Source organism: Thamnophis elegans, chromosome Z (genome assembly GCF_009769535.1).
Source record: "Thamnophis elegans isolate rThaEle1 chromosome Z, rThaEle1.pri, whole genome shotgun sequence".
Classification (NCBI taxonomy): Eukaryota; Metazoa; Chordata; class Lepidosauria; order Squamata; family Colubridae; genus Thamnophis; species Thamnophis elegans.
The window spans coordinates 119375119-119518274 of NC_045558.1; the positions used below are offsets into that span (position 1 = coordinate 119375119).

Sequence of the window (143156 nt, forward strand, 5' to 3'; positions counted from 1 at the left end):
ATTTTAGACAAAGGAATGGAATAAATTCTTTATTGGCCAAGTGTGTTTGGACACAGAAAGAATTTGTCTTTGGTGCCTATGTTCTCAGTTGTCATATGGTTCTCCAATCTCTTCCTAAAGAGGGTTCTTCTTAAAGCAGGGTGAGAGTATCTTGGGATTCAATCTCTAGCCCATTAACAATTTGTTAATGAAGGCAGAGGTCTTTTTTTCAAAACCTTTTCTTCATACCCAAACTGTCAGAAGCATTTCTAAGACTTCCAAGGGATAATTTTCGAGATATAATTTTCTTCCCCCTCAGCAGCCATGAAAATCCAGTGCAGGTTGTCCTTTAGTTTCAACCATTGATTTGGGCTGTGGGTGGCTTCTATTTTAAAAGAAACCTAAGGGAAAAAATACAGGTAGCCCTTAACTTACCACCATTTGTTTGGTGACTGTTTAAAATTACAACGGCAGTAAGGTGACACCTGGAATACTACATCCAGTTTGGGTCACCACATTATAAAAAAAAAGTAGAAGCTTTGGAAAGAACCTGAAGGAGAGGAACAAAAATGGTTAGGGGCCTGGAGAGTAAAACATATGCAGAATAGTTGCAGGAACTGGGCATAGCTAGTCTAGTGAAGAGAAGGATCAAGGGCGACATGATAACAGTGGTCCAGTATCTAATGGGCTCTTACAGAGAGGAGGGGAGCCAACCTATTTTCCAAAGCACCTGAAAGAAACAATGGATGGAAACTGAGCAAGGAGAGATTCAACCTAGAAATAAGGAGAAATTTTCTGACAGTGAGAACAATCAACCAATGGAACTGTTTGCCTTCAGAAGTAATGGGTGCTCCATCTCTGGAGGCTTTCAAGAGGATAGCCGCTTGTCACAAATGGTGTAGGGTCTTCTGCTTGAATAGGAGGTTGGATTAGATAACTTCCAAAGTCCCTTCCCACTTTTATTGTATACTTACGACTTTTTCACACAACCGTTGAGGCATCCCCGTGATCACATGATCAGAAATTGGATGCTTGGCAACTGGTTCATATTTATGATTGCAGTGTCCAGGGGTCATGTGATCCATTTTTGTGACCTTCTGATAAGCAGTTAATGGGAAAGCCAGGTTCACTCATGCCAATGGGAAAAAAACACCCCCCACCAGCACTGCAGAGCTATAACGTTTCAGCTGGAAAACTAAACTCACTGTAAATTTGGAGGCATGACTGCTGAGCTGGAAATAAATGGGCTCAGCTGCTAAGCAGAAACATTATGGCACTCCAGAGGTGGGGCACGGATTAAAGAACGGGGTAGAGACACCCTGTAGAAGTGCCCTGTGTGTATGCTTGAATGTTCTACAGCCAGCATTAAAAGCCAGGATAAATGGCTGATACCATCAAAAGGGCAGAATTCCTGCAGGACCTTTAGGTCTACAGTCTAAAATTATTCAATTGAAGCCATTGCTTGAAAGTAATGTTCTCAGCATTATCAGCCACCACCCAAAATCTGTAGTCTCTTACCACTCAAGCTATTGACAGAAAAACAAACACAAGCTGAAGATTGGATAAATATCTTTTATGTTGAAATGCATAAGTGAGTCCATTCGATTATGATACTGGCTACAAAGAATCACAAGCCAAAGAGAAAATAGGAGTCATGTGGTGCTGTTATCCCCAAATTGGTGGTGGCTGTGATGGGGAAAGGCCAGGTAATTAGAAGAGGGGGGAAAAAACGAGGCAGGAAACTGATGGAAGACTTATGCATTGTAAGAATTGAAGGAAAGAACTGTAGAAATATTTGGGAAAGAACAAATTGCCATTCTCTAGAGCAGGGGGTGGGGAACTATGGCCCCTTTATGATCGGTGGACTTCAACTCCCAGAATTCCTGAGCCAGCAATTGAGCCAACCAGTTGAACTCCATAGATCATAAAAGGGCTATAGTTCCCCACCCCTGCTCTAGACCTCGTTCACTGTTCATAAAACCAGAACTCTGAATTCTACAACCTTCTGCTCTATCTATGGGCTACCTTAGATACTTGTGCAAATTGCTCTTTCCTATAACATTATTGGCCTAAGATGCAGATAGGCAACAACTAGTTCAATATATTGGAATTCTATATATTTTCAAAATATTCTGTCTGCAGAGGGGGGAAACATGAAAGTCTACCAAGCTTCAGTTGTATTGGTCTACAACACTTTCCCTCAATTAGCAATGAGGAAGAAGGGGGGAGAGGCCCCCACAAAATTGTAGACCAGTATGCAGAACATTGCTATCAACTGAATATAAAGGAGAGGGAAAAAATGGCAAGAAATTGCTTTTAGGGTATGAGAGGAATAAACATCTTAATATTTCGTCTTTCCTAAATTGGTCCCACTGTCAGCAGAATAAGTCATCCTTTTACCTCACCCCACCTGCCAACTAAATTCAGTTCTCTTTCATCTGTAGCACAAATTCATATGAGTAAACATTTCAAGGGTGTGAATAAACATTGCACTTTCAATGTGCCATTTCATGACAATTCAGTAGCTGACACAGGCCACAGCAGGAAAAATTTAGTTTTCAATAGAGTTCTATCATCAGCTAAATAAATACCAAGATTTTTTTTCTGCACCAAAAAAGTAATTGGGAAGAATCACAAGGGGATGTTTACATTCCGTTCATTAGTGATGCTCTCAGGATAGAGAGTAAGATCTCAGTTTACCATACCTCAGTTTTAAAGCTGTAAAAAGACAGTCAGGTGTAGCTTGGAAGAGATGGATGTCCCTTTAGAAAGATGGAAACATGGAAGGTACACATATTCATTATATACATATAAATCAATTCATTATATAATAATCAATGCAGGAAAGAGAAGAGTTTCCATCTCAACATGCTGTTCTGTGGAAGAAGACAGATAACTTACCCAAAGTCTAATACCAAATTTGCCATTATCATTGCTCTCTTTCAAGATTTACAGCTATTGAGTTGGCGATGGGAAACCATGTCAGAGGAAGGAGGAAGGACATGTTACCAACTTATGTAACCATAAGTTACCATAAGTTACCATATTTTTGGAGTATAAGATGCACATTTCCCCCTACCTTAAAAGTGGGTGAAAATTTCAGTGCATCTTATAGACTGAATATGGGCGTTTTCGGCCTCCCGAACCCTCCATGCATCACGTTTGCCCCCCTGCCCCCCTGAAGCACACTGCAGTGCTCCACACATCCCATGTTCACCAAAAATGAGCCCGTTTTTGGCCTCCCGCACCCTCATTGTCATAATTGAGAAATGCTGCATCACATTGTATGTGGCACAATCTCCTGGCCCTTACCCTATTTTTGGACTATATAATGCAGCGGACTACAAGATGCACCAGATTATAAGACACACCTAGATTTAGAGGAGGAAAATAAGAAAGTTGTTTTTGGCCTCCCCCAGCCCGTTTTTGCCCACCATGGCCACCAGAAGCACTCTGCAGGCCAAAAACAAGCACGTTTGGCAAAAAACCAAACAGAGGGTTCAGGTCAAAAACAAGATGCACGAAGAGTTCAGGAGTCCCAAAAGATGTGTCTTGTAGTCCAGTGCATCTTATACTCCGACAAATATGGTAATGCCCAGGAGATTGTGCCATATACAATGTGATGAAGCATTTCTCAACTATGACAATTTTAAGATGTATAGACTTCAACTTCCAAAATTTCCTAGCCTGTCAAGATTGGAAAACACTGGTGCAATGCCTAGGAGGGATAAGGACTGGTGAGGTTTTTACAAGATTTTGGGAAGGAAAATCTACTAACAACGTGTGAGGTGCAAGGAATCAAGGTTTTAAGAAGACAAATACATCAAGTATAATTAATATTCCACTGTAGCAGATAAGACTAGAGAAAGCACCATGGAGGTGAAGCTGAAGATTACAATTTGCAAATGGATATTAATTGAAATGAATATTAAGAATTATTTTAACCACTAATTAATGAAGAGAGAAGGCAGTCATTCTTCCTTGATAGCTTCCCAATTTAAAAAGCATTTCAAGGGAGTAACTCAGAATCACTTAAACTAGATATCCTTTGAGATGTGGTTTTCCAACCTGGCATCCTGCAGATGTGCTAAAATTGGGACCTCTGGAACTACAGTTTTGACATATCTAAAGAAGTGCAGGAGAGTCCGTGTTTTAAGCCTGTGAAGAAATATCTCCTCTACACACTACAATGGTAGCAACTAGAGCAAATTCTCTCCCCCAGAACACTTTCTATATAAATGTAGCATTCTGAGATTGTTCTTTCTCCATTTGTTAAATATCCAGGTTTATGGTGGCTCTGTTAAATGTGAAGTTCTCCAATTTAATAAATCCATGCCATAGCATAATTCCATGCCATAGCATTTGCAGCCTCAGGTACAGTTAAGTGATTCAGTGTGCGCTTCATATTTAGATTGTTTTCATTGCACAACTACATTTTACTATACAGTTGTCATTTTGCTGCATTATCAATCAGGATATTTTCTAAAGCTTGGCAGCTATTTTATAGTCCTGAAATAAGAGCAGAAAGTATAATCTGGATAACTCCGAATTAAATTTCAGAATACCCCTCTCACAAAATACAGCCGTTATCCTTTGGCCAGTTATTTTTTATACAAAATACGCATGGCATGAAATTAGCTGGGTAATCCATAGTTTAACCATTTCTAACCTGATGAGTCATCCGGTACCCTAACTACCTAGGAGAAATTAAGAGGACCTTCTTCTACTCTTTCATTCGCTATTTTCAGTCAAATCCCCGACCTACATCATTTGAAGGAACATCACAAAAACACAGAGAAGCTGAACTCCAGTGAAAAGAGTACAAGGCAGAAACAATTTTTACAAAATTCCTCACATCGGTAGTGTGATATGAGAGAGGATAACCTTGATCAAATTTCAGGACATGCCAAAGGATGATTGTAACAAGAGTAATTTCTCTCTTATCTACGCTCTAAAACTTTCTTTCTCTTGATGTAGCTATTTTATATATATTATATGTATATGGTGTGTGTGTGTGTGTGTGTGTTCCAGCATAACTCTGGAACACCTCGAACAATTTCAACCAAACCTGGTACACAGATGACTTACTCTCTGGAGACAAATACTGTGGGTTAAGACACCCCTAACACCTTTCGGGGTGTGTGTTTTGTTAAGATATACAGCCTGTTGTGCCTTGAAATGACTTCTAATGTACTGCCATAAAATGGCGTCTACTGTACAGCACAGTGGAGTTGCCATGGCAACAGCTTCATAGTACTCCACAGGGGGGCTCCATCTGGGAAAATCCAACATTAGAAATTATGTTTGGTCGGACATTTTCTCCCTATAAATACCTGGGCAATGCCATGTTATCAGCTAGTATATCTATAACTAACTAACTAACTAACTAACTAACTAACTATCTATCTATCTATCTATCTATCTATCTATCTATCTATCTATCTATCTATCTATCTATCTGGGGTGTCAAACTCTATTTCACTGAGGGTTGCATGAGGGTTGTTTGACCTTGGGGGTGGGGGAGGGCGTGGCCAGGATTGGTGTAGCCAGTTCAACATCACTCGTGTCAGGGATGCAGGTGGTGGCCTGAGCCCTCTGCCAGGCTCCCAAGCTCCATTTTTGGCTGTGATGGCCTCCTGCAACCCTCTGCCAGTGAAAACAGAGGGCTGGAGGGCTGCCCATGACCCTCCTGAGCTCTGTTTTTAACTGCAACAGCTTCCTGCAACCCTCTGCCAGCAAAAATTGAGCTGTTTCCAGGGCAGCCACTTGAGTCAGATATAAGCATCAAGTGGGCTGGATCCGCGCCCTGGACCTTGAGTTTGACACCCCTGATCTATATAGACTGCGTGTGTGTACATGCATCTGAGTCAGAGGTCCCCAAACCCTGGGCCACAGTCTACTACTGGGCCTTGAGATGTTTGGAATCTGGCTGCAGAAGTGGCAGGAAAGAGCAGTGCATCCGCACTTGTCCAAGCAGTGAGTGAGCGCATACCCGCCACTCACAAAGAACCCTCCCCCCCTCACCAACCTGCAAAGCCGGAAAGGTTGGGGAACTGTGGACTGAATATTTGTATCTCTCTCTCTCTCTATCTTTGTGTGTGTGTGTGCTCACACTTTTGTGTGTGTGTATGTGTATGTGTGTGTGTGTGCATGCATTTTTTCATTCTTAACCTCACCAGTTTGATTGCACCTAAGGGAGGGAAATAAGGAGGGAAACAACACACCAGAGAATGCAATTAACAAAATATTTCTGGGGATCAGAGTTAGGATTGGGTTTCAACTTGGACTCCTGCTCTTAGGAACAGAGTCCAACAGCCAAGGTTTAATATGGGGATTTTGGGTGATTACGGGTCACTCTCACACTAAAGAGGTAGGAGAAGGGATCATTCCTGCTGGGGAGAGAGGCATGCCGGTTGGGGAGAGAGGCATGGCAGTTGGGGAGAGGCTTCCCTGCCGCAAGGTTGATGGATGCACGAAGTCAGGGTTGATGTAGGTAAATCCTTGGAATTCACTCTGATCGAGGCTTGCCATAACCAGCTGGTCTGGGGGTGTCAGTGCTGGTGGTGCCCGTGTAAAGAACTTGTCAAAGTTTTCGCCACTCCGGCCACACTGGAGCAGATGTAGAAAGAGAAAAAGAAAAGGACCAAAGAGATTGAGGGAAGAAGTTGGGAAGAAAAAGAGTTATTTTTCAGCCTGTTAATACAACCATTTCTTTCTTCGTTTACTAGCTAAGACTTAAACTACCTAATGATATTTATGAAATTAGTGATGAACACACATTCTAAATTTTATACTTGTAGCTTTTGAGGAAGGAAAAAAACAAACCAGCTCCTGCAAAGAGTTCCTTGTCCAGATGAACTCATACAGGTAGTACTCAACTTACAATCATTTGTTTAGCAGTTGTTCCAAGTTACAGCACCACTTTTTAAAAAGTGACTTACAATCACTGAAGCATTCCCCGCGATCATGTGATCAAAATCTGATCATTTGGCACCTGGCATGTATTTTATATTTTGCAAATACAATTGCCATTTGCAACCTTCCCAGCCGGTTTCCAACAAGCAAAGTCAAAGAGAAAAAATAGATTTGTTTAGCAACCTCGTGATTCACTTAATAACTGCAGTGATTCATTTAACAACCGTGGCAAAAAAGATCACAAAATCAGATGCAACTCACTTGACAACTGCCTTGTTTAGCAATGGAAATTGGTTGTAAGTTGAGGACTGCCTGTGTAACCTTCCTTTGTGATTCCTCTCTTTTTTATTCTAAAAAAATGGCGGATAGCAGAATAATATATTTGGAGAATAATTGATGAGCCTGTCATTCGGCAACCAATAGCTACTCACAGGCTTAGGTATGAAAGGTGGAGCAATTTCCAGCTGTTCCAGTTTCTCCCAGTCCATCCAGCGGAAAAATCCATGCTCCCGAATATCCCGTTCCCCTTCTGGTCCTGACCCCAGGCGCTTCAGGGGATGTTTAGTCAAGAACTAAGGAACAGAGAAAACTTTGCTAGTCCTGCATCTTACTTGAAGGAATCTAATCCAATCTGGCACTAGATGGGAAGATATAGTGGCAAAGCAGAAGATCAATGTTATTTCAAGGAGTTTAGTGACGTATTTTGGTTTATCCATCATATTAAGAAAAGTCTAGAAGTTTAGAACTCTTTCTGAGCTAACCTGTTTGGTTTTTTTTTACTCTTGCTACTGAATAAAGGAGGAGAGGGGAATCTTCGCCAAGCTATAAAGCTTTTCTTACTGTCAAAGCCTCTCACTTTTAATTCCCATCCCAGAGGCATGTGCCACACAGTCAGCGTAAGGTCCTGCAGTCTCATCATCATCATAGCAGGGCCATGAAGTTGTGGTGCCAGGTTTTGGCATTTAAAAAAAAAAAAACTTTGGGGTTGTTGGGGGCTTTAGCACAAAGCCTAGCATTGGGTACTGTGGAAATTGGGCACTTTAGGACATCTCTGCTGTCATTGTTCAGGAGCTCCTCACAGCCTGTAAGAAATTTGGGTATCATTTTGCTTGCTATGTATGCTTTTTACATTACGCTTTTAAATCTGTTTGCTTGAGCTAATAATAAAGCTTAAAAATCCCTTTATTCACTGGTGTGTGCTTACTGTCTCTGGATCCAAAAGAACCAATTGCCTGGGCATCCGATACTTGCTCTGACACTCTGGCAAAACAGAAGGAGACACAAACAAGAGTTCCCACATCCACACATGGAAGCAGAGGAACACCCATGGGGAAAAGAGATGAAATAAATACTTAACTGCTTCCCACTGTACTGATTTTCCCCTGCCAGTGTTTAATGTAAACCAGGATTGCCTTTTGGTTTGAAAACCAAGCAGGGAACTAATCCATATAAATTTCAAAGGCCAAATTATTTTCAAAAGACAATCCATCAGTTCAGCATTCCTCAATATAGGCCAGAGGTGTTGGACATGATGTTGAGAATTATTCAAATGGAAGTTCAATACATCTTGACACCCCTGGTGAATCCTGTATCAATTGTCCCTTTCCTGCAAAGCCGTACATCTTAGGAATGGTTCCTGTATATATATGTAATGGTGGATATGTAATGGTGTGTAGGAGTGACCTTGGGACATAGGAGCTAGAAGAAAAGCTGCCTAGGAAATTATCAGATAAGAGGGAATATAGCCTGCAGCTGCATAACAAGAAGAGAAAGGGACTCATAAAAGGAAGGTTTACATTTAGGGAAGAAAAACAAAATGCACAGGTACAGTATATGTGGTACCTTGCTCAATAGTAGTAACTGTGAGATAAATCTTGGAGTCCTAGTGGACAACCATTTAAATATGAGCCAGCAGTGTGCAGCAGCTGCCAAAAAAACCAACACAGTTCTAGGCTACATAAACAGAGGGATAGAATCAAGATCATGTGAGGTGTTAATACCACTTTATAATGCCTTGGTAAGGCCACACTTGGAAAGAGTGCAGAGAAGAGCAACAAAGATGATTAGGGGACTGGAGGCTAAAACATATGAAGAACGGTTGCAGGAACTGGGCATGTGCAGTCTTATGAAAAGAAGGACTAGGGGAGACATGATAGCAGTCTTCCAATATCTCAGGGGCTGCCACAAAGAAGAGGGAGTCAAGCTATTCTCCAAAGCACTTGAGGTTATGACAAGGAGCAATGGGTGGAAACTAATCAAGGAGAGAAGCAACCTAGAACTAAGGAGAAATTTCCTGACAGTTAGAATAATTAATCAGTGGAACAACTTGCCTCCAGAAATTGTGAACGCTGGAAGTTTTTAAAAAGATGTTGGATAACCATTTGTCTGAAGTGGTGCAGAGTTTCCTGTCTAAGCAGTAGGTTGAACTAGAAAACCTCCAAGTTCCCTTCCCAACTCTATTATTATAGTAAGGCTGTCCCAAAACAACCTCCCTAACTTATCAGGTGGTAAAAAAGAAGTGGGAGATCTGTGCTTTCTAAACTTGTGAGATTTTGTTAATGTAGCCTTACAATGAAGTAGAATTGGCTGAACTGGTTCCTGTTTCTTTTCCAGACTACCTGGGAAGGCTGACAAGGTTCAATCGTTCATGTTGTCTCAGGAAATATGATAAGGAGCCCCCTTCCACCTAAGTGTGCCAGTTCTGAAACAAGACTCACTCCTTTGCAGATGGAGACAGCCTCTCGTGAAAGAGATTTAGGATAGGATACTGTGTGTTCCATAATCGATTGGAAGAGTTCATCCTCATCCTCTCCATCAAATGGTGGCTGTAGATCAAGAAAACACAGAGAAAATAAGCAACAACTATTCTATTTTCCCCGCCCAGAAAGCATAGAATGTGTGTGTGAAATGTTTGGTCCATTAAATACATTTTCCTATTTGGACGCCTCAGTGATGTACAAACTACTGTACACGTAACACAGATAAACAACACTTAATCTTACATCTTTGAGCCACATTTCCAGGTTTTGTGAAAAAGGCAGCTGCAGAATGGCACTTGGATTCATATAGAGAGAACAAAAGTAGTTCTCTTCCATGTGTGGCAATTGAAATATACAAAGCCCTCTGGGAGAACAGGAGGAATCTTACCCCATTTCTACTCTACATTTCTGAAATCGCATGAATGCTTTTCTTTTCAAAATGTCTAGTAAGCCCTTTCTCCAATTGTTTCTCCCCCTCCCCTCCATCAGATCTAGCAGAGAAAGTATGCTCCAGGTATCTTTTATTAAACAATGTCTTTTTGTTAGAACAGCATCGGCCCAGAAATTCAAATGGTTCTCATGGCTGTTCCCCAAGGCCTTTGAGTCAGGGTGATGGTGGGCTCCGCTGCTATGGCTAATCATTTGTCCTTTTGTTTGGAGGGGTTGTTTATTTTAATCTTGTCAGCTGTCCAAAGTCACTTCTGTAAAATGGGAAGCCAAATAAATAGATTAATTAATGAAGAATTGTTCATTTAATGCTATATTGAGTGGAAATATATATATTTCAGCTTTAATGCAACCTCTTTTTCTCAGTCTCAAGTCTTAAGATTTCCACTAAGAGCTAAGTACCACTGGTGATTCCTAGCTTCTCATAAGAGATTGATGCTCCTAAGAATCCAGGAAGGAATGCTAGTTTATTATCAGAGACTCAATGAGCAACAAATTCCCTACATCCAGGTATTTAAGAGATCAGCCCCTTATATGTATCTTTCAAAATTAATTTGTTTCAAAAATCTTAGCCCCACTTGGAAATTATGAAAATTCTCTGGAGCACACCTGGAAAATGGTAATGACTGAGTTTAATCCCTAACAGCCTTTGTTTCCTGATCTCATAGTTTCATGGCTATCAATCATTTCTCCAGATAATGTAAAACGCATTTTTGAAATGGAGTAAATGGTAAAGAATTCTTGCGCATACTTACCAGAATCCTTACATATACGTACCTGTCCAGCTAACATTTCGTATAGAAGAACACCAAATGACCACCAGTCCACTGACTTCCCATAGGGCTGGTAAGCTATAATCTTAAAGAGAGGGAAAAATGACAATTTCAGCCCCTTGAGATATATCTCATTTCATGTTTTGATCAAAGCAATGCCAACTAAGCAGCTAACAAAAGTAAAGATATAATTATCTACAAACAAGCCAAACATAACCAATAAAGCCAAAAAAATCAAAGAGAAAAACTCATATATATCTACTGAGGCTAAATACTTCACCAAAAGAATATCTTTTCCAAGTTTGCAAAGTAGGAATTGTATTTAATATAAACAAATGAGTAAAGTAAGCAAGCAAGTACAGGTAGTCCTTGATTTACGACCATTTGTTTGACAACTGTTCAAAATTACGCCAGACTTGGAAAAAGTGACTTATGACCTGTACTCACACTTATGACCATCCTTCTTTTCCTATGGTCATGTCATCACAATTTAGGTGCTTGGCACCAGCTTGGATTTACAATCCTGCAGTCACATGAGCACCATTTGTGACCTTTATTTTGCCAATTTCCAGCAAAAAAAACACCCACTGGGAAAGCTGGATTTGCTTGAATGATACCATAAAAATCAAGTTTGATCCAACTTAAGCTGTAACAACTTAGGGCAGAAATTACAATACCAACTGAGGTTGCAAGTTGAGGACTACTTGTATGAAACAGAAGAGCAGAGTATGCCCTAAGGAGAATGAAGTCAACCATCCGAGAATTACCACCAAAAAGATTTTATCTTATATTTCTACTTCCAGTGGAAATTTTGGAGCAAAGTTTCCATTGATGAATAAAATATGTGTGCTGGCTATTACAAAAGAAGGTGGCTCATGAAATACTTAGATCGTACAGCATTTAAGAACTGATAGCTGCATTTTGAGCTGATAAATAAAACAATAATTTTTAAATGGGACAGATACATTCCATGCAACGACCCTGATAAAAGCCTGCTATTCCATTCTTGACATTGTAATTTTATTTTTCAAGAGTGGTTTGAAGCAAACAGCATGGCTGTGATTCAACCTCAAAACCATGGTCATAACACAGTTAGGATCCTGGGCTTTTCAACCAATTAAAATTGAAATGCAATAAAAGAACAGAGTTTTCATTCATTCACTGCCCCGTCCATCCAAAATATTCTGAGAATAAAAATAAACATGATGGAACATTTCAGAATTTAAAACTGAAATGGCCCAGGGAGAACATAGCGTCTAAGAGGAAATAAAGCAAGGTTGCGTCCCTGAATGTATGTTTAATTGTAAAAACTGGATTTCAGATGCAAAAACATATTGGCTATAATGGATATACTGAGTTTGGATATAGTACATAGTTTAGGAATTTGAAACCCTGAAATTTTAAAGAGCAATAAACTTTATGAGTATACAGAGTCCAAAAGCGAATACAGTTTTTTTCTTCTTGTTTTGCAATTACATTTGGATTCCACTTTTCTCTTTTATTTCTAGCAATAGGGTATTTTGTGAAACAATACAATAACACCAAACTATTACAGATTTAAAAAGAAATAAAAGCAATTTGCCATCTAAACTATTAGACATTTAAACATGACCCAAAAGGCTGATGAAGAAAGGAATTTAAGATTAGTCCCCTGATCGCTGTAGAGAGATGATTTTAAAAAAAAATCCAATAGTAAATAAAGCAATAAAAAATAATTGAACTTTTTTTCAAAAATATTAAAAAATAAATACAAGCAAAACTATTCAACCAGCTAAACCCATTGATTAACTTGACCATGGAAAGGAATTTAAGATGAGGCTTCTCTCTCCTCTTAGTAGAGGTATTTTCCTTAAACATAGGAATTGAAGAGAAAACTTGATCTAAAATCCCAACCAATTGCAACCAAAAAATGAGGAACCTGCAATTGAAGAGGCTTCCTTAAGTGACTTGGCCATAAGCCATTGTGCGCTTTGAGATCAGGTAGTCTCGCCTTACATCCTGCTCAGAAATAAACTGGAAGTAGAAGATGAAAGTAGATGGAACCTGGGCGCATTAGTTTTTAAGTGGAGATCTGTACCTCTGGAGCAATATAGTCAGGTGTTCCACAGAAGGTCCGGGTGGTGATGCCAGGGAAAATGTTTTCTTTACACATCCCAAAATCTGTGATCTTAATGTGGCCATCAACATCCAACATGACATTGTCCAGTTTCAAATCTCTAGAGACAACAATATGAAGAATTGGAATAGAGTCTGTACAACACAGGGTTACAATTATACAATGACTCCAGAATTTCTAATTACAAACAGTCCTTGCTTAATGATCGATCACTTAGTGACTGTTAGAAGATATTTACAACCGAGTTCCAGAGTTCCGAGCCCTCCCTCACACAGTTATGTGATTGAATTTTGGGCACTTAACAACCAGCTCACATTTATGGCCATTCGTAGCGTCCCATGATCACTTGACCGTAATTTCCATCATTTTTTGCCACTTTCAATAAAAAACACCCATTGGGAAAATTGGGTTAATAATTGACATGTTTGCTTAATGATGGTGGCATCTGCTTAACAACCACAGAGTTCAATTAACAACTGCTGCAAAAAAAAGTTGAAAAATCAACGCAGTCACTTGGTATCCCACTTGAAAACCACCATGACTTACAATCCTAATTCCAGGCTTAATTATGGTCATAAATTGAGAATTAAATGACTCAGTCCACTGCAAGGAGTTCGATCCTGATTCAGGTTGACTAGCCTTCCGTCATTCCAAGGGAGATAAAATGATGACCCAGATTGTTGAGGGCATTATGCTATATAAGTCTAAGTGCTGTTGCTATTACCTGTGTTCGGATTTTGACACTGGAAAAAAAAAGAAGGCTGGAGAGATCATGAGCTGTTATCTTCTCAATTCTTACTAAAACATTGGGATGTTGTAGTTAGGACCCAAGAGTTGTACTCAAGACAGCCCCCACTCTTCTCCTTCTCTGGCTTGGGTAGGCATAGAGAATGGGCAGCAGCCAGAGACTCACCTGTAAATAATCCCCTTGTTATGCAAAAAGAACAATCCAATCGCAATTTCAGCTGCATAAAATCTATAGCAGAATAGAGGAAACAATGGTGGATTAGAAAGAGGATGGCAAATGGCTCACTGCTAGCATCTTCAGAGTGTGTTTTATGGCAGTTTCAATAGACACATTTTTATGCTCTACTGGATGGTTATAGCCATTTCTAAACCAAGGCAATTGGGATGTTCAGAGCATATTTTCCAGAGCATTTTTCTTTTTTTAACCCAGTGATGAAGATCTGGCTGTGCCTGCCCTGCCAGGTGGAAAAACGTCTGCCAGGGAGCACAGCAATAGAAGATAGAGGACAGTAATCACTTGCTGAGAATTATTTGTTTGTCTACGGGTGTCTTCAAGTCAGTTTTTGAGTCCTGGCCAAGACCCTTCAGTTTTTCTTGGTGAGATTTGTGAGAAGCGGTTTGACACTGTCTCATTCCTAGGGCTGCTGAAAGAAAGTGACTGGCCCAAGATCACCTACTTGGCTTTATGCCTAAAGCAGGAGTAAAAGTCACTACCTGCTGATTTCTAGTCTGGTACCTTAACCACTGCACAAACTTCATTTTTTGCAAAGCATGTTCTCTTTTTGTCTTTAAAAAAAAATAAAAGCGATGCTTCACTTCCAGTCTGAAATCATGCAATTATATTACTTCAATTACCTCCTCTAGACCGATTAGATCCCACAGATTAGGCCTCCTCCGAATTCCATCCGCCGGCCAGTGTCGACTGGCGACTACCCGGAGGAGAGCCTTCTCTGTGGCCGCTCCAACCCTCTGGAATGAACTCCCCGTGGAGATTCGAACCTTCACCACCCTCCAGACCTTCCGCAAAGCCCTTAAAACCTGCTATTCCGACAGGCCTGGGGCTAAAAAGCTTCTACCCCCTTCTCGAATGGTATGACTCTTGTGTGTTTTAAATTATGTATTGTTGCGTGTCGTTTTAATTTTTGTCTGCATCCCTCTCCCTTGGTTGAGTTGTGAGCCGCCCTGAGTCCCCTTCGGGGGAAAAGGGCAGCATATAAATAAAATAAACATTCAACATTCAACATTCAAACATTCAACATTCAACATTCACAATCTCATAAACTATCGCTTTCCCATCTAACTCCATTATACATGCCAGGGGTGGAGAATGATGGCCTTTTTATGACTTGTGGACTTCAACTCCCATAATTCTGGGAATTGAAGTCCACAAGTCATAAAGGGGTCATCGTTCCCTACCTTTGGTATATATCAATTAGTTTTTTACCACCTTTCTGACTTGGATGCTAGGACGAATCTTTACTTATGATTCTCAAAATCAAACTAAAAGTTTCAACCAGTGTTACTTCCAGTTTCTGGTGGAGGAAATGCCCCATAACATTTAGTTCACTTAACAATTGCCATTAAAAAGGTCATAAAATTAGGCACAGTGACATGATGACCTACTTAATTACTTTCACAACTTATTACCACAATTATGAAATCTATTGTAGTCTTAAATCGAGGACTACTTATAACCTGAGCAGTGGGAGATACTTTTCCCATGTCTCTAATTTTTGTAAGACAAGCAAGGAACGGTGCTGCTGGTTGGTGATAGTGCATGGGCTGACTAGACTAAGATATTAAACCAGATGAGTTGACCACTCTCGGGAGCTGATCATGATTTTTAAATCTGTATTTAAGTATTTCAGAGTAACTTTTCTTTGGGTTTTATGATGGTTGACATACAGATAGCCTACTTCCTCAAAAAAACTCACGTACATAGCATGGGGTTCCTTGAATTTCCCAACCTGCTGGATGTGATACATTAGGTCTCCTCCATTGACATACTCCATAACAAAATACAGCCGGTCCTTAAAGGAAAAGAGCAGAACATGTCCCCAGACAAATAATTTCATCTATAAGTATTCCTTAAATCAGTGTTTCTCCACCTCGGCCATTTTAAGATGTGTGGACATCAGTTCACGAAATAAAACATACTTTGATTATATAAATAAGCTCTCTAATAAAAAGTAGCGTTTTTTATTGTTCAAATTATTTTGAACACAATTAATATAAAAACAATTCGCATCGTCTCAAAAACAGCCCTTCTTTCTCCAATTGCATTTGTAAAGGGCACATATGGCATAATTTCAAAAAATTCAAGGACAAGTGGCATTGGTTCAGTGTAGAACTATTAATTTATCTTCTGTCCAAATCTAAGTGGTGGGAAGAAATTATTTATTCCAATTAAAGAGGCGATTTCAGGGTTTCCATCCTTGGCAAATTTAAGACTTGTGGATTTTAATTCCCAGAATTCCCCAGACACCATGCCTGGATGGAGAATTTTGGAAAATGAAGTCCATAGTTCTTAAAAGTTGCCATTGTTAGGTACTCCCGATCTATTTAATTAAAAGGCTAATATTTGTTTAATTGGACCATAAGAAAGGCTGAGCGCCAAAGAATTGAGGTCTTTGAACTATGGTGCTGAAGAAGACTCCTGTGAGTCCCTTGGACCGCAAGGCAATCAAACCGGTCAGTCCTAGAGGAGATCAACCCTGACTGTTCTTTAGAAGGCCAGACGCTGAAGATGAAACTAAAATACTTTGGCCACCTAATGAGAAGGAAGGACTCACTGGAGAAGAACCTAATGCTGGGAAAGATTGAGGGCAAAAGAAGAACGGGACGATAGAGGATGGTAGAGGACAGGAAGGCCTTGAGGAACACTGTCCATGGGGTTGCGAAGGGCGGCTTTGCAACTAACAACAACATTTGTTTAATGAAATAACTCTGGGAGACAAGAATTACCACTGTTTGAAAAGTAGAGTGCAGCTGAGTCAGGAAGTGTGGACGTTCCCCCATGGCCAAGACACGCTTTTCCACCATAGTACATTCTACATCATCATCTTGGATGATCACATCTTTCTTTAGGATCTTGATGGCAAAGAGCTCATCTGTCCCACGGCGTTCGGCCAGCATCACCTGTGGAGAAAGCACCGGAGAGTCTTGACTCTTGTTTCCACCTCCCGTAAGGAAATTCTGCCTTTGCAAAGGCCCACACTTTGGACACTGCCAGTACTTGTACCTCCCTCTCTTGTGCACCTCGGACCCACTGCCTAATGGCAGACCCACCTTGCCAAAACTTCCTTTGCCCAGAACCATGAGAAAGTTGAAGTCCGAGATATGGAAGCGGTTGATGCCAAAGAATCCACCACGCTTAGGGTCTGTGGGGCTTGGAGATGGAGATGGGATAAGACCATGACGAACCTTCTGCAGAACAAAAGGAGGAGACGCAGGTGTGAAGGTTATGAAGACTCAGAATGAAGGGCATCGCAACTAGTTACATTAAAACTTCAGAAATCTCTGCAATTTTGAAGAACACCTTGGGTGTTCACCTGTTTTTTCATACCTTTGAAACAGAAGCTGGTACAAGTTGCATTTAATACAAATAGTAAAATTCTTAGATATTAGGGAGCGTGTGAGGATGAACAATGGAGTGTCCCAAAGGTGCTTTTCCAAGAGGCAACTAGATTTTCTTGTTTTTCTTTGAAGAAGTTTCGTTTCTCATCCAAGAAGCTTCTTCAGCTCTGACTGGAAGGTGGGGAATGGAAGGGTTTATATTCCTTGCAGACAATGGGTCACTTGTATTCTTTCGGTGCTTTCCTGCACTTCTCAATGACAATACAGTCCTTTCAGCAGTTCCAAGACGATTCCATACCCATTTGCACTACTCAGGTGACCCTGAGGACACAGACAAATCTTCAAGTGGCCTCAATGACTCTCTAGAAGAATGCAAATGACCAACTGACTGTAAGGAATATAAATCCTTCCATTACCCATATTACAACGTGAGAATGAAGACAGAGGCTCTTTGTACGGTAACACTGTAACCAATTTAATGTAACAGTAACTTGTAACAAAGTAACGCTAGTAGACCGGGCTGGACGCGCGGTAAAGATAATTGTATTAAGAAGTAGACCGGGTAGTCTCTGAAGAAGAGGCAGCGAAGCAGTTCCGAGTAGACCGGTATGTTCGGCTGCTCTGGGTAGATCGGATGGCGGTTGGAAAAAGTCTGCCTTTTATATTCCAGCAGACTCGCGCCTGACAGCTCGGCAACTGACAGGCGCGTCTGATTGGCTAAGACGCGCCTGGCTGCTACCGAGCTGTCATTCGTAAGAGCGAGGACTACCTTTGACTATACAACACTTCTTCCCCCCCAGCTGTGTGCATGCGTGATGTTTGCGCACGCGTAATCTTCTAAATACACAGGAGAACGGCGGACACGCCCCGACCGCCGCAATTGCATTGCAGGCGGATCCTCATATGGATGTCCCTGTCTGAGCTCCTCCCTTCGGGGAGTGGAGCTCCAGGTGACGTGTGACGGCCCTGAATCCCTGAGTGGAAAACTGCAGCTGAATGGTAAGCTGGGCGAAGGGGGCGCGGCCGAGGCTGTTGCTGGATTGTGATTAGGCCGGTAGGCGGCCTGTGCATTGGGAGGGTTAGGTCTATATTGACCTGAACTAACTGGGAGGGAGTTTGCTAACTCGGATTGAGGAACAGTGACTGACACATCAGGGTTTTCTACCCTGATGATGGGCTGGGCTGAGCTGGCCTGAATTAGGGAAGGCTGGAGGATGGTGATTATTTGAATGCGGTTGCGGGTTCAGGGCTGGCTGAGCTGCGCCTATGCCAGACCCTTGCGTGTCGGCTTGAGGAATAGTTCCGGATGACTGTCGTTGCCTTAGCTGATCCAGGTGTCTCCTCCAGATGGATCCATCGGGTATTCGTGTCCTGTAGGAAACGGGTCCTGTTATTTCAGTTATAACTGCAGGAACCCATCTCGTTTCCCCTCCATAGTTCCTAGCCCAAACCAGGTCCCCAGGTTTGAAAGTGCAGGAGGGAGTTGGAGGCCCCAGGTTGCCAGACTGAATTCCTGAATAGACGGGATGCAATCTATCCAGGGTGGTCCGCAGGCGTCTGCCCATCAGCATCTCCGCGGGGCTTTTCTGTGTCAAGGGGCAAGGTGTGGAGTGCTGTGCCAGTAAGTACGCATCCACCCTTGCCTGCCAGTCCCCTCGGTTAAGCCGGCCCAAAGCCTCCTTGGCCGATCTAACCGCCCTTTCCGCTTGGCCATTGCTGGCCGGATGGTAAGGGGCAACCAGCGCATGGCGGACCCCTTGCTCGGCCAGGAAGGTTTGAAATGTTGTGGATGTGAATTGCGGGCCATTGTCGGACACTACTGTGTCCGGCAACCCGTGGGTTGCGAACAAACGTCGCAAGGCTCGCACAGTACTGTCAGATGTGGTGGAGTGCATGAGCAATACTTCCACCCATCGAGAGTACGCGTCCACAACTATGAGGAAAACCTGTCCGTGGAAGGGGCCGGCGAAATCTATATGGATTCTTGACCATGGTCCACGGGGCATCTCCCATTCCCGGGAGGGAGAGGAAGGTGGAGATGGCCGGGATTGCTGGCATGTTTCGCATTTGGCAACCCAGGCTTCGATCTCTGTATCTAATCCTGGCCACCAAACGAAACTGCGAGCTAGAGCCTTCATTCTGCTGACTCCAGGGTGGTTTTCATGAAGGCGTTGCAAAATCTGTTGTCGGAGGACCGTTGGGATGACCACATGGTCGCCCCATAACAGACAGCCTGAATGAATGGATAGCTCTAACTGTCTGTTTTTGAAATGTTTGAATTGTGGAGGTAAAGCACCCGCAGGCCAGCCTCTCAGGACCCAATTCAATAGTTGTGACAGTGTAGGGTCAGACCGAGAGTGAGCGGCCACGTCTGTAGCAGTCAATGGCAACTCCAGCTGTGCAATTGCCAGGACTGAACGGCAAGGAACCTCTTGGATTTCCTTGTCCGGAAGGGGGCAGCGACTAAGGGCATCTGCATGCCCTATTTGCTTGCCCGGACGGTAGCGCAAGGCGTAGGAGTACGCCGCTAAGAACTCCGTCCAGCGGGTCATCCTTGGGGAAAGGATAGGAGGTGTCGGCTTATCACCAGCCAGAAGCCCAAGGAGTGGCTTATGGTCCGTGAATAGGGTGAAATGCCACCCATATAGGTAGTCGTGGAACTTTTTAATTCCTGACACTGCAGCCAGAGCCTCCTTGTCAATCTGGCTGTAGTTCCTCTCAGCCGAGGACAGTGTCCGGGAGTAAAAAGCTATGGGAGCTTCTGAGCCATTGGGCAGGACGTGGCTCAGAACAGCTCCCAAACCCACGGGAGAGGCATCACACGCTAGAGTCAGGGGCATCTTGTCGCTATATCGCACTAAGACTGCCTCTGACGTCAGCAGGGATTTGACAGCCGCGAACGCATGTGCTTCGCGGCTGCCCCATTGCCAAGGCGCGGATCGGTCGAGTAACCGATGTAGCGGCTCAGCTAGTGATGCCTTGTGGGGAATGAAAGGCGCGTAGAAATTTAAAAGCCCCAGGAACGATTGTAGCTGCGCCTTCGATGTAGGAGTAGGAGCGTTCCTGATGGCTGCTAATTTAGCAGGGGTAGGGTGGATTCCCTGGGCATCAATTGTGAAGCCTAGGAAGTCCACTTGAGGCACAGCAAAGAAACATTTGCTGCGTTTTAATTTAAGTCCTGCGCCCCTGAAATGGTCGAGGACTTTCCTTAAGACTTTGATGAGGTCTGAGCGGCTGTTTGCAGCGATCAGGACGTCATCAAAGTACGGTACCACACCAGGGAGCCCATGGAGCAATCGCTCCATGAGGCTCTGGAAAATCCCCGGGGCAACGGATACGCCGAATTGGAGGCGGCGACAACGGAAAGCCCCCCAGTGGGTGACGATGGTTTGGGCAGCCGCCGCATCATCATCCACAGGAAGCTGCTGGTAGGCCTGCGCCATATCCAGTTTGGCGAAAATACAGCCCTGCCCCAAGGAATGGAGCAGGTGCTGTACAACAGGGACTGGATAGGGGTTTGCCTGAAGGCCAAGGTTGATTGTCGACTTATAGTCGGCACAGATCCTAATGGAGCCGTCGGCCTTCACTGGAATGACAATGGGGGTTTCCCAACGCGAGTGGTCGACGGGCTCCAGTATGCCCTGTGCCACGAGCTTGTCGAGCTCGGCTTCAACCTTTGGCCTTAAGGCAAAGGGCACCCTGCGGGCCTTCAGTCTGATTGGGGCAACCTGGGGATCCAAGTTAAGGGAAATGGGGCTGCCCTTGTATTGGCCCAGCTGGCCATCAAATATGTCAGTGTAGTCTGACAAGACTGCTGCCACATCGGTAGGCGTGTCCACAGTGAAGTGAATTCCCTGTAGGGAAAGACCTAATGGAGTGAACCATTCTAACCCTAAAATTGAGGGTAATGGTTTTAGAACAATTAGAGCAGGTAAAATGGCACAAAACTTGCCATAAGATACTCTCAAGTCGTAGGAGTCCAGAATAGAAATGTGGGAGCCTTGATAATCCTTTAGGATAGCGTTAGGGGGTGACAGATGGCAACGTTTAACATGGGGGCACAAAAGGGAAAATTTGTCCCAGGAAAGGAGCGATTTTGAGGAGCCGGAGTCAACTTCCATCCTGCAAGGTTTCCCTTCAATCAGTAGGGTTATATTAATTTTGTACGTACCCTCTGAGGCTAGGTTGATGGAGATGTCAGGAAGAGACGAGGAAGCTTGTTTGATGTTGAAACAGTCTTCTGGTCGCTGTGTAGGCTTGCGGGGCTGAGAGCTTTTCGGCGGTGGAGGAGGTCCATAAGGTGGCGGTGGTTCAAAAGATGCAGCAGGAACAGGCAGGGAGGCTTTGCAGACGTGGGCTAGATGGCCCTTCTTCCCGCAGCGGCGGCAGACCGCTGCCTTGAAAGGACAGGTAGCTCGGGCGTGCGCCCCGCCGCAGCCGATGCAGGCAGAGGAACTTGCCGGAGAACAGCTGATGGCTTGAGTTGCACGAGGCTGCTGACGGCGGGGTTGTGCCCCAAGTCTGTCCACCTGAAATTGCAGTAAATGTTCCGGCAGAGGGGCGAGTTCATCGATGAGATTTTTTATATAAGATGGTTGCTGGAGCGGAGGAGGTGCCAAGGCAGTTGAGGCTTGCGCGGCGGGTAAACCGCCAGTAACGGTCATTTGTGCCAGGTAACGTTCTATTTCGGTTGAAGAGGAGTCTGCCAACTCTGCGGCGCGAGCCTCATCTATGGCGTATACCAAGGTGACCTTAGGCTTACCTAATAATCTACGCCTAAGGAAGATATCTTTCAGGCCACAGACAAACTGTTCTGCTAAGTTTGCCTCTAGATCAGGAAACTCGCATTGCGCTGCGGCGACTCGCAGAGCCTGTAGAAAGTGATTAACTGTTTCTGCAGGCTTTTGGACCCGCCTGCGGTACGCAAAACGTCTGGCAATTTGCGAGGGAGTAGGAGCATAATATGCTTGAAGTCCGTCCGCTAGCTCCTGCCAGGAGAGGTCGTAGACTGCTCTTGGAGCGGCAAAGGACCTAGTGGTGGCAAACATCTCTGGTCCACAAGCAGTTAGGAAGAAACCACATTTTCTTGCTTGTGAGTAGCCCTGTCGGTTGTTCGCAATCAGGAAGCATTCAAATCTTTCTAGGAATGCTTCCCACGTCTCACTCCCAACCCCAAAAGGGGCAAAAGTTGGCATGCCAGCCATTACAGTTAATAAAGAAATAAATAATTTTGAAGAGAAGTCTCTGTTGATTTTCTTCTGGTTACAGGTCCCCAGTCCTCGTCGCCAGTATTACAACGTGAGAATGAAGACAGAGGCTCTTTGTACGGTAACACTGTAACCAATTTAATGTAACAGTAACTTGTAACAAAGTAACGCTAGTAGACCGGGCTGGACGCGCGGTAAAGATAATTGTATTAAGAAGTAGACCGGGTAGTCTTTGAAGAAGAGGCAGCGAAGCAGTTCCGAGTAGACCGGTATGTTCGGCTGCTCTGGGTAGATCGGATGGCGGTTGGAAAGAGTCTGCCTTTTATATTCCAGCAGACTCGCGCCTGACAGCTCGGCAACCCCATATGGGGTGCCGCAGGGTTCGGTCTTATCCCCCCTACTATTTAACATCTACATGAAACCGCTGGGCGAGATCATTCGGAGGCACGGGATAAGATACCACCAATACGCGGACGATACTCAGCTGTATCTGTCCGCCCCGTGCCAACTCAATGAAGCGGTGGACGTGATGAACCGGGGTCTCGAAGCCGTTAGGGACTGGATGAGAGCTAACAAACTGGTACTCAACCCGGACAAGACCGAGTGGCTGTTGTGTTTCCCTCCCAATAATTTGGCTAGTGTTCCATCACTCAGGCTGGGGGGCCAAATTTTATACCCCTCAGACAGGGTTCACAACTTGGGAGTCCTCCTGGACCCACAGCTGACCTTTGACCACCACCTGTCGGCTGTGACCAGGGGGGCATTTGCCCAGGTTCGCCTGGTGCGCCAGTTGCGACCCTACCTGAACCGGGAGGCTCTCACAACGGTCACTCGGGCCCTTGTGACCTCTAGGCTGGAATACTGCAACGTGCTCTACATGGGGCTGCCCTTGAAGAGCATCCGGCGACTTCAGCTAGTCCAAAATGCAGCCGCGCGAGTGATTATGGGCGCACCGCGGTTCGCCCACATAACATCTATCCTCCACGAGCTGCGCTGGCTACCTGTTGATCTCCGGGTGCGCTTCAAGGTGCTACTTACCACCCATAAAGCCCTCCATGGTAGTGGATCTGAGTACTTGAGAGACCGCCTCCTGCCAATTACCTCCCTACGACCTATTAGATCACACAGATTAGGCCTCCTCCGAGTTCCATCCGCCAGTCAGTGTCGACTGGCAACTACGCGGAGGAGAGCCTTTTCAGTAGTAGCTCCGACCCTTTGGAACGATCTCCCCGTGGAGATTCGCACTCTCACCACCGTCCAGACCTTCCGCACAGCCCTCAAGGCCTGGCTATTCCGTCAGGCCTGGGGATAAAGATTCTAATCCGTCCCCACCCGAATGATGAATGAATGTTGTGTTCTATTTTTACTTATGTATTGTCTCATGTCTTGTCTTGTATTCCCCTCCCCACAAATTGTAAGCTGCCCTGAGTCCCCTCAGGGAAAAGGGCGGCCTATAAATAATAAACAACAACAAAAAAAAACTGACAGGCGCGTCTGATTGGCTAAGACGCGCCTGGCTGCTACCGAGCTGTCATTCGTAAGAGCGAGGACTACCTTTGACTATACAACAACCCACCATTCAGTCGGAGCTGAAGAAGCTTCTGGGGATGAGAATAAAAAGAAAGTAACTCCAGTCACCTCTTGAAAAAGCATCTTTGGGACAACCATGACCTGGATGACTGAGAATCTTCATGAAGAATGGAGTGATTTTGAAATATATGCAGTTGCAAATTAACGTTCTTCAAAAGAGGATCCGTGGACTCATTACAGAAACAGGGCAGATCCACAGTAAACTGAGGAAGTTGCCATGACCCCAGACCAGTGGTGAATTTCAATTTTTTTTTACTACTGGTTTTGTGGGCGTGGCTTGGTGGGCATGGCAGGGGAAGGATGCTGCAAAATCCCCATTCCCACCCCACTCTGGGATCAGCCAGAGGTGGCATTTGCCGGTTCTCCACATTACTCAAAATTTTTGCTACTGGTTCTCTAGAACCTGCAGGATTTTACCCCTGCTCCGAAAGATTTTTAGGCAGATTTTTAATCTCCACTCTAGAAGACTTATATTCAAGGTACAGTTAATCCTCAATTTACAACCATTCATTTAGTGACCATTCGATGTTATGACTGGTTTTCACACTTATAACCGTTGCAGCATCCCTATGGTCACATTGTCAAAATTCAGATGCTTGGCAACTGCGTCGTATTTATGACAGTGATCTCATCTGTAATCTTCCCTGCTGGCTTCCGACAAGCAACGTCAATGGGGGAAGCCAGATTCACTTAACAACTGAATGCTTCACTTAACAACTGCAGTTGTTTAAAGCTGTTAAAAACTGTGGCTAAAAGTCATAAAATTGTTGTTAAGTGGACAAAACCTACATAACAACTGCCTTGCTTAGCAATGGAAATTTGCGACTCAATTGTAGTCATAAGTTGAGGACTATCTGAACTGCTTTCTGGGAAGACCACAAATAGGTGGATTCATCTCATTGATCCTGGTGTTATCTTTCCTTCTCTGATACTTTTGCTTCAAAAGTATTTACCACCTCCATTTTTCTCCTTCCAGCTTATGGACAGATCTAAGGAAATGCCTTTTCTCCAGAATTAAACACTGAGATTCAGCCAACAATGTTCCCAAGGAGAGACATATCCGTGATTGTTAAGCACATTAGCTAAGGACATGTTTCCAAGTTCAGAAGGAGCATACCAACGGCTGCAAGAAGGGGTCAAAGATGGGCAATTTACTGCAAGCAGCCAAAAAGCAACATAATTGATCCTAAAAACAAAGGACTGGATGAACATCAGTAGATTCAAGGGATCAAGTGGGCTCTTTCTCTGTTCTTCTGTCCTGCACTTCCCTCTTTCTCTAAATGAGCATTGGTGGCTGTTTTTATGGCAACAGAAGAATCCATTTTCTGCCTCCTCCCAAAATAAAAGAAACAGAAGAAAAATTTATACCTCATAGAGTTCCAGAGGAAAATTGCAAGCCTGGAAAATAGAACATCAAGATGTAAGTTGCTGCCTGAATGACCTCTGTTCCATCCCGCCTCTTCATTAAAATGTAATTTCTGTCCATTCTTAAGCCGGACCACCCACCACCATTTATAGGTCCATTTTGAGAAATTTAGTTGTTTAAGGCAAAGGATAAGATGATCTCCCCATCCAGAGAAGAGAGTTGAGACTGTCTAATGGCAGCATAACAAATGCCATTTCAGCAGGTCAAGATACAACACACAGCTAGAGAGGGTGGCTAAAATTCTCCACCTTTGACATATCTATCATTCTACTTCACCTTAGAGCTGATCTTATAGATCAACAGGCCTGCCTTTCAGTAATCCTGTTTGTCACAATAGATCCTAGAGCTGTGAAGTACATGCTTCATGATTAGGCTTGATGCAACACAGTGAGTGTAACACCCACAGCCCAAACTGGGTTTAAAAGGTAACATTTATGGGTTTGTTTGTTTAGCGTATGGCGATGTTACATTAGCCAGGAGACTACGTTGCTACGATGCAGAATAGTAGTTTGGCTACCTAAGATTGCTAACCCTGTTTGGTTCATGGTCACGCACTTTCCAAAGTGCACCATAGGGGGCGAGCTAGTTCCACACCAAAAAGACAAGCTGCTTTCCTGCAGCGTCATGTGGGGCCATTTCCCTCCTCCAAAATTGTCACTCGGCTTGCAAACGGGTTTTGCAATTGGGAAGATCCAGTGCCAGCAAGATTCTAACCTTCTGCATGAAGTGCCGTCTCGTCTCCCTACTGAAGTGGTACCTATTTATCTACTCGCATATAACATGTATTCGAACTGCTAGGAGGGCAGAAGCCAAGTCGAGTGACGGGAGCTCGCCCCACCACGTAGTGCTAGGATTCAAACCGCTGAAGCAAAGGCCATCTCCAGCATTATTAAGCCACTGAGCCACGCACCTCATTTATGGGATAAGAGTGAAATACAAAGAACATTGCAAGTGGTTCTATTGGAAAATTCTTTTTAGGGCCCTCCCCCCCCTCCCCCAGGTATTGTTGCTTCTCATTTTTGTTTACTGACTGGAAGAGCTCTTGCTCTTCCCATCCCATCTTTCAGTGAGCTCCTTGCAAACTGGGTGAAACTGCCCCAAAGGATAAGAAAGGGCAGTTCTGCTGGTGCTGCATGGCAGAGCTCAGCCTACAGCTCAGTGAACCTGCGTATGGGGTACCAATCCAAACATTGTCATGGAGCCACATGGTTACCTCAAATTTCTGCAGCAGCCCACAGTTTTCTGCATCCGCCACAGGGACACTATAATATTCGCCCTCCTCCTGATTGAGCAATTTGTACCTGGGACAGCAACGCAGACAGGGACATTGGGCAGGGCGGAAGTGGACAAAAGAGGGAGCGGTTGAGCAAGAGGGATGATGGGGAAGAAAATAGGGAGAGGAGAACAGAATGAATGGATGGAAGCCAAAAATGGGAGATATTTGCAGGGTTAAATTAAAGGAAAGGAGAGTGAGAGACAGAGAAAGAGAAAGAGGATGGTGCCAACCAAGCAAACAGATAAAATCCAAAAAGACGCCAAGACGGAGAAAGAGAGAGAATATGAGCACTGGTGGGCCACTGTGTTGCTCCATTGTTCTCTTCCATTTTTTTCCTACCAACAGGTTTCCCCTTACCAGCCATCCATGGGGCCCTTGAACAGCTCAGAGACTCCAAAGGACATGGCACCCATGAAGTCATTGCGGGTTGTCCGGTCCCAGTCCCAAACCTCAATGGAGAGGCGCCGGTCCATGTCACCTGGCTGCAGGGTGCTGGTGGGTGACAAAGGGAAGGAAGGAGATTTAAAAAACCTGAATAAATGAATTTTGTTGTTATTTTGTGTTGTGCATCCTTTCCTGGAAAGGAAGGCTCTCCATTCAGCCATTCATGCCTTGGTCATCTCCCAACTGGATTATTACAATCCACTCTACATGGGGCTACCGTTGAACAGTATCTAGAAACTTCAGCTAGTATGGAATGTGGCTGCATGATAAATCTAGGTAGTCCAAAGAATGATGCATGAAATCTCTCTGTTGCACTCGGTGCCGATTTGCTTCCAGATCCAATTCAAGTGTTGGTTATGAGCTTTGAAGCCCCAGATAGCATAGGAATAAGTTACCTATAGAATCATCTTTGCCCCGTTACATTAGCCTGTCCCACTTGGTCCCACTGCGATACCTTCTGTTAAAGCATGGCTGACTGGGGGATTCTGGGAGTTGAAGTCCACAAGTCTTAAAATTGCTACATTTGGAGACCCCTGAATTAAAGAATTCCGACTAGCGGGGTCAGAAAAAAAGCCTTCTCTGCTGTTGCTCCCACCCTTTAGAACAGGGGTGTCAAACCCAATTTCATTGCAGGTCGCATCAGGGTTGTATTTAACCTGGGGGGGCAGGGTGTGTGTGGCCAGCTTGACATCATGCTGACAAGGGGTGGGGGCTGGCGCCTATGGTGGCCCGAGTGTTCTACCAATGAAAACGGAGCTCGGCAAACCTATGGGTGGCCCTCCCAGGCTCCATTTTCAGCCAAGATTGCATCCTACAGCTCTCTGTCAATGAAAACAGAGCTCTGGGGGCCTTGCATGGTCCTCCCGAGCTCCGTTTTCACTGGCAGAGGCAGCGCAGGCCGGTCCTTCGCTGTTTCCGAGGTTGTCCTGTGGGCCAGATCTAAGTAACCTGTGGGCCAGATCCGGCTACGGGCCTTGAGTTTGACACCCCTGCTTTAGAGCATTCTTCCCCCAAAGGTAAGGCATGCCTCCAGTATCCTGGACTTTCAGAAATGTCTAGAGACCTCACCCTCCCATCCTGCTTGGGGCTCACAGTGGAGCACACAGCCATAAGGCTGGTTAGCACCATGAAGCTCCTCCTCCCTCCATTTCTAAATTTGATAAATAAAATGCATAGCTCCCTGAGGCCTCTCCTTCCTATACTTACAAAACAAAGGTTTCATTCCAGACAGGATTAAGGGTGGACCTGACGGTTCTGGTCTTTTGCTTTGTGAGATTCTTTGGGTCAGGAATCAGCTTGATTTTCACATAAGGATCAGACAGACCATTGGGATCCATCGGGATCAAGTTCAGTGCTTCTCCAACTGATGCGGAAAGAAGGGAGGGAAATAGAAACAGTGATACCAGCTTCCAAAAAAGATTATTAACTTCCAACGGAGTCCTTGTACCAGAGGGAAGAGTGAGTGGGTAGGAAGGCAGACCTCCTGTGTTCGCTTGTGGGCTGAGGGAGGAGGAACTGCTGGCATCTCTCCTGGGCCACCTGCTGTGGGCCACGAAAATTGCTGCCGCAGCAACTTATGTATGTTTGCGTGTGTGTGCATGGGGGAGAAGGGGATGGTAGGGTGGGTGAGGAAATCCCCTTCTGTCAAGAAGAATGCAGCAATGGCTTTCTTCTCACCACCTACGTGCTGGTGTTCCAGAATGCGGGAGAAAGACAGCGAGAAAGACTGCAGGGGAAGGTGTGAAAAGCAGAGGCGGGGGAATGTCAAGTTTTGCAGCTAGTAATAGATCCCAGGTGCCCAGCCTTCACCACCCCAATCAGACCCATTCTTCACCCCGGCCTATCAAAACTGCCACTGTTTTGTAGTTGGTGCCGCAATACTCTTCTATTCTGAAGAACCCAAGTCTTCAAACCTCCAAACGCATCATCTGGGCTGCCTCCATGTTTCATTATTCTTTAATATTTTTATTATTCATTATGCATTATTTTCATCTATTTTTCATGACAATAAGTTAATCCCTTTTCAAATGAAAAGGGGAGGTTTTGTGACTTCCTGGTCCAGCTTTAGTTCACCATAACTAAATTGAATCCTTTAAGGAGAAAGAGAGAAAAAGGAGAAGCAATTGCAGAAATGAGTATGCATATTTGCTCAGGAAGCTTCACTGGGATTTTAAATCGGATACCAGAACTAAATGAAAAACTGAATCTTGGATCCTAAATGAATTGCAAAAGAATTACTGCATGTTTAAAAATGCAAAATGAGTAAACATGCCTATATTTATATAATTCATTCTGATCCTCTCTGAAACAAGTGACGGGAAGAAGCAGATTTGTGGATGTCCGCTACATCTCATTTTATTGCTATATTCTGAAATTTTTATCACAGAAATGTTTGTAAGAAGGATTAGCTAGTCTACTCATGGACTAAATCTTGCACTGGCTGAAGACATATTCATCAATGTTTTTAAATGAGGTCTTTTAATTTGCGATATTAAAGAATCAAGACTAGTTTTTAAGTACTACAACACCAAGCTGAAGGTAGCTGGTCACCTGATTGAGTTGGGCAGCTATAGAAATAGGATAAAGAAATAAATTTGAAATGCTTAGGGCTCCTTCATTAGAAGACTTGTGTCTAACCGATCAATTTCACCAACCCCCTAAAATCTAATCCCAGGTAGTTTTTTCAAAATATCTACAGTACCAAGTTCCTTTCAGAAATTACAGTCACAAGCATTGGATGTTAATAAACTAAGTGATCTTATCTTGAGACAAAGAAAGAACTAATAACTTATATAGAGACTGCAGTTTCTCTGCATATCCAAAGATGGCAAAACAATGGAAACTATTACCCAGACACAATTTGTTTGCCTTGGATATTTTAGCAAAGTCCTGAGGTTTTCCCATGAGTACACACTCCAAATTTGCAAATGTTCTTTCCTTAGAAAAGAGAAATGATGTTGGGCAAACAGTACTGCATTCCCACTTCAGTGTCTTCTCCCACCTTTTCAAGCTAGCTTGCCCCCCTCCCCTCCCCCAAGGCTTTCCTATTTCTACCTGTTCTCAAAAGCTCCTAATTCCTTAAGTAAAGAATGAAGAGGTTTTGGTGAGGTGATTCATAAACAAAATAGGAGTCCAGGTTACTTCAGCTTGCTTTTTTAAATGAAGTTTCTAGTCCCCATATCCTATTACTCTGTTTTTGGAAGACTACCCCCAAAAAGGCCCAGTTCCTGATGATGCCACCAATATTAGTTTCAAGATCAAAATGTTGAGAACAGAACATCTTATAAGATATTAGTAAGTGAATAGACACATATGTCCAATTTCATTACACTTCAATGCCACTCTTTCCTTACCAGTCACCCGGATCTCATCACTCCCAAATGTCTCAATTTGAAGTTGGAGGCGTCCACGGCGTTCTGTATGGTCAACACCACACAAACTGGGAACACAATGGACACAGCGTTTGTGTACATTCATCTCACAGCCTGCAGGGGGCAACAGAGGTTGGCAAATCAGCTCAAAGCTGATAGACATAAGGAGAAAAGCTGTCCATACTCTGACATAGGTTCAATTTATTGCTTATATGAAAAGGTTTTTCTAAATATTAGTAAATAAATCTTGGAGTTTTCATTTTTAAAACCTTTTAATTAAACATGGTTAGTTTGAGTGTTCTGAGCTTTGCATTTACAAGAGTTTTGTTCTGAGGCCAGGGAAAAAACAGCAATTAGAACAAAACTTACCTATTTCAAAAATTTAACAATATTTCAGAATTCCAATAGCTCAGGTCACAGGAAGCAACCTCACATCCAACCAGTTCAACCTTCTGAATGTTGTAAGCTTGATATAAAATGTATGTGTTCTAAGAATTTGTTCCAGGGTTGTGTAAAGGAATTGTATGAACTTGGTATGAAACAACTGTCCAGGAGGGGCTTAGAGAAGCATTTACATCATCCAGAGTTTGAAGAAAGCATAAGAAAAAAAACTAAGAAAACTGTTTTGATTTTATTAGTATAATAAAGGACAAAGAGAACAGTGTAGGGCAGTGTCTATAGTGTTTTTCAACCACAGGAATTTTAAGATGTGGACCAGTAATGGTATCTCTTTTCTTCACTACTGCTTCAGTAGCAGAAGTGCGCACATCTGGGCATGCGCAGAACCTTCTGCTCATGTGCAGAAAGTGCGTGATGATGTCTGGGTGGGTGGATGGAGCCTCACGCTGCCATCACTACTGGTTCACCTGAACCGGTGCGAACCAGCAGAATATCACTTTTGAAGTGGACCATGCTTGCGGGAGAATTCTGGAAGATGAAGTTCACCATCTTAGAATTGCTGAGGTTGAGAAACACTAGGACAGAATTTCAAGATTCTGTTAATATATTTTATTACTATAAAGAAGCATTATTGGGATGTCTGTGTTTCTTGACCCTGCCTACTTCAAAGGGCTGACACATTAGAACAAAACATTCAATCTAGGATATGAGTCTGTTCGTTCCAAGTTCAAAAGAAAACACATTTCTGCTTTGTGTACATCCCTACTTCTAATTTTATAATATGTCCTCAATTAGTGAAATCACATTTTTTTCCCCCTGTTAAGTTAAATATTTTACTACAGGAAGTTACAAGTGCCCTAGATAAAAGGTATCTTTTTAAAAAAGAGGCATTTCTTTTTCATTCATTTATACAGGAGGGAGTCCCGTTTAGGAGAATGCCAGATTGCAGCTTCTGGCTGTATCATGTAATAAGCAACACATACTTCGGTTTTTTTTAAAGATTAATCACTGCAAATCCATATCATTAATTAACAAAGATGCTTCTAATGAGATAACAGTCTTCTTTGCTACATGCAAACATCTTTCTGATATTGCTCTTGAAATGAAGAAGCCATTTGGCTGTGTTTGCAAGCCTATCTCAGAAAAAGCATAGGTCAGATTCAGCAAATTAGCTGAAGGCTGTTCACCATCTGTTCTATAACTGATTGCAGGGATCCACTCTGAATCTTTGGGAGAAAGCAAAATCATAATATTGGCCACATCTTCCATTAAAAAAAACCAATTAATGCCCTTTAACATACTTACATTCAGGCACCCACATTTGATGCAATGGCTTCTCCATTATTGCTCCCAAATTCTTAAGACACTGGCTGCACTGGTTACATAAAATTTCTTTTTGAATTTATGTATTTTGATGTTTCTACATCCCTGAGGGTGCAATTTAAGATGAATCTACTTCTATACACCCAGAATTTATAGAGCTGCTTTGCTATAATGAAGTTACAAAATGGAATCATATTTTCTTTGTATGCCAAATATAAATATTGTCATCTATCCAGCTAATGGTTATTTGGCTATCACTGAATTCCAGAAGGCTTACAATTTTAAAGTCGCTTAATCTTCATCTTAATCTTACAATCATAGCTTTCAAAATCCCATGATATCAAGATTCATAATAGGCTGCTACTACTCAAGTCGTAGATGGAGGGTCAACCTTAAATATTTTCAGGAAACCTGAGAAGAGCTCTGTTCACATAAAAATAAGTTTCCAATAAACAGATAGGCTCAATACAACAGAAGAACTAGAATCTTTCGCCCTTCGTTTACTTGAACACATTGTTTCCTTGAGGCAGCACACTAAAGTTGTTGTCTCTTGCCTATCTGAGATGGAATAGTCTATTTTACAAGCTCATTTTGATGCATAAAAGGAACAGCAGGAAGAAAGTAAATACTTCATTATCTCTTTTTAAAGTGTGTATCAAGTGTAGAAGAATGAAAGAGTAAGGCTTTGCTAAAATAAAATAAAATAAAAATAAAAATAAATAGATAAGGTAGCTAAACTGAACTAAAATAGATTATTTAAAGCATGCAGTTTTTCTAGCATATGTAATGTAGAGCATTTTAGATGAATGCTACTGTATTCATATATGAATGCAGACTCTTCTGCTTCCTAGTGTATTCCTGCAGGTGCAGGGTCTGCTTTTCGGATCATTGAACACCATTTTGCATAGTCAGCTGCGTCTCCAGGGCGCAAGCCCGCAGCTTGCATATCTTTGTTGATGGTGTCTTGCTATCTCTGTTTTGGATGCCCGTGAGGTTACCAGCCATTGATTTCTAGTTAGGAAGGCAGTCTTGGCAATGGTGGAAGGTACTGCTTTCTGGACATATCCATATCAGTGGAGCCAGCCTTCTCTCATCTTCTCTATAATTGGTGGCACACCAAAATGCTGTCGAATGGTGTCATTTGTGATATGGTCAAGAAGGGAGATGCCCGATATCCAACGGAGCATTCGCATTTTCATGGTGTGGAGGACTCTCACCTCTTGAAATTATATTGTTGAATTATGTATGTTATTACACACACTCTCGCACACAAACAAACTATTAGTATTGTAATTGGAAGAATATTTGAAGGACAGTGAAGAAGATACACTGAAGTAGTATTACACGAAGGTCTACTAAATATCAGAGATATCGAATTGAACTATAAGAAAGACCAAATGAAGAATAGAAAAGAGACATGGCAAGTCAAAGGTTTACATGGCCGGTACATTCAAAATAATAGCAGGCAAAGCAAATAACAAGTCCCATCAGTAAATAAAACCAGGAAAGCTGAAGAAAAAAACATAGGGCTACAAATGCATACATAGCCATTGTTGAGAAGACAGCAACAGATAGCAAGTGCCGTCTCTATAAAGAAGCAGAAGAAACACTTAACTGCTGTAAAAAGATGGCACAGACTGACTACCAACCACAGCATGACAACATAGCAACAATGGTGCATTAGAATGTCTGCAAGAAATATTACCTACTTGCAAGCAAGACTGGGTGAGGCCACAAAATAAATGACTGTAATAGTAAATGGACATGCTAGGGTGCTCTGGGACTTTAAAATTCAAACAGACTATCACCTGCCTTTAACAACCTAAAGTTAATACTTTTCAATAAAAAAGAAAAATGTCTGGATAGTGGACACTGCAGTAGCAATGGAGACAACAGAAGGGAAGAGAAAGAAATGAGGGGAGGGGGATATCACAAAAAAAAGAGCTGCAAACATTAAGTAGAAAAACTATGGCAAAAGAAAGCAAAGATAGTAGCCATAATCATAGGCACCTTGGGTGCAATCCCAAAACATCTAGAGAACTTCTAAGACAGCTTTACTTGGAACAGCTTACACCTGTGACAATACTTTTAATACCATTGAATAATATTTGCCTATCCTAGATCCATGGGAAGGACACGAGAGAGGAATAAAAAAGCAAAATCCAATCTAACCATTTGACTGATTGTGTAACCAACCATATTATTAATAATAAAAATATTTTATCTGCCTGCCTTGTGTATTCAGGAGGGATATAATATTAGAACTTGGAACTTTTTCCATGCCACAGCAGCCTTTAGTTGAAAGAAGCTTTGACAATCATTTCTGCTATTTAGTTAACAACATTTTGTTTTATTTTTTCTTATAACAATCCACACAACTCTAGAGAAAGATTAATGTTTAACTCACAGGTGCATTTCATCCCCTGGTGAACTAGTCCGTACAGGAGTGAGCCACAATGATCACAGAAAGTGGGACTGCTGTAGCTATGGATTTTGAACTTATGCTTATTGCGGGGATCCTGCAAAAGAGAAAATTTATAAACACATGTAATTAGTGAAGGCAATTATCCATTATTGTGTGACAGCCAGAAAGCAACAGTTTTGTTTATCTGAATTCCATTATCTGTAAAATGTCTATATGCCCTTTTCTCACCATAGAGAAAAAAGCCAGTTTGGAATAATGGCTAAAATGTTGGCCTAGAAACCAGGAGACAGTGAGTTCTAGTTCTGCGTTCAGTACTTCTCTCTCAGCCCAGCCCACCTCAGAGGGTTGTTGTGGGAAGAGTAGAAGAGGAAGGAGTATTTGATATGTTAGCTATCTTGTGCTTCCTTAGAAAAGGGTAATAAAAGCAGGATAAAAACAATCTAATAATAGTAAAAATACAGAAAATAGCAATAGCAATAGCAGTTAGACTTATATACCGCTTCATAGGGCTTTCAGCCCTATCTAAGTGGTTTACAGAGTCAGCATATCGTCCCCACAATCTGGGTCCTCATTTCACCCACCTCGGAAGGATGGAAGGATGAGTCAACCTTGAGCCGGTGAGATTAGAACCGCTGAACTGTAGATAACAGTCAGCTGAAGTGGCCTGCAGTACTGCACCCTAACTACTGCGCCACCTCAGCTCTTAAAGATAATGAAATGGTTCATGTCAGATAACATCAAAAACTGTGCTCTAACCATTACGCTATCCAGCCACCCTGTGTGTCTATGCATGCTCATGTATTTTCTTCACTGTAGAACAAGTGGTGTACACAAGGAAATATGTCTGCATCTGTATGACATAAATCTGCCTTTGCATCCAGAATGCCTGAATATACCCCCAAATTTTATGCAAGAAAAAAAAACTGGCAAATTTGTTCTTCTGAAAGAGAAGAGGCAAATCTTTTCATCTTTTCTAGTTTATTCCCTAATATTTCAGGCCAAGGGCAACAGAAATAGGACCATGCCAGCTGCTGAAAGTATCCATTCCCGCTCTCATCAGTATAAATAGCAAGGAAACCAGGACGTTCACCTGGAATGCAGAGACCCACTATCCAAGTTTTAAAACATCTCCAAACTATATTTTTTCTTCACCACAATCTCACTTATCTCTCAAAAGACACTGAATTCTGTAATGAAAAAGGCACTTACATCCGTCTGGGGCCCTTTCCCAGCCCCTGGACACTCGAAAGTGACAAATTCATGGCATCTTTTATGTACGACAAAGCTGCAGACTGAGAAAGGGGACACAGAAGAAAAAGTTTAATGAAAAATATATGTCTGATGTGGGAAAAACAATTAGTCAAAGGAATTAATAAAAGAAACAATTGCAAAATCCATATATGTATGTATGTATGTATGTATGTATGTATGTATGTATGTGTATATGTATTTTGATGTATATGTATAAGTATATATGTATATTTATATATATATACACACATACATACACATACATATATACATATGCAATATACATACATACATACATACACACACACACACACACACACATACAGTATGTGTGTATATATATGTGTGTGTATGTGTGTGTGTGTGTGTGTGTGCGTGTTTTATATATATATATATTTTCGTACATTTTCACGGGTGTAGGTATGCTGGTCTTGTTGTATTCGGGTCTTTTCCCGTGTAAGATTGAGATTGTCTTGGCAACATTTCAGCGAGGTCTCACTCGCCATCTTCAGGCTGGGTTTTGGGCTTAAAGTGTGATCGGAGCAGCTGTCTTTCTATAAATCTTAGTGGGTGGGTGTCGAGTGCTGGCTTTGTTTCAGTAAGTGGAATGATTGGTTGTGTGGTTGTATCATGATTGGTAGATTGGTGCTGATTGGTGCTGGCTGTGTGTCTATTGTTGTTTCGTGTTGTAACGGCCTGGGTGGTGGGTGGGGCTCATTTGTTGACTAGGGCTGGTTTCCAAATGTTTGGTAGGTGGGAGGTATTGTCACGTTTATTCATGTTGTGGGGGTGTTTCTCTATTTCGATAGCTCCCATAATTATTCTCTTGTTGAAGTTTTCTGTTTTGGAGATTAACTTGGTTCCTTCAAAATTAATTTCATGTCCTGTAGTTTTAAGGTGCTGGAAAAGGAAGGAAGTTTTTTTTTTCTTACTACGCTCTTGTGTTTTGCGATGCCTGCATTTATTCTCCTGTTCATTTGTCCTATGTATGTTGCAGGGCAGATTTTGCATGGTATTTCGTAGACTCCTTGGTTTTCTAGTAGATTTTGTCTTTGGGGTTTCTTAAGATGTTAACTATTTTTTGGTCAGTGTTGAAGGCTATTTTGATATTGTGTTTGTGGAAAATTTTGCTGATTTTATCTGTGGTGCCTTTGATGTAAGGGAGGGGGGCGATGCTGTTGTCCTGTTTGTATCTTGGTTTTTGTGGGGAATCTCTCTTTTGATTAGGTTGGCAATTGTTTTTCTTTGGAGTCCATTGGAGATTAATACGTTTGTGAGAGTGTGTAATTCAGTTTTCAGGTGGTCTTTGTCGGCTAGGCATTTGGTTCTGGAGATGAGGGTCTTGGCTACAGAGTTGATCTGTGCAAGGTGGTGATGGGACTGTGTGTTTAAGTAGTGGTTGGCGTGTGTTTTTTTCCAGTAGATGGTGTGTCCTAGGGAGCCATTGGATTTTTTGTAGATTAGGATGTCCAGAAAGGGAAGTTGGTTGTTTGCTTCTATTTCCATGGTGAATTGTATTTTGGGGTGTAGGCTGTTGAGATGTGTGAAGAAGTTGTCCAGTTTTGACAGCTATCCAGAACAAACACAACCCCCCTAAACACATCCTGGACCTGACCAACCACTGCCTAACCAACACATACTTTATCCATAATGGACAAAGATACAAGCAGAGAGAAGGAGCACCCATGGGATCACCCCTCTCACCCGTCATCACAAATTTATACATGGAACATTTTGAAACTAACACCTTAGATAAATCTGAATACAAACCCAAACTCTGGCTTAGATATCTTGATGACACTTTCATGATTTGGCCATATGGGAAAGAAAAACTGGACAACTTCCTCACACATCTCAACAGTCCTAACCCCACCAAGATTTATAGAAAGATGGCAGCTCCGATCACACTTTAAGCCAAAACCCAGCTTGAAGAAATACAGACAGACAGACAGACAGACAGACAGACAGACAGACAGACAGACAGACAGACGGATAGATAGTGCATTATTGTGAGAATGCTAGGGTAAGATTACAGAAACTGACAACAGCGAAAAGGAACGTGTGAAGTTGAGTTATCTTATTTCATTACTATCTGCTTTGAAGTCAGTGGGTCTCCAATTTCTTCAGCCACACAAAACTGAAGATGATAGTTTAAAGTACGAGGCGTGAGGTAAAAAGTCAACGTCTTTATTAACAGGCAACAGCAACTAACAAGTTCAGAACATGGACAGCTTGCAGGCCACCTGACAGCTATTTATAATTGACAGCTGTCAGGCGGCTGGCCAATAGGCGGTTAATGATTTTCCCGCCAGCCGGCAGGCGCGCCCAGGCCAATCAGGAGCCTCTGGCCCTGCCTGCTGGCTGCGTCAGAAGGACACAACACCCCTTCCCCCCAGACAGCGCATGCGTAGTCTTTCAGGTACGCTGGCCTTCTACGCACACGCTTGGAGCGCCGGAGAGAGGGAGTGTCCATCGTCAGAGGAGGTCTGCTGCTGTGACACAGCAGACGGGAAGGCCCAGCCCCTGAGTCCGTGGGAAAAGTTGAAGGTAGGCATCCTTCTTTTGGTGTAGCTATTGACGGGCGGTGGCGCGGAGCGGGGAACGCAGCTGGAGTTGGCAGTGCCACGGCTGGAAGTGGCTGGGCAAGTTGGGCGGCCGCTGGGCGAGCAGGCCCCGGCTGCGGTGGTTGTGAAGCGGAGAGCACGGCTGGAGACGGCAGGGCCGCGGCTGGACGTGGCTGGGCAGGTTGGGCGGCCGCTGGACAAGCAGATCCCGGCCGCGATGGTTGAACAGGCAAGGTGGCTGGTGGCAGTGGACACTCAGTAGTCCGGCGGCGCAGCTGATTCAGATGGCACCACCATAGTCTTCCGTCACCCAGCTGGACCCTATAAGAGCATGGGCCTGTTAGCTCCGTAATGACCCCGGGCAGCCATTTCGGGGGCCCCGCAAAATTTTGAGCGAAGACCCCCTCACCCACCAGAAAAGACCTTGGGGTCTCCGGCAGGGGGCCAGCGTGGGAGAGAAGGAGGGATGTAACTGGTCAAGGGTGGTCCTCAGGCAGCGACCCATGTGGATCTCCACAGGACTCTTGCCAGTAGACTGGCAGAGGGTGGAGTGCTGGGTGAGCAAGTAGGTCCGGAGGTGGACAGGCCAAGGTAGGTGGGCAAGGCGGGCCAAGCCCTCCTTGACCGAACGCACGGCGCGCTCAGCCATGCCGTTGCCAGCTGGGTGGTAGGGGGCAATAGGGGCGTGCCGGATTCCCAGGAAAGGAAGGAAGCCCGTTGTCAGAGACGATGACTCCAGGATGCCACGGGTGGTGAAGAGGGATTGGAGAATTTGGATGGTGGCGCCGGCCGTGGTGGATGTCATGGGAAAGATCTCCACCCATTTGGACAGGGCATCCACTATAAAGAGAAAGGAACGGCTGTCCAGGGGGCCGAAAAATTCCAAATGGAGACGGCTCCAAGGGGAGGCAGGGGTCTCCCAGGAGCGGGTAGGGGCGGAGGGAGGTGCCGGCTGAACAGCCTGGCATGGAGGACACCGCTGGATCCAGGCAGCGATGTCCGCGTCCATGGAGGGCCACCAGGCATAGCTGCGAGCGAGGGCTTTCATCTGCACTATGCCCGGGTGGCCGTCATGGAGGCGGTCGAGGACTTGCTGGCAGAGGGCAGCAGGTACGACGACCCTGGAGCCCCAGAGCAGGCAGTCCTGAAGGACTGACAGTTCGTCCCGGTGGCGGAAAAATGAAAGAAACTCGGCCAAGCGAGTCTCTTCCATACAGCCCCGCCGAACTGCGTCCAGGACTCTCTGGAGGAGGGGGTCGGAATGGGAGGCCTGGGAAATGTCCGAGGCCGAGAGGGGACACTCGAGGTCATTGGTCAGGGCTGCGACCGTGATGGAGAGAGTGGGGTCAGAGACCGGGAGGGGCAGCGGCTAAGGGCAGCGGCGTGGCCCATGTGCTTGCCCAGTCAGGAGTAGGAATAGGCAGAGAGGAACTCTGACCAACGGCCCATGCAGGGCGATAGGATAGGGGGTGTGGGCTGGTCACCGGAGATGATGCCCAAGAGAGGTTTATGGTCTGTCAGGAGAGTGAAGTGGCAACTATAGAGGTAGGGGTGAAAACGTTTTACTCCTGCAACGGCCGCAAGGGCCTCCTTGTCCAACTGGCTATAATTTCGCTCAGCTTTGGACAAGATGCGAGAGTAGAATGCAATCGGGGCCTCGGAGCCATCGGGGTAGGAGTGGCTGAGCACAGCCCCCACCCCAAAGAGGGAGGCGTCGCAGGCTAGGAGGAGTGAGAGGTGCTCGTCATACTGCACAAGCACAGGGGCAGAAGTCAAGAGGGTTTTGACAGCCGTGAGCACATGCGCCTCGCGGTCTGTCCAGTTCCAAGAGGCGGAGGCATCGAGGAGGCGATGCAGGGGCTCCGCAACAGAAGCTTGGGGAGAATAAAAGAGGAGTAGAAATTGAGGAGCCCCAGGAATGCCTGGAGCTCCGCCTTCGAAGAGGGAGTGGGGGCGGAGGCAATGACCTCAATTTTAGAAGGAGTGGGGGTGGATTCCGCGGAAATCCACAAAGAACCCAAGGAATTCCACAGATGGCATGCCGAGCTGGCACTTGGAACGCTTCAAGTGCAAGCCGGCAGCTCGGAATCGGGAGAGGACAGCCCTAAGAATCTTGACGAGTCCTGATTGGTCCGGAGCGGCAATCAGGACATCGTCAAAATAGGGCACAACTCCCGGGATGCCATGGAGCACCCGCTCCATGAGCCCTTGGAAAATCCCGGGAGCCACACTGACCCCAAATTGAAGCCGGCGGCACTTGAAAGTGCCGCGGTGGGTTACAATGGTTTGGGCTGTGGCTGAGGCCTCGTCTACCGGCAGTTACTGGTAGGCTTGGGCCAGGTCCAATTTTGCAAAAGTCTTGCCCTGGCCCAAAAAGTGCAGAACATGCTGCACCACAGGCACCGGATAAGGATGTGCCTGAAGGGCCTTGTTCAGGGTCGCCTTGTAATCGGCACAGACCCTCGGGGACCCATCTGCCTTTAAGGGCAGGACGATGGGGGTTTCCCAGGGGGCATGGTCGACGGGTTCCAGGACTCCCTGAGAGACCAGTTTTTCTATCTCGGCGTCCACACGAGCCTGTAGGGCGAAAGGAACCCGTCGTGCCTTCAGGCAGATGGGCGCCACCATGGGGTCCAAATTGAGGGAGATAGGGTTGCCCTTGTAGCAACCCAGGGCGTCGGAGAAGACGTCACCGAACTCTGACAAGAGGGAATCTAGGGAAGAAACAAAACGGAGAGAGTTAATGCCAGCAATGCTGAGCCCAAAAGCCCTAAACCAGTCGAGCCCAAGGAGAGGAGCTAGGGGGCTTTGGACCACCACAACGGACAGGGACCCGTGGAATTGGCGGAATGGGACAGGGAAGTACCCGCAACCCAGGATGGGGGGGGCAAGGATAGTTGATGCGCCAAATATAGCCTCTCAACTATCAAACGACAACCCGGCCTTCACGTGGTGCCCCCTGTTCCTACCAATCGGGCTCTGTCGACCCTTGGGACTGGCGTCCCCTTGGGTATATCCAGCCGAAACAGCTTCCATGGATCGCCATAACTTTCCGTGGAAGTCGCCTATACCCACGTTGGGTGAAGAGGCGTCGAGTGAGTGAGTGAGTGAGTGAGGATGGGGATCGGGTTGCCCTGATAGTCACGAAGGAGGCAGTCAGCAGGGGCCAGCTGGCTGACAGTGAGGGTCAGTATTAATGACCTCAGGGTGTTCCCAAGACATAATTGTGCGCGCGGAGCCTATGTCCAATTCCATTTTGCAGGGGCAGCCAGCGAGTAAGACGCAAAGATGCATCTTACCCCGGCTGCCATAGGAGGAAGAGGCAGTGGAATCAGGCTGCCAGTCGGGCAGAGGAGGTTCGGGGTCGGAAACTGCATAGCACCCCAGGTGGGTGGAGGAGGACCCCGGAGGCTGGTGGCAGAAGGCAGCAGGCAGAGCAGCAGAAGCAGGAGGAGGGGGCCTCGGGTTTCGAGCATCCCCCGGAGTGGCAAACGTTGGAGATGTGGCCCTTCTTCCCACACCAGCGGCAGAGGGCTGTTCGGAAGCGGCAGGATGCCCTGGGATGGCGGCCGCCACAGCTGAGGCACATGCCGCCATCCTGAGGGGGCATGGAACGGAGGGGGTCGACAGAAGAAGCAGCATCGGCACATGGATTGAGCACCATCATCTGACTGTGCACAGCCAAGTTGGGCACCACCAGCAACGCAGATGGAGGGAACCGTTGGACATCCAGGGTGGACTGGCCGGCCATCTCGTAAGCAGGAGCTTCATCCACCACAATCTTCATTGACAGCTCGGGGCGGGACAGAATTTGACGGTGGAGGTTGAGGTCGAGGAGCCTGTAAATAAACTGCTCCAGGAGAGCATCCTCAAGATCTGCGAATTCGCAGTTTATCACGGCAGCCCTCAGTTCAGCCACATACTGGCTGATGGATTGTCCTTGTCTTTGGATACAGCGCTGGAAAAATTGCCGGCGCGAATACTTGGAAGGCGTAGGCTCATAGTGTAACTTGAGCCGAGCCATGAGGAGATCCAGCGGCATAGTGTGCACCGGGGTCGGTGCAGAGAGAGCCCGGGTGGTGGCGAACATTTCGGGCCCGCAGTAGTGTAAGAAAGTGCCCCGTCGTCTCCCCTCAGGGAGCTTGGAGAGGTCATGAGCTTGGAGGAAGACCTCGAACCTCTCTAAAAATGCGTCCCATGATTTGGCCTCTGGCCTGAATGTGGCGAAGACCGAAGGAGCCAAGGCAGGGACGATGACGGGGTCCATGTCGCTCATCCTCGTCGCCAGTTTAAAGTACGAGGCGTGAGGTAAAAAGTCAACGTCTTTATTAACAGGCAACAGCAACTAACAAGTTCAGAACACGGACAGCGTGCGGGCCCCCTGACAGCTATTTATACTTGACAGCTGCCAGGCAGCTAGCCAATAGGTGGCTAGTGATTTTCCCGCCAGCTGGCAGGCGCATCCGGACCAATCAGAAGCCTCCAGCTCTGGCCCCGCCTGCCAGCTGCGTCGGGAAGACGCAACAGATAGAACTGCAAATATTTACAATAAAATATATGCCCTGCTCTCTTCACTTTATAATCTTCTTGTCCATAATATAATATGCTCTTTCCATGTCACATGTCCTTTTTTCACTCATAAGGCTTCCCTGAAACACTAAAGGGGGGGGGAGGGTTGGACACTATTTTCAAAACCTAATCAAAGATATGCCAGACATAAAAAAGAAATTAAGGCATTATTCACAGTCTTTAACTTACAACCATTCATTTAGTGACCTTTCAAAGTTATAATGGCACTGAAAAAAGTGATTTACAATCCGTCCTCGGGCTTACAACTGTTACAGCATCTCCATATTCACATAATCACAGTTTTGGCAACTGGCATGGATTTACAATGGTTGCAACATCCCAGGGTCATGGGATCATGGAGTGGGCTTCAAAATTTTTAGCAAGGGGTTCTCTGCCCAGTTGCTGAATGGGTGTGGCCATGGTGGGTGTAGTCTAGTCAGCCTCCTGCGCCACGGCAAGGGTTGTCTGTGCTCCCCAGGCTCTGGAAGCTTTCTTCAAATCTCCGGGAAGGCAAAAATGGCCTCCCCAGGCTCTGGAGGCCCTCTGGAGGTTGGAAACGGGCCCATTTCCGGCCTTCCCGAACTTCCAGTAGGCCCATTTTTCATCCTCCCCTTCATGCATGCCCTGCACTTACCTGCATTCAAAACAGGTTGCGTGGGATCTTAATGTAATGTGACTTCACATGTATACTGTTCTTCTTTAATTTTTCTTTAAAAATAGGATAAGCCAAGTATATTGACATATAGTGGAAATACACCAAGGGGAGGAGGAGTAGGAAAGAAGAAAGGTGGGCAGAGAGGGATGGGAGAGAGGGTGGGGGGGAAGGTGAGAAGGAAGGGGGGGAGTGGATGTGGAGAGAGGAGTGGTAGAGGGGGAGGGGAAGTAGGGTAGAGGGGGATGATGGAGGGAAGATAGAAAGTTGGAGGGTGGTGGAAGAAAGAGGTGTATGGAGAGTGGAAGAGGTATGTTGGGTTTCTATTTTCTGGGGCATTGTTGACAAGAAGAACTGATGCAATTATTGTTTAATGCTGTATGGTGTTGGTTATGCACAGTATACATGTGAGTGTATGAAAATGAAAATAAAAAACATTATATTGGGGGGGGGGGGAAACAAGCTGCGTGGGGATTCCCGGGAGGGGAGGGGCAGGGTGGACAGGGCCAGCTAGGAGTGGGATTTGGGGGTCCTCCGAACTGCACAGAATCTTATCTAGAGGTTCTTCCGAACCCCTCCAAATACCCAGCAGCTCACCCCTGCATGTGATCATCATCTGCAACCTTCCCCAGCTGGCTTCCCACAAGCAAAGTCAATGAAGACTCGTTTACAACTGCAGTGATTCACTTAACAACCATGGCAAAAATATTTTGTAAAATCAGGTGTGACTCACTTAGCAACCACCTTGCTCAGTAATGGAAAGTCTGATACCAACTCTAGTTATAAGTCAGGGACTACCTGTACTATAGCCACAAGACAGATTGGTCTGTGGTCTGTGCGCAGGTGTAAAAATCCTGTTCTACTCTTACTCAAGAGTGCATCAGTTTCTGCTACATGTCAAAAAAAATCAAATTTAAAAAATATTCCAAGAACACAGAGCAGCATATAGAATAGAATAGAATAGAACAGAGTTGGAAGGGACCTTGGAGGTCTTCAACACCCCCCTTTAGGCAGGAAACCCTACACCACTTATCTAATCTCTTCTTAAAAACTTCCACTGTTGGAACATTCACAACTTCTGGAGGCAAGTCGTTCCACTTATATTCAAACTGTCAGGAAATTTCTCCTTAGTTCTAAGTTGCTTCTCTCCTTGATTAGTTTCCACCCATTGCTTTTTGTTCTACCCTCAGGTGCCTTGGAGAATAGTTTGACTCCCTCTTCTTTGTGGCAACCCCTGAGATATTGGAACACTGCTATCATGTCTCCCCTAGTCCTTCTTTTCATTAAACTAGACATACCCAGTTCCTGCAACTGTTCTTCATATGTTTTAGCCTCCAGTCCCCTAAACATCTTTGTTGCTCTTCTCTGCACTCTTTCCAGAGTCTCCACATCTTTTCTACATCTGAGGTGTTATTTTGATAGATGAAACTTTAAAAAAGGCCTAAAGACATTCCTAGCATCATACCAAATTGCTGAGAAAGCATGAATTCTGAGCCAACATGCAAGACATGACATTTTAAAACAACATGTGCAGTTGTTTGTCTACAAGTTAGCAAATATTTTACAGTATTGATCTTGAGTCTCCTGCTCAAAGAAAGCAACTAGGACCTATTGAGAGAAAGCCAAGATGCTAATCCAGGAGGGCAGGTGTGGGGCGACAGAGTGACTTTTTTCTCACCTACAATCCCCCTCCCTCCCCACCTCTTCTTCCTTCTGCAGCTTTAGGCCTGAGATTTGGAAGAGGGTCTCTATGGCAACAAGCAGGGACAATCTCTGAGTATCCAGCTCAGCGGGGGAAGAGATTGGACCATGTTGGAGGCAGGAGGAGAGATGTTTGCAAAAGGGTGGTTCCAGATGGAGAGTTCTTAGCTGTCTAATCAAAAGATACTTTGCAGTTACCCAAACCTTCCTCCTTAACAGATTTTGTGTGGTATATTAAAAAAAGGTGGGGAGCACTAGAAGGTTATAAACAAAAGACAATTTGCTCCAGACCCTCAAAAAGTTCCAGAAATGAAGCAAAGCAGCTGCAGATTAAAAGCTTTATCCGGAAAACAGGAGGAAACTCCAGCTATGGACCTCTCACTCCAACTTTAAAACCTGTCCATCTCTTTGGGCTGAGGCGACTTATTTTTTTTTTAAATATATTTTTACATTCATGATTTTAATGGCAAGCCACCCAGAGTTGCTCTGCAGCATGAGCATATAACTGTAATGAGGGGTCCTTGGTGCTCTCTGAGCTTGGTTGTTTCGTTGCAGACGTTTCATTACCCAAACTAGGTAATATCACCAGTGCTAGTGACGATGTTACTAGCACTAGACAACTAGTACTGATGAGGTAAACTAGTTTAGGTAATGAAACGTCTGAAAGGAAACAACCAAACTCAGAGAGACCCCTCATATCAACCCTGAGCTACAAACATTCTCCTTTATTGATAGAACTGTAATATATATCAGTCTTCTTCTGCTGTTCCCGCTAATTCACACACACACAAACACACACACACACACACACCAAACAAGTGCATTTGTAGCTAGACTAACTCATCAGGGGCATGAGCAGCCAGTGTCCCATTATTGTGAGGTTTGGGTTTTTAAAGTCCTCCAAAACAAAACTGACCCTCATGGCTCTCTCTTGTGTATATGAAGCTGTGGGGGATACCTCAGAAACAAGCCAGATCAGGATCCCCTCGCCAGCAGTCCCCCTTATGCCCAATCCTTCTCTTTGGCTGAGCCATTTCTGTAAACATCTCTGGGTTGCCATAGTAACAGAGATCCTAGCTGAAGCCCCTCTATATGTGGGCCCCCTGTCTCCAACCTCCGTAAGGCAAGCATAATGTGCAAGCAATGTGGCGGGGGGAAGGGGGATGTGGTGGTCTAGAAGAGCTGGGAGGGGGAGATCCTCAGGGAGGCAACTGTGGATCTTCCTGTGGGAAGACAAAATGGGGGGCGGGGGGGCGGGGAAGCATTTGGATGCTCAGATACTGATGGCAGAGTTGAGCCAGGCACATTCGGAATGAGACGCGGGACCACAGTTGATTGGCAGGTGTGATATAATTGGCAAGTGAGGAGAGGGTGTCGCTTAGCGATCTCCCTGACAGGGTTGTTTCTTAGCAACCATCAAATCTAGGAAGTGATTTCTAGAACGTCATCCCAGTTCAGGGGAGGGGACAATGGGAGATGGTTCTCTCTCCCCTTCTCTCTCCCCCCCTTCTCTCTCCCCCCTTCTCTCTCTCTCTCTCTCTCTCTCTCTCTCTCTCTCTCTCTCACACACACACACACACACACACACACACACACACACCAGTGCCTGTTGAGAGGGAGTGAACCCAAACCTGAGGAACATAACAAGAGCCAGATGACCATCCATATCTCCACTAATACAATTTTGAAGGGTGGGACATTTTTTTTAAATCCTCAGGTGGAACTATACAAGAAAATCTCTCAGTGAAACTGTTCACCGTGAGTGCAATGGGCAAAGAAGGAAATGGGCAGGAGGTGCCATGCTTGAGAAAAGAAGCCTGCAGGAATATAGTGAGACAGGTGGCATACAAAAATATTTGTGAGGATTTTTTGCACCTGTTTGCATGCAAGATGCTGAATGTACAAAACATAGAGCTCCTCTGTATACAATAGACATAGAAAAGTGTCGAAGTTAGTGATGCAGAGAGCAGAACATACAGTATCTCATGAGTCAAGGGCAACATTTGTGCACAAAGAAGGAACATTTCTTTAATGATCTCACCCTTCCCAGTCAAAATATATAATAAAACCAATTTCAGTGGATTTCTGCCTTATGTACAAAGAAACCTTAGTTGCGTGTCTCTGAGGTGCATACAATTCCCAACCCATGAATCATTCCCCCGCCTTTCTTTTATGAAATGCAGATGGGAAGCTATAATTTTTCATGGGAAACTGGTGCGGGGAAATGCTTCTTAAACAGCTTCACCCTGTCTGCAATGGAAGAAAATACATAGGTTTCTATCCCAACCTCCAGTGTGGGATGAAAAAACAGCTCAGCAGGAAAATCTCTGAAAAGATAATAATGAAGGGGACTCTCTTCCTCTGGTCCTCCACCAGGAATTTGAAAAAAAAAATGCATGTAAATGATTGTAAGACAAAAAAATAGCATATTGGTAGAAACTACATTAATCTAGTGGTGAATTTCAGCTGGTTCTATCTGGTTCAGGAGAACCGGTAGCAGCAGTGGGAGGCTTTGCCTACCCACCCCGACATCCTCACATCCCAGTTTTGACGCTCTGCGTATGCAAGGAAGATCCTGCACATGCGTGGAAGGTGGTACATGCACTCACATTTGCAAACTGGTAGTGAAGGCGAGTTGATTTTCACCCCTGCATTAATCTAAAATTAGGACCCTTTTCAGCCACAGTTGTTAAGTGAATCACTGTAATTGTTAAATTAGTATCATGGTTGTTAAATGAATCTGACTTCCCCATTAACCTTGCTTGTCAAAAGGTCGCAAAAAGAGATCACGTAACCCTGGGACACTGCAACCGTCACAAATATGAGTTCAATTGCCACACATCTGGATTTTGATCACATGACTGTGGAAATGCTGCAACAGTGAAAAACAGATATAAATCAGATTTTTTAGTGCCAATGTAACTTCAAATGGTCACTAAATGAACTGTTGTAAATCAAGGATAACTTGTGCCTACAGCACCATTTAGCTTTTCCTTAAACATCTTCAATGAAGGGAAGCTGCTCACCTGATAATGTCCCATTGTCTCACAGTTCTTACCAGCTTTATGAACAAGAAATAATGGTTATGTAATGTTTACCTGAAATTTACCACCCGCAATTTCCTAATTCTGAAAATAGGTACCCTGCTAGGAACAATATAATCAAAGTGTTTCACTGCTGGATTCACACATTGTGCTAAACCCAAGTTCAACCACAATGTTGAATAGGCTATTGTAATTTGATTCACATATAACACTAACATATAAATCAAGGGTTAGAAACTACAATAGCAGCTTTTCACATTGCATTAGTCCCAAACCAAATAACTACATTATAGCTCAACTCAATTCAATCTGTGAAACTAACCATTATTTGTTTGATAGGCACCTTCATTCATATAGGGCTTGTCTTGGGATAGCTATTAAAGTTATCAACCCTATTCCAGGATCTTTTGCTGCCAATCAAATTTTATTTCTCTCATTATTCTTAGTCTTCTACTCTAGCACTAGTCAAATGAGTCTGACTTTTCCAATTTCAAATGTTCCAGCATGTACCCAAATATCTATGCCTAAACTAAACCATCTAACCAGGGGTGGGTTCCATTAATCACTACTGCTCATTTGCTTGTGGGTGCGCCTGCACCCACGCTTGATGGGTGCTCTACGCGCATGCGCAGTTCAATAAAAAATGTTCTGCGCATGCACCAAAGCAAAAAACACGATGGCAGCACCTATGCAAAACCGGTTTGGGGGCATGGCAGGCCTGGGTCGCTGCCAGTTCCAGTGACCCAGGCTCCCAAACCACTACTGGTTCAGCCAAACAGGTCCAAACTGGTAGGAACCCACCACTGCATCTAATTAGTTATAGCGCTGCATCCCCTTCCAGTTTTATTCTGTGATAGAGACTATGCAGAGTCTTTGACTCCTCTAACTATTGAGATTTATTTTTGAAGAAGCAAAGAGCCAGTGGCAACCAAGAACAGGAAAACAGAAAGGCGCCAAATAGAAAATAGTGTGTTGGCACCACACCGAAGTTCAGTAGGAGAAGTGATCACACGTATTGGCCAAGGGAAAGTAGCTAGTGACACATTACACAAGGCCAATCTACATATTGATATATTTATCCACACTGCATCTGGATGGTTACCTGGTACATAGTGTGAAAATAGGGCATGAAAAAGTGTGTTATCACAGTTGGACAATTTATTCTACTATCAGTGGCGTTTTGGGGTGAAAACAGACTGCATGAAATATGTTAAAAGCAGATTGCTGAAGTGGCAGCAATTGATGTATGCAAAATATCAAACTTCCCTAAATTCTCCAGATACATTCCCATTATCTCCAAACAGCATGCATTGGGCAGGGTATATCAATTGCTAGTCTTGGTGGGATAAAACAGCCCTTGTAAATGAATGAAGAGTGAATGAAATAAATGGGGGGGAAAAAAACAAATTAAATCTAAAAGTAAAAAAGTATCCTTGGGGTGGACACAAACACAGAGGCAAACTGAGCAAAATGATGTATGCAGTAGAAAGCAGTGAGCCGTGTACAGATCTGTACATTGGGGAAACAAAACAACTACTTCATAAATACATAGCACAACACAGGAGAACAAACCCATGAAGATTCAGCAGTCCATCTGCATTTAAAAGACAAAGGCCACTCTTTCGAAAACAAAAAACTCCACGTTTTGGAAAGAGAGGACCGCTGGTATGAAAGAGGGGTCAAAGAGGCCATCTATGTCAAAATTGAACAGCCCTCTCTCAACACAGAGGGATATGACATCATCTATCTACATCTACAACACGGTCATTTCAACAGTTCCAAAAATCCACACCCATTTGCACTACTCATGTGACTCTAAGGACACACATAAACCTCCAAGTGGTCTCAACGACTCTCTAAAAAGAATGCAAATAACCCGTTGTCTGCAAGGAATATAAATCCTTCTATTCCCCACCTTCCAATCAGAGCTGAAGAAGCTTCTTGGATGAGAAACAAAACTTCTTCAAAGAAAAACAAGGAAGTCTAGCTGCCTCTTGAAAAAGCACATTTGGAGTAACCTGAAAAAGCACCTTTGGATGACTGAGAATCTCTATTGATGATTTTTTTAAAAAATGAACAGTAAATGAACAAATATCTGTCAGGGATATGGGTGGTTTAGAAATACGAAATACAAATAAATAAATAACAAAATGTAAACAGGAATACATGACCACATGTACATGAATACCAAGGGACCACAAGCCAGCAGCACGGGTGAAAAAACGAAGGTACCGTATATACTCGAGTATAGGCCGACCCGAATATAAGCCGAGGCACCTAATTTTACCACAAAAAACTGGAAAAGTTATTGACTCGAGTATAAGCCTAGGGTGGGAAATGCAGCAGCTACCGGTAAATTTCAAAAATAAAAATAGATACCAATAATGTTTTTGAATATTTATTTCAAAGAAAAACAGTAAACTAGCGGTGTATTCAATGAAATACTTCACTCACCTCATGATGCTGATGTCCCGCTGTGATGATGATGTCCCGTGCAGCCGCGGGAGCGATGTCCCGCCTCCTATGACACACGGCACAGTGATTCCTATCATTGGATCACTGTACCAGAGGAGGTGGGACATCGCTATGTGGCTGCTTGCCATAACAAGGAGGAGGTGGGACATTGTTGCAGAGCGGCAGGAGGGGGAGGAAGGGGAATCGTAAGACAGACCTGCATTACATTAGAACGTGAGGAGGGGGGATGGTGCGGTGCGCGCTGCGCGGCAAACTGACACAGAGGGAGGGGAAACTCACAGGGGCACTGGGCCATTCACGAGTGTCACCCAGCGGCATGGCCCCGCCCCTTTTTCTCCTCCATTTCGGGCAAATTTTTCACTGACTCGAGTATAAGCCGAGGCGGCTTTTTTCAGCCCAAAAAGTGGGCTGAAAAACTAGGCTTATACTCGAGTATATACAGTAGATTTCGACAGAAAAGTCAGGCATGAGGGTAGTGTGGGATATAGATGTGTATATAAAATATACAAGAATGAAAGAGACATTTCACAGTCCTAAAATAGCCCAAAGGAATGTAGTTCAGAGAAACAATAAAACTGGATCAGGGACTCTTCTGTGTGTGCAAAAATTGCTTGATTAAAATGGGAATTGGGGAAATTAGAGGCAGCCTGGCCCTGCCCCCACACCCTTTGCTCTTCCTTGCCATCAGCAACTAGCACTCCTCAGTCCCAGCTATCTCTGAATAAGATCTTAACTTGATAAGATCTTGAAATGTTGGTATATACCAACATTTCTCAACTTTGGCAACTTTAAGGTGTCTTGACTTCAACTCCCAGAATTCCCCAGCCAGCATATGGCTAAGTCCCAAAACCAAGAATTAACCAAACCATTGCCTCTTATCCTTCTCACAGGTTTTGGCAGTCTTTTCTACTCAAACAAGATAACCTATTAAACCTCCCCCCACCCCACAATAATTCATATCTGTTAAGATGCAAACCCCTGACAAAAGGCTGTCATTTTGAAAAATTACAATTACTGCTTACAAACCCTTTTTTAATCAAGAGCAAGCTGTTAGCCTACCAAGCTGACCAGGAGAGCCTCTGAGCATGTGCAGAACACACTCCTCCTTGTTAACAACGGCCCTATGTTTTTGGGACTGAAGGAGAAAGGCGTGTGGCTGCAGCGCCCACATCCTCTCCTTCCCCTCCAATAACCCTGCTGCTCTGCTCCATAGGCTTGATTGTGCTTTCACGCCATGTGGCACTCTAATGGGAAAAAGAGCACCACGCCAAGAGCATTGTCAAAAGAAAGTTCTTACCTAAGCACTGAAGTCCCTGCTTTCCAATCCCCCTGCAGGAAAGAAAAAGAAAAAAGAACTGGTTAGTTTACACAAAGCGTAGGATGTCTGCTTAAAGAGCTCTGAGCTAGCAAATGTCTTAAATGTGGCTTTAACAAATACATATGTATGTATGCTGTAAAGAAGAAGTAAGATAAATAAAAGATTTTGCTAGACTCTGGAGAATATATTAATGCTCAGGGAATTAGAATGCCTGGAAAACGTATGGCATCTTTCTCCAATCTTATCCTCCAGAAGTATCAGACATTAGCTCCTTGCATTCCCAACAACAGCCATTTCTTATATCATCAGAAAATTCATAGAACATAGAATGTCAGAGATGGAAGAGACCTTTGAGGTCTTCTACTCCAACCCCCTGCTTAACACCACTAAAGAGCACTAGTTGGGGAGATTGCTAGATGGACTTCAGAAATGCCAAAATCTCTGAGGGGGAAAAAATATCAAGATTTATATACCTTTAATCCATTTAAGACAATGCTTAGTCATCTGTAATAAAACCTGCCTATGGTTCTATACACACAATTAATCAAAAGGACCAAACCAACCAGTTTATTACTTTGTGATTAATGTTGCAGCTATGAATGCTTAGTTAGGCATCCTACTGTGGTCAATGGGGCATGCTTAGAGCTATATAGCAACCAGGGTGAGAAGATAGGTCTCAGCAATGGCTTGTCATCTCCAAGGCTAAATATTTCATCTAACAGGGCATGGTTCTTAAGAGACTGGAGCTGAAGGTCATCAGGAGGAAGATGAGCCGCGGACCACATATCCTCCTTGTGAATTTTCCAGACATCACTGATTATTGTGAGGATAGAATGCTAGATTCATAGATCTTTGACCTAATCTAAATAGCTTTTTCTGGAGCAGGAGCAGGAGAGACAAAGCCTCGGAGTGGAGTCAAGAGAGGAATCAGCCTAGAGTCGTTAAGTTCCCACAAGCGATCCAACTCCAGCCCCTCTTGGATTCCGTTAATGTATCTAGCACTAATTTAGTGCTGACGGTCAGCTGAATAGATTGTTGTGTATAAATGTGAGCAATAAATCAGTTTAACTGGAACTTAATGCAAGATCCTGATCCTTCACGCCTGACATCACCTATAGCAAAGATCCCAGCATTCTGAGCTACATAAGAAATCAGCTAATCAAATTCATCTCACTGTCACCATCTCTGGTAACTAGAAATATTTTGCCAGTGAGATCAATCAATACCTAGAGAGACAGACTGGTGAATGAAAAAAATGGCAAAACCTATGTCAACACACAAGGAGAAATCCATCTTTCTATCTCTGCCTCTATGGACTTATCAATATACAGTACTTACTTGCTTCTCCCATCTTAAATTTCAGCACTTGGGATTTATATTTAGAAATGCACAGAAGGAATAAGCAAGCCAAAAAGGTTATGACAGGAACAATTCCACCAAGGAAAGCAGATAAAAAGGGCTAGAAGAATATCGTTGCAAGCATTTAAAAATCACACACAAAGAATCTCACATAGTACCTTGCAAGTGCATTTTTAAATGGTATGTCCTTTACAGGGACAACATCTAAGCTGTCAGAGGAGGTGGAACTCGTGTTTAGAAATAACAAGATATTAAAACATGTTGGGAAGAATTTTAGATGACAGGGTCTTGGATTCTTAGCAAGGCTGCAAGAACAAAATTCTTATGGGCTATATGTCTTGAACTCACAAAGCAGGTTCTCCCAGCTTCTTCTCCTGCATGTAACAGGTCCCCTTGCCTGCTCCGTCCTGAACAGGTATGAATTCTGGCCATGTACCCTAATTCTACATTTTCCTGCAGCTTCATAAATTTTAAAGAAAGAAACATTGTTCCATGTATAAGTTATCTTGATCTCTCTCCTGATAGACTTCTTCAGAAGCTGGGTGACACTGTCAACATTCAACAAGTCAACAAGTTTTGTCCATCACCTCACTTTAAGATTTAGCTGTTAAATGTCTGCAAACATTAAAGCAGGATTGGAGAACCTCTGACTTACAGATTTAACTCAGCCCATTTGCTCAGGGGGAGCCCCCTCCCCAGCAGCTGAGCTGCTGTTGTGCACTGCCTCCCACTGGCTTTCTCAGGGGACATGCTGGCCACATCATAGAGAATGTTGTCAAGAGGCAACTGGACTTTTTTGTTTTTCTTTGAAGAAAAAAAATGGACAGAAAGGACTGTGTTGTGGAGCTGTGCTTTCTGCAGGATGTTTTCTGCCCTGTGTCTCTTCAACTATTGAATACAGACACAGGCCGCTGAAGATGAATCTGTGTTGTCTGCATCTAGCTGTGCACTTTGGGATGAACACCTTTCGAATAGTGCAGGAGTATGAAAGGATTTCTGAAAAAACCTGCAGGCTACAGAAACCATTTGTTCTTCAGTTTGAGATGCAGACAAAATCAATTCATCCCCGAGAGCCTGTGCCTGACACAGGGCAGAAAACATCCTGCAGAAAGCACAGCTGCACAACAGCAGTTCCAAGAAAGCTCCACACCCATTTGCATCACTCAGGTGACCCTGAGGAAGCAGACAAACCTCTAAGTGACCTCTAAGGCTCTCTTTAAAAAAAATGACCAGCTGTCTGCAAGGAATATAAATCCTTCTATTCCCCACCTTCCAGTCAGTGTTAAAGAAGCTTCTTGGATGAGAAGCGAAACATCTTCAAAGAAAAACTAGAAAATCCACTTGCCTCTTGAAAAAGAATCTTTGGGACAACCTTGACCTGGATTGCTGAGAATCTCCATGAACATCACAGAGAGCGAATCCAGGAATTTCCAATTTGTTCTGAAAAGGCTGCCTTTTTATGATTTAAGACAGTGTTTTCCAAACTTGGCAACTTTCAGATGTGTGGACTTCAGCTCCCAGAATCTCCAGCCAGCAATGGGTTACCCAGTGAATTCCTGGATTCAGTATCTATGATATGGCTTCAGTGCCCAAAATATATCCTCTTCCCCGAGAAAGCTATTCTGTGGCTGGGGAAATCTAGGAATTTAAGTCCACACAGCTAAAGTTCGGAAAACACTGATTTAAAGCATAGAGTTTTTTTTAAATGAAGGAACAGCAGCATAAACATTCCCACCTATCAGGAGGTACAGTGGGAGGGGAGCTTATGTGTAGGAGTAACCCTATAAAGGAGCTTGCCTCCTGGGAGAATAATCTAATTTTTCATGGCCTTCCAGAAGCTAAAAAAACCCAATTCTTTTGGAGGCTTTGGGGATTGAGTTATGGCGCTACTGGTGGTCTGTATGAGCTAATACATTAATGGGATTATAAACCATGGTTATTATTACCATAATTTATTAGTGTTTCCGCCTGTTGTTTTATTATGTTTTTCATTATCTGTAAATTGCTTAGCCTCTTTCTGGACTGAGGTGGGGAAAAGAGCATAAATAAATAAGGTTGCAAATGTGAGGGATAAGATTTCTATGACAAAGAGGTAGCTAGCCCTGCTTTTAATTAAAAGTACAATCCTATATGAATTTTCCTAGAAGAAAGTTCCACTGAATTAAATGAGAATTACTTCTGGGAAGACATAAAATGGATTGTATTATGAATCAAAATAAGTACCATCTCCTTGGGTCCCTTAATCATCAGTAGCAAGGATCTGAACCGGTAATTGTGTTATGCCGTGAAGTAAATCAATTAAATAATTATAGCCTTCCCGTTGGCTAAAACTGCCCATATGCTACAGGAGTTTGTTCATTTGTCTCTGAATGAGTCACTGCTCTTAATATATCACTTCTCGTCACTTTCTGCTAGGAATCACATACTACTCCCAGATCAGATCAACATGTCTCAGCCAGTCCATTTCCAGGAACCTGACAGGTTCTGTGCGGTGACGTTCAGAAAATGGAATGGAGCAATTAAAATAAGGCTAATTTCTGCAGATTTGACAAACGTTGTGAAAGAGACAGATTTAAAACCCATTTTCTCTTAAGGAAGGAAAGATTAGTTGAAAAAAGATTTGACTTTTTCATTTCTATAAGCAATCTTCTTAAAAACTCTGGTGTGTATTTTTATGGTTTAGTATGACTTGATACTCTAAGACAGTGTTTCTCAATCTGTTAAGATGTGTGGACTTCAATTCCCAGAATTCCCCAGTCAGCATCGCAGTGTTGGTTTCGAACTAGTTCAGTTGAACCAATAGTGGTTTGGCGGCTGCGACCCAGGCCTGCCATGTCCCCGAACTGGCTCTCCAACTTGTTTTTGGCTTCTGTGTATGCACAGAACAATTTTTATTGAATTGTGCGTGCATGCGCAGTGCGCATCAAGTGCTCGCAAGGCGCAGCCATGAGCGAACCATCAGTAGTGCCTACTGGAACCCACCCTAGCAGAGTCGGTATTCTGGGAAGTTGAAATCCATACATCTTAATGTTGTTGAGATTGAGAAACATTGTCTTAGGATACACCACCCGACAGAAAGCACTCTTAGATTTCCAAAAAGTGTTGAAGACCTGAGGTTTCAGGCCTGACGTGATATGTATGCAGGGCCCTTGATTTGGTTTGGTTTGGTTTGGTTTGGTGGTGTTTAATTATTTTTGTCTGGGCTGCCCGTGAAGTTGTATATTCCAATGTTTTTCAACTTTAAGATATATGAACTTCAACTCCCAGAATTCTCAGAGTCTATACATCTTGAAGTTGCCAAGTTTGAAAAACACTGAAACTGATTAATTGTACAGTATTGTATTTGTAAGCTGCCCATTGGGAGATGGCTGTAATAAATTTAAAATATTATTATTGGATTATGATCCCTTGGCTTAATATTTACCAAAAATATATGGCAGATAATGCACTTCACCCAGCCTTCCTAACAATACTTTCCCACTCAAAAATCTATGTTCTCTCTAGTTTATGAAAGTTCTTTCACCCAATTGCATGTACTTACTTTATGTACTGCCATATACACTACTTTTAAAAGCAGGGAAAATCAAACAGGGGAATTTTTTATAACATGGCAAAACTAAGCAATTGTACTTTGAACTTATCAGTTTCATGCATGAGAGTTAGAGGAACAAGAATGGAGTGAAAAATGAAATTTGATTGGGAGGTAAAAAAATAATAATCCAGGAATAAGGCTGATCACTTTAACAGCTATCCTAAAGCTAGTTTCATACAGATGGAGGTGCCTGCCAAACAATAGAAAGTAACGCCTAGTTCACACATTGAACTGAGTTATAATGTAGTTATTTGGTTTGGGATTAATGCAATGTGAAAAGATTCTATAGCAGTTTCTAATCCAAGGTTTATGTCTTAGCATTACAAGTGAATCAAGCCACTACAATTTGTTCAACTGTGTGGTTAAAACAGGATGTGAAATTGATAAATGGGCAAATCTTCAAGAGAATGATGGGATAGCTATGTACATTGCTTCCCTCTAGAGATTACTGAGTAGAATAGTGTTATTTATACATTTATTTTGGTTTTTTTTTAAAAAAAAAAATCCAGGCTTCTGTACATTTAAAAACTGCAAATGTGATTTAAAAGCAAACATGGCATCAACAGGAATCTGCAGTTGTAGCACTACAGTATTACAACTGAATTTTTTTAAAAAAACATGGCTTTTATAACATCTCCTACTCCTCCTGTGGTTGCAAAATGTGGATTTTTGCAAAATGTGGAATGAAATTCACTTCACGTTTCAAGTGGAGTGACTATTTCCTATTTCTGATTCTCTCCTTAGCAGCTGGATTTTAGATCAAACAGCCACTGTAGAACTGTATATATGTACAAGGGAATCAGTGTACAGTATATTCTGTTCTTTTAAGATAAAGGACAAAGAATAGTTATTCAATCAAAAGATGTTTTTGTTTACATAAGAGTCTGCTACATGGATGTGATTTCAGGAGCTGCCTATAACTTACTTTAGAACAATTAATCAGTGGAATTAGAACAATTAATCAGTGGAACAGCTTGCCTCCAGAGGTTGTGAATGCCCCAACACTGGAAGTCTTTAAGAAGATGTTGGATAGCCATTTGTCTGGAACGGTATAGGGTTTCCTGCCTAGGCAGGGGTTTGGACTAGAAGACCTCCAAGGTCCCTTCCAACTCTGCTGTTGTATTGTACTGGGGGGGGGGGGTTGTTGTTATACAATTTTAAAACTTAACTAGGTCTTCCTTCAAGCTTCCTTTTACATTTACCTGGTCAGTAACCTAAAAGAGATACTGAAGAATAGACAAAGTTTTTCTTCTCTCTGGCTTTCCCCCCCCAGATTTTTATAAATCTTTTGCTTTTTTAGAATAGCAAGTATTTGGGCTGAATGTGAGTAGGTGGAGCGGCATTTCTTTTGTCATGCTAATCCTTACAGAGCCAGATGTTTGACTCACTTAAGAGGCTTCTTATTTTTGCTTGGGTTTGCATGCTTTTAAAAGGTGATGCCAAAGTAAACTGTGGTTTGTAATTTCCATTGCTCCCGTTTTATTCACCCGAACTTACTTTAAAGCAAGGTGATAATGTTTCTCTCTACACCTTAACATTTTTTCACCAGCTTTTATCTGACGATAAAGCTGCTGTTAAAGCTAGAAGAATAGGATATGGGTTTTTTCCCCCCTAGCAGCTTGTGAGAAGAAAAAGTTAGAGGGAGACGTATTTAAATAGATAGATGAGCGTGCCCAGATATCTATTTATTTTGCTGCCAACCGTGACAATTTCAACAGAATCTGAGGGCAGTGCTTGCGTGTTAAAATACACTTCTAAAATAGAGGTCCCTCCAGCTACACTTTAAAATCAATAACCAAATTCCTCATGCATATTTCATATCCTAGGCCGGTTAAGTATGCAAGAATATGTTATAAGGCTGCGCAAAGAGAGGCAGAGACATCAACAGCCCTGCTGAAAAGCCAAACACTTTCGCTGAGCTCTTATTCGTCTCCCTCTGTCATCAGGCAGCAAAGAAACCAGCAATTTTACTGGTTTCCATTATAGCTGTTTATGAGATGAGCACTAATAACTTCTCCCAACATTACAAGTAGTTATTATCAGAAACTGATGCAATTTAGAAGTGAATTTTCAGCCCTTTTTCATTCCCCATCACCTTTTCTATTTCTGTTATGTCTTTCGGGGCTTGTCAAGACAAAGGCAGGAACTATTCTGTTTCTATTAATCTTCTCACCAGCAAAAGAGCGAAGCAAACATACCTTAAGCAGTGGTAAATTTCCAGTTACTCTTCCATCTTTTTAGAAGAAGTTGGCCAGGCTTTTCCCTACCTGCGGTTGCTGAAATGTTTTTGCTTTCTCTTACCTTTATCAATCGGCTCTTTTAAGATTTGACTGCTGTGCTATTTTCCTCAAAATCTATTCCACTGACTTTTCCTGGAAAAGGGAACCTGACATTTCCATTTCTTCGCTGCAGATTACGGCGTTAAGTCATCCATTTTTGCTGTTTCTGTCTCAGGTTTTTAGAATCCCCTCCCTTTTCATTATATTTACCTGAATTTCAAACTATGAAAGATTTATATATGTAATCCCTTTGGATTAGAGGTAGTCCTCAATTTACGACCATTCATTTAGCAACTGTTTGAAGTTATGACCATATTGAAAAAAAGAGACTCTCAACCAATCCTTGCACTTTTGATCCTCGCAGCATCCCCACAATCTTATGATTAAAATTAAAGTATTTGGCAACTGGCATGTATTTATGATGGTTGACAGTCCTGGAGTCACGTGATCGCCATCTGAGTCATCTTCCAATAAGTCAAGTCAAGGGTGAAAGCCTGATTCATTCAATCAATGCATGATTCGCTTAACAACTCTAATATAAAGGTCACAAAATTGGGTGCAACTCACTTAATGACCGCCTCACTTAGCAACGGAAGTTCTTGTCCCAACTTTGATCACAAATTGAGGAACAGATGTATAGAAGGGTCAGAACTGGTGTTTAGGGGGCAAATCCTACTTGTCCTCCTCTGACAAGATGGAAATGTTGGCAGGTTTGCAGAGCTGATCATTGCAAAGACTTGTTTCCATGCTGCCTACAAGGTGAGTCATGAACCAAGATGGGAGATTCAACAAAGGCCTGACACTAACTCAATGCTACTTCCGTCCACGTAGCTGTCTTCAAACAGAGTTTTTGCTTCTTCCACCTATTTTTCCCCAGCATACTGGGCCAATCCTCTTTACTGTTGCTTTAGTGTCACTTGCTGAGTTGTTGAGCAAGTCACATGAAGAATACCAGAAGTAGCCATCATAAAATATACTTCGCATTGAGCCCTATTCAGATGTCATTCGGACAGAAAGCAGAACCTCAGGAAAACTTTATGCCAGTGTTTTCCAACCATGGTGACTTGAAGATGTGTTTACTTCAACTCCCAGAATTCCCCAGCCAGCAATGATTGGGAAACACTGGCAGAGAGAAACAGAAAAGAGAGAGTTACTCTGAAGGCTGCTTAGGACAGGATGTCAGAGATCTATGATAGGATCTGTGTTTGGAAGTTTGAACCAATTGTGGCAGCTGATAAGCAAAAGGAGAGATTTAGATCTAGGCTGGGCTACAAAAACACAGATGCAATCTATGGACACAACTGCTTTTGGCCTTGCAAGATAAAACGTGTAAATACTCATATGATGAACTGTTCAGTTTGCTCTCTGGGTCAATCAGCAATCTGGGTACAATAGTAGCTTTAATGGGAGAAGGGGGAGGAAAATATTGCATTTCAGCCCTAAAAATGACTTCAGCCAATAGAGGTGGACAAGGCAGGTCTCTATCTTCTGTGTCTATAAAATGAGAACTGTTGCTGGAGAAATTAGTTGGAAAAAAATTCTACAATGAAAAGAGTTGAGCTCATAGGTTTATATTCTCTCTCTCATGTATACACACATGTGCTGTACACACTTCTCTCACTCGCTCACACATACACCCTCTCCACTTACATTCTTAGCCTCCAATGCTGCTTTCTTTTAAATAAAAAAGTGACTGTAGGTATCTGTGAAATACGAGGGAGTCATCAGCATGCCTGGTTGAACCTCAACAGAGCCAAACCTTTTCAGCTTTCTATTAAAAAAAAACCCCATAATCTTATCTTTACTAACCTGTAGGTGTTCAGTAAGGGTGAAACACCCTAGTTTACATAGCGTATTAAATCTTATTGTGGTTTAACCCTGTAAAGTAGGTTGGCCTAAAAAGACTGGTCCAAAGTCAATAAACTGGCTTTGATTCCAAAGGGGATGAAGTATAATTCACCATCAAATTCACCCAGCCGACTTTCATGCCTAAATCGGGATCAGAACTCACTATCCTGGTTTCTAGGCCACCACCTTAACTTCTAGAAACTGGCCACCAAATTCATTAGCCACCCAAAGGTAGTTTAGTCAATAAACAGCGGTTATATAGATCATGATTTTTGCAAAGCTTGAGAAAGCTTATGGCAGAATGGGATGGCCAAGAGAACCTATGAAAGGAACAGCTGTTAACATTTCTCCAAATTATTTTGGCCTATTCTGGCTTATTTGTCTCAATGGGAGATGGGTTCTAAGTGTTCTTTCTAAAGCTCTGACTGGAAGAAACAATGGGAGATGGTATCAGACCACTGATCTGGAGATAGTTCAGGCTCTCAGAGGCACCAAACAGAACAAGCTATACTGTTTAAGAATAGATCTTTGTATTGCTGAACTTAATAGAACTAGAGAATGGTCACAGTGAGGATATACCCTGCTTTGAAAGATGAAGGAGGGGGAGGTTTATCAATTAGATAATCATCTCTAATATTTAAGTGAAAATAACATTCCTGGGCTCCATGCCTTGTTTTGCAATCCAGCCTTTCTGATTTATCCTGCCAACCTTACCAAGAATGGACTGGCACCTACCTATTGGCCTTTCCTACATTTCCTCTATCCATTATCAGCTGAGGAAATAAAACATGTGTGAAGGTTGTCACTAATTGCTGGAGACTGGGGGTTGGGGAGGGGGAGCAGAGAATTCAAGGACATGCTACTTGCTAGAATTAATTTCCCAGTGCAGATTTGCTGTCCGAGGGTTGCCCCGTGGAGGGAGGCATAATCAGGTCACATTGTTCTTCGCATACTGCAATCTTCTTATTTTATCTGTCACACCCACTTTGAATGCTGGAATTATCCATGTAGAAATGGAATATATACAGATCGTCAGGAAGGAAGGCCCCATCTTCTACTTCCCTATTTAACACAGAGGAGATTCATTGTACATTATTATTTTTTCAATGATAAAGTGCCCAGATTCTTTCAAAAAGCCTCTTGAGATTCTGTATGATCTTCTCCATGAAAGCAGTTAATGCATCTGTAGCTCATCAGCTGATTAGTTAGAAGCATATCAATCCCACTACTTTACTTGTGAGCTTATCAGCTCTAGAAATATACTGTATACTGTGGAATAAAATGGAGGGTAACATGGAAGATAGCATTCTCAGCAGAAAAATGACCAGAAATATCTAAATCATTCAATCATGGGAAATAAGATGAAGTATCCAGAGCCAAGCCTCTTAAACAAATTATCTTGTCTATTATAATACATTGTGGTATACTTCCCAGGTCAGTTACAGAATTACGTTTTCAGAAAGCAGAAATCCAACTGAGCAGAGGGCATACCTATCTCAGTGTTTAAGATGAAATCATGGATGGAATCAACTACAAGTAGGTAGGACCCCAGATTATAGGACAGCAAGAGGGCCAAATACAACACAAGGTTTAGGGGACTATCAGAATAAAGAATAGATAAATAGGATTATTGAGTCAATGAAGTAAAATTGTGGACTGGAATAGAAATGAAAATAAGAAATTATGGTCTGAAGAACAGAAGCCTCAAGAGGCAAAGCTAAGGAGGTTAAAAGTGGTAGAATTAGAGCAGCAGGGTTATACATTTTGAACTATCAGTTTGCACCTCAAAAATCTATGGAGCTGCAGAAAAACAAGAAGGAAAGAAGGAAGGAAGGAAGGAAGGAAGGAAGGAAGGAAGGAAGGAAGGAAGGAAGGAAGGAAGGAAAGGGTGTATACATGCATGAAGCCATTAATTGGGGCTTGACAAGATCATTAACTTGATTTAAGATTGTTAAATACATTGGCACAGAAAGTTCTGTTATCAGCAAAGTGTACTTTAAGTGTAAATATCTTGCCTTACTTACAGAATTTTACAAGGCAGTTAAGAAGGCTTTTTTCTTCTTGTAAATATGTTTTTCTATATTATCCATTATCCGTATAGAAAATCTTGTAAATATGGAAAGGTGGTTATCACCATTCAATATATTTTGGCTAAGAGTGCTGGGACCTGTCTAATTGGGAGCACTCATAGAAAACATAGGTAATTCAACATGGACAGCAAGTCCTTCTGACATTTTTAGAAATTCTCCAGCAAGGACCAGTAAAATCTGTGACCTGACCTAATTCGGCATTTTCTCACACTTTTTTTTATTCAGGCTTTTAATTGATTGACACACATACATATTTTAAAATCACATGCCGCCTCATTTGTTCATGCAAAAAGCCAAACCTTCTTCTGATTTACAGATCTCGTAAGGTTGAACCTCCTAAAGAGGACTAGAAACTTACTTCAGATGTGCATCCAAAAATAAATATATAAATAATAACATCTGCATATTAATTCTGCATCTATTGCTCAGTTCTGCACTTTTCCAGCATCTGGCTGTAATTTTTTTAAAAATGAATAATTTTTGCAAAGGAATAACGTCCGAACCACCACGGGCTTGTAGAACATGAGCTGGGTAGTACTAGGAAACGGGCCACAAGGGTGAAGGCAAATGGGGGAGGGATTAGGAGCTGGGGTTTCTCACCAGATGAAGTCTGTGCAATGGCTGCAGAAGGTGGGCTGTTTGAAGAAGCGGGCGGTAAACTTGTGGCTCTTCACCTCGTGGATGACCTTCTGGCGGAGCGCCCCCTTGCGGCAGAAAAGCGGCTTGGTTAAGCATTCGGTCTCGGTGGGAGAACTCAGGAGAGCCATGCTGCCCCCTGGAGGAAGCCCCAGTGCCCTGACCCACAAAGGCGAAAGGGTGCCGGAGAAACAGACGGCAGGGAAGAGAGAAGAGGGGAGAAGGGAGGGACCCACCACCCAAAGGAGGGGAGCGGGGGATGTGGGTCGATGAAGGGCAGGAAAAAAGGAATGGATGGATGCTTGGCAGAGAGAGAGAGAGTTTGCAAAGAAGGGGGATAACAGAAAGGATGGACGGATGGAGGGGAAAACCCACAGATGCGGAGGAAGGGATGGGAGATGAAGAGAGCAATTGGGTAGAAGAGCAAGGAAGTGGGGAGCGGAGCAAAAGGAAAGGAAAAGAGAAGAAGGGATAGGAGAAAACGGAGGAAGATAGATGTGGAGCAGCAGGGACAGGCTCGGAGCACGAGAGAGAAACAGGTTGTGGCTCAGCTGCCTCCCTTTCTTGCTTAGGAAGGCTTGGAGGGGGGGGGGCTGAGGCTGGGAAGGAGGAGTTAGAGTTTAAAGAGGAAGCACAACGGCAGTCTTTCTCCAAGGAGGCAGTAGGACACACACACACACACACACACACACACACACACACACACACTTCTAAATTCCCTTTTAATTGCACTGAGTCTCCTTAGGAAACCTTGGTTCCCAGCCTTCTCCTGTTAAGAGATCCACCTACCCACCAACCCACCCCAAAACAAATGCCCATCTTTTCAGGGCATGTTAAAATATCAGTCAATAGGTGGAACTAAAGCAACGGGGGCGGGGGGGGGGAGTATCTCCTGGATGGGGTTGCAGAAGAAGCAGAATTAGGAAAGGGCAGGGAAATGGGATTGTTTGGCAGGGAAGTGGAAAAACATAAACCAGAAGGGTCAGGAAGTTCTGAGTTTGCTCCCTAGTACTGGGTGAATGATGGGGTGTGTAGGGGTGTGTGTGAATCTGATGAATGGAGAAGTTGGAGAAGTCCTGGGTCCATCCCCTTCTCCTGATCCCTGTTTTTGAGTTCAGAGTTCCCGGTGACAAATGTGGAAGCCATCCTGCCCTTTGGCAGGGCGCTCTCGGGGGCCTTATTAATGAATAACTTTGGCCGCAGGGCTGAAGAAATGGATATATAGTCCCAAGGTAGAATCCCTTCTGGGTTTTAGGCAGTTGTACCAAGCCTGTAAGGCTGAGTAAGGGTGCTCCTCACCCTTTGGAAGAGAATACCAAGTCAATCCCTGCAGCACCCAGGAATCATCACCCTTTTCTTCCATAGGACTGGCCCTGACCGCTGTCCCCCATCCCTCTCCCACACTGAGGATTCCCAAGAACTTCTTGGGTCTTGTGACACCATGTCTGGGTTTGCCTCCCTGCTGCTGCTGCTGCTCCTCTCTTGCCAGATCTCAGAAGGCTCCAAGCACGTAGAAGGTGAGTTCCTCCATACCTCTTCCCCCGGGGTCCGCAATTGCTAATTTTTAACACAGAGTGCTGGGTCAGGAATACAGGAGCTGCTTTCCACTACGGTATCCGAATGACATGACAAACACAGCCACTTAGTGACTTTAGTGAGGCCAGCCAACTGTGGCTATTATTCAAGGGCTTTGAACAAAGCATGGCTTAAAGCAGAGTGCAAAGTTGTTTATTCTTTCAGCATTTAGTCTTCTTGGGTCTGCTCTGACCAATTCTAATTTGTCTGCTAGCCCAGTGTTTTTCAACCACTGTGCTGTGGCACACTAGTGTGCCGTGACATAGTGTAAGGTGTGCCGTGGGAAAAACACTTTATATATAGTCAATATAGGCACAGAGTTAATTTTTTTAAACATTTTCTAATGGTGGTGTGCCTCGTGATTTTTTTCATGAAAAAAGTGTGCCTTTGCACAAAAAAGGTTGAAAAACACTGTGCTAGCCTAAGTGAGTCACGTTCAGCCCTAAGTATTTTTAGGTGAATTGATGGAGTGGCACACCTAGCATCAGCTGTGACCCTGTAAAAGCTTCTGGATTGTTTAAAACATGGTTGATTGTCCAATCTTTTGGCTTGCCTGGGCCTCATTGAGTGAAGAGGAATTAATTTGGGCCAAATATAAAATATATAGTATATTTAATGTATACAAATATCAAACTTCCTTTATTTTTTGGCATGTTTTTATTATCTTGGCATTCTGCACTGCCAGCTGTCCCTGGCTCAGTTTGGACATAGGAGCAAAAATAATTGTGGGTCAAGATTTTAATTATCTGTTGCTTTTCTTCTCTCAGGTGTAAATAAATAAAATAATAATATAATAAATACGAATACTATTTTTATTAAAGGCTTGAGATATTAGATACTGTTTCTAAAACTTTCCCTGCAATAGGATACAAACACACAAAGCAAATTGCCCTAAATAAAAGGATCTTACAGGGGGGTATAATTATTTATTCTGAAAAAAAATCTATCGAGGACATTCAGCTTTCTTCAAGCTATTTTACAGATAAAAAAATTGAAGCTCCTCAGAGAACCAGTCTAAGTAGTGACATTTATCTACTCAACTGTCCCAGATCTTGGATACCACAGTCTAACCATTGAATAATATTGCCACTCTATACTTTTTAACTTCTACATTGCACACTTTCACACGTTTTTTTCTCTCTGTCCATTCAATGGTTAATTTCTAAAATGCAAATATTTCTAAAATGAAGGTATTTATACCTCGTTTAACTTTCTAACGGTATATGAAATCTATGCATTCATTTGTCTTCAGATACACTCAAGGTGTTTTCCATAATCACATTTACATGCACGCATGCACGCGTGCACACACACACACACACACACACACACACACACACACACACACACATATATATATATATATATATATATATATATATATATATATATATATATAGGGGGATCTGTAATTATATGTTGTAATTACATAATTACTGGTTTTCTACAGCAATTTAATGCATTTGAGAAAGATCCAGAAATATTTAAGGTAGCATGTCTATTTTAGGGAAGTACAAGCTTAATCATGTATTCAGATATAGATAGATAGATAGATAGATAGATAGATAGATAGATAGATAGATAGATAGATAATCAGACTATACGTGTATGCATTTTCCACCACCATCACAGAAAATATCTGTCAACTACTTAGTCTAAATTGAATGTGGCTATACGAAGTAATATGGTAGTGCATTGATATGGTTCTATTGTTTATTTGTAGGGCTACACAAATCATCAGCTTATCTTGCTAGTTTCATAACTGCGTAAAATAACACTTGACCTATAGTATTATTGAGAAAAGTTTAATAATAGTTGTGTTTTATATGTTTGGAATATATTATACACAATAACTTTTATTAAGTTTCAATGCTTGATTTATTTATCCCCAAATGACTAAGCTGCGAAATATTTGTAAAGCTGCAAAAAATGAAGAAATACTCCAGAATACATTACTGCCCACTGGATTCCACAGGAATGGAGTCTCTGAGAAAAAGAAAGGGGCTAAAGCACAGAAATAACTAACAAATAGGTACAGAAGATAAATGGGTGGGATTTTTTTTTCCTTGCAGATTGATATAAAACTCTCAGTTTTAGAATACATTTCTCCATCTGGCGGCCATAGTTAGTAAAGCAACTTTCCTCTTGTATATTAAAAAAATATTTTGTTTGAGCTTGAGTTATTTTACAGTCAATTTAGAACTTTAGATGGCAATATGGAACTGACCTTTTTGAACTCTTTAGCCCTAATATTTACAGTAATGAAATTTTCCCAGCCAGACCTGATTAGGTCTGACCCAGCTTAGCTTATTAAAAATCATTCAAAGTTGGGTATATTCCAGCTGGACTCTTCTAAATTAAAATGGAACAAAATTTGCTTAATGAGCAAAACCTACTTTCTTTCTTAACCCCCACCCCACCCTTCCGTATAGGATATATTTAAAGTGCAGTCTCAGGGATTTTTGAAAATGGGTGTTACTTCTCATTAGCATCCTATTAAGAACTGTCACCTTATTCACAATTAAGGTTGTGCACAAGGGCAGGTGATTTTGCTTTATATAGCCATGACAATTTCTTAGACATTAAAAAGCTGTTAAAAGCACAGGAACAACAGTTGTGGCTCCTGCACACAATCACTGCAGAGGAAAGGTTGACATTCTTTTGCTGGAGCATATGAAGAAGAGGGAAGTTTAAATGGGTGCAATCTGGGATTGCAAATGCTGTACGGGGCCCAAGGGCAATAGTTAAATAACACAGATTTGAGCTATTACAGGTAGTCCCCAACTTACAGCAATTCATTTAGTGACAGTTCAGAGTTACAGTAGCACTGAACAAAGTGACTTATTACTGTTTTTCACAATTGCAACCTTTCCAGCCTCCTCATGATCATGTGATCGAAATTCATATACTTAGCAACTGACTCATACTTATGACCATTGCTCTGTCCCAAGATCATGTGATCCCCTTTTGCAACCTTCTGACAAGCAAACTCAATGGGGAAGGCAGATTCACTTAACAGCTGTATTACTAACTTATCAAATGAAGTTATTAACAACAAAGCAAGAAAGGTAATAAAATGGGGCAAAATTCACTTAACAAATATCTCACTTAACAGAAATTTTGGGCTGAATTATAGTCGTAAGTCAAGGATCACCTGCATTGTTTTCGCAAGCAATGATAGTTTGTTTCCAACGCGCGCACACACACACACACACACACACACACACACACATCCTCACAAACTCTGGTTTAGCTTGCAGAGTTCAGAGCGAGGTATAGACTAGAAATAAAAATAAAGCCAATTTAAAAACCAGTCTTTTTTTCAAAAGTCAACACACATTTTCCCCTGGATGATATTTAAATCTGGCAGGATGTTTGCTACTTAAATCTCTGTATAAGCAGATTGAGTGAACATACCAGCCAATTCAGAAGGTGATTTATTTAGTTTTCAGCTTAATGTGTTACACCCAACCATTCTGGTTTATAAACCATGATTTATGGCAGCATATTGTATGAACCTAGCCAGTTGTAGTACACTTAATTTTCATTAAACAATGGTTTAGCATGATATGTGACTCCATCAACCATCTTGCAAGAGTGCTCCAAAATTGCAAAATACGTGTCATTAAATGATTGCCAAAGAGTTTGAAGCAAGGCGGTAGCCAAATACTTCAAAGATCTGTATAGGGCCGCAGAGAACTAGATATTCAGTTTGGGAACACTAAGAAAAACAGAAAATCAGCTTGGCCTTGCAATTCTAAAATAAAATTCATTGGAAATGCAAAAAAAAAAAAAAAACTTTGTTCTCAAGCTAATTTGCTTTTGAATTGGTTTTTTCCCTCTCATATGACTATATGTATTCCATATTAAAGAGGATTTTCAAAATTAAAATACCCAAACAGAAAGCTTTCAAAACTGTTCTGTATGTTGGACCAGTTTCACTTCTCAGACAGGTTGAGTTTTGAAGAAAAGATGTAAGGCATCCACTGGCATGTAAGGATAAAATCACAGGTAGTCCTTTCAACCATTCATTCAGTGATCATTCAAAGTTACAGTGGCCTGGAAAAATGTGACTTATGACCATTTTACGACTTCTGCAGCATCCCCTGTGGTCACGTGATCAAATTTCAGACACTTGGAAACTGGCATGTATCTATGACGGTTTCAGTGTCCTGGGTCATGTGATCACCTTTCATGACTTTCTGACAAGTCAGTGAGGAAGCTGGATTCACTTAGCAACCTTGTTAGTAATTTAACTTGTAGTGATTCACTTAACAACTGTGGCAAGAAAGGTCGTAAAATGGGGCAAAAGACACCACTGCCTTGCTTAGCAATGGAAATTTTGGACTCAATTGTGATGGTAAGTGAAGGACTTCCTGTACTTTTAGGAACTGTTGTAAAGTTCCTGTACTTTAGTGTTGTAATAGATGAGACAGTTCCTTCCCAATAACACTATTTTGTCCCTCTTCCATACCTGCTGATTTCACCTTGCCTCCACTATTGTTATTCAGATGCCGGCTACTTTATATTCAATCCCTTTTAATAACTGACAGAGCAGAAAAAGCTTTCAACACATTTCACACTTTCTACCAGCTACTTAGGGGTTTACTAGACTCTCCTAATAATTCTCTTGCCCCATAAAGCATCTCCTCTAGGTTATTCCTAGTTGTCAGCCTTTTAATCAATAACTCCACAACACCATTCCCCCCCCCCCCCGCCCAGCAAAACCTTTTGTTAAGATGCGTAACTCACTCAGGTTGAGTTCCAAATGCCTTTTAATCAGAATTATGTAAAAATAAAAAGTGGACACTCAATCTTGGATTGCACCCTACTTGAAGATGTGCCAGGCATCTTCTTGAAAATATTCGGTAACCAACTTGGCTGAACAGCTCTATCATTCAGCTTGGAAGACCTCAAAGTTGAAATGTCTCTGAGATATCCAAGACCTTCTTAGAGCAAGGTGGAGAAGCATGTTTTTCTTTACAAGTTGTCCTTTCCCTTATGGTCATAGTTACACCCAACATTTCCATTGCTAAGCAAAGCAGGTATTAAGTAAGTCATACCCCATTTTATGATGGTGATCATAAATACATGCCAATTGCCAAGCACAAAAATTTTGATCACATGACCCTAGGGATGCTGATGTGCAAGAACCAGTCATAACCCACTTTTTCAATGCCATTATAATTTTGAACGGTCACTAAATGGATGTGTCAGCGTTCCAAATATCATGCAGAATTAAATCAGAGTCCAAGGCAATAGTATCCTTAAAGTTCCAATTTAATAAGTCAGACATATTGGCACATCTGTGAAAAATCCCAATTCTGAAAACTTCCTGGGATTTCACCCAGTTAAAAGTTCATGGTCTTATCTCCACACCCATAAATCCGTCACATGGTTCAATCTTCAGGCACGCTGGCATTCCCACCCATCTAGTTCCGGTCAGATGCAGAGGTGCAGAGACAAAAGATGACCTTGGCTTCTAGAAAAGAATGACAACAACACATTCCACAATTCTACTCCTTTCTATCCCGCTCCAAACTACTACACTAATGAAGCAGCATAGTGAAATAATAGAGAGTGTGGCAGGCCAAAGATCCTAAAAAAGGAATATGACTGCAGGCCTGACAGGATGATTGTAAGTCAAGGACTACCTGTACTTTCTTCATGGAAGATCTATAAAAGAACAAAGTTTCCTCCCGGAAATTGGAGTATGTTTGATTTAGTGGCAGACAGCCTTTCCCTGTCATCTCTCTTCCGAAGAAAATTGGGAAGAATTTTTGACATTAGCTTTTTCTCTTAGAGAAGACCAAAGTCTCCTTTTGAATTAGAAGAGGGAGAAAGTCCACCACATCTATTGGCCTCTGGAGGAGCTGGAGTACTTTTTATCTTTCTGTGGAATGTATGTATATGTGTGCATGTGTGTATGTGTGTGTGTGTATGTATATATGTATGTATGTATGCGTATGTATATATGTACATATTATATAATATACATATATATAAATATATATATATATTACAATTTGCATATTTGTTTATTTCTGACCTTGTTTTTTTAAGTTTCCTTCATTTTAAATAATGTATTGCCTACTGGCAGATAGAGGACTCAGGAAACACAACGAGAAAAGGAAATCTGGAAATATTCAAAATAAAGTTGAGCACAACTGAGGCCACATTTCTGTTGCTAAATGAGATAGTTGTTAAATAAGCTTTGTCCCACTTTGCAACCTTTCTTTCCACAGTTGTTAAGTGAATCACTGCAGTTGTTAAGTTTGTAACATGGTTGTTAAATGACTCTGGCTTCCCCATTGACTTTGCTTGTCAGAAGGTGATCACGTGACCCTGGACAGTGCAACCATCATAAATATGAATAAATAAATATGAACCAGTTGACAAGCATATGAATTCTGATCAGGTGAACATGGAGATGCTGCAACAAGATGCTGCACTTTTTTCAGTGCTGTTGTTAACAAAAGTCACTAAAGGACTAACTATAACCTGGTGTGAAACTTGAGTTGACACTCCCATCATTTTTTTTAATTAGTTCATTTATTCAATTTGTATGGCCACTCATCTCAACCAGTGAAGAAGCTTAAAATAAATTCCAATCACCAATACCAAAATTAAAATACGCAGCAGATGAGGAAGGAGTCTCTGGTTGTTTTTTTTACTATTGTGTATTTATTCTTCGAGTTTATACAGCCGACCATCCAGACAATATCCATGGCATTTTGCTTTTAAGCAATGTTTATCAACCAAGAATCCAATTTTTGTTCGTTCAGGTTCTGCTCATACCTTCGTGCCTGTGTGTGTGTATGGGGGGCGGGGAGGATGAACTTTGATTTGAGTTTGGCTTTCTTTCTTTTCAATTTAGAGTAAGTTTCAGCTTGACATCTTCCTTGTTGGAAAATCTTCAGGAACTTGCTCTGGGGGGAATGAATCAAAGCCAACAACAGGCTAATGAGGCAAAGCTTTAAAGGTTCAGCTGAGGGACATTTAAAAAGTACACAAAGAGGAAATGAGCCCAAACATAATATTGCCTATGTGTCACAGGATGCAGAGAAAAAGCAAGATCACGCTTCCCACCAAAAAGCCCATTTGGGGACAAAGTCACACTAACAGTTTAATTCCTGACAATTTCCTGCTTTAGCTTTTTTTCTGTTGGCCTCTGCACCACAATGCCCATCATTCTAGGATGCCTCATCAAATTAGAAAATGCCAAATGGGATACTATCTAGATTTTTTTTAAAAATCTGAGCAGCAACCTCTCTTGGACCAGAATGCAAGTCTTCTGGGACTTTGCCTTTTCCACTGCAGTTCCAATCTTAAATGGGTTCCACCACAAAACCGCGGAGGACAAAATCGCGCTCGACGAAAGCGCGCATTTGACGCCATCACAGCGCGACGAAAACATCGCGCTGTGATCGAAAAATGTAAAAATAAAGCGAAAACCTTACCCTAACCCCCCAAACCTAACCCTAAACCTAACCCTTAACCTAACCCTAAATCTAACCCTAAACGTAACCCTTAACCTAACGCTAAACCTAACGCTAACCCTTAACCTAACGCTAAATGTAACCCTAACGCTCTAAACCTAACCCTAACCCTTAACCTAACCCTAACCCTAACCCTAACCCTTACCTTTATGTGAATCAGCTTGCTTTAATTTTAATTTTATTTCAATTTTTAATTTTTTTCGTCACGCTGTGATGACGTCAAATGCGCGCTTTCGTCGAGCGCGATTTTTTCCTCCGCGGTTTTGACGGGTCACGCTTAAATGTTATGAGATAGATACATAGAGGTAGTCTACCACAATTGGGACTGCAAATTTCCATTGGTAAGCAAGGCTTAAGTCGCGCCCAATTTTATGACATTTTTTTTGCCACAGTTAAGTGAATCACTGCAGTTGTTAACTGAATCATATGGTCATTAAGTGAACCCCCTCCCCCCCCTCCATTGACTTTGCTTCTCAGAAGCTGGCTGGGAAGTTCACGAATGGCAATCGCATGATCCTGGAATGCTGCAACTGTTGTAAAGAGATACCAGTTGCCAAGAGCTTTCTTATCAGCTTGGTATCTTTATCAGTTGCTGAGCTGAATTTTGACGTTGCGACCACAAGGATGTTGCAACAGTCATAAGTGTGAGAACCACTTGTAAGTCACTTTTGTCAGAGCTGTTGCAACTTCAAATGATTGCTAAACAAAACATTCTAACTGAGGACTACCTGTACAGGTAATTTATATCCATATATAGAATAGAATAGAATAGCTTATTGGCCAAGTACGATTGGACACACAAGGAATTTTCTTTGGTGCATATGCTCTCAGTGTACATAAAAGGGGGGAAATACATTCATCAAGAATCATAAAATACAATTCTTAATGATAGTAATAGGTTAATAATAAGCAATTAAATCATACTAGGAAACAAATAAAACAATATAAATCATAAAGATACAAGCAACATGGTTATAGTCATAAGTTGGAGGAGATAGGTAATAAGAAAGATGAGAAGAAGAATAGTAATACAGTCTTAGTAATAATTTGAGAGTGTTGTGGGAATTAATTGTTAAGCAGAGTGATGGCATTGGGGGGAAAACTGTCCTTATGTCTAGTTGTTCTGGTGTGCAAGGCCCTATAGCATCATTTTGAGGGTTGAAGTTGAAACAATTTATGTCCAGGGTGTAAGGAGTCTGTAGATATTTCCACAGCCCTCTTTTTGGCTCGTGCAGCGTACAGGTACTCAATGGAAGGCAGGTTGGTAGCAATTGTTTTTTCTGCAGTTCTAATTAACCGTTGAAGTCTGTGCCTGTCTTGTTTGGTCGCAGAGCCAAACCAGACGGTTATCGAGATGCAGATGACAAACTCAATAATTCCTCTGTAGAACTGAATCAGCAGCTCCTGGGTAGTTTGAGCTGTTGTATCATATGCAAACTTCAGTACTTTAACAGAGGGATCTTTTGAGATGCAGATATTGGTGTATAGAGGGAAGAGAAGTGGAGAGAGCATACAGCCCTGGGGTGGGGTAGGGGGCTCCTGTGCTAATTGTACAGGTATTTGATGTGATTTTGCCTAGCTTCCCCTGCTGCTTCCTATCTGTTAGGAAGCTTATGATCCATTTACAAGTCAGGTGGTCAGGTACAGCTATCTGGTTTGGTTTAGTTAGAAGAATATCTGGAAACATGGTATTGAATGCTGACCTGAAGCCTACAAAGAGGACCCTTGCATAGGTCTTTGGAGAGTAAAGATGTTGTAGGATGTAGTGCAGGATCATATTAACAGCATAATCTATCAATTTATTTGCTTGGTAGGCAAATTGCAAGGGGTCTAACAGCAGATCCTTGATGGCTTTTAGATGAGCCAGCACTAGGTTTCAAAGATTTTCATAACTACAGATATTAGAGCAATCAATCTGAAGTTATTCAGTTCCTTGATGGAGGGTTTCTTTGGCACTGGGATGATAGTAGAGCGTTTGGAGCAAGAAGAAACATAGCAGATGCGGGTGAAGATGGGGGGGGCAATTGGTCAGCACAAGCTTTTAATCAAGAGGAGTTATCTTGTCTGGGCCTAGTGCTTTTCCTGGCTTTTGTCTGTGAAATAGACCTTGCACTTCATTTTCTGTAATCATCAGAGGTGGTGGGCCTAATGGGATGGGCAATCAGCTGTAGGAGGCTTGGCTGTCGTTGGTGTGTCTGAGATGGAGATTGTGGAGATGGGTGGCAGCGGTTTTCTCTCAAACCTAAAATAAAATACATCCAGGTCATCTTCCAGTTGTTGATTTTCCTTCAGCATGGAAGGAGGCTTGCTGTAACCGGTGATATTTTTAAGAGTTTTCCACATGTTTGCTGGTTCATTTGTTGAGAGTTGATTCCTTAGCTTTTCAGAGCAGCTTTTCTTTCCTGTTCTCATCTCCCTTGTTAATACGTTTCTGGCCTGATTATACAGCATTCTATCCTCTTTTCTGTAGGCTTCCTCTCGGGTACGACGTAGCTGCTTAATTTTAGCTGTGAACCAAGGTTTATTGTTACTTTATATTCTTAGGTTTCTGGTCGGCACACATAGGTTTTCACAAAAACTGACATATGATGTTACACTATCTGTAAGTTCATCCAAGTCTGCAGAGGTATCTTCAAAAACATTTCAATCAATGCAGTCAAGGCAAGCCTGTAGCTTTAGCTTTGCTGCCTCAATCCAAGTCCTCACTGATTTAAATATTAGTTTAATAGTTTTAAGTCTTTGTCTGTAAGCAGGTACAAGGTGAATCATGCAATGATCAGAGTGTCCCACAGTTGCTCGTGGTAAAGACTGATAAGCATCTTTTAATGTTGTGTAGCAACATTAAAAGATGTCTATAGTATTCTTGCCTCTAGTGAGACAATGGACATGCTGAAAATATTTTGGTAGTTCTTTCCTTAAGTTAGATTTGCTGAAATCTCCTAAAGCAATCAGAAGTGAATCTGGGTATTTAACTTCAACCCACATAATCTAGTCAGCTAGCATTCATAATGCATTGTTTACACAACCTTTTGGAGAAACATACACAGCAATTAGGAGAAACGAGGAGAATTCTCGTGGAGAATAAAATGGTTTGCAATTGATAATTAATGTCTCTGAGGCCACATGACAGAATTTCTTTAGTATAGTTACATTTCGGGACCAGCGCCTGTTGATATATAAACATAAGCCCCCTCCCTTCTTTTTACCTGATGTTTCTGCAATTCTGTTTGTATCTGAAACCTTGGGATGGGCAGGCTGCTATCATCAATTGACTTATTTAGCCAGGTTTCAGTGAAGCAGAGAGCTTCTGAGTTGTAAAAATCAGAATTGCATCTATTTAAAAGAAGTATTTCATCTATCTTATTAGCGAGTGACCATAAATTAGTCAAAAAGAGTGAAGGGAGAGGAGGTTTTATCCCACCTTTCCTTATACATATATACACAATTCAAAGCAGTTAGCATAGTAATACAAAGGCGCATTGATATCCTCCTATTTTCCTCACAACGACAACCTTGTGACCTGGGTTGGGCTGAGAGAGAGATTAATGGCCCAAAATCACCCAGCCAGCTTTCATGGCTAAAGTGAGGCTAGAACTCACAGTCTCCTTTTCTTTAGTCTAGGTCAGCAAACTGTGACTCTGGAGCCATATGTGGCTCTTTCCTCCCTCTGCTGCGGCTCCATCACCTCTCTGTGCCACAATTTTGAGAGGAGCTTCCGGGGATGGGGGAGAGAGAAGCACAGTGTGCCAGGAGAAGACTCTATGGCAAGGGGAGGGTTTTCCAGTTGTCTCCACAATTGTTAGGGCTTTCGGTTATGACAGGTAGAGGAAAAAGTACACCATGCTAGGAGGAGACTCTGGTGGGGGAACTGAACTTCCAGACAGTTCCAGAATTGAACAGGGGGCTTCCGGTTAGGACCTTTGTGGCTCCTGGTATTTTCTTTTCTGTGGGAAATGGGTCAAAATGGCTCTTTGAGTGTTTAAGTTTGCCGACCCCTGGTCTAGGTCAACACCTTAACCACTGTACCAAATTAGAAATAGATTATCCATTAAAAAAATTTATTGCCATTTTTTAAAAATAGGATTTGTTCATCATTTGTTTTTGCTGTTGCTGCTGTAAATGTTCTGTGTGGTTTTTTAAAAAGTAAATAAAATATTTTTCTAAATGAAGTGTAATATATTAGGATTTCACCTACTACTACTCCCCCTCCAATCTCTTTCAGTTGCATCTTATATACATTTATTCTTTTTACTTTCTCCAGCAAGGAACATCACTGAAAACAACTGTCCTTCACGGAAAAAGAATTTTGCAGTGCGTACAGGACATGTTTGTCAGAGGAGCTGTGAACGCCGCCAATGTTCAAAAACCAGAAAGTGTGCATGTGACGATAAATGTGGACTCAGTTGCATTTCTCCAGGTAGGCACATAATGATATTACTTTTAGGACCTCAGAATTCTGGAATAGTTTGCAGCAGTATTTCTCAAACTTAACAATTATAAGATGTGTTGGCTTCAACTCCCAGGATTCTCTAGCCATCCATGAATTCTGGGAGTTGAAGTCTTAAAGTCACTTTACCCTGGAACACTGCAACCACTGAAAAATCCGCTTCAGTTGACAAACGCCCAAATTTTTATCACATGGCCATGAGAATGTTGCAAAGGTCATAAGTATGAGGACCAGTCACAAGCAATAGTACTTCAGTTTTATATACCGCTCCATAGTGCTTTACAGCTCTCTCTGAGAATTTTACAATGTCAGCATATTTCTCCCAACAATCTGTGTCCTCATTTTACCACCTTGGAAGGCTGGAAGGCTGAGTCAACTTTGAGCCTGTCATAAGTCACTTGTTTCAGTTGTAACTTCAGATTGTCGCTAAACAAATGGTTGTAAGTCGAGGACTAACTGTATTCCTTCAGCAATCTTGTTGGAAGATGGCTCGGAAGGTTGCAAATGGCAATCACATGATTCCAGGACATTGCAATTGTTCAAAAATACATGAGGGTTGCTATGCAATTTTGCTCATATGGCCACAATTCACTTTTTTTAGTTCCATTGTAACTTTGAATAGTCGTTAAAAAATGGTTGTAAGTAAAGGATTATCTGCCTCTGAGAGGAGGGCAGGACATCCTGCCAAAGTAAAAGCACTTCCGTGTTTCCTTTCATTACATCTTGCCTTTTATCTTACTAGGAATCTTCCATGTTTACCTTTCAAAGAAACCAGTAAGCAACCATTAGATTGGGGCAGACGACTGTGGCCACTTTACGACCTGTGGACTTCAACTCCCAGAATACCTTGGAGGCTCAGGAATTCTGGGAGTTGAATCCTCAGGTCATAAAGTGGCCATAGTAGCTCACCCCACCCATCCTTGGTGGTCTCAGTGATTATATCCTTCCTAATTGTGCCCATGTTGTTAAGTCCTCGACTTGCGATCAGTCCTAAGTCCTCGACTTACGACCGGACGGAGGTCCTCGACTTACAATTGACAGCCGGCAACTGCTCAGCCGCGCCTGATTGGCTAAGGCGCGGCTAGCTGAGTGCGGGCTGTTTGCACCTTTTTCATTGGTCACCCTGCTTGACAGCTCGTGCATAAATAGCTGTCAAGCAGGCCGAGGTGCTGATCTCTGTACATAGTTATTCTAGTTGCTCTTCCATTGCAATAAAAGCCATTCTACTTACCTCAGCCATTCCACGTCTCTTCAATCAGTCCAGTCTCCAATACATGTCATTCTTTCTGTGTTCATCCAAGCGTTAAGATGTCCCTGGCCTGTGACAGTTGATAATGCCGAGACACACTTGGCCCAGGAATCCCATGGTTTTGGAGACTTCATGACAGTGACCTGCCAATCTGGATATAGACTACCGGATGGACAAGAAATGGCAGTCAGCCGTTGTCAAGGAGACGGAAAGTGGAGTGTCACTGCACGCTGTAAAGGTACTATTTCCTAATTATTAATAATTACCCAGTGCCACCAATCTGATGGTTGTCTCTTGCCTAAAAATCTTTATCCAATCCAAAGCCATTTTTGATCAGCTCTTTCAAATGATCCTGACCAGGAAACCAAATGCTGATACTAATTTTATTACAAGGTAGCAGGAACAAAATCTTGCAAGTCTGAATTGTGTCTTTCCTCTCCCTGCTTTTACATTCAAGGAAAATAGGAAGAGTCAAGTCTGACCCGCTTTGCAAATTAAATTTCTGCTTTGGACTCAAGATTTCTCTTATCTGACTGTTGTCTTGGTTGCTATCCCTCAAGGTGATTTTCACAGACCATGGCATTACACCAATACCTTCATCAAAAGGCTAATTAATGGTTGACCTAACTGACTTTACATATCCTTGACCTGGAGTATGTGCTCTTCTTTTCCAGAAGTTTTTAGTTTTGCAAATGTTTGCAAACCTCCCCCTGAAATTGAAAATGGAGACCACGAAAATGGTCCTTATACCATAGGAAAGGAAGTGCTGTATACATGCAAATCTGGGTGAGTTTAAGACTCTATTTCTTCAGTGAGGGATATTCTAAAATTCTAAGCAACACACGTGCTACATCTCCTATCTCAGTGTTTTGCAACCTCAGCAACTTTTAAGATGTTCAGACTTCAACTCTCAGAATTCCCCAGCCAGCATGCTGGCTAAGGAATTCTGGAAGTTGAAGTCCGTACATCTTAAAAATTGCTGAGTATTGAGAAACACTGTCTAACTAGTAGACTTACTTAGGAACAACAAAGCATTTGTAGCTTTTACATTAGCATACCAATGAAGTTGGACTCTTCTCTTCACCATCTCAACCAATGTACATGTCCTTTTTCAACTTGCAGGAAGATCCTGGACATCCCATGAGCAAATAGGAATAATGATTGCTCAGTTTCAGTTTCTAGATTTGAATTTCTAACATTCCTTTGAGAATTCCCACATACCATAGAATTAACTTCAGAATATGAAATCTTAGTCTTTGTGGTTCTTGGTTGTTTACATGACTACCTTTCCAGGAAAGCACTACAGGTAGTCCTTGACTTATGACCACAGTTGAGCCTGAAGTTTCTGTTACTAAGTGAAGCAGTTAAATGAGTTTTGCCTCAGTAAGCCTCACAACTCAGTAAGGCTCACTACTGTGGGCCTACATTTTGCCACAGTTGGTAAGTAGATCACTGCGGTTGTTAAGTGAATCATGTGGTCTTTAAGCTCATCTGGTTCCTCCCATTGAGCTTGCTTGTCAGAACCAAGTTGAGAAGGTCGCAAATGGTGATCATGTGACCCTGGGACAGTGCAACTATCATAAATACATGCCAGTTGCCAAGCACCTGAATTTTGATCAACTGACCTTGTTGATGCTGCAGTGGTCATAATTTTATTCATGCACCACCAATCTCCCCTGGAGTGTGACTCTGGGCAGCTTACTAGTTACAAAACAGGTAAAAAAAATAATTAAAATAATAAAACATTAAAAACTATACAGGTTAAAATATTAAGTAAGCATGAAAACTGGTCATAAATCATTTTTTTCAGTGTCATTGTAACTTTGAATCATCACTAAATAGATCATAGTAAATAGTGGACTACCTGTATTTGAAAGTATGAATGAGTATTCCTTAATATTGCCATCTTTCTCTCCCCCCACTGTTGCTATATAGATATTGGTTGCAGGGGGCCAATTCACTCCGATGCCAAGAAAATGAGGAATGGTCAGACAATGCTCCAACTTGCCATCGTAAGTAGTCCAGACACAATAGAGGAAGATAATTATAACTTCTCTCAGGTTTCTTAAATGTGGTCAGGTAGAAATATTCTATTCCATAGCCATAGTAGTAATATGTCCACACAACAAACTTTACATAAAGGTGATCAAGAATATACACCAGGATCGACCACCTGCAAACCAAAACATAACACTTGTCAACATTTGCCTCTTTCTGTCCATACTGAGAGATCTATCTATTCATATCTATTCATATATTCATTGTAAGAGCTGTGGTAGTGCCATGGTTAGAATGCAATATTGCAGACTAACTCTGTCCATTGCCAGGAGTTCGATTCAAAGGTTGACTCAGCCATCCATCCTTCCGAGGTTGGTAAAATGAGGAGACAGATTATTGGGGGTAATGTGCTGGCATTTGTGAACTGCTCAGAGAGTGCTGTAAAGCACAATGAAGAGGTCTATATAACTTTTTTTAAAATATATTTTTATTGTTTTTTACATTTAAAAGAGTGCAGCACCGCGAGGTCATAGTGACCATACAATCACATTATATGCAGATAATCTCATCCAATAACTGTTAGCCAACTTAATACATTATCTGTCCTTGTATCCAATCACATTATTTACAATTTTTTTCCAGACTTGTCACCTTGTCTTATATCAATAATAAAATCTGTTCCAAACTTCAAAATATTCTGATTTCCCTTTATCTTTTAGTTCAAGGGTGAGCCTATCTGGAGAGGTGGGTCTTGACTTCGCTACGACATGACATGCAATCTTGGGGCTCCAGGATTGCTGTCAATATCTCTGCTGCTGGACGATCCTTTTTGGATTTAAACTGTTCTGAAGGAACGGTGATAGTGAAAGGCATGTCCTGCTGATCTCAGGGGCATCACTGTCAGCCTCTGTTTCACTATTTGCTTTTGGCTGCCATTGAAATGTGGAGGGGGGCCTGGTATTTGGGAGGGGAAGTTTAAGTACAGGAGAGATTGTAAAAAGGGAGTTTTGGTCTCACTGTCTACTGCGCATGCTGGAGACTAGTCCTTGGTGTTGGTCAAGGCCAACTGTCCCACGTACCAACCTGATGATGCTCCTTGAAGATGGAACTCACATGACACTTAAGGGATTTGCAGATTGGACAGTGGGATGAGGGTTACCAGGGGGAGGGGGTTGGTCACATATTGATATGTATGATTTCACACGCTTTTGCCTCAGATCTCGCTTTGCTTAGCTGCTATCTTTTCATAACCAGTAAACGTCCTCTTAATTCTGCAAAATGGAGTTAAGTGGTTTCTTTCTTGGTTGCTGAGGGAGGCTGACTTGACAATCGCAAAACCCCTGATTGATCCAGGAAAAAGCTCTTTTTGCCGGCTACAAGAGAAGCAGCCAATATGGCTGCAGAGGTTTGGGACAAGCCACTGAAATGGAAGCAGTAAGGAGAGAGAGTGTTGAAATGGTGAGAAAAATCTTTATTATTAGAGAAGAGAAAACCCAAAAGACTCAGTTAAAATAAAATTGAAGACAGAAGAAAATAAGCAGCGAATTTATCTTGGTTTAAGACTATCGTGTTATCTTTTTCACTTTAAATTTGTTTGTTTTTTACGGACAGACTTTTTACAAATGCCTTTTACTTTTAAACTGGACTGGTCTTTTTTCCCCCTTCTTCCTGTATACTTTTCCCATTTTTTGTGGTTGTGGATTAAAAGCCTCTTTCCTCGCAAGGCTCATCTGGATTGTAATCTTTAAACATTTTTTTTCTCTTTCTGGAGAAAAACTCTTTTCGGAGTGCAGAGCTTAGAAGAGAGACAAAAACAGCAGGAAAAGATGTAACACTGCCATCTAGTGGCTAGAGGCTTGGCAACATCTGATATTACAAAGCTATCGGCTTTATCTACTGAAAGGGTCAGTGGAAAAAACTTCACTGAATTTGTTTGAAACCTAGCAAAAGCCTTGGATGTTTTTAGTGGCAGTGTTTATAACTTGGAAAAATGGCACAATATGAAGAAGAAAAGGAATTAACATTGCAAAAAATTATGTTAGAAATTCAAAAACTCTTAATAACTACAGAGAGAATTGAAATGAGACTTGAATTTATAGATCAAAACACAAAATATCAAAATACAGAAAGTACGGAGGGAAGAGTTGAGAATACTTATAAAACAACGATGAAATTTGAGGACAGAGTTTTAAAAAATTACAGAGACTTATGAAAGTGATAAGAAAATTGTTGACATTGATAGCAAATCGAGTGCAGAGGGAAATGATAAGTGCGAAATACGGAAAGGAGAGATCAATGAACTGGAACTCTATCTCAGATGTCAAAACATAGATGAAGAAAGGGGAGAAAATTTGGCAGAAACAATGAGAGTAATTTTGGCAGAAGCACCAGTGATAACAAAAGTCAAGCAGATGAAAGGATCAGATGGAGGATTTCAAATTCTTATAAGATATCCAATGAACAACAAGTTGTCAAGAGAAGTCCACATAAGACCATAAGACTTAGAATACAGATTCTACAAATGGCAAGAGATATTGAACTGCACTTTTTCTGGAAGGATACAGGATGATGAAATGAAATGTTACAATAAAATTTAGTTAAATGTAGTTAAACTTTGGGTACTATATATAAGATAAAGTAATACTAGCTATAGTCAAATAAATGATTAATAATGATAATGAAGCATTTACATGTTGATAATTTGAAATTTTATATAAACTGTAAGTGAGGATAATGGAGATGATGTTGAAAAGCCTTTTTATAAAAGATAAATAATTCTATAGAATAGAATATAAAGATGTAATATCATTGCATAATTTCAGGATGATGTAATGAAGTGCCATAATATAAATTTACTTCAAATTTAATATGCTTCATATAAAAAGGATGTAATAATAGCTATGCTTAATGCATGTTTAATAATTATAATAATTTGCATAAATGTATCTTAGATTGATGATGACTAATAATGGAAAAAACATGGAATTAAAAATTATTAGAGAATGTTATTAATGCTAAAATAATAGAATGATTTAGAATAGGGTACAAAAAAATCTTTATTATTGGATATATTTGAGTAACAATATGTGATTTTTGATAAAGCTCAAGTGATGACTATGGAAAGGATGCAGAAAGATCTTATAACCAATCAACACACTATGTAGTTGAAGAAGTTTTTATGTTACATGTTTTGTGTGTTTATGTTTGTTTGAAAATAAAAATTTTATTTAAAAAAAGGGTGAGCCTAAAAGCCTATCTGCTTCCACACAGGCCAAAATTTTCCTAAATATATCTAACTCTGAAGGTATATTTTCTTTTTTCAAATACTGCGCATTAAGTTATAAGTGCCACAGTTAGTACATGTATAGTTAGATAAAGCACATCTTTCTTATACCCCTCTGATATTATGCTTAGGAGAAAAATTTCTGGTTTTATCAAAATCTGATCTCCCACCATTTGTTCCAATCATGATTGTATCATTTTCCAGTATCTTTTTGCCTCATTGCATGACCACTACATATGATAAAAGATGCCTGGTGTATTTTTTTTTGCACTTCCAACAATTTGGGGCCAAATTTTTAAACATTTTGGAGAGCCGTGCTGGGGGAAGAGGTCTATATAACTCTTAAGTGCTTTCGCTATTGCTATTATCCTTTTAACCATTAAGCCATAACTCCCTTCTACGTATCTTTCCATCTAAATAAACATTTTATAGATCATTCCATACATCCAGGTAAGCTCTCTTCCATTGACCTTTAATTAATCCATCCATTTAATTTGCAGACTTATCTAAGGCTTCCTTTTTCTCTCACCAGCTGTTACCTGTTCCCGACCACCTGACATTGCACAGGCAACATTGGTGGCTGTGCACCAATCTGAATATCCTGTAGGAACTGTTATCTATTACTTATGTCAGAAGGACTTCTTCCTAGATGGTTCTAACAGAGTCATCTGCCTGAAAAATGGAAGCTGGTCCCATCTGCCTTACTGTAGAGGTATTTTCCTTTTCCATCCCCTTCCATTCCTGTTATATAGAATATTTTATCAACCACCTATTAAATTCCTCCTCCAAGTTCTGTTTGCCCTTCCAGATGACACCTTTACTTCTTTATTTTCCATTCTAGCTCGCTGTCCCATCATTGCCCAAAGGAGCCGGATGATCTACCATGGACAAAAGGTTTGGGCCTATGAGATCCCAAAGGGTTTTATTCACCATGGTGAAACTGTCACGTTTTTCTGCCGAAGTCAGAATAAGACCTGTAATTTTGAAGCTGAAAGCCGCTGTTTTGATGGTGTATTGAAGATACCTGATTGCTATGATGGTGAGGAGTAAAAATAAGATGCATTGCAGATCAACATGGTACATTCAGATGACTATATCACGATCTCTTGACTTCATTGGGATATTTGAGAAAGAATGGAAGGGAAAGGAACAGAAGAGAATAGAATGGGGGTAGTCCTCGAGTTACGACAACAATTGGGGCCAAAATTTCTGCTGCTAATTGAGACATTTGTTAAGTGAATTTTCCCCCATTTTTGCAATCTTTCTTGCCATAGTAATTAAGTGTATTTAACAGTCGTAAGTGTAAAAAACTGTCATAACTCGCTTTTTCAGTGCTGTTGTAAGTTTGAACGGCCACTAAATTAATTGTCGAGGACCACCTTTAAAAAACGGGGTGCGGTGGCTCAGTGGCTGAGATGCTGAGCTTGTCGATTGAAAGGTCAGCAGTTTGGCGTTTCGAATCCCTAGAGCCATGTAACGGAGTGAGCTCCAGTTACTTGTCCCAGCTTCTGCCAACCTAGCCGTTCGAAAGCATTTAAAAATGCAAGTAGAAAAATAGGAATCACCTTTGGTGGGAAGGAAAGTAACGGTGTTCCATGGGCCTTTGGCATTTAGTCATGCCGGCCACATGACCACGGAGACATTTTCTGACAGCACTTGGTCTTCGGCTTTGGAGATGAGCACTGCCCCCTGGAGTCAGGAACGACTAGCACACATGTGTGAGGGGAACCGTTACGGTTACCTATAAAAATGGAATGGAATGAATGGAGGGGAGAAGAGGGGAGGGGGAGAGGAGAGAATCATTTATTATTTATTATGGTTTATTGCACAATCAGCCAGATGTTTATAGACTGGATTTGCCATTTTTATCCACCTATCAAGTCCTTTCCGAGGATTGGGGACAGGCACATATGGAAGTATATGGAAGATATAGTATTAATTATTTATTGTTATTATTATTTTGGGTTGTCAACCAGATGGTCAGATTGTATTTATTGTTATTTATTAAAAAATAATCAGTGGATGCTAGTTTGGGCATTGTGGAAGTTGAAGTCCATACATCTTAAAGTTGCCAAGGTTGAGAAACTCTGCTAGAGTTTAAATTTAAACCAATTTAAAGATTTAACTTCCAATTCTTGTGATACAAAATCTAGTTCCTTATCCTAACAAAGATAAGAGGCACAAAAAGCACATGGTTACAAACAGCAAATTTGTGCCATCTGCACACAAAAAAACCCCTTGTTTGCATAATTAATTGCAGTATTTGGTGGTTTGTGCTCTAGAAATGTTTGTTTCTCTCAAAGAATTTGAATTGAGAAGTGTGTGAACCAAATATTTAACTTTTTATTTCACACATTCTTCTACCTTCCCTAAAGATATACAGTATATATCAAACTATATTTGAGGGAAAGGGTCTCTATACTTACATGTGTATTTAGATAAAGTTCCTATTTGCTTTTCAACCACTTTTTTTGATAATTTCTCTTTTCTCCTTCTTCCAGAGCCAACATACTTGCAATACCATCTCTTCCCCAAAAGAGTTGTGTCCGAAATCCGTGCTTGTTGAACATCTGACCTCATTACTTCAGCAATGAGATCTGTCTCCTTCTCCTTGTTCAAGCTTGCAAGGCATCCTGGAAGTCCAAGGGGAGAAATGGAAATGAGAAGATTAATACTAAGAAAAGATGTCAACCAAAGGGAAAAGAGAAGGCGGGGCTGTTGTATTGATATGCTACAGCTGGCATTCTTCACAATCAATAGTTAGGTGTATATTTTATTTATTTTTGTCTGTTGTTCACTAAGTGAGCATCAAGATTCTTGCAGGCCATCCCAAACCACAACTCAATTTCTCCTGTATTTTTTTCAAAAATATTTCTTCCACAAATCATATGGTTAAATTCATCCAAACTATCCTCTAAATAGAGAGGATTTTAAACATGAGGGAGGTTTCATTTAGAGCCTACAATAAGTAAAAACACATATCATTGTAATTCTATGGGAATTAATCCGCAATATTCCTTTATCCAGTTTGATTTAGCGGTTAAGGACTAGGATAGAAATCCGGAGACTGTGAGTTCTAGTCACACCTTAGGTATGAAAGCCAGCTGGGTGACTTTGGGCCAATCATCAGGAAACTGTGAGTTCTAATCCCACCTTAGGCATGAAAGCTGGTTGGGGAACTTTGGGCCAATTACCGGGGAGTGTAAGTTCTAGTCCTGCCTTAGGCATGGAACTGACTGGATGACTTTGGGCTAATCACTAGGAGGTCCTGCATTCTAGTCCCACCCTAGGCATGAAAGCCAGCTGGATGAGGTAGCCTCTCTCTCTCAGCCCAACTCACATCACAGTGGGGTTATTGTGGGGAAAATAGGAGGAAGAAGGAGTATTAAATATGTTCGCATATTTGAGTTGTTTATTTAAAAAATAATAAAGGTGGGAATTTAAATAAAATTAAATAAACCATAGTAGATTGAGAGAATGCCTTGGGAAACAATGCTAAAAACTATTTGCTAAGAGCTGTAGTGGAAGCTAAATAAATTTGAACCATGAAGTCCCTGGCTAGCCATTTTTACTTTTTGGAAGTGTGCTACCACAGCACCCTTTAGACTTAGAAAATATTCCTCTTGGGCACAAGGGACTGCAGCAAGCAAATAAAAAAAGGAACAGACTGATTGCAATTGAATTCATTATTGAACACTGAGTTCAGTAAACCCAAATGAACTCAGAGAAATGCGTAAGAGCAGACAAAACAAAAAACATGACCCCAGATTAGGGATCCTATAGCAAACAAGCTGGAGCCAATTTCCATACCATGCTGATAAAATATTTATCCTCAATTCCCAAAGCCTATGACTGTATACAATACTTACATATCCCAGTGAGGGAATGGAAAAGTTATGGTAGAATGGTATTAATAGAAGAGAAAATTTGTAGCTTAGAAGTGAACCGTAGAGTCCTTGGTATTTTCTGAGCTGGGCTGTTTCCTTGCAGGCGTTTCATTTCCTGACTAGGTAACATCATCAATAGTATAAATACCAGACTGGTATAGTTCCCACTAGCTAAGCTTGATCAAGATCCTGAGGTCCAAACAGAACAATAGGATGATGAAAAGAAAGTAACTGAAGAATGATCCTAGGATAAGAATGATATGAAAATATTTTCCTGTATACTTATGTAGATTGATTTATATACAATAAACAGAATTTGTTATATAAAAACGTGACCTTGTGCTTCAAAACTGGGACGGGCCTCTGAGGTGAAGCTGGCTTCATTGATTTATTAGAACATACTCTGCATTGTTGTGTATATTTATGAGGTAAATTCACATCCCTACACACATACACACACACCAGTAAATACGATGTCATTCTTCCCATTTTATTCCCCAATTGAGTGAAGTAGATTATACTGGAAGGTTTTGGATTTCCCAAAATGGAAAGTTTGCCCATTTTTATTTTTTGACTGGTGTTCCTTAACACAAGATAACCTGCCCTCTAAAAAACCTCTACCTGCTAATATAACTTATTAGGTTGGTATCCTGAAATGTGTTTCCTGTGCTACCTATAATTTTTTTCCCCCTGAAAAGTGGGAGAATTGCACCATTGACATTGACAAATTCACCGCCAGTCAATTGCAAAAGGCACCTTTTCTTGGAACAGTTTACATCCTGCGATGGCACCTGTAACACCCTTAAACCAACATCTGCCCACCTAATGTCTTTAGGGAGCTTGATAGGTGGATAAAAATGCCAAATCTATTCTGAACATCTGCCTGACAGCGATGAATCATAATAATAAAGGAGGCACTTACATCAACCCACTGATAATTTCCCCATTCTGATGCATGAAAAAGTGACAATACCCTCCTATGCAGACCATTACCACTGCTAGATTAGGTCATGGCTCTCTAATCTTGGCAACTTTAAGACCTGTGGACATTCAACTTCTAGAATTCCTCAGCTAGCCACGGCTGGCTAAGGAATTCTGGAATTGAAGTCCACAAATCTAAAAGTTGCCACGTTTGGAGACCCCTGGGTTAGTTCAATGAGCTTCCTACGGGAGGAGTTTGGGTCACCCTGGAAAATACTGGCTGGTCCTCATCCTACCTATCCAAACATATTTTGCCAGGTGTTCACCAGACACCAGACACCCCTCCGTCAGCAGTATCAATTGGACTGGCTGCCAACCTCCTGCTTTTCAGGGAATTCCACTACTTATCAAAAAGCTAATATTGCAAACTTGGAACGACACGGTGCTCTAGAACACATTGTTGAATTAAGAGAAGATGGTGCCAGGAGAATATTCTGTGTAATGCTGTTTCTATGTTTGTTTGTTTTTTTCCCCTTGTTTTATTTGATTTTAACTGTTGGCTATCAAGAATCATGGGTGGGAAATGGATGACCAATACTGTATGTTTATTAAATTGGAGAATGGAATCAGATTGTTTAGTCCAAATTATTTCTAACAGAATCATACTGAATTTCTAACTCTTGCTAAGGGTTTGAACTTTGGTCCTTTTGCCTGCAAAGCGTCTATTTTACTACATGCTTAAGTTTTCCACTCGTAGCACTATAACATACCAGCTGTAAAGTTCATTCCATAGAAACACAGCAGACTGAAAGGTCCATCAAGCAGCTGAATACTGGAAACAGGTAGTCCTCTACTTACGTCCACAGTTAGGAACAAAATTTCCATTTTTAAGCCACGTACTTACTATATAAGTCATACCCATTTTTTATGCCATGATTTTTAAGCAAACCCCTGCAGTTCTTAAGTGAATCATATGATAATTAAGCAAATCCCACTTCCCATTAACTTTGTTTATCGGAAGTCGGCTTGTGAGAAGGTCACAAATTGTGATCACACGAACCTGGGAGCAGTGGTGGGATTCAAAAAATTTACTACCTGTTCTGTAGGTGTGGCTTGGTGGGCATGGCAGAGGGAAGGATACTATAAAATCTACATTCCCTCCACACTCCAGGAGAAGGATACTGCAAAATCCCCATTTCCTCCCAATCAGCTGGGACTCAGGAAGCAGGGAATAGATGGGGACGGGGCCAGTCAGAGGTGGTATTTACTGGTTCTCCGAACTCCTCAAAATTTCTGCTACTGGTTCCCCAAAACTGATCAGAACCTGCTGAATACCACCTCTGCCTGGGAGGGTGTGATCAATGTAAATACATGCTGGATGCCATGATTCTGAATTCTGACCTCTTGAGAGTGGTGCAAGGGTTGTAAATTTATGGACAGGTTGTAAGTCATGCTTTTCAGTGTCATTGTAACTTCAAACTGTTGCTGAACAAAGGGTTGTAAGTCCTTGACTATCTGTACATCAAATGATTGATGCTTGCACTGGAAAAGTTGGACTTGCTAATGGCTTCTTTATCTAAGAAGAAGAAGAAAAACAGGGGAAGGTGCCTCTAATGTGCAATGTAAGAAATGACAGCTATCCCCAGCAAGCACAGTTTAAACTTGAACACTTTTATATGTTTTTTTTAAAAAAAAAGAAAACACCTTATTGACACTATTTACATAGATAACCTAATTTTTAATAGAGGAAAAATAAAAGTGTAATTGACAGAAATTCATTTTCTTCTTCTTGCCTGCTAATTGGAGTTGGAAAGATCATAAATTATGACTTTCCGCTGGGATTCAGTCAAAAATTGGCTCCATGAGGCTAGCAATGCCCCATCCTGAATGCAACATTGATGGATGCTCACCACCGTTTTGAGTCTCCCATTCCCTACAATCTACTAATTCTTCCCTCGAGTTTGATTAGGGTGAATATCCTCTTCATCACAATTGGCATGTTATATGCTTTAAATATTCCTTTTTATCAGAGACAACCCTGATTTTATTTCCCTCCAGCTCCTTATAAGTAAGGGTTTAGAATGAATTTCTAGAAAGCTGAACAGACAGTGTTTGTATCTTTCTCACTTCATTCCTCTACGATTTTCTGGTTTTGGTTTTAACACAGCAGAGTTGAGACTGTATGACATGGGAGAAAGTTCACCTCATCCCACACACCCCATCCCCGGAGATGTTGCAATTCCCCAGAATTAATAAACAGAGAGAATAACAGAGTTGGAAGGGAACTTGGCTGCATCACTCTTTACAATTGAGAAAGTTATGTCCAGGATGAGTGTGTGCATCTTCTCTGCAAATTGCATACAGGTAGTCCTTCACTTAAGATCACAATTGAGCCCAAAATTTATGTTGCTAAGCAAGACAGTTGCTAAATGAATTTTGCCCAATTTTACAGTCTTTCTTGCCACAGTTGTTAAGAGAATCATTGCAACTGTTAAGTTAGCAACATTGCTGTTAAGTGAACCTGGCTTCCCCGTTGACTATGCTTGTCAGGAGGTCTCAAAAGGGTCACCGCAGCCATCATGAATATGAGCCCATCATATACATTATATTGCCAAAAGTATTCGCTCACCCATCAGAATCAGGTGTTCCAATCACTTTCATGGCCACAGGGGTATAAAATCAAATACCCAGGCATACAGACTGTTTTTACAAACATTTGTGAAAGAATGGGTCGCCCTCAGGAGCTCAGTGAACTCCAGCGTGGAACTGTGATAGGATGCCACCTGTGCAACAAATTCAGTCATGAAATTTCCTTGCTCCTAAATATTCCACAGTCAACTGTCAGCTGTATTATAAGAACGTGGAAGTGTTTGGGAACGACAGCAACTCAGCCACGAAGTGGTAGGCCACGTAAACCCATCCAACATCAGTGTGTGACCTCACAAATGCACTTCTGGAAGAATGGTCAAAAATTCCCATAAACACACTCCTGAACCTTGTGGACAGCCTTCCCAGAAGAGTTGAAGCTGTTATAGCTGCAAAGGGTGGACCGACGTCATATTGAACCCTACGGATTAGGAATGGGATGTCACTTACAGTAAGTTCATATGCGAGAAAAGGCAAGTGAGCGAATACTTTTGGCAATATAGTGTATATGAAACAGGCTGAAATCTACTTACCTTCACTACTGGTTCACAAATGTGTCCGTTCGCACCTGCCATTTCCGTGCATGCACAGGATCTTCCGCACGCGCGTAGAGCGTCAAAAACAGATATGATGATATCTAGGCGGAGGGGGCAGAACCTGCTACCAAACACCCGTGCAAAGTTAAGCGAACAAGTCCTGCTTTCTAGCTAATATAAATCATGTGTCATTCTGATCGTCGGCAATACCGGTTTGCCCGAATCGGTAGCAATTTTTTTACTACTGGTTCAGCCGAACTGATCCAAACCGGTAACATTTCACCCCTGATACGAACCCATTGCCAAGCATCCGAATTTTAATCATGTGACTGTGGCATTCCTCCAATGTTTGCAAGTATGAAAAATGGTAACTTTTTTCAGTGCCATTGTAGCTTTCAAAGGTGACTAAACAAACAGTTGTAAGCTGAGGACTACCTGTATACAGGAGCATGGGAGGCGTGATTGGAAAGTTTCATAAATTGCAGCTCACTCCCAAGAAACATTCTTTTTCACTAGCCTTTTGCAAGCAGATTGCTGCTTAAGTGTGTTGAATTGTGATCCAAATCACCCACAGATGGAAACGAGTTACAATAGAGCAGCTGGTGAGATAAAGTTGTAGATCAGAATTTATGGAAGGCATTGGATTAAGAAATATTTTACAGATGTTTTCCAAACATAACTCCTGCCACCCCTAGGTGAAAACCAGAGTACAAAAAGTTTTTTGCATAGACAGCAAAGGAATAAATAGCCCTCAACTTACAACCATTCACGGTGAGCCACGTGCAGTATTGCAGACTACTTTTGCTGCCTGCCAGCTGCCTGCAATTTTGCAGATCAAATCTCACCAGGCTGAAGGTTGACTCAGCCTTCTGTCCTTCCGAGGTGGGTAAAATGGGGACCCAGATTGTTGGGAACAATATGCTGACTCTATAAACCACTTAGAGAGGGCTGTAAAGCACAGTGAAGCAGTATACAGGTCTAAATACCTAGTCTAGGTACAGCCAAAATTTATTTATGAATGTTGCAGCATCCCAGAGTCATTTGATTACCATTTGAGACCTTCCCAGCCAGTTTCTGATGAACAAAGTCAATGGGGGAAGCTGGATTTGCTTAATGACCCTACAATTCACTTAACTGCAGTGATTCGTTTAACAACCATGGCCAAAAAAAGTTATAAAATAAGGCACAGATCCCTTAACAAGCACCTTGCCTAACAATGGAATTTTTACTCCCAGTTGTGTTCATAATTGAAAGACTACCCATATAATGCTAAAAACAGGCTCAATTTGATGAAAGACTAAGGGTGCAAGGATGAAAAATCCTTAGTAAGGGACTATTGTTAAGAGTGAAATTTGAGAAAAAACAGCAATGGAAGGAAAGAAAAAAAAGAGAGATAAAGTAGAAAAATTACAGCAGTAGAACAACGCCTGTATGAAAAGGTACTAGATGATAGTTTAATTTTGCCACAGATGAATGGAAACTGAGATAAGGAAAGAGCATTGAAATTGCTTGGAAAAGGATGATAAGAACGCCATACCGGAGGCTAAAACATATGAAGAACAATTGCAGGATGTCTAATTTATGAAAAGAAGGACTAGGGGGTAACATGATAGTAGTGTTCCAATATCTCAGGGCCTGCGACATTGAAGAGGGGGTCAAACCTATTTTCCAAAGCACCTGAACAAGAAACAATGGATGAAAACTAATCAAGGAGAGAAATAATTTGGAACTAATCAGAGGAACAACTTGCCTCCAGAAGTTGTAGCTGGTCTAACACTGAAGGTTTTAAAGAAGAAATTGGACCACCATTTGTCCGAAATGACATTGGGTTTCCTGCCTGAGCAGGGTATTGGACTACAACAGCAGCCCCCAACCTTTTGGGTACCATGGACCGGTTCTGTGGAGAGAGGTTTTTCCCTAGACAGAGCGGGGGGGGGGGGCTGGTTTCATGTGCTGCCTGCATCCTGCAGATGGGGCTTCACATGTTTGTGAGGCCTGGTTTCTGCATGTTGAAGACCAATTCCAGTTCACAGACCAGGGGTTTGGAATCCCTGGACTAGGAGACCTCCAAAGCCTCTTCCAACTCTGTTATTATGTTAAGTGTGTGGAGTTATACTGAACATATGAAAATGGGTGTTTGGTGGAACAATGAAGCCCCAGAAACCATGCAGGAGAAAAAAATACGCATAAGACAACGATTGGTACAAAAAAAATGAGAGCGCTAGTTTCTACAATCTCTTGCCCTTGATATGCACTCACAATTCCCAGCCAGCGAGGAAAAGGACGATGGGAGTCAGCTTGACATATCTGTGGAGGCAGTAAGCCAAGAGAGTCTTGTCCGTGCAATCTAGATAAATAGAGGACAGAACAACGGCTGGAAACTGTCTGCAGAATAGAGCCCTGAAGGATTTCAGGAAGTCTGTTGAACTCCACAAGAGAAGGGGAGGAATAGCAAGCATATCTGAAGGTCATTAGCTGAGCTGATCTAATGCAACATGCCCAGGTTGTGCAATAAGCAAATACAGTTTCCCAGAACAAGTTTTGATAAGTCACAATCCCATGCAGAAAAACATCCTGAAAATGTAAGGATTCTGATGCTTTGATGGACATGTCATTAGGAAAAAATGGGAAGCCATCTCCTATCACACAAAGAGCAACTGGGCAAGATCTTGTATTCATTCCTTATTTCAATGCTGCTCAGCCTTGTAACCTTGTAAGCCAATAAAACGGTCTTGCTATACCATTTGTGGGCATTTTATTTTTGACCTTCCCTACCACCAACAGCTGGAAGAGTTAATCAACCAGGATAAGGAGCAGGATTTAAAGGCAAGGTCTCCTAATGGTTGTTAGTTCTAAGTAATGCAATAATTGGAAAGATATTTTACAGCCTGGTGCTCTCCATATGTGCTGGATTACAATTCATAGAATTCCTATTTGGCAGAAGGCAGCTGTTCTACCTGTTGATAAAAGTCTTACTCTTGGCTCTTAGCGAATTGTTGTAGGACATCTGATAGGGGCCTTTCCAGGAGTTGTTTCCCATTCTGTCCTTGGGTTCATTAATGATTTACAAGCCCAAAGTAAAGGAACAAAGTGTGAAATCATTGGGGAATTGAGGGGGTGGGACTCTTGTTACCCAAGAGCAGGTCAACTAATTCCCAATAGCTATTTGGAAAGGTTTCCTAAAGGATCAGTCTGACCTCAGGTGAAAGATCTCTGGATAAGCAACCAGATTCGGTTTGGACAATGGTTACGTTTGTAGATTTGCACTGAGATGGTCGACCACATTTGTGACTTCAGACCATGAGGCCAAAGAGTTGTCTTTGCAGAGTCAGGGGGAAAAATAATTCCTATCCTGTGTAAACACAAATGCAGTAGGGTGGACCAGATTCTGCTGACTCTGAACAAGCTTTCAACAATCAAATGCTTTTTTTAATTATTATTTTTTGCTGTCTCCATATGCAAAATCAGACTTGGAAGTAGCCAACAATGATATCATCTCCAGGAGATCAGGTGAGGAATTCATATCTGTCAGGGACTTCCCACAAAATTCTGGTTTTCCAATTTCTAGCTTTAATAGTAGAGCTACAGGACTATTGATTGAGAAGTCTGAAACTAGTTTAAATATGCATCGGACATTTAGGCTAAGAAATTAACTCAAATGCAGGAAGAAAAAGGATGGTTTTAAGCTCTGTATAAGTCGCTGCATCGTATCTGAATACTGCAGCACAATCTATCTGATTTGGAGACAACAGGGTTATCTACATAAGCTACAGAAAGGATGAATGCAAAAATCATTTTGCAGAATGGAATCTGCAGAAAAATAGTGCTGCTACTTTGAAGATTTGACAGGCCTTCCTGTTTTTCTCATCTTCTGTCCAAGCAACGATTCTGAGAACACCTAGAAACAAGCAAAGATATTACTAGAAGCCAACAAATGTTTGTCAAAACAGATCATACCAGACAAACCTTATTGTATTTCTTTGACAGAGTGACTAAATTACCAGACCAGAGAAATACTCTGGATATAGTATACTTGTACTTCAGTAAGGCATTTGACAAAGTAGATCACAACCTATTTCTTGATAAGAGAGAAAAAGAAAGGATAGGCAGCATCACTGCCAGATGGATTCATAACTGGCTGACAAACTGTACTGAATATGTAGCTCGCAATGAACCTGGATTTACATGGAGGGAAGCATGCAATGAGGCACCCCAAGGTTTTGTTTTAGGCCCTGTACTTTTCAACGCCTTCAGAAATGATTTAGATGAGGGGAATGGGTTTTAAATTTAGGAAGAAAAACAAAACACATGGTTATAGAATATGTAGTAGTTGGCTCAACAGCAGTAAATGTGAAAGGGATCAATCCAGGGATGGGCTTCAAAAATTTCAGTAACAGGTTCTCTGCCTGGTTGCTGGGTGGGTGTGGCCGTGGTGGGTGTGGCTTAGTTGGCCTCCTGCATGCACCACGGCAGGGGGGGGGGGGCATTTTCGCCTTCCTCAGGCTCCGGAGGCTTTCCTCGAGCCTCTGGAAGGGCGAAAACTGCCTCCCCCAGGATCCAGAAGCCTTCTGAGAGGCCTGTTTTTCCCTTCTCCAAGCCTCCATGCCTGGCCTGCACTTACTTTGTATCCAAAATGGGCCATGTGGACACTCTGGGGAGGGGAGGGGCAGCCAGGGTGAGATTTGGAGGCTCTCTGAGCCATAATGTTAGCTACGAGTTCTCCTGAATCCAGGCGAACCTGTAGCAACCACCCCTGGATCAATCACTGGATGTTTTCAAGAAGGAAGCCATTTGTCCGGAATGACATAAGGTCTCCTGCTTGAGCAGTGGATTGAATCAGAAGAGCTCCAAGGTCACTTCCAATTTTACTGAAGACTTCAACAAGAGATCATTTTGGGGCCATTAAGCATATGTAGTCCTCTAGTGTTTTAAAACTTTTTTTAATTTTTTCAAAGGTTGGCGTTTACCCAAGCCTCGTTTTTTTTATTTTCTGATGCCCACATTTTATCACCTAGCATTCAAAATTTTGTCCACTTCAATATACAAGCTGGATATTTCATTTAACTTTTGTCCAAGTAATAAAGCTCAAGTGGCACAAGGAAGATTCAAATTTAGATGTAGTTCCCTCTCTATTGAACTAATTCGTTTCCTATTTATTTGCCCTGTTTGGCAGAGCTGAAATGAAGCATCTCCTCAAAATCTCCGTCATTGGCCAGGAATTGAGGATCAACGCTACAGGATCCAATCTGGGCTGGTCAGATTGATCAGTGTGTTCTGGGTGTATGTATACTGAGGAACAGGGAGACATAGTGGTACATGTGAATTGTCTCTGTCATGATTTATCAGCTCTGGGGTTCACAATGCACCTCAAATTTCTTTTCACTTGTTCTGAAAGTGCTGTCGACTCAAGAATGATTTTAAAAGCACTCTACAGTTCGGTGATTTGAATCCCTAGTGCTGTGTAATGGAGTGAGCTCCCATAACTTGTCCTAGCTTCTGCCAACCTAGCAGTTCGAAAGCAGGTAAAAATGCAAGTAGAAAAAATAAGGATCATCTTTGGTGGGAAGGTAACAGTGTTCCATGCGCCTTTGGCAATTAGTCATGACGGCCACATGACCACGGAGACGTCTTCGGAGACTGCTGGCTCTTTGGCTTTGTAATGGAGATGAGCACCGCCTCCTAGAGTTGGGAACGACTAGCACACATGTGCAAAGGGAACATTTACCTTTACCTTTTCACAAACAAATTAAATTCAACCTCCGTGCAAAATTTTAATTCAAGCCTGCTCATATCACAATAATTCAAAAGTATGGATTATGAAACTCTAGCCAGCAGGTGGCGCTATGGCATCATGTTCCTAGTATGTATCTTAGCCAAGCATGTTTGAGAGGATTTTTGCCTTATATTGACTAGGAAAAAAAAGATAATTTTCACGAGGTGGAGGATAAATCTTGAGTCGTGGCATTCCATTCATTTATGAAATAGAATTTGGGTTCCCTCACTGCATATAGTAATAATATGCTTTGTTTTTGACCATGCTTCTTGTGTGTGAATTCAACAGTTACGGTTTCTTGCTTTCTGGATTTGAATAACCAGCACCATTTTTAAAGCATTTTTTTAAAACAAGAGAGTCCATTTCATATTGGAATAAAGGGAGTGTAATATAAGAAGTGAGGTTATTGTTACTAAATAACCTTATCCTCATAATTTCTCACTTACACGGTGTCATTTTCTCTGTTTTTCTACTAGAATTTTCTACGCTGCTCCCTAGTGTTTGAAATCACAAAGCATTAGATATTTAACAGTTAAGGCAGGGTTTTTCAACCTTAGCAACTTTGAAGGCGTGTAGACTTCAACTCCCAGAATTCCCCAGCTAACTGTGCTGGCTGGGGAATTCTGGGAGTTGAAGTTCAAGCACTTTAAATCTGCTGAAGTTGAGGAAGAGTCACCTAAGGCAGGAAACCTTGCTAAGGGGTTTTCTAAATAAGTGATCTACTTCGCAAGGTTAGTCCAAAGTCTAACCAGCGAAAACATTTTTGCAATAATCCCCCATTAAGAGGATTATTTCCCCCATTCAAGGTGATTTTTCTTTTCTTTTTGTGATGTATGCAGCTGCAACCTTGGGCTGACATGCCATCCTGCTGAGCTGGTTGCCTTAGCTTGGGCCAACGTTCCAGCCATAAAATTGTTTTTCCCCCTTTTCTTTTCCTGTTCTGCAATCCATTAGCAGCACTCTTGGAAATTACTTCTGAGTGATTCATCCTAGAAACCTCCCATTTAGCTCATAGCCAGGCCATCCTCACCCCATTTCTCAAGAGACCAAGATGTATATTTCTCTCTCTCTCCCTCCCTCCCCCACTTCTCTCCCTCCTTCCCTCCTTCCCTCCCTCTCTTCCTCTCTCTTTTACCCTCCCTTCCTCTCCTTTCCCTCCCTCTCTCTCTCCTTCCCTCCCTCTCTTCCACTCTCTCCCTCCCTTCCTCTCTCCTTCCCTCCCTCTCTTCCTTTCTCTCCCTCCTTCTCTCCCTCCCCCCCCTTTCTCCATAAATTTATAAAACAAGACAGGAGCCTGGGAAGGAAGTAGCTCTCTCCCTCCCCACCCCTTGCAGCCTGCGAGGAAAAAGCAGGGGGAGATGCTGCTACACATAAGGCTTTATTCCCCAGTAAATACATTGGTGACTGCAGAGGAAGAAATTAAATCATGTCTTCTGTGCTTTCAGGAAATTCAGCCCAGCCAAATTGAGTGGCTGCGGCTTCAGATTGCAAGCCCTTGAGCAGTCTAGTAAATCTAAGTCGTTCAAATTATCTTTCTTCCTTTTATTCATTCCCACAAGTGGCATTCCCCACTTCTAATAAAGGAACAGACACATTCATAACAGGAAACAGTAGCGATCCTACAACTCTACCCCATCTGCACCTCAGAATAAGGGTGCTTTGCTACGCATTGCAAATCCTGCACCATTTGCAGGGGAAGTGAAAGAAAAAAATATGCAAAGTAAATATACCAATCAGTTACAAATGTCTCACCTTATGGACCTCTTCAAAAACCGATTTGAGTCACTGCGATGGAAGGGGAGAAAGTACAGTTCGTCCCCAACTTACAACAATTCATTTAGTTCATTCAAAGTTACAACAGTACTGAAAAAAGTCACTTATGACTGTTTTCCAAACTTGGCCATGTGATCAAAATTCGGACGGTTGCCATGTCCTGGGATCATTTGATCCCCTTTTGTGACTTTCTGGTAAGCAAAGTCAATGGGGAAGCCAGATTCACTTAACAACCATGTTTATTAACTTAACAGCTGCAGGGATTCACCTAACAACTGTGGCAACCAAGGACATAAAATGGAGCAAAACTCATTTGACAAATGTCTCACTTAACAAAATTAAGAAATTTTGTGCTCGTTGTGATCATAAGTGTATCGTTTCTCTCTCCCTCTGATGGAAGAGCTGGTCTTTACTAGAACCAGCACAAATGGAGTTGGAATTGCCAACTTTTGCTACAATTCCTACATCTGTTTTATTTTTATCCAAATGAATTTAAGATGAAGAGCTCTCCAGGGTCTAATGATATGTAGGTTTGATCTTGGGAGACAGAAGGAAGAGCTGCAGCTTAGACTGATGAGAGAAATCTGAGTCCAAAATAGCATCTTAGAAAGGACTCTCCCTAGTTTTCAGCAACATAAAGGAGGGGGAGAGACTTTCAGATTTGCAAGATTCTGTTCCTGTGACTTTGCAGGTTGTCCTCGACTTACAACCAAAATTGCAACCAGCACTTCTGTTGCTAAATAAGGCTGTTGTGTCTGATTTTATTACCTTTTTTGCCAAGGTTGTTAAAGGAATCACTACAGCTGTTAAGTGCAGTCATTAAGCGAATCCAGTTTCCCCCATTAACTTTGCTTGATGTCAGCAGGCTGGGAAAGTTGTGAATAGAATAGAAATAGAAAATAGAATAGAAAATAGAATAGAATAGAATAGAATAGAATAGCAGAGTTGGAAGGGATCTTGGAGGTCTTCTAGTCCAACCCCCTGCCTAGGCAGGAAACCCTATACTGTTTCAGACAAATGGCTATCCAACATCTTCTTAAAAACTTCCAGTGTTGGGACATTCACAACTTCTGGAGGCAAGTTGTTCCACTGATTAATTGTTCTAACTGTCAGGAAATTTCTCCTCAGTTCTAAGTTGCTTCTCTCCTTGATTAGTTTCCATCCATTGCTTCTTGTTCTACCCTCAGGTGCCTTGGAGAATAGTTTGGTTCCCTCTTCTCTGTGGAAACCCCTGAGATATGGAAACATTGCTATCATGTCTCCCCTAGTCCTTCTTTTCATCAAACTGGGATGCTGCAATGGCTGTAAGTTCAAAGACAACAACCAAAGAGTTGTAAGTCACTTTTTTCAGTGCAGTTGTAACTTTGAACAATCGCTAAACAAATGGTTGTAAGTTGAGGGCTACTTGTAAAGGTATTGTTAGGGCTCATGATTAGTGCTTTCTGTCTGAGCTACCTCAAATGGCTGCCTCATATCTAGATTCCTCCAGGGAGGCCAAAAAAATAAGAGGGGGGAGGGGGAAACGAAAAATGCCTTTCTTAGCCAGAGAACAAGTACAGGTAGTCCTTGACTTACAACAACTCATTTAGTGACCATTCAAAGTTACAATGGCACTTTAAAAAGTGACTTAGAATCAGTCCTCGCAGTTACAATTGTTGCGGCATTCCCCGTGGTCAGGTGATCAAAATTCAGACACTTGGCAACTGACTCGTATTTATGACCATTGCAGTGTCCGGGGGGGGGAGGGGTCATGTGATCCCCCCTTTGTGACTTTCTGACAAGCAAAGTCAATGGGGAAGCCAGTTTCACTTACCAAAATTAACTGTTACCAAATTAACAACTGCAGTGATTCGCTTAACAGCTGTAGCAAGAAAAATCGTAAAAGGGGACAAAATTGTCTCTCTCAGCAACAGGAATTTTGGGCTGAATTGTGGGGATTAGCTGTATTTGATAGGAAACTGCCTTTCCACACAGAGGCTGCCTTCATCTCACCATCCCAGTTTATTCAAAGTTGGATTGGAATGAGGGAGAACCAGATAAAAATCCCCACTCAAACCCACCACTCCAGCCACCAATTAACTCACAGATAAGCTTAACAGAGGAGGGAAAATATCACACACACACACCACCACCACCACCACCTTTGGAGTCCCTTTGAGGAAAAGAGGGATGAAATTACACGATAAATACAGGATGTTCAGAATACAGCCTCACACTCTCTTCCAATCTTGTAAAATACAAGGAACTGCGATGTATTTAAAACGACTTTAGTATTGCATGGAAAATACTCCGTTGAAAAAAATTTGTTCTCGCCCTGACTTTAAGTAGGTTCTCATTTCTGCTTGGGTGAGCTGTAATTCTCGCAGCGATTAGACATGACACTCTGTCTCACTGTTAAAGGCAAAACTATTGATCCATTTGAGTCTCCCTTGAACAGATGGAGAAGTTATGCACTTTTCCCTCCTATTTGAACAGTGAGAGAACGAAAGTAACAGTACTGTACAAAGTTCCTATTTATTTTTAGTTTTTGGTTTGTTAAAGACTTTGTGCAAGGAAAGCTAATTTCTGAATTTATATATATATATATATATATATATATATATATATATATATATATATATATATATATATATATGATATGATATGCTAGAATGAAATGCATCATCCCAGACTATAAATGGAAAATCACATCTGTCAGTGCCTCTATGTGTGTGTTTTAAATCACTCTGCAAATAGAAAAATGGCACAGCGAGCAGGCTGAGCTATTCTTCCTAATGCAGTACATTCCCATGTACAGGATGAATCTTTCATGAGACAGCATTCCTTTATATTTATTTAGGTTTTTATTATAAAATTCATCCATGCTTTTCTGTTTGCAAAAATACTCAAGGTGGTTTGGAATTGTTTTAAAAAATACAGTGTAAGAAAGAAAATTTAAAAAATCAATACAATTTAAATCTGAATAAATTCTGCATCCATTTGCAGCTTAAAAACGGTGAAAAATATGGACCTTTGCCATATTTAAGTAACAGGAGGGGACAAAGCCACCTTTTTCAGAGGCCCATTCAATAGCATGAGCACCCTACAACAGAAGGGCACATACTAGCACAGATAGCCCTTGACTTACAACAGTTCATTTAGTGACCATTCAAAGTTACAATGTCACTGAAAATAAATGACATGACCATTTTTTACACTTACGACCATTGCAGCATCCCCATGGTCACATGATTAAAAGCCAGATCCTTGGCAGTTGATTCATATTTATGACGGTTGCAGTGTCCCGGGGTCATGTGATCCCCTTTTGCAACTTCTGACAAGCAAAGTCAATGGGGAAGCCAGATTCACTTAACGACCGTGTTACTAGCTTAACAATTGCAGTGATTCCCTTAACAACTTTGGCAAGAAAGGTCATAGAAAGCAGCAAAATTCACTTAACAAATGTCTCGGTTAGCAATTTTGGGCTCGATTGAGGTCGTACGTCGAGGACTATCTGTAGTCAAGCTTCTGGCAACAGAGGCAATTTCAAAAAGCTTCTAAGCAGGGGTGAAATCCAGCAGCTTCTGACAGATTCTGGAGAACCGGTAGCAGAAATTTTGAGTAGTTTGGGGAACTGACAAATACCACCTCTGGCTGGCCCCAGAGTGGGGAGGGAATGGGGATTTTGCAGCATCCTTCCCCTGCCACGCCCACCAAGCCACGCCCACAGAACCGGTAGTAAAAACATTTGAATTTCATCACTGATTCTAAGTAACCTGTCAGATTCATAACAGAGGAGTTGCTCCCACAGTTATTCAAAGCCCCAGGTCTGTTTTACCCTTTAGGGCTTAGTCAAAATAGATAGTCCTTGACTGATAACCACAAATAGGGACAGAATTTCCATTCTTAAGCAAGTTAAGTGAGTTGTGTCTGATTTTATGACCTTTGCCACAGTTGTTAAACCAATGTTTCTCAACGTTGGCCCACCTGAAGATGCGTGGACTTCAACTCCCAGAATCCCCCAGCCAGCTCTGCTGGCTGGGAGATTCTGGGAGTTTAAGTCCACGCATCTTCAGGTGACCAAGGTTGAGAAACACTGTGTTAAACAAATCACTTCAGATGTTAGGTGAATCTGTCTTCTTTCATTGACTTTGCTTGTATGCTTGTAGAAAGCCTTCAACTTGTGAGATCCTTCCATCAAACTTCATTCAGTGACTGTCACATACAGCCACCATTCAGTTACGACACTGATGGAAAAAAAAAACCTTTTGGGATCAGTCCTTACTGTTACAATCTTTGCAGGTCCATAAAGCAAAGGAAAGCTGAAGGAAGATTGCCAAGTACAGTCACACTTTCACTTAACCACTAAGGCTTCCCTTAACAACTGAGCTGCCAATCTCAATTTGTTGAATACTAGCGCGGGAAATACAAGCGCGGGGATAAAGGACTCCCCTTCTGATTGGTTCCCGGGCGGAGCCGGTTCAATCCTCGCCCCGATTGGTCGAGCTAATCGACGCCCCATTGGCTCCTCGTTCAAACCCGGGGATATAAATGTTTGGCGCGAACCACGCCACGTTGAATCGTAGTCACTCTGTTCTCAATAAAGGTTGCTGTTGCATACCCGCTTGTCGCGTTCCCTTCCCTTCGCTCCAAGATGCAAAACTGGCGACGAAGGTGGGATACCGATTCCCGCGACCACGGAGTAGAACAAGCCAGCTGCCACCGCGTCTGAATCAGCACGAACGTTATCTCAGGCTGAGAACTCCGGCAGCGAACGCAAAATTTTCTCCGCCCTCTTCCTCCCCCCTCTCTGGCTCCACACCACGATGGCATCAGCGCTTCCTCCTTTCGCGCCATTCGGATCCGCCGGAGAATCATGGGACGGCTTCATGGAGCGTTTCGAGTGCTACTTAATCGCATCGAGGAACCAGGCACAGACCGACGAGGAGAAATGCAGTTTCTTCTTGTCTTGCTGTGAGCCTTCCATGTTCGCCTCTGCGAGAGCCCTGGCCACCCCGAGGCCAGCCTACAAACTCGGGTGGGACGAGCTGATGTCCAGGCTGAGGAACCACTACGCTCCCTCACCCTCTCTGATCGCACGCCGCTTCACCTTCCGCCGCCGAGTGCAGAAGCCCAACGAATCCATCAGCCAGTTTCTAGAGGCTTTGCGCACCGTGGCCGCCCAGTGCGATTTTGCAGACCTGGAGGAGAACCTCGTAGAGCAGTTTGTATGCGGGGTCCGCGACGCGCATTTGCGCAGCCGAATGCTCCGGAACCACAAAATCACCTTGGTGCAAGCCGTGGAGACCGCGCGAGCAGCGGAGCTCTCCGAACAATCCACGGCCGACATCGAACGCCTCCAGCTGAAAACCCCCGCGCAAACCGCCGCGGGGCCTTCCACCCAGACGAACCTCGTCGACGACCTCTCTCCTGCTGAAGACGAGGAGGAGGAAACCGTCGGACAAATGAGGACGCAGCCGAAGCGGAGGCCACACCAGCAACCACCGACGCCAGCTCAGCCAGCCTCAAACGCACCTTGCCGCGGATGCGGCGGCCGCCACAGCCGCACATCCTGCCCGTTCCGTTCTGCCGTCTGCCGCCGCTGCCGAGGAGAAGGACACCTCGCCAGGGTCTGCCGGGCTCTCGTGCCAGCCCCATCGTTCATGCAGCCCAGCGACCAGCGCCAGGCACCGCAACGCCGCCAACAGCCACGTCCTGCGAGACGAGCTGAGGACTGCCACTCAACCTACCAGCCCTCCAGCGCCGACTGCGTGGTCTACCAGGCTTCCCACGTTCCCGCCGGCGATCGCAAAATCAGCACCGCCGTCCGTCTCGAAGGTCAGCTTTGTCGAATGGAGGTGGACTCCGGGTCTTCCCGTTCTCTCCTATCTTGGGCCCTGTTTTCCCGCCTTTGTCCCGGGGTTCCCCAGAGCAAATTGCGCCCCGTCGGGGTCTCCCTCCTAGACTACCAGGGAAAGGGGATTCCCACGGCAGGAATATTCCACATCCGAGTGGAATACGGAGACTTTAAGGGGAAACTCCCAGTTCTAATCGTCAGGAACGATCTGCCCGCTCTCCTTGGGTTGGATTGGTTTCCCGCCTTGGGCCTCACCATAGAGGGGGTGCACAGGGTAGTTCCCCTCACCGTAGATAGCGTTCTAGACGAGTTCGCAGATGTGTTCGATGGGAAATTGGGCTGTTATAAGGGCACCCCCATTTCCCTCTGCCTCGATCCCCAGGTCGCTCCCATTAGGCTGAAGGCACGCAGGGTCCCCTTCGCATTGAGAGCAAAGGTAGACGCTGAACTTGATAAGCTTATAGAGCAGGGGGTAATCGAGCCCGTAGATCACGCCCGTTGGGAAACCCCCATAGTCCTCCCGGTCAAACCCGACGGATCGGTGAGAATATGTGCCGACTATAAGTCGACCATCAATTTGGCCCTGCAGGCAAATCCATATCCGGTCCCCGTAGTGCAACACCTACTCCACTCCTTAGGGCAAGGCCGCATTTTCGCCAAGCTAGATATGGCACAGGCCTACCAGCAGCTTCCCGTAGACGACGATGCGGCTACAGCCCAGACCATCGTCACCCACTGCGGGGCCTTCCATTGCCGCCGCCTCCAATTCGGCGTTTCGGTTGCCCCGGGGATTTTTCAGAGCCTCATGGAGCGGTTGCTCCACGGGCTCCCAGGCGTCGTTCCCTACTTCGACGACGTCCTGGTCGCAGCCCCCAGCCACTCGGAACTCCTGAAAATACTGCGGGAGGTCCTCACACGTTTTAGGGAGGCAGGACTGAAACTAAAGCGCAGCAAATGCGAAATTGCTGTTCCCAAAGTAGAATTCTTGGGTTTCCTCATTGATGCCCAAGGCATCCACCCCACTCCTTCCAAAGTTGCCGCCATCAAAAACGCACCTGCACCCACCTCTAGGGCGGAATTGCAGGCGTTCCTGGGGCTTTTAAATTTCTACGCCCCGTTTATTCCCCACAAGGCGTCGCTAGCTGAGCCGCTACACCGACTGCTTGACCGGTCAGCGGCCTGGCAATGGGGTAGCCGTGAAGCGCACGCGTTCGCGGCTATAAAAGACATTTTGACCTCGTCGGCAGTCCTAATTCAATATAGCGACAGGATGCCCCTAGTTCTGACTTGCGACGCCTCTCCCTATGGCATAGGGGCGGTCCTGAGCCATGCCCTCCCGAACGGCTCAGAGGCCCCCATAGCCTTCTATTCCCGGACACTCTCCTCCACGGAGCGGAACTACAGCCAAATCGATAAAGAAGCCCTGGCTGCAGTGTCCGGCATTAAGCGGTTCCATGACTACCTCTATGGTAGGAATTTCACCCTTGTCACGGATCACAAGCCACTCCTGGGGCTACTGGCAGGCGACAAGCCAACCCCCCCCCATTTTGTCTCCCCGCATGACACGCTGGACGGAGTTCCTAACGGCGTATTCGTATACGCTGTTATACCGTCCGGGTAAGCAGCTAGGGCACGCAGACGCCCTGAGCCGTTGCCCCTTGCCAGAGACGGACACAGCCCACGTGCCCACTCTCTCTATTTTGTCCATCGCCGAATCCGACCTCCCCGTCTCTGCCGCGGACGTCGCAGCTTGCACAAAGGCCGACCCCGTCCTATCCCAAGTAGCTTCATGGGTCTTGAGGGGTTGGCCCACGGAAAAGGTAGCGGAAGGATTCCGACCATTTAAAGCACGACAAGCAGAACTCGCCCTACACGGGGGTTGTCTTGTCTGGGGGGACAGGGTAGTGATCCCCACAGCCCTGCGGGCACGAATCCTGCCCGCACTCCACAAAAACCACCCAGGCATAGCGCGAATGAAAGCCTTAGCCCGTAGCTATGTGTGGTGGCCCTTGCTAGATTCAGAAATTGCAGACTACGTAGGCCGCTGCAGGATCTGCCAAAACTCTAGGCCGAATTCCCCCACAGCCGCCCCCCGGGAGTGGGAAATCCCTAGAGGCCCATGGTCCCGTTTACACATTGACTTCGCCGGCCCCTTCCACGGCCGAAACTTCATGATAGTAGTCGATGCTTACTCCAAGTGGGTGGAGCTGGTAATCATGACCTCCACCACAGCAGAGAGTACAGTGAGGGCCCTTCGTAAGATGTTCGCCACCCATGGGTTACCGGATGTGATAGTCTCAGATAATGGGCCCCAGTTTACCTCCACCACGTTCCAAGAATTCCTGGCCGAACAAGGAATCAGACACGCAGCCACAGCCCCTTATCACCCAGCTAGTAACGGCCGGGCGGAGCGCGCAGTTCGCTCAGCCAAAGAAGCCTTGGGCCGCATGGACCAGGGCGACTGGCAAGAAAGAGTGGCAGCTTACCTCTTGAGCCAGCACTCCATACCCTGCCCAACGACTAATAAAAGTCCCGCGGAGCTCTTGATGGGTAGGAGATTGCGTACCTCCCTAGACAGGCTCCATCCACTTTACGCAGGGGATCTGCCGAGCAACCTGGGGGCCCTCCCTTCCCACGCGTTTAAGTTAGGGGATCCTGTATGGGCCCGCTCCTTTTCTGGGGATCCACGGTGGGTTCCCGCAACCATCACAGCTCTGACCGGCCCCTGTTCCTTCAGGGTCGGTCTGGCCGACGGAACACAATGGAGGCGCCACGTGGACCAATTAAGGCGACGCCTCCCCACGGAAACAGACGGCCCGAGCCTCTCAGACACCCACTCTCAGCACGAGCCACCCTCGATGACCTCCCCCCCAACGGACCGCCTCCACCAGGGGAACGGGGGACCAGCCGATACGAACCTTTCGGACAGACGCGCCTCACCCGGCTACTCCCTTCCTCGAAGCCCTTATCGAGACTCTGAACCTACACCCCAACCAGACTGCGCGGGGCCGCTGTCGGACACTCCTGTTGCCACGGAGACGCCACCCCGGACAAATGGACATTGGGCACGGGGCCGGGGGCCAGCGCCATCTCACGAGGCCGCATCGCAGATTCACCGCCCCGCCACAGACACACCTCCGCCGGCGCCCCCCCCCCGACGACAACCGCCGGGGAGCTACGAAGGTCGGGACGAGAACGTCGCCGTCCCACCTATTTACAAGACTATGTTTGCCCTTCCTAAGGGAACTCTTTGACTAGGGGGGGAGGGGTGTTGAATACTAGCGCGGGAAATACAAGCGCGGGGATAAAGGACTCCCCTTCTGATTGGTTCCCGGGCGGAGCCGGTTCAATCCTCGCCCCGATTGGTCGAGCTAATCGACGCCCCATTGGCTCCTCGTTCAAACCCGGGGATATAAATGTTTGGCGCGAACCACGCCACGTTGAATCGTAGTCACTCTGTTCTCAATAAAGGTTGCTGTTGCATACCCGCTTGTCGCGTTCCCTTCCCTTCACTCCAAGATGCAAAAAATTATGGTCACTAAACGAGGACTATGTGATATACATCGGCTTCACATACTAATGTTATGGCTGGTTCAGAGAACCTCTAAATCTCACCCTGGCTGGCCTCACCCACCCCACCCAGGAGTCTCCACGTGGTCCATTTTGGATGCAAGATAAGTGGAGGCCCTCACAGAGGCTCAGGGAGGGGGGGAAACGGACATCCCAGAGGTTCCAGGACAGAGGTGGGTTCCTACCAGTTCACACCTATTCGGTAGAACCGGTTCATCAAATCTACCGAACCGGTTAGAAGAGGTTCCACCAGTGGACCCGGAAAGCAGGCCATACCTACAGAAGAGGTTTCAAAATTTTTTGAAACCCACCACTGTTCCAGGAGGCTAGAAACAGGCCCATTTTTGGCCTCTGGAAGGTCTCAGGAGCCTGGGGAGGCAGTTTTTGCCCTCCCAAATATTTGAGGAAAGTCTCCAAAGCCTGGGGAAGGTGCAGGAGGCTAACTAGGCCACGCCCATCCAGGAACTGGGCAGAGAACCCATTGCTGAAATTTTTGAAGCTCACCCCTGACCCACCCCTAATGTGGCTGGTTTGATTGTGATTTGTGGAATACCAGCTGTTGTGATTTGTGGAACATGATTTATGACTTAATGAGTAATGCGAAGTCACCAGTTTGGTTTATTCAATAAACCATGGTTAAGCAGGAGAAAGGTTAGCTTTATATCTAAACAGAGCCTTGGCTGCAGTCTCTTCACTGCCTGCCTTATGGAATATTCATTCATTTCCTCTGCTAATTTAAAAATCAGGATGGCATAAAAACCACTCATTTAAAAATCAAACTAGGGAGGGAGCTTGTTTTGCAGACAAGAATATATTTCAGTCAACAGCTGCTGTGGGTGAGATAAAAAGCTGTGTACCTCATGATGCCTTCTTTTAAAATAAAATAAATTAGAGGTGAAACATTTGCAGGGCATGAAGGTTCATTTATCAACACGTGTATTTTAGAGACGTGATCTATTTTGCCAACTTCTGAAGTTTCTAAAAATCAAGGTAAATGATGAAGAGCGAGGATAAGCTAAACCACATGGATAATATTTGAATAAGGAAACTGTGGAAGATAAAAATGCAGAGAACAATTCCCAAAGCACAACAGCTAAATCTGAAATACAGAGAGCATCCCTATAATTTTTTTAAAATTGTAAGTGAAACATGAGCAAAGTTTACAAATTGGGAATTTGGCAGCCTCCTCCCCCTCTGGTATAAAATGTGCATATCTCTTTTTCAGGCCCAAGACACAAATGAAATGTGATGCAATTTAATTAAAACTAACTCAATATAGCAATAATAGCAATAACAGTAGACTTATATACCGCTTCATAGGGCTTTCAGCCCTCTCTAAGCGGTTTACAGAGTCAGCATATTGCCCCCAACAACAATCTGGGTCCTCATTTTACCCACCTCGGAAGGATGGAAGGCTGAGTCAACCCTGAGCCGGTGAGATTTGAACCGCTGGACTGCTGATCTAGCAGTCAGCCTGCAGTGCTGCATTTAACCACTGCGCCACAAAATGCCATGAATATTGTTATTGTTTATGTTCAGTAGTTTTGTCTACCATTCCATTCGCATGCACACAATTGTACATATGCACAAATACAATTTAATGACAACATATATAATTAAATCAGAGGTGGATTGCTGCTGGTTTTACTACCGGTTCGCAACTCGACCTCACGGCAGACATATGCTACGCGTGCGTGCGCTGTTCAATGTAAATTGTTCTTCGCACATGTGCAGAACAATTTACAGTGAACTGCACATGTGCAGTCACTAAAAACCAAAATGGTGGCGGCTCAGTGGCAGCGAGGGAATGGTTTGGGGGTGTGGCAGGCAGCCTGAATTCCACTACCGGTTCAATCGAGCCAGGTCAAACCAAGAGCAACCCACCTCTGCACTAAATATATAGGACTGCAAAAACATGGTGACCTCTAGATGGCAGTAAAGAGAAAGAGAAATTTATTTACTATTTATCTAGTGCAGTGTTTTTCAACCACTGTGCCGCGGCACACTAGTGTGCCGTGACATAGTGTAAGGTGTGCCGTGGGAAAATTACTTTATATATAGTCAATATAGGCACAGAGTTAAATTTTTTTAACATTTTCTAATGGTGGTGTGCCTCGTGATTTTTTTTCATGAAAAAAATTTGCCTTTGCACAAAAAAGGTTGAAAAACACTGATCTAGTGGGTCATCTGAATTTTGCAGACTGGACTAGGTGCTGGTCATTCTAGATAGGGTACTGGAGGCTGCAAGGAAGGGGAGGGGGTGGGAGAGAGACCTGTGACAGAATACAGGTAGTTCTTAGCTTATAACAGTTGATTTAGTGACCAATGAAAGTTACAACAGCTCTGAAAAAAGTGACTTATGACCGTTGCAGCATTCTCGTGGTCACATGATCAAAATATAGATGTTTGGCAACTGACTCATACTTATGACAGTTGCAGTGATCCGGGATTTTTATTTATCAGCACAAATAAAACCATATATGTGTGTGTGTGTGTGTGTGTGTGTTTATTTGTATATATAAAATTAGCTTTGTTGGTAGGTCCATTTTAACATTTATTGGGGATCTGTAGACATTCTCAATCATCCAGGTCATGGTTGTCTCAAAGGTGCTTTTTCAGGATTTTTTCTTTGAAGAGGTTTCTCTTCTCATCCAAGAAGCTTCTTCAGCTCTGACAGGACAGTGGGGAATGGAAGGGTTTATATTCCTTGCAGACAGCTGGTCATTTGCATCCTTTTACATCTATTCTTTGAAGAAATGTTTTCGAAGAAAAAACAAGGAAGTCCAGTTGGCTCCTGAAAAAACACCTTTGGGGTTTATTGGGGGTATTAAATCCAAGACCCCATTGGCATGCTCACTTAAATCTAGTCTGTTATGCTTATTCTAAAGACGTTGCCCCAGAGATTAAACAAATGTTATCTTTTAGGTTGCACCATATCCTTTCTGAAAGTAGGCTGTCTATGCATTACTCTACAGCGTAATCTCTATAGAGATTGCTCATACAGGTGCATGGGTGCTATTATTGTCATCAGCAACCACTGCTCAGACCAGAGAGTGAAACATTGGACTCTATTTTGTTGTTTCAAACTTTAGAGTTACAGCAAGGCTGTGGCTCTTGTTTTGCGGTGGTCTTTTGAGCCCACCTCAACTGCATCCAATTCTGGTCGGCACAATATAAAAATGATGTCGAGACCCCAGAAAGAGCGTTAGAAAAGACCAACAAAGATGACATGGGATCTGCAAGCTAAACTATATTAGGCTGCCCTTGAAGAGCACCCAGAAGCTTCAACTGGTCCAGAATGCGGCTCCACGGGTTATCATGGGAGCACCTAGGTTACACCCCTTTTAGGCGGCCTGCACTGGTTGTCTTCCGGGTGCGATTCAAGGTACTAATTATGATCTTTAAAGCGCTCCATGGCTTAGGCCCAGGGTACCTGCTAGACCACCTGATGCCACTGGTAGCCTCCCATCGTCCAGTGCGATCCCACAGTTGGCCTCCTCAGGGTGCCATCGGCCAGACAGTGTCGGCTAGTGACCCCCAGGGGGAGAGCTTCTCTGTGGGAGCACCTTCCCTCTGGAATGAGCTGCCCCCGAAGCTTCGTATAATCCCTGACCTCCAGTCCTTCCGATGCGCCCTAAAAAGTTGGCTTTTCCAGCAAGCTGGCCTGGTCTGAACAAAACAAATTATTGATCACTGTTAATTTTAATTTTAATTCTTTTTTTAAAAAATGTCATTGTCAATTTTAATTAGGTTTGGGATATTCTATTTAATTTTTTAAAAACTTTTGTATTATGTGTTTCTTTTAATGTTGTACACCGCCCTGAGTCCTTGGGAGAAGGGCAGCATATAAATCTAATAAACCTAAACCTAAACCTAAATGATGGAGGGATTTATATATTAGAGAAGAACTAGCTAATAGCTATGATAGCTGTTCCAGGACATTACTTGAGGAGCTGAGACAGAGAAGAGGGGGTCAACATAATAAGAGTCCTCCCCTCCTCTGTTCACAACAGAATACCTTATGCCACCAGGCTTGAAATCTTGGGCTTGGCCAACCTAGAACAACGATGGCTAACCTTTTCAGTACCAAATGCTGAAAGCATGCGCATGCACACCCATAATGCAATGTGTGCATGTCCCCCATGTCCACCCTGCCCCCATGTGCACCCAACCCCTCGTGCATGCAGCCCACCCCCTGCGCATGTGGGGCAGAGACCCAAAAATCAGCTAGCCAGTGGGAGATGTGCGCACATGCGTGTATGGTATTCATGAATGCGTGGCAGAGCTTAGCTGGGGTGACAGCTTGCGTGCCTGCAGAGAGGGCTCTGCGTGGCCACCTATAAGGGTTGCGCATTGCATTATGGGTGCAGCATGCCCGCACAAGACCCCCCCTGGGCTCCCCCCACTTATGGCACGCGAGGCAAAAAAGGTTCCCCATCGCTGGACTAGGGCCTCCTGCCTTGGCAGAGAGTTGGACTAAAAACCTTCAGGGTTGTTTTCAACCTTTTTATTCTATGTTCATTACACTAATCAACAGTCTTCTCTTCTTTAAATACATTATTATTTTTTCTACTGTCCATTCCTAAACCACTGGCATCCTGTTGAGGGTTTTTTTTGGGGGGGTGCCACTGTGGCTAAACCCACCCCCTTGTTACTAATAATACTTATTTTATGCTTGCTAATTGTCAGAATACAGTTGCTAGCTTGTCTTCAGAAATACTGAAGAACATCTGTTTCACAAGCCTTTAATTTAGCTGTTAGTTTAATTTGAGAAGTTGGTTTGCTAGTTTGCAGCTGAGCCACAAAGTCTCAATAATTGCTTTGTTGATTCAGAGCACTACTATAAATTACATTTTTGTGCTGTTTTTGCTGTAATTTGGAACTGAGGGTCCTTCTAGATCTTCCCAATCCTAATCTTCCCCCTGTGAGTTTGCTTACATGTAGGACTATGGTTTTCATCCTCCTAGGAGTATGATGTATGTTAAAAAAAGAGCTAGGTTTGAGAAGGCTGCTGCAACATTTGCATAGATTGCAAATGTTCCAGAAGAGAGACAGGTATCCTATTGGTAGCCAAATGCCATATTTTTCTTTTTATAGACAAGAGCTTCTTAGGTGTGTACGGATGCAAAATGGACAAGGGCACCATTTCTGGGTTGCAAATATTTGAATTACCACTAACAACCGCATGGAAGTACAGACCTCTCTAATTCTTTGCTGCCACCCAATGTTCGTCTGGATTTTCGGACTTCAGATATAATTCCCCTAGTTTGGTATCATGTCTGTGAAGATTCTTAGTCATATAAGACGGTTCCACCACAAAACCGCGTTCGACTAAACCGCGCTCGACGAAACCGCGTAGCTGACGTCATCAACAGGGCGACAACAGCACGGAGACAGAAGCACGCTGTAAACGCTAAACCTAAAATTAACCCCTAAACCTAAACCTAACCACCCTAAACCTAATCCTAAACCTAACCCTAAACCTAACCCTTAACCTAACCCTAAACCTAACCCTAAACCTAACCCTTAACCTAACCTTAAACCTAACCCTAAACCTAACCCTAAACCTAACCCTAAACCTAACCCTTAACCTAACCCTAAACCTAACCCTAAACCTAACCCTTAACCTAACCCTAAACCTAACCCTTAACCTAACCCTTAACCTAACCCTAAACCTAACCCTAAACCTAACCCTAAACCTAACCCTTAACCTAACCCTAAACCTAACCCTAAACCTAACCCTAAACCTAACCCTTACCTTAAGTTGAATCGGCTTTCTTTCAAAGCGCTATTTAAAGCGCCCTTCTTTCTCCGCGCTGGCTGTTGTCGCCCTGATGATGGCATCAGCGATGCGGTTTAATCGGGCGCGGCTTAGTCGAGTGCGGTTTTGACAGGTCACGATATAAGACATGGTTGTCCCAACAGTGCTTTTTCAAGAGGCAACTGGACTATTTGTTTTTCTTTGAAGGCGTTTAACTTCTCATCCCAAAAGCTTCTTCAGCTCTGACTGGATGGTGGGGAATGGAAGGATTTATACTCCTTACAGACCCCTGGTCATTTGCATTCTTGTAGAGAGTCCTTGAGGCCACCTGTAGGTTTATCTGTGTCCTCGGGGTCACCTGAATGGTGCAAATGGGTGTGAAGCCTTCTTGGAACTGCTGAAAGGACTGTTGTAGACTGGAGATAGATGATGTCATATCCCTCCTCCTCTGTTGAGAGAAGGCCATTCAATTTTGACATATATGGACTCTTTGATCCCTCTTTCAAACCAGTGGTCCTCTCCGTCCAACATGTGGACTTTGGTGTCTTCAAAAGAAGGGCCTTTGTCTTTCAAAAGCATATGGACTGCTAAATCTAATTGTGATGGGTTTGTTCCCCTATGTTGTCTGCTATGAGTTTACGAAGTGGTTTGAAAAAAATTTGAAAGAGTTATTCTGTTAAGTTTATATGGGTAATCCCTATTTCCCTTCTCCTCCTTTCCTTATTGGCTCCTTCTCATGGTGGCAGTCTAGCCTTACTGTGCAAACTTCATTCAGAAAATATGTATGTGTTTATTAACAAGCAGTACATATCAATATTTAAAATAAATAGGATGTAGGAACGCAAAATAATATCTAACAATAGCTGTTGGAGAAGCCGAGGGCTGCCCAGAAGGTGCCTTTATATATATTTCACAATGGGAACCTAAAGGATCAAGTTCCACTTTCCACACACAGAAACCAGGATGCCAGCCCTGTCCTGGGGCGTGGTAATGGCTTGTCATGAGTCACAGCGGCGTCAGGAAAATACATTCCTAGCAGACATACAAATATTTATAGATATGAGCTCAGACTGAGGTGCAGCTGCCAAGAGAACTATTGGAATAGAAGCAGCTGTCCGGGAAGTTGCAATCCTTTATACAATGGTGGAAGAGGAGATGACTTTGGAGATGAAGTTATTTCCACAAGCATTTTGTAACAGAACTGAAGATCTTTGATTTGATTTAGCCAGGGTGGCTAAATATTGAGGTTTCCTCAGATGTCTGGCAGGAGGATGGATCATGGCTTTCCCGGCCTGTTCCTCCAAACTTCCAGATGTGCTATATTGGAAGCCATGTCTTGCCTTGCGCATGCAGACAGACATACTGCTCTTTCTCGTCTGTGCGCCCAACACATTTCAGGAACAACAGCTGTGTTCAGTCAGCTCTCCAGAGCGGAAACTTCTTAGCACATGAGAGAGAATTTCCATGGGGTGAAAACTATCCTGTGCGTGCTTTTTCTCCTGCCAAATTTAGCTAAAATTAGGAAGTTCATGAAAGAGAGAAAAAGTGTGTTCCGACATAAGTGTGTATGATATATATATTTTTGTGTGGAATAACTGGGGTGCAGGAGAAGAGTTGAGTCTCACAGAGGGAGGGGGTTACACACACACACACACACACACACACACACACACACACACACACACACACACACACACACACACACACACACACACACACACACACACACACACACACACACACACATATATATATATATATATATATATATATATATATATATATATATATATATATATATATATATAAAGTCACAACCCCCGGTATGCCCAAATATGGGAGGAAGATCACTATTTCCATTCTCTGTCCTTCGGCTCGTCACAAGAGACCATCCAGACAGAAACCCAATTTTTTTTTATTGTTGCTTTTTTGTTACATTTGTTATATTTGTGCTGATAAATAAAGGGAGACTAGTACAGATCTATTTCAAAAAATATTGGGTTTCTATCTGGATGGTCTCTTGTGACGAGCCGAAGGACAGAGAATGGAAGTAGTGATCTTCCTCCCATATTTGGGCATACCAGGGGTTGTGACTTTAAATATATACTTTTCACCCTGGCTTGGCTGATAAGGAGTTGAGCTCTGTACCTCAGTGGTTAACACATCTGCCTAAGAGGCAATAGAGCACAGGTTCAATTCCTAGTAAGGGTATGGCTAGCTGATGAGAGCTAAATAGCTTGAAATATCTCTATACTAGTCTCCCTTTATTTATTTATCAGCACAAATATAACGTGTGTGTGTGTGTGTGTGTGTGTGCGTGTGTGTATATGTGTTCCAGAGCGGAAACTTCTTAGCACATGAGAGAGAATTTCCATGGAGTGAAAACTATCCTGTCCGTGCTTTTTCTCCTGCCAAATTTAGCTAAAATTAGGAAGTTCATGAAAGAGAGAAAAAGTGTGTTTCGACATAAGTGTGTATGATATATATATATTTGTGTGGAATAACTGGGGTGCAGGAGAAGAGTTGAGTCTCACAGGGGGGTGGGGTTATATATATCTATGTGTTTGTGTGTGTGTGGTGTGTGTGTATATATATGTGTATATATGTGTATATATATGTATATATATATGTATATACACACACACATATACATATACATACATACATACACACACACACAAATACATACATATATATGTAATAACACACACACGCCCATGTGAGACTCAACTCTTCTCCTGCACCCCAGTTATTCCACACAAAAATCAGCCAGCCAGACTGCAGTTCCAACCTGCATCAAAATGGCTGGTTTTGAACACCATTTTTATTTAATGTTTGAGTCTGTTCAGGTGCCGTCAGATAAGCATTGTTTATCTTTCTTTAGGCTTTCAGTCGTAGGCTCCAGGAACAGGAGTGGGGAAAAAAAATCCACAAAGCCAAACCTTTTAGGTGTTAATACGAATTAGTCACAAGCTTTGGACTTTCCAAGGTCTCTTTCTGAAGCAAGGGGAATTAGAAGTCCCCCAATGGGTGGAAGTTGGGGAAAAGAAGAAAAACAGACCGGTAAAATAAGGGAGGATCTTCGGAGGTGCAAAGTGGATGTCAACTGGTCCAGAATGGTATTACAAAGCAATAGCGCTTAGACTTATATACCGCTTCACAGTTCTTTATAGCTCCCTCTAAGCGGTTTACAAAATCAGCCTATTGCCCCCAACAATCTAGATCAGTGTTTCTCAACCTTGGCAACTTGAAGATGTCCGGACTTCAACTCCCAGAATTCCCCAGCCAGCGGATGCTGGCTGGGGAATTCTGGAAGTTGAAGTCTGGACATCTTCAAGTTGCCAAGGTTGAGAAACACTGATCTAGATCCTCATTTTACCCACCTCGGGAGGATGGAAGGCTGAGTCAACCTTCAGCCTGATGAGATTCGATCTACCAAACTGCATGCTTCACTTAACAACTGAAGTGATTTGCTTAACAACTGTGGCAAAAAAAAAAAGATCATGAAATGGAGCGCAACTCACTTAGCAAGGTCTTGCTTAACTACGGAAATTCTGGGCTGAAATGCTTATTTTTTACTTATTTTATTTATTTAGTTTGTCAAACATGTACAAAATAACAGGTATAAATATAAACACATATAAGTATGAACACCGGAAATGTGTACGAATAAATGGGGACAGTAGAACAGAGACAATATGCACGCTGGTGCGCTTATGCATGCCCTCTTACAGACCTCTTAGGAATGGGGTGAGGTCCACGGTAGACAGTTTAAGATTAAAGTTATGGGGATTTGAGAAAGTAACTACTAGAGCATTCCAGGCACTGACAACTCTGTTGTTCAAGTTATATTTTCTGCAATGGAGTTTGGAGTGGTTTACCTTGAGTTTGCATATATTGTTTGCCCGTGTATTATTGTGGTTGAAGTTGAAGTAGTGGTTGACAGGTAGGACGTTGTAGCAGACAATTTTGTGTACTATGCTTAGGTCAGACTTAGTCAGTGTTGTTCTAGATTGTACAAGCCCCAAATTTCAAGCCTCGTGGCATTGAAATGTGGTCCTTAGTCGAGAACTACCTGTAGTGCAATAGCAGATTCTATGTGCTGCTTTGTTTTTGGTTTTTTTAAAACCCACTGCCAACAAACATGCACATTTGCACACTTCTTCAATTAAAAAAAAGAATTGTTTATGTAGGGGGGGGAGGGAATAAATGGAGAGTTTGGGAGGAAGGGAAGGAGACAGGAGGAGTAGAAAGGGAGGAAGGAAAAAACTGGTTGGGGGGAAGCATGGAGAGAGGAGGTGAGAGGAAGGGGGGCCAAGCCTGAGATTCAAGGTTCAAGGTTCATTTTATTTATATGCCGCCCTATTCCCTGTGGGACTCAGGGCGGCGCACAAACCCAAGGAAGGGGAAGGGAAACACAAAGAACTACAAAAAAAAAAATACAAGGGAATTTAAAACAACCAACAGCCACACGATTCGAGAGGGGAAGGGAACTCATCGACCCCAGGCCTGCCGACACAGCCAGGTTTTAACGGCTTTTCGGAAGGCCTGGAGAGGGGTGAGGGTCCGAATCTCTGCGGGGAGCTCGTTCCAAAGGGCCGGAGCCGCCACAGAGAAGGCCCTCCCCCGGGTAATAGCCAGATGACATTGGCCGGTAGACGGAACCCGGAGGAGGCCTAGTCTGTGTGATCTAATGGGTCTTTGGGTGGTAATTGGCAGCAGGCGGTCTCTCAAGTACCCAGGTCCAATACCATGAAGGGCTTTATAAGTGACGACTGAGGGAATAAGGGAATAGGCTAGAGGTTTCAGTGGGCCTAGGCTGAGAGGGGGAAAAGGGAATATTATAGCAGAGGCTGTGGAAGGAGAGCTCAGCAGGAAGTTAAAGAGAAAGCGAAGATAGAGGAAGAGGAAGAAGCTCCAACCAGCCACCTAAACGCTAACCTATCTGTGACCTGCATGCTGAGAGGAGGCTGACCACCACCCACTCACGGGACTCTGGCAAGTAGAAGTGCATCAGAGAGGGGCCAAGTTGGACTGGCAGCCATACGGAGAGGGCCAGGAGAACCCAGACTTCAGTGGCCCTTGCGCGAGGGTTAGCGCTATATTTATTTAGCTCCATGGTGATATACATCCACTTTTGAAAAAAAAAACAAGTGTCATTTCCTGCCAATGAGTTTCTCCCTTCTAAAGTTCAGCTCTTCAGAATTAACACTTGACTTACCCTGATTGCAACAGCGAAGGGATATATTTTGCTTCTTCAATTTGCTTTTTTTTTTAGCAGCTTTATGCTCCTTCTAGATACACACGTGTTCCTCCAGCCACCCACTCCATTCCAACAAATTTTGTAGTCATACCATCAAGTAAGAGTTATAGCTCATAAAACTGAAATATATTCCCGTTTATGTGGAAGTGCACAGCAGCTATAACCATCCTAAAGAATCATTATCACAGCTGCCAGGGGAAAGGGGAAATACTGAAGGAAAATAGAACAACAAATTTGGGAGTGTGTCATGTGCCTGACCAAGTAAATGAGACAGGGTTTTAATAATACTTATGCAAATTGGACTACCAGATCTTGGCTGCAAAACCTCAGACTACCACCAGGAGGCATTATTGATGGGTCTCTTGGCTGCCATCTGAAGGTCATCCAGAATTTTGCCACTCAGATCTGCTAGTCCTAGTCCTAAAAAAGGGGGAGGTGGAAGCAGGGGAAAGATCCCTTATGACTCCAGAAATCTCAAAAATGGCCCAGCATTAGCACCAGTTTTATAATTTGCTTGTTAGTGTAGTACATAAACATGAATCCAGAAGATGATTTAAATCTCTGATGGAGAAGAAAATTTTGCTTCATTGAGCAAAATCCATGCCCATCCACTCTTCCACAAAAGAGCATTTCTAGTCTTCCAAAAGTTTGTCCTCTTCAAATCTGCCAGCATGGGAACAAACACAGAAGAGGCAAAACTTGCTATTCCACCAATTTTATCCAAAAATCCCTACACACCAGAGAATGAAAAATGTTAGCTCGTACAGTGCTCCCATATAACCTTACTTCACATACAAAAAGTCTGTACATAAAAATCCACGTGATCCTTATGGGAAGGAACTGCACACCTGGCCGGCTACCTTTCCTTCTCAAAGATCTGGAGTTGGGAAAAAAAATGGACAGGCGGGAATGCCTCCCAATTGTTGGTAGTCCTCCATCAATGGCAAGAACAGAGGGCCAAGAATGGAGATGTTTTTCTATTGTGATTCTCATATATCTACACTATTGATTCATTTAATAAGATGAGTTTTGTTTTGTTTTCATTTTGGCAGCTTTAAGATGAGTGCACTTCAATTCCCATAATTTTTCAGCCAGCCTGGCTGGGGAATTTTGGGAGCTGAAATCCATTCATCTAAAAATGTTTGAAAAACACTGCTATAGGGTGAAGACGACATCAAATGGAATGAGGCTTATCATTATCCAAGTTAAAAAGAATCACAGCAATTCTATAATGCTGTGGGAACCATAATAGAATAACAAGAGTTGGAAGGGACCTTGGAGATCATGTAGTCCGCCTGCTCAAACAGGAAACTAAATTTCAGGCAAAATGGTGTCGAGTTTCTTCTTACAAACCTCCAGTAACTGGAGGCAAGTCATTCCACTGCTTGTTCTGTTAGGAAATTATTCTTTAGTTATAGGTTGGTTCTCTCCTTGATTAGTTTCCATCCATAGCTTCTGCCTTCAGGTGCTTTGGAGAATAGCTTGACTCCCTCTTCTTTGTGGCAATCCCTTAAATATTGGAATGCTGCTTTCACGTCACCCTAGTTCTTCCTTTCAATAAACTAGACATACTCAATTCCAGCAATTGTTCTTTATATTTTTAGCCTCCAGTCTCATTTATGTTGTTTTAAGATTTATTTAAGATTTATGATTTTTTATAATTAGTAGTTTTATTTTTTATAAATCATGTAGGTGCATGATGGTCTAAGAATCTAGTAAATAAATATATAAATGAGCTGTCTACAAGTTCTGTAAACTTGGTATTTCAAAAATAAACTGAAAAGTTAGAGGTGAAAAGACTACTTTTATTGAAGTTTTAAACAGCTAAGCCAAAAATAAATCAGCTCAGCTCTCTAATAACAATCCAATATTGGAGGATCATAGAAATCTGCAGCTATCAAACTGGTGTAAAAATCCATTTTTTTGAAGTGCCCCTTAAGTCAGAAAAAAAGCCTATTTCTATTGTAGCTATTCAGACTCCTGGTGTCCAAATGTACCGTTCCCCCCCACCTCCTGAAATGATAGAAATAATATTGACACATTCCATTGTAACATTGCTGCTTTATTTTGTACACATACATTGATTTGCATATTTCAAAAAAATAATAAAAACATTGTAGTTGCGGGTAATTGAGACAAGACGGAAGCTTATATTTCTGCCTACGCTGCATGATGTTATAAGTGTTTTTATTTTTAAAATGCAAAATAGAATGGTAAATGCAGTAGAAACACATACAAATAACTTCTGTTGCTGACTTAATGGAAAAAGACTGATGTTTTATGAAATATGAAGTTGAAAAGCAATATTATCGAATACCAAGTGCTTGGAACATTCAAAAAAAATAATAATACTCGATTAGCAACCATAAAGAAGCCAAAAGTTATGTATTTAATACTTTGCAAAGCATGTATTTTTCTACTATGCTTTTTTTAAAAAAAAAACAGAGGACGTCTTACAGACACTTAAAAAAAACTGTTAATTTTCTTTAAAAAAATTCAAAATGTAAAGAAAAACAATTGCACTATATTTCTGTAAAACACTCTATTTGCTAAGAAACTTGAAGGCAAGTACTTTTAACTCTTACTTAAAGGTTGCCCCATTGCAGTTATCTTTCAGCCTGGCGCAATCACAAATATGTGGCTTTCCATTTCCCCAAATCAAAGTATTTCTTGTAACCTCCCCAATGTATTTTGTTGACTTTTGGAAAAAGAATTTTTAAAAAAAGAGAACTGCCCTTTTTAAGTAAAGTTACTGCAAGCCCCAACAGCTCCTGCATAAATCATTTCGCAGGACTTGGTTGGATTTCTAGTGCAGATTTACAGGCAGACATGAATCCATTACTATACAGTTAATTTCTCCCCGAGCAACCATAGAGAATAAACACTCCATGGTAGTGCAAAGGAAACCACCCACCTAGTGCTGTGCAGTCCCCCATTCATCCCAATGGAAAATGCAAGCAGCCAATGGCTCTACTGTAAACATCTAACTTTCCCACCCCACAAAATACATATTCATAATGGAAAACAGCAAGTATATTTGGTAAGAGCAAAGGTGTTTCTTTGCATGACAAAAAGAGGAACCCAATATTTTTAAGGCACTAAAATGGAGGAACTTTTTTTTAAGGCCAAATAAAATATGTACATCAAAAATGCTCTGAATTCTTCTTTTCTGCCAGCAAAGTTTCTGTTTTAGCTGCATAGTTTTCTTCTGAATCTGATTGGCTGATGGTGGCTGTCGGCATGTGTTTCTACAGTTAGTGGTCTGGATAGAGGGTAGCCAGGGTGAGAAAGACGAAGAATGGGAAACCTAACTGCAAGCTAGCAATAGCACTTAAGACTTATATACTGCTTTACAGTGCTTTACAGCTCTCTCTAAGCGGTTTAGAGTCAGCATATTTGCCCCCAACAATCTGGGTCCTTGTTTTACCCACCTCAGAAGGATGGAAGGCTGAGTCAACCTTGAGCCTGGTGAGATTTGAACTGCCAAACTGTAGCCGGTGATCAGCAGAGGTAGCTTGCAGTACTGCACTCTAACCACTGTGCCACCTCGGTTCACTGCTCAAGTGATCTAATTTAAGGAAAATGTTAGGAAATGGATTTTTATGAGAATTCAGGTACTCCTCGATATATGACCACAATCGAGCTCAAAATTTCTGTTGGTACAAGAGAGATTTGTTAAGTGAGCTATGCCTCAGTTTACACTTTTCTTTCCACCTTTGTTAAGTGAATGATTGCAGTGTAAATAACATGTTTGTTAAGGGAATCCGGCTTCCCCCTTGACTCTGCTCATCAGAAGGCATCAAAAGGTGATCACCTCATCCCGCGACACTGCAGCCGTCATAATTGTGAGTCAGTTGCCAAGCATCTGAATTCTGATCACATGCTCATGGGGATGCTGCAATGGTTGTTAAGAGGTGAAAATTGTTGTTAAATCACTTTTTCCAGGGCTGTTGTTATAATTTTCAACGGTCACTAAATGAACTGTTGTAAGTCGAGGACAACCTGCATCCTGGAGTCTCCCCATCAAGGATAGTATATACCCTCTCTCTCTCTCTTCTCCCCCCCCCCCCTCGACAGGCATCTGCAATTCCAACCAACACCACCTTTAATAGCTCCTCATGCCTCGGAATATGACAAACTATACTGGCAAAGATACATGCATGGGAATAGCCAAAGATGTTTGGGGCAGAAGCATTTATGAGCCATCCCAAGCTCTGCATACAACAAATTATCATTTGGCTATTATGTGCAATAAGCTCAGGATGGAGAGAGGAAAAGAATTGTTGTGTGGCAAGCACAGAGCATAAATCTAGGCTAACAACAAGGTAACTGAGAAGGCAGGAGAGAAAGAGGATGAATTAGTCCGAGATGGCAGGCAGAGGACAGAGACAGAAGAAAGGAAAAAATCAGAGCAAAAGAGAGAAAAGCATGACCCCTTCTTCTCTTTCCACTTCCCTTCTTTTGGACACCACTGCCTTGATTCTCCTTACTGCCAGCCACGGTCTACCCCTGGATGAATATCAGCCGTGCAGAATACACCAGATCTGCCAGGTATATCAGCAGATTGATAGCAGTTAGAACTGCTACGGCAACATTCTTGTCCCATGTACAGAAGTCGTCACGACTACCACAGTTTCGAGATGGAACCCCCCCATGTTTTCGGTCAAACTTGTAGAGAGGCCAAATGATTGTGGCGGTGGCATACATGAGCACAGCCAATAAAGTGTAGCCACTGAGGAATTTGTTGAATGGACACGGCAACCAGCCAGTGCATTCGCCAATGCAGAGGATGATCACCACAAGGGAGAGGATGAAGCAAATGCAGTAGACCGCCATACACCACTTAAGAGCGTCTGGGTGGTCATAAGTAGGTGGGTCGCTTATGAAGACAAAGATGATGCAGGCAGTAAAAGTCTCCACCACCTTCAGGAGCCCTGGGACTGTTGCCATGTAGCCAGTCACTTCTCCTGGCTTAGCTTTGGTTAAGCTGACCTCACTGAGGTAAGACAGGCAGGCTAGGCAAGAAAACACAGTGGCGGCAACGCGATATCCCCGCTCATCGCTACTAAGACTCCGTTTCGAAATGAAGAAGACCGGGTAAATGATGGAAGCCGAGAGACACATTAGGGTGGCATACATGGCGAACGTGATGGGGAAGTTCTTCCAAGAGACCGGCATGCGATGCTGAAGGCCAGCAAACTCGACCACCAAGATGACGATGGTGATGGCAAAGCAGAAGCACCAGGAGAACATGCACCAGTCCCCATTGCGGTGGTCCCAGGCGTTCCGGCTGGCCACCAAGCTGAAGGCCACACAGGTGAAAATGGCTTCCAGGAGGCGAACAATTCCCAAGGGAGAGGTCAGGGCACTGGTGTTGCCCACCGATTTCGAGCGGGTTACTGGCATGGTGCAAAGATCTAGGGAGGAGAAGAAAGACACATGATGCAAAACTTTTATCACGTGAAAATATGCAATTTAGGATACATTTCCTAAATTTAGGGCTAAGGAATATAGAAACATGGGGTAGATGGAGAAGACCGGTCTGAGCCCAAGGGAGGGGTCAGATGCGTCATTAGTCATGAGTCCCTACACGCCCACACGAGATCAAAGTCCAGCCCAGCCTATTGTGAATGCCTCCCTTATCACCCACTCATTTCCCTTAACTGCCAGTGGGTCAGATTCCCGTAGAGAGCTTAATCTTGCGATAAGTCTTTATACTCATTTGTACTGCCTGACTCTCTTGATTTTCCCCAGCCTTCTGTAACCCTGCAGCTTCTAGCTAGGTTGGATTTCCTGTCTTATCATTCCCAATCAGAATTCCATTCTTCTCTTCCTAGTAATAATCCAAATTAACTGCAGGACTACAAGTTGAGGAAGACTAATTTAAGTGCCATTGTCTCCTGAACCTGCCTGAATAGTGTAGAAGGGATGGGAGAGATTTATCACTCCACGTATTGTCGGACAAGATCCGGCAGCAGTCCCAGTCGGGATGGATTATATAGTCCTCGACTTACGACCATAATTGAGCCCAGAATTATGATCACATTGTGCCAGTTGTTAAGTGGGTCAGCATGTGGCCACACTCAATTTTATAGACAGGTTTTGCAGCGATCATTAAGGGAACGTCATTTTTGTTAGGCAAATCCATTGTCCAAAACCAGAAGTAACCACTTTCTGGCAAACAAACATCTAAATCCTGGTCACTTGACCATGGGATCCTGCAAACACAACCAAAATGTGATCATGTGACAGGCGAAGGCCATCAAAACTTTGAATCAGGGTCATAAGTAGCCCTGAGAAGTCCATTATATCTTCAAATAGTTGCTAAGTGAACGGTCATAAGTTGAGAACTATCTACATATAAATTCTAGTCCCATGTCTGGAAAATTACAGAATCATAGGGCTGGAAGGGGCCTTCAAGCTTTTCTAATCTAAACCCCTACCCACAGCACACAGTATTATATCCCGAAAAATGGCTGTCCAATTCTACCTTGAAGATTTCCAACAATGGACCATCTACAGTTCCAGGAGGCAAGCTATTCTATTGATTGATTGTTGGCACTACCAGGAAATTTCTCCTTAATTCCAGATAGGATCTCTCTAACAAGCTTCTACCCACTGCTTCTTGTCCGGCCCTCAGGTGATTTGGAGAATAAGTCAACCCCCTCCTTCATGTGACTGCCCCTCAGGTATCGGAAGACAGCTATCATGTTACCCTCTAAACTTTCTTTTTCTTAATTGGACACACCTAGTTCCCTTAACCTTGCCTCAAACAGCTTAGCCTCCAGAGGCGAGATGGGCAACTTTGGCAACTTTAGGACTTGTGGATTTCAACTCCCAGAATTCCTTAGTCAGCCATTAAAGTACACAGATCATAAAGTTGCCACACTGACCCACCCCTGCGCCAAAGACTCTAAAAGCTCACAAACCAGATGTCTACAGGTAATCTATCAATATTTGCGTATGGGCAACATGGACGATAGCATAACCCACAATAGCAACTGTTGGACATCAAAATCTACAAGAGGAAAAAAAGAAGGTAGTAAACATAGACAATTTAATTTTTATCAGTCTATTCTGAGGTTTATTATTCATTTATGTTACTTATATGTGCTATTCCTATGGGATTGGATTCATAACTACAATTCTCCAGATAAAACGTAGCTCTTAATATCTTGATTTACAGTACTTTTTTCATATCTGGCATAACTAACTCAATAAATGTAGGTAAACATTCTCAACAAAAAAAAAGATTCTCAATAGAAGATATAGAATTGTCCCAACATTTTATTGAGGTAACTAAAGTAAAACTTGTAACTCCTTTGATAAACTTTAGTTAATTTAAACATTGCTCCAGCCTGACAGATGACACTTGGACGAAAATTGATTAAGCTCACCTCTTTGTAGAAAAATGGAATTTTCTCAAGATAAGAGAAATCTTTTATGTCCATGCTTCACTTCGATGCCAGACAATTTCATCTCATGAAAATGCACACTGCACCTAGGAAAGGATCTGAATATCTAAGATCACCCACCCCGAAGGGCTCCTCCTTGGGTCTCACACATCCATAGGGCAAGGGCACCTTATTTTACACATCTAATAGCCTGCACATCAACTTCACACCAGAGCCCCTTGTCACTGTATGTCCTATCACACTCAGCTTTCCGTGGCCAAGAATGGCCGAATATTCGTTTTGCTTCCTGACTCTTGGAAGAAAATTCTTCCTCTATTTCGGGCAAATGTCCTGTGTTTTTTATTGGGTAACCGAGCTTGGAATCAGGCCAAGAAAATTCTTCTAATGGGTTTAAAATAGGTACAAACTAGTAATGAAGTCCAAAGTAAAGCTGTTTCCTTTTGTAAATGGAGATAAATCTTCCTGGTTTACACAGCACATATTATGAACTGGCTATGAATAATGGAAACCGAAGTCCGAAAGATCCCGAGGTTGGAAAAGGTTGGGTAGCATATTGTCCACCCAAAGCTAATATTGCCCTTTCCTGTCTGGGTTGTGACAAAGTAAGACGCAATGGGAGAACGGACAAGAATTTCTGGGGGCTAGAAAGTTACCCCCATCTGTTTGTGTCTCACAATTACATTACAGACAACAGCAATTGCTGTTTTTTTTTACCCAAAATTGGAAAACGCTTACTTCCTGAAGAAGTTGAAAGGGCAAGACAAGCATAAAGAGCTGAGAAAGGGTGGAGACTTGAGTAGGGGAGGAGTAGGAGGAAAACCATGTTACCCATGTAAGGGCAGGAGAAAATTCCTTTTTGTCCAATGTTGGACATTTGGTTTTAATCAAGCTCTTCCCCTGAGCTGAGGAAGGGAGGGGGAGCGCGGTGGGGGCGGGTGGAAGGGGGAGTCAGAGAAATCCCAGGCGTTAAGCCAGCTTCACTGTCTCCTTTCTGAGCCATCTCCCAAAAATGCAGCCCACCCTTCCTTTTCCCCTCCTGCAAATCCAGAAGGAAGGATTTCCTTTCCTGTCAGCTTCCAAGTGAGAAATGTCTCCTTTCACTCGGCTGCAAGGGAAGCTAGAATCTTTGGTAGGTTAGCTTTGTCCTGCCTTTCAGCCGCTCCCGGTGTTTGGAGAGAAGAAAAGGAAAAAGAGGGAAAAAAGAGAGAGAAAGAGAGATGTTTGAAAGTAAATCTAAGCTGCTTCAAGAAAAGGAGAGCAGAAAAACCACTTCGAACCATTTTAAAATGGGTTTTAAAAATTTTAATGGCTTATATTGCCTGTTAGCACTCACTACATGGAAACTGCAACTGCAGAGGATATTTTGCAAGACGCCGCAGGATTTAGTTTTCACTAAAGTGTTGTCCCATGTTACCCAGGCACATACAGCCACACTGGTTCTTTGGGGCCTACAAGGGGGAAATGGGTGACTGAACAGCCTATTTTGCAAAGCTTTCCTCCTGCGTCTACCGTTTTGCACAGAGTCAAATCAAGAGGAAGAAACTGTTAGGACGACGTCATTTTTCATGTAGCAGAAAAACAATTGCCTCCAGGAATCCTGCTATCTTTTCCCTATCTTTGCAGGGAGAAAATGAGCGCTTCAGAGGGTAGAATTTATCAATGTTATTCAACGAGCTGTTTCTAACTATGCCAAGAGCTTTCTAGATGAGATAAACTTCAGGCTTGTAACCTTTGATCTGCAGCCTGAAATGGAACCATCTAGATAAATAGACTGCTTTCCATTTTGACTATGCTGTGCATTTGAATCGATTCATAACCTCAATGTTTTTTCCAAGCACACTAACTCATACCAAGGGTAAAACTTTAAACAAATCCCTCTCTCCACTCCTTTTCATGTAAGATGCTTTTAAAATTATTGTTTGTATCCCACCCTTCTAATGCTGGTGTATGACTATAATAAAGATTTAATTTAATTTGATTTGATGCTGAAGATAGAACAAAAACAAAATTCTACATGTGATTTTACCGCATTCGTTCTCTCACCCTGCAAAGTACATTCAAAAATGCACATACATTTGATGAAGAGACCTGCAAAAGTCCAAGTTCATCAGTGACTTTAAAGCTGCCTCAGAACATCATAACAGGAGCAGAATTTAAAGGAAAATATAAGCATTATCTAAACAATAATGGATAAATAACTAATCAAGAAACATCCTCACGTAATCTTATAAACAGTCTGGATAAAAGAGAGAAAAGGAGAGACTGAAATGTGCATTTACCAGAAGTAATGCTGAGAGTTACTGAGAAAATATTCAGTCATCGTGCATTGGTGAAAAAAGACGTTGAGCGAAGAAGTGGCAACGCCCAGGGTGTAGAACTATTTCTTACACACTGCAGGATACAATTGAAGCTTTGTTTCAAGCACAGAAAAATTGAGAGGCAGGATCTTAGAAGAGCTGGTTCCTCTTCCGTGTTCCCTAAAAAAAACCCAGGACCCTGCCCACAAAGCAGAAGACGTGGAAAAGAGCAGAACTCACTGGATAAAATTAGAGTTGAGAAGTAATGCTACGTGTCATGGCAAGGCATCGAATGAGTAAAGGTGATTCAAAGAACAGGTAGCCCTTGACTTACCACCATAATTGAGCCCAGAATTATAGTAGTAAGCCATGGTGTTCATTAGCGAGTCACCATGTGGCCACACCCAATTCTACTATCTTTTTTGCAGCAATCCTTAAACAGCCATTGTTAGGCGAACAGTCTGAGTTAAACTCATTATACCCAATAAATGCTGGTTTCCAGCAAAAAACTGCCAAAAATTGTAGAACACAGAAGATCATATGTGCCCAACATATGATCAACTGATTACAAAGGTGGGGGTGGAAGGTTGCTGTTGTAACTTTGAAAATGGGTCATAATCTGGGGAGTTCTGTAATAACTTTGAATGATCACTAAGTGACCAGTCATAAATTGAGAACTACCTGTATTTAAAAGCTAGGGAATCCTCAAACCTTGCGTCTCTCTAGATCAGTGTTTCTCAACCTTACCAACATGAAGGTATGTGCTGTAAAATTCTAGGAGTTCGCACATCTTAAAATTGTTTTAGATAATACCAAGGGGTCACTCCTTATTTTACGTGGACTGTTTCTTCGTAGATTAAACTAGAGAATATATTTTACAAATAAATACATATTAATAAATTTCAGTTGTAATAGCCAAGAAATAGCCTGATCTAATATTATTTATTGTCAAAGCCCAGGGGATCTCTTAACCCATCCTTAAAGAAACAGGATTTCTCGGTTTTCAAAGTATTGCATTAAATTTTGTTAAGGGGTATTTTTCTGTACATATGGCTGCATGAGGAGAATTAATGTTTTGGAAAATCTGTTGCAAAATTTATTAGTTTTGCACTATGGAAGGGAACAGAAATCCATTGTTGCTGGTGCATGTTTGTGTTCTCAACTTAAGACCACAACTGGGATCAGAATTTCAGTTGCTAGGCAAGGCAGCTCTTAATTGAGAGAATTACACCCGGTTTTACCTTTTTCGCCATGATTGTTAAATTAATCACTTTGCTTCTCAGAAACCAGCTGGGACGGTCACAAATGGGAATGACATGACTTCGAGACGCTGCAATCGTGGAAAATATATGCCGGTTGCCATGCTCCCCAATTCTGATCATGTGACTGTGGAGATGCTGTAACAATGCACAGCGATGTTGTAAGTGCAAGAACTAGTTGTCACTCTCTTTTTTAATGTCGTAATTCTGAATGGTTACTAAACAAATGGTTGCAAGTCAAGGACTACCTATAGTGGTTAAGGCACCTGGCTAGAGACTAGGAGGCTGAGTTTTAGTCCCCCCCTTAGGAATGAAAGTTCGCTAGTTGACTTTGGGCCAATATCTATCTATCTATCTATCTATCTATCTATCTATCTATCTATCTATCTATCTATCTATCTATCTCCCTCCCTCCTTCCCTCCCTCTCTTTCTCCTTCTCTCTCTCTCCCCCCCCCCACTTACCTCACAAGGTTGTCATTATGGAGAAAATAAAAGGAAGGGGTATCATGTATATTCACCATCTTGAGTTATTTTTAAAAATAATAAAGCTAGGAGTTTTTTTTAAGATTTTTTTTAAGCACCATTTTCTGCCAGGCTCAAATTCTGTGAGAACTTGATGGAGCTCCAGAAGAAATTAAAGAAGGAAAAAAGTTCATTCAATCACAATCTATGTCACAAAATCTTTGGTCTCTTGATTGAAGTGTTCCAGGGAAAAAAATCTTAACAAACAGGTTCCACAGCCTGGAAATCTTTGAAACTTTCTGCCTTAGTGGACAACAGAAAGGTTACCAAACTGGGCTGCAAAACTCTGAAAAACCAATAGATGGTAGCAAAGAAATCTAGAAAACGTAATTATTGGCTGCCATCTAATGGTCCTTTGGATTTTTGCAGCCTAGATCTAATAGCATTAGTCCTGTAGTAATCATGTTGCAATAAGCAAGCAGGGAAGCTATAAATTTCAAAAAGAATCAATTGTTATACAGTTGAAGATGTTACTATATTATAAACAACTAACCACAGCATAGAGCAGGGAGGAAAATATTTACAGTACAGAGATATGTTTTCTGGAGTCTTGTCATAATACTACCAAAATAGGCTAAGGGTAATTAAGACAAAATATGCATTCTACAAAAATACGATGTTTTAAAAAAATAAACATAGTGGTTCTTACTATCAAGCATCTAATGAACTGGGAACATTCACAATGAAGTACATGATATAAAATTATGGATGTCAGTCATATCACACTTAGACTCCCTTAGTAAAATACCTCTCTTCTCCTTACAGAAAAATGTATTCAACACTACAACATGTCTCTGTGTTGCTGATACAAATATATACTTTTTGACTCCATCGTGTCCCATCTACTGCACAATTATCCTCTGCTCTCGATTAAATACTGTCCAGATTGTGCTTTGAATTGTAACATGTATAGCACCCAGACAGCATTAGATGCGGCTTCAGTCTTGATGTGAGCCACACCTAGGATCTATTTATTACAACATCCTTGCCTCACCAGACTAGCTTTAGGACATATTGATCTTTTGTCCTGAGAAAATATTGCAGTGCAGTATTAATAGAGACACACCTCCCTTAATCAAAACTTTTGTAAGACCAAAATAGCTGCCAAAATGAAGAAACTGCATTCTTTTGGGGGTGGAGGTAAGATGTCACACACCTTAAGTTTTTTCAGACAAAGGCCTTTTTAAAGGCACCCGTTATTTTCATCTACTGACCAACCACAAGGTTGCATGTTTTTCCCTGCTATTCCTTGGAAGTTATTTCAAGGCATACTGCCTTTAAATATGAAGGACCCTGTTTAGCTAATGCACTGAACAAAGGTTTTCACTGCCTGTAAAACTGAAAATTATGCAATAAAGGTGTAGTGGCACAATTTGAGATTTCAAAATCTTTTCAGAGTCTGCGGTATGGAGAAGTCAGGCCTGGGATATCTTGAAATCTTCCCTACTTCTCTTTTCTTATAAACCAGGGGTGTCCAAGTTCAAAGACTTGTGGACTTCAACTCCCAGAAATCCCCTGAGATTAAAGTTGCCAAGGTTGGATACCTCTGCTGTAAACTTTGCTGCTCACTTGTTCCATTAAAACAGCCTGTTACACGCACTTCCCTGCCACAAAAGGCACACCCTATTGCAAAAGCCACATTGGAAATGGATGCCGCCCTCTCCCCGGTTGTTTGTTTTGAGTTTTTTTTTTTTTTAAGAGCATTACCTTTCTGGTTTTGGCTCCTGCTGCAAAATTAAACCAATTGGTGGTGGTGGGCTTCTTTTTTTCAAAAGGGAAAGTCCGGGGTGGGGCACCCTAACAAGGCAACCTCCATCAACTCACTAGGGCCCTGCAAAGGGGGTCCCCCTACCCACTCAGTCCTGCAAAGAGGTCGCATTGGGGAGGCGGGGCAGCTCAGCAAATGCACCTCATTTCCCAAGAACACTAAGCAATCCCCCATTTCTAGCCTAAATATTCTCCCCCGGCCCAGTTTTGCTTTTAACTCTTTAAATTCCTTTTCCCTGCAGAAAGCAGCCATGCACGGAGGGCGGCTTCAAACTCTGGACGCCCCTCAATCTCCCCCCCACCCCAACTTCAAGAGCCCCGCCCCGCGGCTGCCTGAACTCCTCCGAGCGTCTCCCCCAGCCCCGATTTTCTCCCGCAGCTCCTTCTTACGGCACTTCCAAGGCTTGGGGCGGGCGGAGAGTCTGCACCGACCGAGGCGATCTGGCGAAAGATGCTCCGCGTGGTGGCGAGAAGGCGAGAGCTCCCGGGTTGGGCTGGTCGAGACGGGAGGGAAGCTGGGTGTGGCGCTAAACGCCGGAGAAGAAGGGAGGCAGCCGCCGGGCAGGACGAGGGGGTGGGGAAAGGGTGGGCCGTGGGCGGATGGAAAGGAGAGCCGAGGGGGTCGGCAGGGACTCTGTTTGTGGCCGTTGCTGCTGGCGACAAGGAGCAATAACCGTGACGACAGTGGACACCACCCCAAGTGCAGCTCGGCTGCAGCAGAGCGGTTTCCACGTGTCTCTCTCTAGGCGCTCCAAGGTTTCCCGCCAGTTCTCCGGCTGAACTTGAAAGAAGACCCCCGTCAGTCGCCCCGAGGAGCTCTTTGTCTCTCGGAGATGGAAAGCCACAGTCTACCAATGTGGATGGCTCGGAAAGAGCCCGCTGTTCACTTGGCTTCATAGTTTTGAATGGGCGGATGGGTGTGTTTATGTAAAACCCATAGCCGCATCTTGTAGCAATGCGTTCCGTCGGTGGTACAGTTAAACTACAACTAGTTTGTTTAATGTCGGTTCGAAGTTACAAATGCAGTGAAAAAGCGACTTATGACCGTTTTTCACACTTGCGACCGTTGCAGCATTTCAGATCAAAATTTGGACACATATTTATAACTGTTACAGTCGCCAGGGGTCATGCGATCCCCTTTTGTGACCTTCTGATGAGCAAAGTCCATGGGGAAGCCAGATTCACTTAACAACCATGTTACAAATTTAACTGATTCACTTAACAAATGTGGCAAGAAAAGTCGTAAAATGGGACAAAATTCACTTAACAAATGTCTCGCCTAACAACAAAAATATTGGGCTCAATTGTGGTCGTAAGCTGAGGACCACCTGTAACCTAAGAACAATAATAAGCTTTCTGGACTCTCAGAAGATGGCCCCCAGGGGCAGTCAGGCTGCCCTCAAGGGCAGAAAGTGAGTTTGGTCCAGTCCTTAAGGCGCAGGCTTGAAACCAGGAGACTGAGTTCCAGTCCTACCTTACCCATGAAAACCACTTTGGACCAGTCAGCCCAGCTTGCCTCATAGGGTTGTTGTGACGAAAATAGGAGGAGGAAAGAATAGTTGCCACCTTGAGTTGTTTATAAAAAAACAAGGTAGGGTACAGGCAGGGGTGGGCTGCTGGGTGTTTGCAAGGGTTCTGGGGAACCTCCAGCTAAGATTCTGTGCAGTTTGGAGACCCCCCCCCCAAAAAAACCCCATTCCTCCTGCCCCTCCCAGGAGTCCCCATGCGGCCCATTTTGGATGCAGGTAAATGCAAGGTGGGCATGGAGACTCGGGGAGGGTGGAAAATGGGCCCACAGGAAGTTTGGGAAGGCCAGAAACCAGCCCATTTCCAGCCTCTGGAGCCTGGGGACACCATTTTAGACCTCCCAGAGGTTTGAGGAAAACTTCTGGAGCCGGGGGAGGGCAAAAACGCCCCCCCCCTCCCGGCCGCGATACTCCTTGCTAAAATGTTTGAAGCCCACCCCTAGATACAGGTAAATGTATTTATTTGTTTATTAAACTTGTATTCTGTCTTATCTTGCAGAGACAACTTGAGGCAGTTTACAGTCTTTCGGTCATAAAATAGCCAAAGTCCCCAGGAATTCCATAAACCATCTTTTTCTTGAAGCTAGCCAAGCCGTTAGCACATATCTCGTAATAAATTCCAAGGTTTAATTGTGAGGTTGTAAATGCAGGAATTCCCCCATCCCCAGGTGCCACATTGCTCCTGCAGAAAAACAGTAGCAATATTTCATAAAAATCATACTGTTGAAAGACATTTTGGAGATCTTCTAGTCCCATGATGGCGGACCTGTGGCACGCGAAGCCATTTCTGAAGGCATGCAAGGTGTTGTCCTGTCAGCTCCAGCCCATGCTGGTCCACTGATTTTCGCCCTTGGTTTTCACCCATTTTTCGTCCTCCTGAGGCTTTCAGGAAAGCCTCCTGAAGCCTCCAGAGGGCAAAAAAACACCTAATGCGCAAACCGGCAGTTCGTTCCTGAACTTCCGGTTTGCATGTTGGGCCATTTTTCACCTTCCCCAGGCTCCTAGAAAGCCTCTGGAGCCTGGGGAGGGTGAAAAACGGACCTGCCGGGCCCACCGGAAGTTGGAAAATGGTCCGTTTCCAGCCTCGGGAGGGTCTCCGGGGTGGGGAGTCCGTTTTCACCTTTCCCCAGGCTCCAAGAAAGCCATGTGTGGGGCAGCAAGGGGTTAGGGTTGCGCAGGGGTCATGGTGCAGGGAGGGGCATTAAATTATGGGAATGGGCACACGAGCGCGTGCAATAGCATGCATGCGCATGCTTTTGGCACCCAAGGCGAAAAAGGTTTGCCATCACTGTTATAGTCCAACTCCCTGCTCAGGGCAAGAATTCAGAACATCTCAGACAAATGTTTAATCTTTACTTGAAAGCTTCCCATGTTGGACCTGCCCTGAGACCAAGAAGCGGGCAGTTCTACTTCTTAGTAGCTCTCTTAGTAAGGAATTTCCTCCTTATTTTAATGTCTACATCTTGCACCATAAACACATAAAGTGTGTAACTTAGTAATAAGGACAGAGCTATCAATTATATTATCCAGGACATTCATCCATCATCGCTTGTAACAAAAATGAATCTTGGGTCATCATAATCTGTTTGGCTTCTGGATTTATCTTAATGCAAACAAATTGTTCATCGATCCCGCTAAGGCACAAGCGCATTAGTGCACTGGTTCTTAATCTTGGCAACTTTATGATGTGTGGACTTCAAGTCCTAGAATTCCCCATGTTTGGCTGGGGAATTTTGGGAACGGAAGTCCACACATCTTTATAGTTGTCATGGTTGAAAAACATTGCACTAGAAATTAAAAAGAAAAACTGACTTCCTTCTTCATACCAGCAACGACACAAACAGGCCTTTTTGATTGGTTAATATTGGTCTAGATTGAGATGTTTCTAAGATGTTCTCCACAGACAGGTCTTGAGGCAGTTCTTTCTTCCTTTTGTTGTTAGTTGCAAAGTCATGTCCGACCCATCATGACATGGACAATGTTCCTCAAGGCCTTCCTGTCCTCTATCATCCTCTGGAGTCCATTTAAGCTCAGGCTTACTGCTTCAGTGACTCCATCCAACCACCTCATTCTCTGTCGTCCCCTTCTTCTTTTGCCCTCAATCTTTCCCAGCATTAGGCTCTTGAGTCCTTCCTTCTCGTTAAGTGGCCAAAGTATTTGCGTTTCATCTTCAGGATCTGGCTTTCTAAAGACCAGTCGGGGTTGATCTCCTCTAGGACTCCACGGGACTTACAGGAGTCTTCTCCAGCACCTTCTTCCTTATTTTGGCATAATCCGAAGCTTCTTTTACAGAATTCAACCGTGGTACCAAAGAAAGAGTAAGAAAAATCAGCCTTTATGGCACCTCGAGACTGGCCAGCTAATGCTTAAAGATACTATCAGTCTCTATTGAGAAAAAGGTTTAAGTCCAAACCAAACAAATTACATTATGGTTTCATGTGTTTATAGTCAGGGATATCCGCCTTTTTTGTTTGTTTTACATTTGGAAAATCAAGGCAATCATCTCGACCTATTTTACACACACATATGCCACATTCTCCTGCTCATGGTTATTATTGCACTGTTGAAGTATCTCATCCAGAAATTTTGTCCCTCTGAACAAGATATTTTAAAATAATAATTTTATTAAATATTAATTATACAGATAAAACTAATGCAAATGATTAAAAATAAGAGTAAAAAGAGTGCTAAGAAAAAAAGAAACGAAAAAGAAAAAATACCACATATTTTTTCAGAATATAAGACGCACCGGAGTATAAGACGCACCAAGGTTTTGAAGAGGCAATTAAAAAAAAGTTTTTGGACTCTGCAAACCTCCCAGAAACGGCCCATTTTTCGTGAAAACCCGTCTGTTTGTTACATTGTAACAGCTAAGGCGAAACGCTCAACGATGTGAGTGACGTTGATTTGGCCACACCTATCCAGTCTTATGACCACCAAGCCACGCCTACCCAGCTGGTATTAGGGCAGAGAACGGGTTGTTAAATTATTTGAATCCCACCACTGCCCTTGCCTGCTCATATCTGTTTGGCCTTGCAGAGGAGATGACGCTTGATGGGTGATGTGTTGTTGGTTTAGGGTTGTTTTTCAAAAGTGCCAACTATAATGTCTCTAATGGAGAATTCTGGGAGTTGAAATATACACATCTTAAAAATACCAATTTTGAAAAACGTTGGTTTAGTTGTGTGATGCCAGGGTCTCTTCATAGCTTGTCTGTGGAGCTTATGGCACAAGGGATATCCATGGACCTTGACTTACAACTATTCATTTTGTGACCAAAGTAGAAAGAATTATAAAAAATGTAAGTAACAGGTCCTTGCACTTACAACCATCATAGCATCCCAATAGTCACATGATCACAATTTGGGTACTTGGCAACCAGAATGGGCTTACGACAGTTGCAGTGTCCCAGGATCATGTCATCTACATGTACAACCTTCCCAAGCTGACTTCCAGCAAGCAGAATTAATGGGGGAAGCTATATTTGCTTAATGACTGTGATTCACTTAACAACTGTAGTGATTCGCTTAAGGTCATAAATAAATACATGACTCAGTTAACAACTGCCTTGCTTAGCAACAGGAATTCTGTCCCAGTTGCAGGCATTACTCAACTACCTATGGTTGAATGAAACATGGTTGCAGGAATTGGGTATGTCAAGTCTCATGAAAAGAAGGAATAGGTGTGACATGATAGCAGTGTTTCAATATTTGAGGAGCAGCCACAAAGAACAGTGGCCAACCTATTTTCAAAGCACCTGAAGGCAGAACAAGAAGCAATGGATGGAAACTAATGAAGCAGAGAAGCAGCCTAGAACTAAGGAGAAATTTCATAACAGTGAGAGCAATGAAGCAGTGGATGGCTTGCCTTCAGAAGCTGGGGTTGCTTCAACACTGTAAGTTTTAGAAGAGACTGGACAGGCATCTGTCTGGAATGGTAGGGTGGTCTGCTTGAGCAGGGTTTTGGACTAGAAGGCCTCCAAGGTATCTTCCAACTCTTGTTAGTCTGTTATTCTGAATCTGAACTGCCCTGGTTCTGTACTTCATTCTGTAACACCTTTTAAAAGACCTTTTCTTGTTTGCCTGCTACATCACATTTTGTATTTCTTTTAAAAGAAACCATAAAGGAGGTGAGACAATGGGTATGAATAACACCTCTGTTCTTTAAAGAGGAGGATATTCCAGGGAAGATGTTTTGACTATAAGTGACCCAGCCTGTAACTGGGCATGCAGGAGAAATCTCACCATGGTTTCTTCTCTAAGCTTAGTCTTTCTCTGTTTCTCAACAAGGAAAACAGCACAGAGACAAAAAGAGCAAGTCATTTGTTATAAAGACCAAAGCTGTGGAAAGTGCTTTAAATATCAGCCAAAATGATCAAAGGGAGAAGGATGGAGAAAGGGAGAAAAGGGTAAAAAGCGTTGGAGCTTTTGATTTAAGGAGAAAGAAGGCATTGTTGAAGTTAATGAAGCTATAAATACACAGAACTTTTATTTACCGATACTAAAAAAAATCCAAGAAGTTTGCTTACCCAGTGGCATTAACAGGCAGTGACTTGGAATGAACAAAAAAAAAGAGGACTTACATAAGTAGTCCTTGACTTAACAACCATTCATTTAGTGACAATTCAAAGTTGGGAAAAGTGACTTTCAATGGGTTCTCACACTATGACTGTTGGAGTAACCTCATGGTCACATGATCAAACTCGGGCACTTGGCAACTGGCATGTATTTATGAGGATTGCAAAATCTTGAGGCCATGTCCTTGCCTTTCGTGACCTGCTCAGAGGGCTTCTGACAAGGAATGTCAATGGGAGCAATTGGATTTGCTTAATCACCACGTGAGCTATAGTGATTCACTTAAAACATGGCAAAAAAGATTGTAGAATTGGATATGGCTCGCTTAACAACTGCCTTGTCCCCATTGGGTCATAAGTTGAGATTGCACTGAAATAACTTGGGGAACTTCCTGCAATGGGAGCATCTGATTTTAAAAGAAGTAATTCAGGGAGGGGAGGTCTGTTTCTAGCTGCTGTTTGCAGTACTAACACAAATGTCCCCAAAGGAAGTGAGAAAGGCCTGCCAAACTCCACAATTGAAACCAGATCTCCTTCTTGGGGTCATTGTACATACAACACCACAAAAGGGATCAGATTATAATTGTACAGTTGTGGCTGCTATCTAGACTTTTCTAATCCTCCCTGTTAACACCCTAGTAGCATACAGAGCTTCCAAATTTAGAAGCAGTGGGTTTATTTATATTTTTATTTCTCCTCTTAGGTTTTCCCAACCTTGTCAATTTTAAAATGCATGGACTTCAACTCTCAGAATTCTACAGCCAGCCATGCTAGTTGAAGAATTCTGGGAGATGAAGTCCATACTTTTAAAATTGCCAAGCTTTGGAAATCCTTTAACAACTGTATTCAGAATAACAGACCTGGAAAGGACCTTACAGGTTGGTCGTCTTGTCCAACCTGCTGTCTGTCTTAGTAGAGGTTCAAAGATGCATATGACCCCTTGGATCAGTAGAATGTTATACCCACCTGACATATCTTCACATTGATGGTTTCTACTCAGCCTCAGTTGTGCCTGTTTCAAATCTATGCCCAAATGAAGGACAGGCTAACCAATTATAACATGAAGCTGCTCTCGGATGGAAGAGAAATTGGGAGAAAATATGATTTTAACATCAATACAGCTAAAAATATCAAAAGTGTCTTGTTCCTGGTATGGGAACATGAAGATGGCAATATCAAGAGGACATGTCTGAAACAAGGTATTCTGGGAGTTGAAGTCTCTTGGTCTACTATTTTGATCCAATCTGGCAGAAGAAGTTCTTGCTTCAGATTAATGTTGGCTACTCTTAACAACTAGGAATTTTACTCAACAGTAGTTTTCCTGGCTTTCTAAACCGCTGTCTGTTTTCTTTGTTCCAATCGACCGCAATCTTCTCCTCCCAATTTTGCATCTTGTCATTCTTACTCCACAGCTTTACTTCTTCCAAAAAGTAAGAATACGGCTGACACCTTGTGGCTAATAAACAGTCCTACAAGGCGGCTTGACCTCTTTCCACAATTGGTCAAACTTGCTCTTAATAAAAATGGGTTGTTTCCAAGAGATTCTTGGCGTGTGGAGAAATTGCTTTGTATTTAGCTAGCAGTAAAACTGAAATGGGTTGGATTAAGCTGGTTGTATGAAATCAGACATTATGTGAATACTTGGTCTGGTGGGTGAACTTTCCCAACAGATATGGTGCTTCTAAATTATGGTGTATTTGTCACGTTGTACAAATGCACACTATGAATCAGATTGTGGTTTAGACATTTCTTCTTAACCATGCAGCAATCTGCAATTATAACATTTGTTTATTATTCCTTTATGCAGCCCGATAGTAGGAATTTTGTGGGCAGCATATAAACACTGTAAAAAAAAACACTACTATAAAAAAAACAACCAAAACAATAACATTTGTATGGAGAAGAGCACTACATATAAAATAAAAACCAGGATCAGCTGCAGTTACTTTATGTTGTAATTACAGCATAAAATCACAGTGCAGGAGCAATAAAACAGTTAAGTTGGAAAAGCCAGAATGGTTCTTAAAATGGTAGCAAAATAGAAGGATCTTTGCCTGACATTTAGAAACATAATATGGATGCCAGGCAAAATTATTTTTAGTTGGTGCTGCACAAATGGGACACCATCACTGCCAAGGCTCCATCTCAGTGGTCACCTACTTTGTCTTACAAGGAACAGACACCTGAAGAAGACCTTAACGTTCATAAAATAAGCAACACCGCTTCTGAAGGTGTGACTTTCTTAGAATAGGATGAAAACCAAATGACAAATAAACTCACTGTCAATAAGAACCTGTGTCTTTTGTGGTTTAAAGTGCTGATTAGCTCTCACCCAGTGCATTACTCCAGCCAGCTTTAGATCAGGACACTGACTTTTTCATGTGTATATTAATTGAATTGGATATAGTTGCCTACTTATTTCATGAAGAGGCCAGTTTGTCTTCTTAACTTTAATCTAGTGTGGCTTCCAAAAAGAGCAGTTAGTCCTCCAGGAAATAAAAACAACAACAGATACACAAGTAATTGCAGCGGGGAGAGAGGCTATGTGCCAAAAAATTCAAGAGGGCACAATCATGCCATCAGATAAGGAATGGAATCGCAATGCATGTAAAAAGGATCTTGATTGCATGGATTTAACCACTATCATAACTTTTTTTTAACACAACACACACCCTTTTCCAGATATCCAAATAGTTACAAAAAAACCTCTTCTCCAAGAAATATTTCCTTTCGAACACTATTGCCGACATCTATAGATTTGGTTTAAGATATCCAAGAGATACAAAGGAGTCCTCTCCAAGTTGCGGAGATATGAACTAGTCAGAAACAGAAAGATGTAAATCACATGCAACCTTGCTTTGTTTGTTTTCTAAGAATGTTGAGTCTTTTTTTCAAGCAGTGTGGAATGCCAAACTCACCAGATGAACATGGCACCTTTTCCAAACTGGGAAGGCCTCCGTAAGAGAAGCAAAGTTGACCCTTTTCAGGAGAGTCAGCTGAGCAAATGAGACAGTGAAGAGATGTGTTGGGTTTTGGAGCGAAAGTCAAGTCACAGGTTTGGTTAGCTAGAGATTTTGATCTTCCAAGAATCAGACACGATTGAATGGAGGACAAAATTGTTTGAATTAGCAGCCTCGGTCAACTCTCTCAGTGCTTTAGTTATAGCAATGAAAATTATTGTTGGTAGTACTACTATGGTTTTTGTATGTCCCTTAGTACAATAGTACAATGCTACAAGCATATATTTATTCTTGGGAAATATAAAATGAGTTTTATGGCACTCTTGATGGGATCCTGTTTTCCTAACAATCGGACTTTAGACACTACAGGTTGATAACATTGTTAAATGCATAGGGTGTGTGTGTGTGTAAACATTGTCAATTGTATAATTTAGTGCATATTATTTAATCCTTTATTTGCTTGTTCCATTTATATATCCTGGGTTTATCATTGTTAATGCTAAACCATGCCAATTATTTTTATGTGAATGTGCTCATGTGTTCATATAACATGTGAGATTAGGCTAAATGATGCTAGGTACTTTGTGGCTTAGTTGTAATATGGCAAATCAATAATTGCTTTAGTGCATGTGAGAAGCTAGATCATTAGATGGTTTGCTTGTTGGGCC

At 42.7% G+C, this 143156-nt stretch overlaps 4 protein-coding genes and 1 long non-coding RNA gene across 8 annotated transcripts; 3 read left to right on the forward strand and 2 right to left on the reverse strand.

The window, feature by feature from the left end:
• Positions 1-6312: 6312 nt before the first annotated feature.
• On the reverse strand, positions 6313-64746 carry PRKCG (protein kinase C gamma). Its single transcript, XM_032235250.1, has 18 exons — positions 64116-64746; positions 52327-52358; positions 35983-36065; positions 34756-34867; positions 30609-30740; positions 28462-28618; positions 27169-27303; positions 26749-26836; positions 25478-25507; positions 17025-17162; positions 16701-16874; positions 15675-15766; positions 13903-13965; positions 12951-13089; positions 10878-10958; positions 9612-9719; positions 7326-7466; positions 6313-6588 (listed from the first exon to the last, which is right to left on the reverse strand). Exons 1-18 carry the CDS (start codon positions 64280-64282, stop codon positions 6337-6339), a joined length of 2124 nt encoding a protein of 707 aa, XP_032091141.1. The 5' UTR covers positions 64283-64746; the 3' UTR covers positions 6313-6336.
• Positions 64747-65366: 620 nt separating this feature from the next.
• Positions 65367-87169, forward strand: LOC116520843 (beta-2-glycoprotein 1-like). The gene is made up of 8 exons (XM_032235251.1): positions 65367-65668; positions 77487-77642; positions 78974-79159; positions 79596-79707; positions 80857-80933; positions 84735-84914; positions 85044-85241; positions 86704-87169. Exons 1-8 carry the CDS (start codon positions 65593-65595, stop codon positions 86766-86768), a joined length of 1050 nt encoding a protein of 349 aa, XP_032091142.1. The 5' UTR covers positions 65367-65592; the 3' UTR covers positions 86769-87169.
• Positions 87170-95382: 8213 nt separating this feature from the next.
• On the forward strand, positions 95383-97515 carry LOC116520370. Its single transcript, XR_004256775.1, has 2 exons — positions 95383-95702; positions 97366-97515. It is a non-coding gene; the product is annotated as an uncharacterized LOC116520370 (long non-coding RNA).
• Positions 97516-105797: 8282 nt separating this feature from the next.
• Positions 105798-108306, forward strand: LOC116521604 (uncharacterized protein K02A2.6-like; the record flags this gene model as incomplete). The annotated part of the gene is given in 5 exon segments (XM_032236261.1): positions 105798-106218; positions 106291-106439; positions 107076-107111; positions 107113-108024; positions 108127-108306. Coding segments are annotated over 5 exon segments (1698 nt in total), but the record flags the coding sequence as incomplete, so codon positions are not given.
• A 15809-nt stretch (positions 108307-124115) lies between these two features.
• On the reverse strand, positions 124116-134102 carry MYADM (myeloid associated differentiation marker). Of its 4 annotated transcripts, none has more exons than XM_032235662.1 (3): positions 133820-134102; positions 131122-131277; positions 124116-125585 (listed from the first exon to the last, which is right to left on the reverse strand). In XM_032235662.1, exon 3 carries the CDS (start codon positions 125572-125574, stop codon positions 124672-124674), a length of 903 nt encoding a protein of 300 aa, XP_032091553.1. In that variant the 5' UTR covers positions 125575-125585; positions 131122-131277; positions 133820-134102; the 3' UTR covers positions 124116-124671. The 4 variants fall into 4 exon arrangements, with proteins under 4 accessions (XP_032091553.1, XP_032091554.1, XP_032091551.1 ...); XM_032235663.1 differs by lacking the exon at positions 133820-134102 and adding an exon at positions 133370-133725; XM_032235660.1 differs by lacking the exon at positions 131122-131277 and having other exon boundaries at positions 133820-134100.
• Between the last annotated feature and the right edge of the window lie 9054 nt (positions 134103-143156).

What these genes read in the sequence shown, in the direction of transcription:
- LOC116520843 (XM_032235251.1), top strand. Translation starts at nt 65,593, where the DNA reads ATGTCTGGGTTTGCCTCCCTGCTGCTGCTGCTGCTCCTCTCTTGCCAG. An exon ending in TGTCACTGCACGCTGTAAAG is followed by an intron (nt 79,160 to 79,595) that starts GTACTATTTCCT and finishes CTTCTTTTCCAG; the next exon opens with AAGTTTTTAGTTTTGCAAAT. An exon ending in CCATCTGCCTTACTGTAGAG is followed by an intron (nt 84,915 to 85,043) that starts GTATTTTCCTTT and finishes TTTCCATTCTAG; the next exon opens with CTCGCTGTCCCATCATTGCC.
- MYADM (XM_032235662.1), bottom strand. Translation starts at nt 125,574, where the DNA reads ATGCCAGTAACCCGCTCGAAATCGGTGGGCAACACCAGTGCCCTGACC.
- PRKCG (XM_032235250.1), bottom strand. Translation starts at nt 64,282, where the DNA reads ATGGCTCTCCTGAGTTCTCCCACCGAGACCGAATGCTTAACCAAGCCG. An exon ending in TTCCTCTGGAACTCTATGAG is followed by an intron (nt 17,163 to 25,477) that starts GTATAAATTTTT and finishes TTTGTTCTGCAG; the next exon opens with AAGGTTCGTCATGGTCTTAT. An exon ending in CTGTCTCCATCTGCAAAGGA is followed by an intron (nt 7,467 to 9,611) that starts GTGAGTCTTGTT and finishes TCTGTTCCTTAG; the next exon opens with TTCTTGACTAAACATCCCCT.